The sequence below is a fragment of the Rhinolophus ferrumequinum genome, chromosome 8, assembly GCF_004115265.2.
Source record: "Rhinolophus ferrumequinum isolate MPI-CBG mRhiFer1 chromosome 8, mRhiFer1_v1.p, whole genome shotgun sequence".
NCBI classification, from domain to species: Eukaryota; Metazoa; Chordata; class Mammalia; order Chiroptera; family Rhinolophidae; genus Rhinolophus; species Rhinolophus ferrumequinum.
The window spans coordinates 54,818,679-54,940,574 of NC_046291.1; the positions used below are offsets into that span (position 1 = coordinate 54,818,679).

The window sequence follows — 121,896 nt, forward strand, 5'->3', positions numbered from 1 at the left end:
TAAAGTCACAGTTTCCAAGAACCTATCTATGACATTAAATGAAGGCTTACTGTATCTGTAATGTTGTTTCCAGATCTAAAACTCCAGGTTTTTCTCTTCCCCTAGGTCTCCATGCCATACAGAGGGAAGTCTGAGGACACTAGGACCAGTGAGCCGTTCTGCTCTGGTCTTGAGGTGAGTTTCCTCCCAAGCATTTTCTTTGCTTTTTTTAAAGATTTTTTTTAAATTAAAGTTTATTGGGGTGACAATGGTTACTAAAGTTACATAGGCTTCAAGTCTACAATTCTGTAATACATCATCTATATATTACATGTGTGCTCACCACCCAGAGTCAGTTCTCCTTCCATCACCAGATATTTGTCTTTTTAAGATTTTTATTAAAAATGTAGCTAACATACAATATTATATTAGTTTCAGGGGTACAAAATAGTTATTCAACATTTCTATTCCTAAAGAAGTGATCACCATGATAGGTCCAGCAACCATCTGACACCATCCTATTCTATCACAATAATATTGACTATATTCCCCATGCTATATATTACATCCCCATGATTAACTTGTTTTATACCTAGAAATATGAACCTCTTATTCCCTTTCACATTTCCCCCCTTTTAAATTTTTCAATTACAGTTGACATTCAATATTACTTTACATTAATTTCAGGGGTACAGCATAGTAATTAGACATTTATGTAGTTTAAGAAGTGATCCCCCTGACTAGATCACCTGGCACTACATATAGTTATTGTCACATCATTGACTATATCCCCTATGCTGTATCTACATTCCTTTGACAATTTTGTAACTGCCAATTTGTACTTCTTAATCCCTTCACTTTTTTTACCCTGCCTTCCAACCTCCTCCCATCTATCACCCCAACAAATCTCATACACATCTGACACCATACATAGTTATTACAATATTCCTTATGTTATACCCTATATCCCCATAACTACTTTTTAACGACCAATTTGTACTTCTTAATCCCTTCCCCTTTCTTCATGCACACTCCCAAACCCCCTCCCATCTGGCAACCATCAAACTGTTGTCTGTATCTGAGTCTGTTTCTGCGTTGTTTGTTCATTCATTTTGTTCTTTAGATTCCACATATGACCGAAATCACATTGCATCTGTTTTTCACTGTCTGACACTTCACTCTAGGTCCATCCACGCCACTGCAGATGGCAAGAACCCACTCCCTTCTATGGCCGAGCAATACTCCACTGTATATGTACCACCTCCTCTTTATCCGTTCATCCATCAACAGACACCCGGGCTGCCTCCACATCTTAGCTATTGTGAACAATGCTGCAATGAACATATGGATGCACACGTCCCCTTGAAATAGCATTTTGGCTTTCTTCAGATAATTACCCAGAAGCGGGATTACTGGGTCCTTCTTTGTCTCTTGTTATAGCCTTTGTTTTAAAGTTTATTTTTTCTGGTATAAGTATTGCTACCCCAGATTTTGCTTTTTTCATTTCCATTTTCATGAAATAACTTTTTCCATCCCTTTATTTTCCATTTGTGTGTGTTTTTCAATCTGAAGTGAGTCTCTTGTAGGCAGCATATGTAAGGGTTTTGTTTTCTTATCCATTCAGCCCTCCTTTGTCTTTTGATTGAGCATTTAATCCATTTACATTGAAAGTAATTGTTGATAGATATGTAGCTATTGCCATTTTATTATTCATAATTTTTATTTATTTTTTTCTGCCTTAAAGAAGTCCCTCTAACATTCCTTGTAATACTGATTTGGTGGAGATGTACTCCTTTAGCTTTTTCTTGTCTGGGAAGCTCTTTATCTGTCTTTCAATTTTAAATCTTGCTGGGTAGAGTAACGTTGGTTGTAGGTCCTTACTTTTTATCACATTGAATATTTTGTGCCAATCCCTTCTGACCTGCAAAGTTTCTGTTGAGAAATCAGCTGACAATCTTATGGAGACTCCCTTATAAGTCACTAGTTGCTTTTCTCTTGCTGCTTTTAGGATTCTCTCTTTGTCTTTAAACTTTGCCATTTTAATTATAATGGGTCTTGGTTCGGGCCTGTTTAGGTTCATCTTGTTTGGAACTCTGCACTTCCTAGGCTTGTATGTCTAATTCTTTTGCTAGGTAAGGAAAGTTTTCAGTCGTTATTTCTCCAAATAGATTCTCAAACCCTGCTTTCTCTCTTCTCCTTCTTGTACCCCTATGATGTGAATGTTATGCTTGATGTCCCAGAGACCTCTTAAAGTATTCTCGTTTTGGGGGGTTCTTTTTTCATTTTTTATTATGTTTTCTGCTACTTTGTCTTCCAAATCATTGATTTGATCTTCTGCTTCAGCTAGTCTGCTGGTGATTCTTTCTAGTGCATTCTTCATTTCAGTTATTGTATTCTTCACTTCTGACTGGTTCTTTTTTATGATTTCTATGTCCTTGTAAATGCTTGCTATCTCTTTGTTGAAGTTCTCACTAAGTTCCTTGCATATCCTTATAAGCATTGTTTTGAGCTCTGTCTCTGATAGGTTGCTTGCCTCCATTTCATTTAGTTCTTTTTTTGGAGTTTTCTCCTTTTCTTTTATTTGGGATATTTTCTTTATTTCCTCATTTTGGCTGCTTCTCTGCATTTGTGTCTATGTATTAGGTATATCTGCTGTGTCTCTCAGTCCTGGCTGGATGGCCTATGTACTAGGAGCTCTTTGGGGCTCTAGCACAGTCTTCCTGGTCATCTACTCTAGGTGCTCTTGGAGTGTCCTTTGTGTGGGTTGTGTGTGCTTTTCTGTTATAGGTGAGCCTTGATTGCTACTGGCATGTCAGTGGGTGGGAATGATCCTTAGGCTGACTGGCTATGTGGTTTGGCCCTAGCCACAGCTTAGAGGCTGCTGTGCATGGGTCTTACCCCACTGAGAGGAGTTCACCCCAGTGGGTTCTGGTGCTAGTTGAGACTGCCCCTTGTGTGTGCCACTTGTGGAGCTAATTGGGCAGTGTTCTGCTGTGGTCCGAAGCCAACCTCCAAGTATGTTGGTTCTCTGGCTTCTTGGGAGGGGCTCCAGTGCAGGCCTAGGTCACCCACTGCCTGTGACCAGCTGGGGACTACCTAGTAGGAGCTACAAAGTGATCATTGTTGTTTACTGCCTGTACTAACGTTAGATGCATGTGGACCACACTGTGAACCGAGGATGGGCCTGGGGTAACTCTGCCAAAAACCATGACACCTCGAGGCCTTCTACCACTTGCTGGCTCCCTTAAAGCCCAGCCACTGATAACTCGTGTGTTATACGAGTTGGGTGAGGCAGGGTCTCACAGAGTCACTAGAGTGGGAAGAGTTAATGTAGACTCTGGTTTGGTGCCAGTGCTGAGCCTGGAGCTACTCAGCTAATCTCAGAGCACACCAAGGCAGCCATTGCCTGCCTTTGGCCTATGGAGTTCACTGTGGGTGGGGCTGGCTGCTTGGGAGAAAATGCCTCCAGCATTGGGTGAGTTAGGTGGGGTAGGATTCCAGTAGAGCTCACCAGGTCAATCAGATTCAGATTTGGTAGTGGTGGGGGAGGGCTCAACACAGGTAAGATGGTGCCTACCTGCTGGCTGTACAGGAGAAGGACCCCATACAGGGAAAACGGCAACTGTCTTACAGTCCTTGCATCAAAGTCACACACCTCAGCTTGCCCCCATATGCCTCTAACACCCCACTCCCTAAGTCACAGTACCTCTGCCAGAACCCAGGGTGAGTGCCTGGGAGTGAGAGTATCTGAACGGGCCATTTAAGAGGACATCTGGGTTTCCCTCAGCCTTCCATCCCACTCGGATGGTCAGAATTTCCACTATTTTTCACAGACAGATGTTGTGGGCGCTCCTCTTCCCAGTACTCTGGGCTGGGAAGCCTGGTTTTGGACTGCAGTACCTTGTTTCTCCTGGGGAAACCTCCATGGCTGAGATACTCATACTGATTCTCAACCTCCACACAGAAGTTTGGGGCCAGCCCATTTCATGTCTCCACTGCTCCTACCAGTTTCAATATGGCTTTTTCTTTATATTTTTAGTTTTAAAACTTCTGTTCAGCTAGACTTCAGATGGTTCTCTGGTTGATTGTTCTATAATTTAGTTGTAACTTTAACGTGTTCATGGAAGAAAGCACGCACAGTGTTGATCTATTCCATCATTTTGGATCTCCCCCATCCTGAGCATTTTTACCCTTCAGCTGTTGTCAATAACTTTGCCACAACAAAGGTGGCAAAATTCTATTGAGAATCTTTTCCCAATCAAAGCTGCTTCTTTGGTTTTGTGTAAAGTTCTTTTTCCTGGTTCCTACTTGGTGCCAAACCAAATATTATTACATTTGCATTGCCTTGGAAGTCAACCTATCTCAGAGTTTCTCAAACCAGTTTAGATAGGGGAACATCTAGGAAATTTTCTTTTTTTGCTGACCTTGATATATTGAGATTTTAACATATAAATTTAATAAAAATATACAAAATTTGGGGTTAAATTATAAACCACCTTATAGCTAGATTCCAGTAGAGACAAATAGTAGTAGATGCTGAATTTTAAAGAAAAATTTACAGAAGAAAAATTTTAAATTGGGAAAATTTGATCTTATTTAACTTGATCTTATTTTCTGCAAACTGAGAAGTAATGGCACATTGACTGCTTTTCAAAGCATGGGGAGGAAGAAGGTTGGCATAGCGTGGTCAGGAGCATGCGCTCTGGACCTGTTCGTTGTAAGACCTCGGGTAGATTATTTAACCTTTCTGTGCTTCAGTTTCCTCAACTATAAAACAGGAATAATGATGATAGCACGTAAATTCCAGGGTTATTGAGAAGCCAAAATGAGGTTGGTACAAACAAAACTCTTCAACTGAGCCAGGCATCCAACAAGCATTTGGCCACGGTTAGTTGTTCATGGAAGGCCATAGTAAGGCACACTTAAGAAAGCGTTAGCTCAGGCAGGGAGAGAGACAAAAAATAAGAGCATTTTGAGAAAATGGAAAGATTAAAAAAAGGAAGAGCAACAGATATGGGCAACACAAAACCATTGGAGAAACGATACGTGTTTATTGGACTTGGAGTCCTGTTAATTTGAACCTTTTAAAAAATCATTAATCTGTACTTACACAGGGCTTCATCTGGTGGGGAGAGCCTGGGGTTATGACTGTTCAAGCCAGGGTGCAAAGGTCATCAGAGCACTCAGAGTTTTGAACCAAAGGCTGTTTCAGTTGTTCTTTTAAGTCCTCTGTCTCTAGAAACTCTGGGGCTAGGTCAGGAACCTCAGGGGCATGCAACCTAGGGATTTTTCCAAGAGTAATCTTTCAAATTGTTGGGAAAACTTTAAAACATAACCTTGTTATGTTTTAAGTAACTTTTCAAAAGTAGGGCCTATAAAAAGAAGAGCTGGACATAGCCAGAATCCCAGGGCTCTTACTGGCCCACCACCCATGTCTCACCTGTCCTTCCAAGGCGAGTCAGCACTTTCCAGAGCCTGCTGAGCCTTCAGAGGGCTTCCCCAGTACACTCTGTGTTTGGGGTTATTACTTTGAGCATGTTCAACCTTTCCTCAGATGTCACTGAACTGTGCTTAGGCTGGCCTACAGGGCATTGACCCATAAGTAAACAGATAATGTTCTCGAAAAAGCTTGAATTCTGTTCAATGCTTTATAATGATGAAAACCAAAGTTAGAAAAGGGTGTAAAACCCTTTGACTCTCTACAGTGGAGTTCATTGTTTCTCCTGGCTTCCTCAAGTTCACTTTCACAGGTAAGTGACTTACACTGTCTACAGCATGTGAGGACTAGGTTCGGCAAGGCCATCCCCTCTAAGGCTCACTTTGTGGGAGATGTGTTTCTAATTTACTGTACGGTGGCCTCTTGTCATGTGATAAATAAGGTGACAATGACTGGATAGGAACTTGCAGAATACATGAATGGTTTCATAATGTTATACAATACAGATGACTCTTAGCTGCTGTCTCGTTTATACTGTTTCCCCCAAAATAAGACCGACTCAGACAATCAGCTGTAATGCATCTTTTGGAGAAAAATTAATATAAGACCCAGCGTATATTATATTATACTATATTACATTATATTATATTATATTACATTATATTCTATTACATTACGTTATAAGGTCCGGTCTTATATTATAGTAAAATAAGACCCTTACATTAATTTTTGCTCCAAAAGATGCATTACAGCTGATTGTCTGGCTAGGTCTTATTTTCGGGGAAACATGGTAGCAAGTCTATTTTTATACATTAATTCTTTTGAGAATCCATGATGTATGTGGTATGTGGTACAAATGGGTGAGTAGATTGAATAATCTGCCAAAAGTAAAAATGCTGGAGAACTTTCTTAACTTGGCTTTATAAAAGCATAATTCTGTTTGCATTGATAACAAAAAATCCTTCCCCAGAAAGTTGGTGCTGGTTTAATATAGAACTATATCAACTTATCTTTTCCCCAATGCCATGCTCCTTTCCGCATTCTCCCAGTTTTCAATAATTTAGATACTAAAAAATATAAGCTCTGGATACAGGGGAAAAGTTGGTTTATAGACTCTAATCTCAATTTTTAGGTTTCCCTCACCAGTAGAAATCACATGTTGCTGATGATTTGAACACACAGATCAAATATTCACATTTAAGACTGGGAATAAAGTGCAGTGTTTCTAAAGGTTCTGAAGGAGAAGTTGCTTTCTAGATATGTTAGAGACAAATTATAAGGATTGTACCTAAGCCTCTTAATATTGGGATTTAATAGTAGCTATTATCAAACTTTTAAAATATTGACTTATTTATAGGCTCTTATTTAATAAAATTCTTCCCCCCTCACCCCCCACCCATCACCACCCTGTCACACCCCCACCCTGTCACCACACCTTCCTTACCATTCCAGTCTCGGCTACCATTATGCTCTGCTCTGTAACATTCTGTAATTATCTGTTTGAAGCCTCCGTTTTCCTGCCGGAGTAACTGTTTACACACCCCTCCCCCCATTTGATTGTAAGCCCCTTGAATAACTTGTGTGTCCTACTACTAAGAGTAATGGCAACAAATATTTGCTGATGAATCCTGGAATTGGATTAGGAAGTAATTCAGGAAAAACATTGCTGACTCTGTGGTTTTAAAAGACACCAAAATTGCTAAAAAAAAAATGCCCAAGTTCCATTCATTGCAGGAATCAAGTATTGGAGTTATGTATTACTTTCTGAAATTGAAAGAACTATGCGTCCATGGAGAGACAAAGGAGAGCTGGCTCGGAGGAACTTTGAGTTTAAATTCTATTTCCTTCAAGAGCAATTCCTTAGTCCTCCATCTCGATCGTGACTCTGTGCAGAAAGAATATTTGTGTGTTCCATCAGGATCCCTGTGTATTTCTTTCCCTGCAGGGCTGAAAGGGCTCCATGTTCATCCTATTCCGTGGCAATGTCTCCCCCATTGTTGACACACATCAGTCCAAAACCTGCAAGATAATGTTTTTCTAGCTTCCTAGTGTAAGCTAATATTTCTTTCCTCCTCTATCTTTGGGGAAAAGAAATCATTTGCTGGGTTTGATGATAACAAAGTGGCCCTACTTACATCCCTAAATGTCAGCCGTGAAAGACATTTTAAGGGCTTTTGAGAAAAATCGGAATTTGTGGCTTGGAAAATGGCTTTCAAACTCAAGAGGAGCAGGAGCAGTTCTGCTTAGCAGTGCAGGGAAGGGAAATTGTGGAGCTGGCAGCCTTGAAAGGTTTTCACAGAGAGGACGACTTCACAAGCGAAAAGCCAAGGAGAATATTCACAGTATGATGTGGGGTAGAGGGAAGGCCGCTCCACTCCTGAGCCTGGCACTGTGCTGTCCCTTTAGCTCCTCAATCTCTGTTAAGAGCATTTAGGTCTTCCTTACCCTCTTAGCCTGGATGGGGAAAAGCTCAGCCTCTTCCACCTAAATTCAGTCTAGACAAGACCAGCATGTTTTAAAAATAGTATTTGGGAGAAAATGAGATAGGAAAGCAGAACAAATCTCCCCAGAAAATATTCAAAACCCCAAACACTGACCGAGTCAAGAAGCCATCTCCTAAAGTGACAAGAGCCTGGGCACGGTTGGCTTGGCTGTGTCACATCACACAGTCTGTTTCCTTTGGTCACCTAAGGCCTATCTGCCTGGGAGTGAAATGAACTATATATGTTCCCGACTTTAGTAAACAAGGTTGAGCTGCTGCTTCGTCTTGGGGAGATTTCTGTCCTTCCCAATATGACTTCTTAGTCTCTCTCTCTGGGTGTTGGCTCCCAAGTCCCAAGCCTTATCAATGTTGGGGTTTTTTAAAAAGCATAAACGTGATCATATCCTTCTTTTGTCTGAAAGCCTTTATTAGTTCCCATTGCCCTTGGGGTAAGGCCCCAAGTCCTCACTGTTAAGGATTACCAGGCCCCAAGGAATCAACCGGCCACATCCTCCAGGGCTGCCACATCCACTTAGCCCCTGACTCACTGGACCGCCTTCAGTCCTTAAACCTCCTGGGCTGTCTCTTAGGTCTGGGCGTTTGCACGTGCTGTTTCCTGCCTGCAACACTCTTCTCGCTCTTCTTCCCTTGGCTAACTTCCCATCATCGTCAAATTCTCATCCTAAATGCGCTGGTTCCAGAGAGTTCCCTCACTCTCCAGAGAAAGGAAGGGCCTCTGCCTGAGGGTCTAGGAGATGCCCATGCTCCCTCTTTATTCAGTCACCATGTTTGTAACATTATGCGTCATCTGTCTTTCCTGCCATACAATGAGCTCCACAAAAGTGGGGCTGGTCGGAGGCCTGGAGCGTCACACAGTTTTTCAGATGGGTCAATCAGGTTTGGGAAGATTTATCCCTGGGCTTTAGGCTGTCCTGAACTGACCTCATGATACACGTGTTAGCAAACATGTCCTGTAAAGAGCTAGCAAGTACATGTTTTTAGGCATAGAGGTGGGGGGTATAGTCTGTCATCTTCATCTTCTTTTCAGTTCTCCTTCAATATCAGTAGCGAGTTCCTAATGTCACTCCCAGTCTTTGGTGAATGTTAGCTCACTCGTTTGTTGCGCCAGGCTGGTCTCTTGACGTCACACTAGCAGCCTTGGTGTGATGGCCCATGATGGGCACTGACGTTTTGTACTCCTAGGATTTTTGATTTGTTCCTGGCATGGCTTGTAGGACCCTGTATCTCCTCCAGTTTGGGCAGCCTCATGCCCCTGAGGCACTGCTCACTCAGCCCTCTCTATGAGGTCTTTCAATGTCCCAGGTTCTCTCAGGTGACAACCCCGTGCTGCTCTCATCCCCGCCCCTCTCCCTCCAGTACTGTTCTTACAGAATATAGTTGCTAATGTTCTAAGGTAGAAAAATCTTTGATATGTCTACCAGTAAAGGTCAGAAGAGAGTTCTTTAATATGGGTTTCTCTGTTGATAAGATTACATATTATCAAAGAAAAGAAAACTTCAACCCTGAATAGTTAAACTGAAGCATATATAGAACACAGGTTATAGAGTATATGCCACTTAGTAAAGAGGGACACGGGTGTTAGCATGGACAATTAATTCATGGGAGATCCCATGATTAGGTGGTCAAAGTCTGCCAACCAGTGCTGAGAAATCTTGATTTCCTACTATTAATGCTTAGATTCTCAAGTTTGTTGAAAGATACGTTATTCTGAAAGACCCTGAAAAATTAGTTCCCAAAGAGATTTTTTTGGAGATTAAAATAATTTACTATATAAAAATGCAGAGTGAAAAGGAAATAGTATGGTACCTTATTTTTAACTCTGAATTTATGTTGGTTAAAGTAAAATTTTGTTATTGTGAATTGTTGAGAAAGCCTAATTTAAGCTTCCTGCAACGTATGACACCCAAGCACCTTTCACATGCTTTAGGAAGCTGAAAAACAGATTGTCATCTTTGGTGCAGAGAGAATAGAACTAGATAGCATTACATCTGCTTGTATTATTGAGGAACAACAATGTGATCATAGCATTCTTAAATCATAGAGTGTACCGAGTGAGGAGCAGATACTCATAACCCTGTAAAACAAATCTGTTTATCACTGGAAACCAGATTCCCACTGTATTTCCAGGATGTTAGAAATTAGCAGAGATATTCTCCGGCATATACTATATGATGTTCCCAGGATCTTGTCTAATGAAAAGGGAATTAACCAGTGGGAGAAAACTAATTGTATATCAGTTTCATTCAACATTTATAATGCTATGAAGCAATTGATCTAACACCAACTCTTGGAAACATTGCAAGGCCTTCGTTTATTCTTTCTAGTAACTTTGGTATCTCATTACACTTTCCCAAACTTAGTGTTATAAAATTGCCACTGTCTTTGTCGGAGCATGCAAGTAATTAACATTTTTAGCACAATGGCTTTCAAAAGTCATCACTGCCATCTGTAAACTGGCCAGAGATAAGGCAACTAACTTCCATTTCTGACTCAGTAACAGTCAGATACTACACAACGCATGCCCTGTAGCACTGGAGAGTATACATCTTTCCAAGGAGAGCTCCTTTGTATATCAAACGGGATCTGTGGACGACCAAAGTCCAGAGTGATGCACTGAATGCTGAGGAAGAAAACAAACAAAAGTACAGCCCCAGATATTTGGTAGCTGGGGTACCATTCACACCTAAGCCATGTTATGCTCTATTTAGAAATAAACAATCTCACAGAATACTATTAGAGTTTTCCAGAGAAATAGGACCAATAGGATAGATAGATAGATAGATAGATAGATAGATAGATAGATAGATAGATAGATAGATAGATATAGATATTCCCATATAGTGATATTTATATTTATAAAGAGATTTTTTATGAAGGATTGATTTGCATGATTATGGAGGCAGATAATTCCACAATCTGCAAGCTGGAATCCCAGGGAAGCTGGTGAGCCCAAGGCCTGGGAACCTGGGGAATCAATGGTGTGAATCCCAATCTGAGTCTGAAGGCCTGAGAACCAGGAGCTCCAATGTCCGAGGGCAGGAATAGATGGATGTCCCAGCTAAAGCAAAAGAGCAAGTACACCCTCCCTCAGCTTTAAAAAGTAATAATTAATGTTTATTGAAATATAATTAACATACAACATTGTGTACAACATATTGATTTGACATGCTTATACATTGCAATATGATTGCCACCATAGCTTTTAGCTGATACCTCTATCAAGTCACATAATTATCATTTCTTTTTTTTTATTATTAGTTTCAGGTGTGCAAGACATTTACACCCCTCACAAAGTGAGAACCCCCCTCCCTCAATCTACTACCCCTCTGACATTGTATATAGCTGTTACAGTTTCATTGACTCTATTCTCTATGCTGTACTCCACATCCTGTGACTACACACACACACACACACACACACACACACACACACACACACACACACATATATTAAATTATAGTTCACATACAATATTATTCAGCTTCAGCTTCAGGTGTACACTGCAGTGATCAGGCATCTACACCATCCATGAAGTAGTCTCCTTAATAAGACAAGTGTCCATCGGATACCCTATAAAATCTTTACAACTTTATTGATTGTGTTCCCCAAACTGTCTTTGGTATCCCTGGGGCAATCTTGTGGTTACCAATTTGTGCTTTCTAATCCCCTCACCTTCTCTCTCATTTCAATGCTCCTCCCATCTAGCAACCCACAGTTTTTACTCTATATCTGAGACTTTCTGGTTAGTTTGTTCATTTATTCTATTCGTTAGATTCCACATGTAAATGAGATCATATGGTATTTGTCTTTTTCCATCTGATTTATTTCACTTAGCATAATATTCTCTAGGTCCATCCATATCATTGCAAATGGTAAGATTTCATTCTTCTTTATGGCTGAGCAATACTCCTTTGTATAAATGTACCACAGTTTCTTAATCCAGTCATCTACCCATGAGCATTTAGGTTGTTTCCATGTCTTGGCTATTGTGAACAGCACTGCAGTAAACATAGGGGTGCATACATTATTTCGAATTAGCATTTAGTATTTCTCTGGATAGATACCTAGGAGTGGAATTGCTAGGTCATAAGGTAGTTCCATTTCCAGTTTTTTGAGATACCTCAATACTATTTTCCATAGTGGCTGCTCCAATTTGCAATCACACCAAAAGTGCACAAGCGTTCCCTTTTCTCCACATCCGCGCCAGCACTTGATGTTTGTTGATTTATTGATGATAGCCATTCTGATTGGAGTGAGGTGGTACTTCATTGTGGTTTTTACTTGCATTTCTCTAATGATTAGTGAGGTTGAGCATTTTTCATACGTCTATTGGCCATCTGTATGTCCTTAGAGAAATGTCTCTTCACGTGTTCTGCCCATTTTTCAATTGGGTTGTTTGTTTTTTGGTATTAAGTTGAATGAATTTTTAAAATAAATTTTGGATATTAACCCCTTATCAGATGTATCATTGACAAATATCATCTCCCATTTGGAAGGATGCCTTTTTGTTTATCGATGGTTTCCTTTGCTGTGAAAAAAGCTTTTTAGTTTGATGTAATCCCATCTGTTTATTTTTTCTTTTACTCCTTTTGCCTGAGGGGATATATCAATAAAAATATTACTAAAGATAATGTCTACAAATTTACTTCCTATATTTTCTTCTAGAAGTTTTATGGTTTCAGATCTTACATTTAAGTCTTTAATCCATTCTGAATTTATTTTTATATATGGTGTAAGGAAGTGGTCTGGCTTCATTTTTTTGCATGTGTCTGTCCAGATTTCCTAGCACCATTTATTGAATAGACTGTCTTTACCCCAATGTAAATTCTTGCTCCCATTGTAGTAGATTAAATGACCATATAAGTATGGATTTATTTCTGGGCTCTCTATTCTGTTCCATTGATCTATGTGTCTGTTTCTATGCCAGTACCATGCTGTTTTGATTAGTATAGCCTTGTAGTATGATTTGATGTCAGGTATCGTGATACCTCCCACTTTGTTGTCTCTCAGGATTGCCGTGGCTATTCGGGGTCTTTTATGGTTCCCTATAAATTTTAGGATTATATATTCTGTTTCTGTGAAAAATGTCTTTGGTAGTTGGGTAGGAATTGCGTTGAATCTTTATATATATATACTGCCTTAGGCAGTATGGACATTTAAACTATACTAATTCTTCCTATCCATGAGCCTGGTATGTGTTTCCATTTATTTGTATCTCTTTAATTTCTCTCTTCAGTGTCTTATAATTTTCTGAGTACACATCCTTTACTTTGGTTAAATTTATTCCTAAATATTTTACAGTTTTTGAAGCAATTGTAAATGGGGCTCTCTTCTTAATTTCTCCTTCTGATAGTTTATTATTGGTATATACAAATGCAACTGATTTCTGAATATTAATTTTGTATCCTGCTACTTTCCTAAATTCATTTATCCATTCTAATAATTTTTTGGTGGAGTCTTTGGTGGAGTCATGTCGTCTGCATATAATGACAATTTTATTTCCTCCTTTCCAATTTGGATGCCTTTTATTTCTTTTTCTTGTCTGATTGTTGTGGCTAGAATTTCCAGAACTATGTTGAATAAAAATGGAGAAAGTGGGCAACCTTGTCTTGTTCCTAATGGTTTCCTTAAGGGAAATTGTTTTAGCTTTCCCTATTGAGTATATGGGTTTATCATATATGGCCTTTATTATGTTGAGATATGATCTCTCTATTCCCATTTTGTTAAGAGTTGTTATCATAAATGGCTACTGGATTTTGTCAAAAGCTTTTCCAGTATCTCTTAATACGACAATATGATTTTTATTTTCCATTTTGTTAATGTGGTATATCACATTAATTGATTTGCAGATATTGAATCAATCTTGCATACCAGGAATGAATCCCACTTGATCATAGTGTATGATCTTTTTAATGTATTGCTGAATTCTATTTGCTACTATTTTGTTGAGGATTTTTGCATCTATGTTCATTAGGGATATTGCCCTGTAGTTTTCTTTTTTTTTTTAATGTCTTTGTCTGATTTAAACTAGTCCCAGATTTAAACTTTTTTTTGTAATGTCTTTGTCTGATTTAAACTAGTCCGAGATTTAAACTTTGTCTGATTTTGGGACCAGGGTGATAGTGGTCTCATAAAAAGAGTTTGGAAGCCTTCCCTCCCTCTGGGTTTTTTGGCATAGTTTGAAGAGAATAGGTGATAATTCTTTTTGGAATATTTCATAAAATTCACCTGTAAAGCCATTCGGTCCAAAATTCCAGGGCTTTTGTTTGTTGGGAGCTTGTTGATTACTGATTCAATTTCACTATTAGTAATCAGTCTATCCAGATATTCCATTTCTTCTTGAGTTAGCTTTGGAAGGTTGTATGCTTCTAGAAAAATATCCATTTCTTCCAGATTGTCTGATTTATTGGTGTATAGTTGCTCATAGTATTTTCTTAATTTTTTTTGTATTTCTGCAGTGTCTGTTGTCACTTCTCTTTCATTTCTGATATTATTAATTTGGGTCCTCACTGTCTTTTTTTGATGAGTCTGGCTAAAAGTTTGTCAATTTTGTTCATCTTAAAAAAAAAAAACAGCTCTTGGTTTCATTGATCTTTTGTATTGTTTTTTTTGGTCTCAATTTCATTTATTTCTGCTCTGATCTTTATTAATTCTTTCCTTGTACTCCCTTTGGGCTTATTTTGTTGTTCTTTTTCCAGTTCCCTTAGGTGTAAGGATAGACTGTTGATTTGAGATTTTTCTTGTTTCTTTAGGTAGTCCTCCCTTACTATGAATTTCCCTCTTAGGGAAATGCATGGGATGCTTTCACTGCATCCCATAGATTTTGGGTCATTGTGTTTTCATTTTCATCTTTTTGAGGTATCGTTTGATTTCTTCCTTGATCTCATTGTTGACACATTCATTATTTAGTAACATGTTATTCAGCTTCCATATATTTGTGTGTTTTCCAGTTTTTTCTTGTAATTGATTTCTAATTTCAGAGCACTGTGATTCGAGAAGACACTTGATATGATTTCAATTTTCTTAAATTTATTGAGACTTGTTTTGTGGCCTAACATGTGGTCTATCTTGGAAAATGTTCCATGTGCGTTCGAGAAGAATGTATATTCTGCAGCTTTGGGGTGAAATGCTCTAAAAATATTGATTAAATCCAACTGGTCCAATGTGTCATTTAAGGCCGCAGTTTCCATATTGATTTTCTGTCTGGAGGAACTGTTCCTTGGTGTCAATGGTGTGTTGAAGTCCCTTATTATGATAGTGTTACTGTTGATCTCTGTCTTTATGTCAGTCAATATCTGTTTTATATATTTAGGGGCTCCTATGTTGGCTGCAAGGATGTTTACTAGGATTATGTCCTCTTGTTTATCAATCCCTGTATTATGTAGTACCCTTCTTTGTCTTTATTATGTTCTTCATTTTAAAGTCTATTTTGTCTGATATAAATATTGTTACTCTAGTTTTTTTCTCATTTCCATTTTCATGAAATATCTTACTCTATCCTTTTACTTTCACTGTGTGTGTCTTTACCGTGTGTGTCTTTTGATCTGAGGTGAGTCTCTTGTATACAGCATATGCATAGGTCTTGTTTTCTTATCCACTCAGCCATCCTATGTCTTTTGATTGGAACATTTAATCCATTTACACTTAAAGTGATTATTAATAGGTACATAGTTATTGCCATTTTGTTATTTGTATTTCTGGTCTTCATTAGTTAGATTGTTTTCATCTTTCTTCTGCTTGAAGAAGCCCTGTTAACATTTCCTGCAGTGCTGGCTTGGTGGTAATGAATTCCTTGAGTTTATTTTTTTCTGGGAAGCTCATTATATCTCCTTCAATTTTAAATGATAGCCTTGCTGGGTAAAGCAATCTAGGTTGTAGGCCTTTGTTTTTCATCACTTTGAATATCTCCTGCCACTTCCTCTGGCCTGCAAAGTTTCTGTAGAAAAGTCAGCTGATAGTCTTATGGGAGCTCTCTTGTAAGTAACTTGCTGTCTGTCTCTTGCTGCTTTTAGGATTCTCTCTTTGTCTTCAACCTTTACCATTTTAACTATAAATATAATGTGTTTTGGTGTGGGTCTGTTTGGGTTCATCTTGGTTGGAACTCTTTGCAATTCTTGGGCTTGTATGTCAATTTCCTTCACCAGGTTTGGGAAGTTTTTGGTTATTATTTCTTCAAATATATTCTCAATCCCTTGCTCCCGCTCTTCTCCTTCTGGTATTCCTATTATGCACATGTTGTTGTGCTTGATGTTATTCCATGGGTCTCTTAAACTATTTTCATAGTTTTTATTCTTTTTTTCTTTTTGTTTTTCCAATTGGGTGATTTCTGCTATCTCGTCTTCTAAATTGTTGATTCATTCCTCTGCTTCATCTGCTGGTAATTCCCTTGGGTGTGTTCTTTTTGTTATTGTATTACTGTTATTGTATTTTTTTAATTCTGACTCATTATTTTTTGTGATTTCTGTATCCTTCTTTATGTTCTCACTAAGTTCCTTAAACATTCTTATAATCAGTTTTCGAAACTCTGTCTCTGATAGGTTGGTTACCACTGCTTCATTTAGTTCCAATTCTGGAGGTTTCTTCTGTTCTTTTATTTGGAACATATTTCTTTGTTTCCTCATTCTGGCTGTTTCTCTGTGTTTGCTTTGATGTATTAGGTAAATTCCCTATGTCTCTCAGTCTTTGCTGAGTGGTCTTATGTAGTATGTGTCCTTCATATTTGAATGGCAGTCTCCCTATTCTCCTGTGCGTGTGTTCCAGAGGTGTCCCTTGTGTTGTGTGTATTCTCCTGTTGATGTTGAGCTTTACTTGCTTTTGGCTTGTCAGTGGGTGGGATTGACTCCCAGGCTGACTAGCTGTGAGAATTGGCTATGCCCACAGTATACGAACTGCTGTGTGAGGGTGACCACTCAGATGAGGCTTGGCCCCTATGGCCTCTTGTGTTTGTAGAGAATTCCCTTTGGGTGTTTCACTTGTAGGTCTAACCCGGTAATGCTCTGGTTTGGCCTGGAGTAGATCTCTGTGTGTGTTGATTCTTGAGCCTCTTCGTCTGGACCCTTGTATGGGGTGATTTCAGAAAACAAACCAATAAGCACAACAACAAAAACAAATACACTAACACATAAAAACAACCGACAAACAACACTCAACACAAACAAAAATATTAAAAATACAGAAAGCAAAACAAAAAAACAGCAATAACAAAAAATATCAATACAGAAAAACAGAAAGGAGGAAAAGTGGAGCAAGGAAAAGAAAAATGAAAAGAAGAGAGAGATGTGGAAAAAAAATAAAAAAGAAAAAAATGTATATATAACTTACTTAAAATAATAATATAAAACAAACATACAAAAAACAGCACCAGTCTTGGCTTAAGTCTGCCAAGCTATCTCCAGGTTGTCTTTTGCTGTACAAAGACTCCTCTGCATTGTGTGGAGGTGGAAATGGCCACCTGGCACCCAGAGTGACCTGGCAATGCAGTTCCAAGTGGGTGGTGCTATGGGGTGTGGTTGGTAGTTTTTACAAAGTCAGTGCAGTTTCTGCTCTCGCTTGCACATACGCACGCTAAGAGCACCACAGCTAGCCACTGGGAGCTGGCTTCTTCTCTGTGCACAGATCTCGTGGTTCTTAGGGCATTCCTTCTGTTGGGCGGTGTGGAAGGCACGAGATTTCTGAGCTGCTACAAGCCCAGGGCTGTCTCTGCAAGCTGCTGCTAATATCTGCATGTGTCTCAGCAGCTCTAATTGCCCTGCCAAGAGCCACTGCGAAAAGGTGGGAGCTGGGTAAACAGGTGCCTTTGTCTCCCCGGCCAGCCCAGCAGTGTCACAGTCTTCCCAGCCTCTTCTCTTGGTCACAGCTACAAACTGGCTTTCTTCCGGTTCCTGGGGTTTGCAGCTCCTCTGTAATCTGACACTACTCCTTTCCGTTCTGGGACCAGTTTAAAACTGGAAGAGCAGGGGGTAGGAGAGCTATGGGAGAGTGGGGGGAAGGGTCTAGGCACCCTGCTTTCTCTGCTCTCCACCTGACCATGAGAGCCCAGTTCTCAGCTGAGGTCTGTGCCTCAATCTCTGGGCTCCGCCGTCCTCTTTACTGATCCCGTGGCAGGTCAGAACTGTGGGGCGCAGGGAGAGAGCACACAGCCTGGCTGTTGGAAATCTCTGGTCTATGTCCTGGGGCCCGTGTCTTCGCGGCTGTGGGCCACATCTCTGTGCCTAAAGGCTGCATCTCTGCACTTCCCCCTTCCCTCTTCCCCAGCTCCTCTGGTTTGCCCACCTTCAGGTAATCCTCCTGTATATCTCTTAGCTGTTCTGCGTGATGAGCAGAGAATCCTTTGAAGAGTTATAGATGAGTTCAATTCATGGTAACTTCCAGGGGAGAACTCAAGAAGCCCACCTCACACCGCCATTTTTCCACTGATCTTTTTAATGCCAAAGCTATCATTTCTTTTTGTGGTGAAGACATTTAAGATCTAGACTCCGAAAATTTGAAGTATACAATACAGTGTTGTGGACTGTAATCACTGTGCGGGGCACTAGATCTCTAGAACTTATTCATCTTCTAGTTGCAAGTTTGTACCCTGTAACAACATCTCTCCAACTGCCCAACCCACAAGCTTCTGGTAATCCCCATTCTGCTCTCTGTTTCTATGAGTTCACCTTTTTCAGATTCCACGTATAAATGATATCAGACAATATTTGTCTTTCTTTGTCTGGTTCATCTCACTGAGCATAATGCCCTCAAGGTTCATCCATGCTATCATGAATGGCAGAATTCTTTGCTTTCTCATTGCTGAACAGTATTCCATTGTGTGTGTGTGTGTGTGTGTGTGTGTGTGTGTGTGTGTGTGTGTACCACATCTTCTTTATCCAGTCATCTGTTGACAGACACTTAGGTAGTTTCCATATCTTGAGTATTATGAGTAATGCTGTAATACATATGGGAGTGTAGATATCTTTTTGATATCCTATTTTCATTTCCTTTGGATATATACACAGACGAGGGATTGCTGGATCATGTGGTAGTTGTATTTTTAATTTTTTGAGGAACCTGCATACTGTTTTCCATAGTGGCAGAACTAATATACCCCACCAACAGTACAAAAGAGTCCTCTTTCTCCACATCCTCGCCAACCCTGTTATCTCTTGTCTTCTTGATGATAGCCATTCTAACAGGTGTGAGATGATGTCTGATAGTGGTTTTGATTAGCATTTCCCTGGTCATGAGTGTTGAGCATCTTTTCATATACCTGTTGGCCATTTGGATTTTTTTTGCAAAACGTCTATTCAGTTCTTCCACCCCCAGTTTCCCTGCCTTTTTGTTCTGTTCAGGCCCTCAAAGGGTTGAATGAATGATGTCCATCTACACTGGTGAAGGTGATCTTCTGCTGATTCAAACGATAATCTCTTCTGGAAACATACTCACAGACACACCCAGAAATAATGTTTCACCAGCTATATGGGCATCCCTTACCCCACTCAAATTCACACATAAAATTAAACATCTCACCAACCTCAGACAAGGTCACTCTAAGACCAGGATAAAATGAGACAAAGCAAGCACAACTCATAATTTTGTCCAATGTACAGGACAAAACAAAGTCACTGAGCAGCCTACAAAATACCAAACATCCCCTCTCTTGCTAAATGAGTTCCTGCTGTTTCTTTTCCTAACCATAAAATTGCTCTGGCTTTTGGACAGCATCCAATCTGGAGCAAACCTCCACTTCCTTGGACCCTTTCCCAAATCACCTAACTAAAACCCAAGTCTTATAATATGTTCTTCCTAACACCCTCTTTCTGAGAAACACACGGTCCTCCACAATATGTTTTCTTTTGCTGCAATGAGTAATAAGTCCAGATTGTTCAGGTACAGGTATATTCCTGGTGGTCTTTAGTTGAAGGGCATGACATTGCTATGCGTATAGAAATCCATGCTATGCATGAATTTTTGTCTTTGAGAATATTATTTTTTAATAGCAAAATAGAGATCACAAAAGTCATTACATTCAGCAAGAAGGAAAAGGTAAGCAAATCTAATGTGAGACCTAATGTACAGAATTGCTGAGGGGACAGAGAGTGAAATCAAAAAGAGTATGTTGGTTGATCAGCATTCTCCTCCTTAACACAGCATACATTCCTACAAATGACACTAGAAGGAGGGAATAGGAGGTGGGATGGGGTACTGGATCTCTAAGCTTGGAAGGCAAAGGGAACATTAGCTTACCTTCTCCATTTGTGCCAGTTAATGTACAGAAACAGTTTTATTTCATTTTCACATGAGTCTTGCATAGTGGGATTTACCACCATCATCACCAGTCCCTCACTCGAAAGATGGAGAAATTAGGGCCTGGAAATAAGTTAAAAAACATATCTGGTAACATAGAGTGAAGCCGTAGGATCTGTGAGACTCTGAAGTTCACAGGCAAGACACTATGCCAGTGGCTGCTAAATACTGCCAAATATTTACACCTTTTTAAATGAAGAACTAAGCCAGGGAATATGTAATTGGAGACTGAATTTTTTAAAAATGTCTTATTTTAAAATTAGAAGATGCAATATTTAACTATTGTTAAAGTTGTTTTATTATATTCTCATTATCAAAGATTTTCTTTCTTTGCTTTCTAAAAAATTTTTTTGGGGTTAAAATATCAAAATCAATAGAACAAACAAACATTGCAGTCTCTGAATGTAATACTGCTATACTGAACAAATTTTCTGGAATAAAATAATTTTGAATGTGGTTCATTTAATTTTTTTATATGTACTGACCTCATAAGCTACTTAATTAAATCATGTTTCTCACTCTGCTTCTTAATATTGAATTTATTTTTAAAAATTTAATTTTTATTAAAGCATGTTGGTAGATACTATCGTGTTCATAGTACCTTTGACATGATGTCATGAGAAGGGTACTTTACCTCTGTGGTCTTCCTCCCCAAAATACACACTCCCAGTTAAATCATGAGAAAAATCTCATATGAATCCCATTTCAAGGGACATTCCACAAAATAACTGTTCAATATTCCTCAAAATAGTCAAAGTCATTAAAAACAAGCGAATTATGAGAAATTGTCCTAGGCAAGAGGACATTAAAGAAATATGATGACTTAATATAATGTCTTTCTTCTACATTTTCACAACACTTTGTACTATTGGATATTCAATCTTTGCCAGTATTTTGATTAATGGTTTTAGTACTCATTGCTGCTCATTTCCTAAAATTTATTCATTGGGGTTGCAAAGTAATAATTCTTTTAATTTTATAGGACTTTAAGAATCAGGAATACATACAGATCTTTATTGAATATTTTTTCTGCATTTATCAAAATGATCTTTTTTTTTTTAAATTGAACAATCGTGATATTCCTGAGTTCAACATTGCTCCTTATGTGCTTTCATAAACTGCTGAATTATACTTAGCATATCTCATTTAGTGGTTTTAAATCTATTTGGAAAGGAGCTTTAATTTTTTTTTTATAACATTCTTGTTTGTTTTGATGTCAAAGTTATACTTGTTTTATAAAATAAGTTGAGTGGCAGTTCTTCTGGTCCACATTGGACTTACTGTATCCTGGATCTAGGGGCTTCATTGACAAAGGAGCATTAAAGGCTACCCACTAGTATTTGAGTATCTTTTGTTAGCTATACTGACTCAAGAATGTCTCCAGTTGGCTGTGACCTTCTAGTGTTTTTTTTTATTATTATTATTTTTACTGTAAAAAAGAAAGAAGAAAAGAGAGAGAGAGAGAGACTAAGGAAGGAAGGAAGAAAAAAATAAAGAAAGAAAAAGAATGAACAGATAAGCAGAAAGAACAAATAAATAAAAAGGAACTATCCATTCATCAGCAAGAAAAAATCATAATCGATGGTTTGGGTTTATCTTTCTTAATCATTAGACTCTTTCATGGAGTTATTAACCACTTAAAAAACCTGTTTTTGTCTAAGATTGTTAGTCAAGGCTATTTCTTGAACCACGTCTTCCTTTCAGTTGGCTAAGTTGTTAAAGAAGAGAAAAACAATAATTGCAATGATTCTTTAATTTTATTTTATAGAGTGACTGGCTGCAGATTGCAACTACCATGTCAGACTCAGTAATTCTTCGCAGTGTGAAGAAATTTGGAGAGGAGAATCGTGGTTTTGAGTCAGATGAATCATGTATGTGGCCTTTTTCTCTCACTATTTCTTGTACAAAGAGAGGTTAGAACAAAAGTGGAATAAGCTAGTGAAGTTTCAAGGGGCCGAGAAAAATTATCAATGCTATTTAGAACTGTTACTGGATGTGTTCCTTACACACGAATGGGTGGTTCTTCCTAGAATCCATGTAATGGAATGTCTGAAAATGCTAAGGTAAAAATGCACGAAGTATGGGTGAATGAAAGTATCTCACCTATAAATATTTTTTTTCTAGGCAGAGTAGAGTAGGATTGTTTCCAACATTGGCTATCATTACTACCTTTACTCATATATTGTTATAATTAATTATAGTAGTAATTATTTCATGAGTGTTGTTCCCTGAGAGGAACTGTACCAAGATTGTGTTGGTTAGAATGAAAAAATGTGAAAGGGACCTGTAGCACTAGTACCAGTAGTGAGTACAGATGATTCTAAGCAATTCTCATTTTTTCAAAACAAATCTTATGATTTTACATTTTACAGAAGAAGAAAGTGAGACTTGGATAAATTTTTTAAAACGTGGCAAATATCACATGACTAATAATGAATGGAGCCATAGTCCTAATCCAGTTCTATCTGATTACAATACCCAAGATATTGATCTCCACATATACTATACTGTGTCTTTATTGATTTATTAATTAAATTAAATTAAATTAAAATGCCAGGGGAATCAGTGTGTGTATATACAGAGAGAGAGAGAGAGAGACAGACAGAGAGAGAGAGACAGACAGACAGAGAGAGAGAGAGAGAGAGAGAGAGAGAATGGAAGAAAGGAGGAAAACAAATAATCATTTTGCAATATTCCATGAATAAAAGTAATTTATAAAAATGTTTTCCAGAGTAAAATTGTTAATGACTCTTGCATTTTGTCGTTATTAATTGCTTTATGCATTGTTTTTATTCTGACAGATAACAATGACAAGAGTTCACGGTAAGTGATTATTTCAACAGTGCATCTTTTCTAGTCTAACTCCTTAATATTCCTATAAATGGTACAAAAAAAGATAATATTTTTATGCACATTGTACTTCCTGTAAAATGGTATAGATAATCAATTCTTTTTCTCTTTAAAACATTGCTATAATTTGATTTGAAAACCTTCTGGAAAATCCTTCGGGACTAGGCCCAAATCTCCCTTGTGTATCTAGGAAAAACCACAGAATTTTCGACCTAAGTGGACAGAGGTAAAGTTGGACACGTATGATTCCATGGGCATCAGGGAGGTCCCCAAATCCAAAATTCTTCCTACAGGCAAATAGTAGAAACCTAAAATTTAATTGTTAGATATTTTTGTTTAGTTTAAGAGTTTAAATTCTCATATAAAACATTTAATCATACTTTGGCATGAAGGCAGGATTAGATGGAGTCTAGTTTAGAAGACAGAAGAGAGGCACCAGGCAAGTTTCTGAAACAGAGGTGGTGGAAAGGGAGCGGTTGAAGGTATTTAAGAAATTTTAATTCATGGCAGAAGGAAGCGTTGGGTGTGGTAACATTAGCAGGAGATGAATCTATCTCCTAATAGACAATAGATGTGGTAATGTAGAATGAGAAGATCAGAGCAAAGTTTGACAAAGATGCTGAGGGTAATGGAAACAATCTCTAGAGGGATGAAGTACAATGTTGTGGATTGCGCTAAGGCTGCAGATCATATTCATTCATTCATTCATTTCACAAATATTAATTGAGGGCCTACTTAAGGTGTCAGGCACTAAAATCAGGTGCTGAAGATACAGAAAAGAACAAAATAGGCAAAAATCTCTGCCTTTGAGGAGATTACATTTCAGTGATGGAGGCATAATAAACACTGTAGATAAATAAAATATATAGTATGGTAGCTAGCGATAATCTATCACTTTCTTTTTACAAATAAAAAAGTAAACATGGAATGGAGATATGAAGTGATGTGCAGGGAAAGTTGAAATTTTAGACTTTGGTCAGGGAAGGCACCATTGAGAAAATGACTTTTGAGGGAAGATCTGAAGGAAGTGAGGGAATTGGCCATGCAGTTATCTGAAGAGAGGACTGATGATAGAAAATAGCAAGTTCAAATGCCCAGAGGTGGGAACAAATTTGGTATGAAAGAAGGTAAGCAAAGAGACCAGGTGGCTGAGGTGGTGACAACTGGAGGTTAGTCGGAGGAGACCAGGTCAGAGAGCCAATTAGCCAGATCATGGTGGGCGTTGGGCGTCTTGGCAAGGACTTTGGATTCTACTCTGACCTGGAAAGAAATCTTAGGGAGGGCAACCGAGTGCTAGGCACGGCATATGTTGACATCAGTTCACATGGTGGAGAGGTTGCCTCCAGTAGGACCAGAGCCTAGCTTCAGGAGGAGAGGGCAAACAGCTGGACAGATGCAGAGATGGGTTTCCACGGAAGGATTTGAGGAAAATAATTGAGGATGAAGATGAGAGTGTGATTCACCTGGAATGCAAAGGAATTCAAAATTCCTTTGGGGAAGGAAGCAAAATCGTGATAGGTTTTAGCAATTATACTAAATGAAGGGTGTAAGGGACTGCAGGTCTCCACTGAAGTGACAAATAGGTGTGGAAGGAGGAAGGAAGTGAGAAAACAAGATGCCAGTGTAGTCCCAGCCTGAGATGGAGTAGAGTCGTTCCTGATGAAAACAAGGTCAGGGTGTATCCAGGAATGCATGACTCAGGTGAAGTAGAGATCCCTGGAGTTGAGAAGGCAAAGGCAGGTTAAGTATAAGAATGAGAAATGAAATGAATGAAATGAAATGAATAAAAATTTTAGGAGAAATGAAATGAACAAGAAATACTAAGGAAATATGATTCTATTGGACAGCATGGGAGGGTTTTGTTTTTGGAATTTTTCATCATATCAACTCTGTTTAATATAGTTATAAATCTTTTTAAATGATAGAAGGAGTTTTAAATCAGCTAATCCAACCACCTCAACTTACCCACAAGAAAATGTAGGTAGAAATAGGTCAAGGCTCAAGTTTGAGCTCCAATAATTATTTATTGGAGTGCAGAGTACTTTTTATTTTCTCTCAGAGAAACCTCAATGAATCTCTACTGAACATGAGATTAGCTACGCTGAAATCTCTAGAAGAGGTAAATCTGAAGAATAGAAGCTTGTTTTTAAGATAACAGGTTTCGCAAGAATTTCTCAGCCAGTGGGCTCCTTTTTTTGTTTTTGTTTTTGTTTTTGTTTTCTTTCTAAAGAATGACTCATAAAATCAGCACCAAGTGAGAATTTCTTATTGTTTGGAAAGGATGGTCAGTAAATCCCTATATTTTTCTCCACAGGTTACAAAATAAGAAGAAAGGTGACAGCAGTCAAGTTGGCTTCTTTCAATTGGTAATAAAACTGTGCTGATTTATGACATACGTTTTGCAACTGTGAATTGTTCAGATCATGGAGGAGGTGTTAAATTTTTAGTCATATTGGCAGGTTTTTAACTACAGTGATTACTTTTTCAATCAAATTTGTCTCTGTGATAACATGCTGACTGGTAGTTAGAAATATATTACTGATTAAACACACGATTTCTATTTGGTAGATAAAAAATTGTCCTGGGAAATAATCACTAGGCCTATAATTATCATTTTAGTAAAGAAAATCATCACAGTAATCATATCATGTATATGTATTCTTATGACAAGTCTTTAGAAATTCCATTGTATAGGTATTTTTTCCAGATTTGCTCAGGGTAGAGGCATTGTTAGGCACACATAGGCATCTTTACTGTCAGTATCAGTTCTGGGAACCGATTTATGCTATTGCTGAATGCCCCAGAGAGCATATATACATGGCAATGGCATCAGTGCCCATGACTATTTCCCCCTTAAGTTGTGGATATAGGGCTAAGACTAAAGTCAGCTTTTAAGATAAAGAGAATGAGTTCAGAGACGAGGATCAGAGACGAGGAAAGAAATCACACAGAATAATAATGTAAGAGTGTGACGTTTTAGATAATTGATATACTGTTTATTTTGCTATAACTAGTGAGAACTCTGTTGTTCAGTTAAGATGATTCCCACAGAACTTGGTGTTGAATACTATTTATCAGAATCTAGTCACTAAAATTACATAGTCCTCCTACCTCTCCTGCTTTTCACCCATAGATGATCTTTGAATCCTTTGTTTTTCAAGTTTCGATTTTCTTCAACGACTGACATTTGGCTGATGTCTGTGGGAAGTTTATGCGCATTTCTCCATGGATTAGCCCATCCAGGCGTGCTACTCATTTTTGGCACCATGACAGATGTTTTTATTGACTATGACACTGAATTACAAGAACTCCAGATCCCTGGAAAAGCATGTGTGAATAACACCATAGTGTGGACCAACGGCTCCCTCCCCCAGAACGGGACAAATGGACTGCGCTGTGGGTAGGCTGCTATTTTTCATTTTTTACTTTTTCAGTTCGTATCTTAAGTTGTAATTCAAAACTTGTAAAGGGGACTTCATTGACTGAGCTGGAATGACATCTAACAGAGCAAACAGAAACATGAATTTCCCCAGGGCCAGAACAAGCTGATTGGCATGTTTGAACCCACACACTCAAGTTTGGGAATCAAAGGCTGGGCACGTCCTGGCTAGATAGATACTTGGAACAGTTCCCTCAGATGAATTGATATTTTGTCACTTTCATTTTTAAAAATGTCTACAGGCTTGATTCCAGATCATGAACAAATCCTTTTAAATCACTGACACTTGCATAATATTATCTCCTCTTAGAATCTTTCATTCACTCACTCGTTCAACCAAGATTTTTGTACACCAGCCATGTACCAGGAACTTGTGTGTCAAGGATACAGTGGTTATCTTAAGAATCATGGTCCTTATCTTCATGGAGCTTAGGTCTAGTCAGCGAAACCATCATTAAACCAATGATCTTTCAGATAAATATGTAGTTGCAAACTGGTTAGTGCTTGAGAGAAAAGTACCGGATAACATAAATGTGCAGAATTACACTTTAAAAAATACTAAGACTACTCCTGAGAAATAATTTTGTGTGTGTTTTGTAAACTTTTATTTATTTTAAGTGTGTTTTTCCAGGACCCACCAGCTCCAAGTCAAGTAGTTGTTTCAATCTAGTTGTGGAGGGTCCAGCTCACAGTGGCCCATGTGGGGTAGAACTGGCAACCTTGTTGTTAAGAGCACTGTGCTTTAACCAACTGAGCTAACCGGCTGCCCCAGAGAGATACATTTCTTAATGTCTAAATATGTATGCTTCTTTTTTAAATTTGGGAATAGGACTCAGAACAATTTGCACAAAAGAGAGACTCTTTTCAATGACAGGCTTTCGAGTCTTTCATTTATGTTGGAGGGCAGAAATGAACTGCTTTTTACACAGTGATATGACTATAAAATGTAAAGTTAATCACTTCCCCATTTGAAAAGAAAATGCATTCAGACTTCTGTATGGTGTAAATTGATCCAAAAATATTAATGACACTCAGGAAGATAAAATTTTTCAAGGGAAAATTCCTGAAAGTATATCCTGTTATAACTTATTATTATTATTATTATTATTATTATTATTATTATTATTATTCTGTTATGTCTTAAAATTTGGAAATAACCGTTAGAGGGGCAAAAATCAGAGACACATCCATGATATGATGTGCTCATAAATATTTATTAGATGAATTAAAGAATGAATCTACCTTTAATGTCTGCATCACTAGCATTCATTAGAAAGGAATTAACTGTGGCTACACCTTACTCACACCTTTCTGAGCCATATACTTGAAGGTGAACAAATAGTGCAAAACAAGTAAGGACTTTCAGAAGTTCATAGGCTTTGACTGAATCCACATGGTACCAAGCACGTCAGTGGAGATTTGCCCTTTTTTAAAAACAAATTTCGTATGATAACTGAAATTATGTAGACCACACCTTTCTTAGGCTATTTCTCTTCCAGGAACTTCTTTGATGAGTTCAGCACTTTAGTTGTAAGTTATTATGGTCGTTGACGTGATACTGTTACACTCCTGAGTTACTGGTTGTTTAGTTTTTATGTAGTAACGTCGCTGTGAAAATGGACTTGGGTGGGACAGAGGAGAAAGGAGAGGACATTTTTCTACCTGTAAGTAGTTAATATGCTCCAAAATTACCCAACTCTTTCACAACTTTCGTTCTTGAAAAAAAAAATATCACTAAAAGTACAATTTCTCCACTCATTATAATATGTATATTAGTTTTGGACTATGCAGGGCAACTCAATGATTTTATCAACATAAGCACGCATGTGTAGTGGTAAGAGCTGGGTTTTCTCTTTCATAATACTGGTTTCCACACATCAGTTGTAATCCATTGGATGGAATTTGTAAGAAAAAGCCTTTCAAATGGCTCTTAGTGAATAATACTGAAAAGGATTACAGAACATTAGGCCTTTTGATTAGCTGATCAGAATTTGTTTGCTCAGAATAGTCAAACAATAAGGTAAAAGAATGAGAGAAGATGAAAGAAGAGGAAGTCCAAATATCACAAGGCAGTTTACTTTTATCCAGTTAAAGTGTAAACACTCAAATGGAAGCTGCAGTCTTGTGACATACCATCATGTCTGCCGTATTCTATTGGTTACACAGTAACCTGGTACAATTTGGGAAGGGACTACACAAGAGTATGAATACCAGGAGATAAGAATCATTAGGGGCTCTTGGAGGCTGATTACCACAGCCATTGGGAAGCTCATGTTTTTACTTGCACCACATATGGATGCATCAAGGTAGAAATCTGAGCCTGTACTTTCTCTCAGATTTCAGTCTATTTTCTTAGCAATGTACATGTAGCTTATGCATTCAAGGACTCTTTTTTGAAGTAAGACACTTAAGACATTTTAAGACCACACACTTTTAAAAAATAACTTTTTTGAGATACAATTCACATACCATATAATTCACCCCATTTAATGTGTACAGATCAGTGGTTTCTATTATATTCACAGAGTTGTACTTCCATCACCACAATTAATTTTTGAGCATTTTCATTACCACAAAAAAGAAACCCTATCCACTTTAGCTGTCATTCTCTAATTCCCCATTGCCCTCAGCCCTAGACAACTACTAATCCATTTTATGTCACTGTAGAGTTGCCTATTCTGAATATTTCATATAAATGGAATCATACAGTATGTGGTCCTTTTTGACTACCTTATTTAATTTAGCGTAACATTTTCAAGGCTCATCCATGTTGTATCATGAATTAGTAATTCACTTCTTTTTTATTGCTGAATAATATTTCTTTGAATGGATATACTGCATTTTATTTATTAATTTATCAGTTGATGGACATTTAGACTGTTTCCATATTTTGGTTATTACAAATGATGCTGCTATAACCATTTTTTCATAAGGTTTTGTGTGGACTTGTGTTTTTATTTCTCTTGAGTATACACCTAGGAATTGCTAGGAGTAGAATTGCTGGATCATATCGTAACTATATGTTTAATCATTTGAGGAACTGCCAGACTGTTTTTCAAAGGGACTGTACCATTTTACGTTCTCTCTAACAGTGTATGGAAGATACAGTATCTTCACATCCTAACCAACACTTGTTGTTATCTATATTTTGATTGTAGCTCTAGCAGGCTAAATAATGGCCCCCGAAAATATCTAGGTCCTAATACTTGGAATCTATAAATATTACGTTATGTAAGAAAAAGGGTCTATGCAGATGTGATTAAGTTAAAGATCTTGGGATGGGCCCTAAAAGCAATCACAAGTGTCCTAAAGTTACTAAAAGGGAGGCAGAGGGAGATTTAACTATAGAGAGGAGAGGCAAAATGAGTATAAAGGAGAAGATTGAAGTGATGTCACAAGCCAAGGAATATCAGCAGCTAACAGAAGCTGAAAGAGGCAAGAAATAGATTCTGCACTAGAGTTTTTAGAGGTAGCACAACCTTGTCAGCACCTTAATTTTGGCCCAATGAAGCTGATTTTAGACTTCTGGCCTCATGAAATATGAGAAAATAAATTTCTCTTGTCTTAAGACACCAATTTTGTGGTAATTTGTTCCAGCAGCCAAAGGAGACTAATACAATAGCTGTACTAGTGAGTGTAAAGTGGTATCTCATTTTGGTTTTGATATGCATGGCTAATAGTGATGGCTACTGGTGTTGAGTATCTTTTTAGGTAGTTATTGGCCATTTGTACATTTTCTTTGAAGAAATATCTATTCATATCATTTGTTCAGTTAAAAATTCGGTTATATATTTTTTTATTATTGAGTTATAAGTGTTCTTATGTATTCTAAACATAAGTCTCATCAAATATATGGCTTGCAAAATTTTTTCTCTCATTCTTTGGTTGACTTTTCACTCTCTTCATGATGATTTTTGAAGTACTAAAGTTTCTGATTTTATTGTTGTACAGTTTATCTATATTTTCTTTTGTTGCTTGTGATTTTGGTGTCATATCTAAGAAACCAATGCCAATCCAAGGACATGAAGATTCATACCTATGTTTTATGTAAGATTTTTAAGAGTTTTGCTCTTATATTTAAGCCTATGCTCCATTTATTAGTAAACTTTTGAATAGGGTGTGCGGTAGGGATCCAACTTTTTCCACAGGGATAGACAGTTTTTCCAGCATCATTTGTTGAAAAGACTATGCTTTTCCCATTGAATAGTCTCAGAACCCTTGTCAAAATCAATTTACCATAAATGTGAGGGTTTATTTCTGAACCCTCGATTCTACTATTGTATATGTCTGTCTTTATGCCAGTAAATACAGTTTCAATTACTGTAGTTTTATAGTAAGTTTTGAAATTAGAAAGTGAGTCTGCTATAATAACTTTGTTCTTTTTCAAGATTGTTTTGGGTATTCTGGATCTCTTGGATTTTCATATGAATTTAAAGATCCGTTTCTTTAATTTCTCCAAAGAAGTAAGCTGGGATTTTGATAGGGATTGTATTGAATCTGTAGACCAATTTGGGGAGTGTTGCCATCTTAATAAAATTAAGTCTTCTGATCCATGAACATGGAATGTCTTTCCATATATTCAGGTCTTCCTTAATTTTTTTCAACAATGCTTTGAACTTTTCAGAATATAAATTTTGCACTTTAGTTAAATTTATTGTTAAGTATTTTATTCTTTCTGATGATATTGTAAATAGAATTTTTATCTTAATTTCATTTTCACTTTGCTCATTACTACTGCACAGAAATACAATTATTTTCATATGTTGATCTTTTATCCTACACCTTGCCTTGCTGCACTATTTATTAGTTCTAATGGGTTTTTAGTGTAATCTGATTTTCCATACCAGATCACGTCATCTGCAAATAGAAATTTTGGTACTTCTTCCTTTCCAATCCAGATATCTTTTATTTCATTTTCTTGCCTAATTACTATGACCAAAACCTCCAGTTCAATGTTGAATAAAAGTGGTAAGTGTACACATTCTGTGTCTTGTTTGTCATCTTAGGAGGAAAAAATTCTGTCTTTCACCAATGAGTAATACATTAGTTGTGAGATTTTCATAGATGCCCTTTATAACGGGGAGGAAATTCCATTCTATTCCTAGTTTGTTGAGTGTTTTTAACATTAAGGGGTGTCAAATTTTGTCAAATGTTTCTTCTGAATCTATTAAGATGATGATGTGATTTTGTCTATTTTAATATTAATATGGTATATTACATTGATTGATTTTCCAATGTTCAAACACCCTTGTATTCCTGGGTAAATCTGTTTGACCATGATGTATAATATTTTTAACATGCTGCTGAATTTGATTTGCTAGTATTTAGTTGAGGATTTTTGTGTCTATATCTATAAGAGATATTGACCTGTATTTTTTTTTCCCTTGTAGTGTCTTTGTCTGCTTTTGGTATCCAGTAATAATGGCCACATAGAATGAGTTGAGAAGTGTTTTCTTCTCTTTTACTCTTTTGGAAAAGTTTGTGAAGAATTGCATTAATTCTATAAATACTGTGTTCCCCCGAAAATAAGATCTAGCTGGACCATCAGCTCTAATGCGTCTTTTGGAGCAAAAATTAATATAAGACCCGGATTATTTTACTATAATATAAGACCGGGTCTTTAATAATATAATATAATATAATATAATATAATATAATTCAATAAAGTACCAGGTCTTATATTAATTTTTGCTCCAAAAGACGCATTAGAGCTGATGGTCCAGTTGGGTCTTATTTTCGGGGAAACATGATATTTGTTAGAATTTATCAATGAAGGATTTGATTCAATCCTGAGCTTTTCTTTTTTGAAAGGTTTTAAATACTGATTCAATCTCTTTCCCTGTTATAAATCTAGTCAGATATCTGATTTCTTTTTGAATTAGTTTCATTAGTTTTGTGCTTTCTAGGTATTTATGCATTTCATCTAAGTTATCTAACTTGTTGGCATAGAGTTGTTTAAAGTATTTGTTTTATGATTATTTTTTATTGCTGTAAAATCAGTAGTAAGGTCCATCTTTCATTTCTGAGTTTAACAGTTTAAATCTCTATTTTTTTTTTCTTGGTCAGTCTAGCTAAAGGTTTATTGATTTTGTTTATCTTTGTGAAGCAATCACTTTGGCTTTATTCTTTGTATTTTCTGTATTTTTCTATTCTCTATTTCATTTGCTTTCGCTCTGCTCTGTACTATTTCTGTCCTTCTGCTTGTTTTAGGCTTAGTTTTCTCTTCTTTTCCAGTGTCTTAAGAAGAGACATGAAATTATTGATTTAAGTTTTTTTTAATATGAGCAATTAGAGCTATAAATTTCCCTCTAAGAACTGCATTAGCTGCATCCCATAAGTTTTGTATGTTATGTTTTCATTTTCATTTATCTCAAAGTATTTTCTAGTTTCTCTGGTGATTTTTTTTTTTTTACTGGTGAGTTACTTCTGAGTATATTATTTTATTTCTACATATTTGCAAAATTGCCCCAATTTTTGCTAATTTCTATTTTCATTTCATTGTGATCATACAACATACTTGGTATTATTTTAATCCTTTTAAATTTATTGAAGCTTATTTTATGGCCTAGCATGTGTCTATCCTGGAGAGTGTTCCATGTACATTTGAAAGAAATGCGTATTCTGATGTTATTAGATGGAGTGTTCTAAAGATCTCTGTAATGTCTAGTTGATTTATAATGCTGTTCAAGTCTTCTATTTCTGTTAATCTTCTACCTCGTTGTTCTATCCAATACTGCAATTGTGGAATTATAGTAGTCACTGACTATTATTGTTGACTATTTTTTCCCTTGAACCTGTCAGACTTTGTTTCATGTGTTTTGGGATTGTGTTGTTAAGTGAATATATGTTTACAATTGTTAGCATTTCCTGATAGATTGACTCTTTTATCGTTATAAAATGGTATTTATCTCTAACAACAATTTTTAGAATTTGTTTTGTCTAATATTAGTATAGCCCCTCCTGGTTTTTTATGGTTTCTCTTTTCCATGATGCATCTTTTCCCATCTTTTCTACTTTCAACTTGTTTGTATCTTTGAATCTAAAATGTGTCTCCTATAGCCTATAGTTGGAACTTGTTGGTTTTTTTAGTTAGTTAGTTTTTTAATCCAGTCTTACAATCTCTACTTTTTGATTGGATTGTTTAATCCATTACATATAAAATGATCATAATACTCTGAAAAGTGAAGAAAAGTAGGCAGAATGACTAGAGCTCTCACAACTGAAGTAATGACATGGTTGCAAGTTCCCTGGTTTTCTTTAAGCTTCATAAATACCAGGTTGGATGCTGGGGAAGCTGGCAACCTGGAAATACCAATGAGTATAGAACAAAAAAATATTCCTCCCAAATCCTGTTTTCTCTAGATAATGGACCAGAAAAAGGAAGCCTAACAGAAAATTTTTAGACAGTAACTACTCTTCTCCAGACAAACAGCACAGAGAGAGAGGAAAAAAAAGGTAACCTCACTCTCACCCATGGCAGCAAATGTTGAATTCGGAGCCTAGACTTCCACCCTTGCCAAGTGGTAATCAGCCACTCCCCACACCTGTGGTATCAGTGGAGAACATGTGGAGACAAGAACCATCGCCCACTGTGATGAGGCCTCTCTCCCCCTACCTTCTAGGGTGGGGTCAGAGAGTCAAGACATTCACTACCACCCCCATGGAAGGGGAAATCAAGACATTCTCAGATAAAGGAAATGAAGAAAATTTATTGCCAGCTGACTTACCCTTATAGGATGGCTAAAAGAAGTTCTTTAAACAGAAAGAAAACAATAAAAGAAGAAATCTTGGCCATCAGAAAGGAAGAACATAGTTAGCAAAATCATGCATAAATACAGTAGACTTTTCTCCTCTTGAGTTTTCTAAATTATGTTTGATGGGGGAAAACTATAACACTATCTGAAATGGTCCTATTATAACACTGTCTGACGTGTATAATTTGCAAATAGTAAAGACAATTATATTACTAACAGGAGACAATAAAGGTATATGAAGGGAGGTAATATTTCTATGCTTTGTTCAAACTGGTAAAATGACAACACAGACTATAGTAAGTGACATACTTATAATGTAATTTCTAGAGCAACCACTAACAAAGCTATACAATGATATACACTTAAAAACACTATAGATAAATCAAAACTGAATTTTAAGAAATGTTTGACTATCCCATAAGAAAGCATGAGAAAAGAAACAGAGAAATAAAAAAGAAAGAACAAATAGAAAACAAAAGATTAAAATAACATACTTGAGCCCTAACATATCAGTATTTAGTTTAAATTTAAATGGTCTAAATATGCCAGCTAAGACAGAGATTGGCAGAACGTATTTTAAAGCATCACCAGCTATATGCTGTCTACAGGAAACTCACTTTAATTATAATAATATAGGCAGGTTAAAAAAAAGAATGAAAGAAGTTTTATCATGCAAACATTAATCAAAAGAAAGAAGAAGCTATATTGATATTAGATAAAGTAGACTTCAGAACAAAGAAAATTAGCAGACACAAAGAGGGTCATTATACAATGATAAAAAGGTCAGTCCACCAGGAAGACATAACAATCTTAAATGTAGTATACACCAAGCAACAGAGATGCAAAATATGTGAAGCAAAATCTTACAGAACTGAAAGGAAAAATAGACAAATCTAAAATCATAGTAAAGACTTAAATACATATCTTTCAACTATTGATAAAACAATGGGACATAAAATCAGCAAAGATATAGAAAAACTCAATACCAGTGACCAACATAACCTAATCATTAATAGGACACTCCACTCAATAACTGTAGGATACACATTCTTTTCAAGTGCCTATAGAGCATATACCAAGACAGACCATGCCCTGGGCCATAAAACAAACCTTAACAAATGTAAAATTGAAGTAATATAGAGTGGGTTCTCTGGCTATGATGGAATCAAGCTATTAGGTTGGTGCAAAAGTAATTGCGGTTTTTGCAATTATTTTTAGCCTTTTAAACTGCAATTTCTTTTGCACCAACATAGTAGAAATATATAACAGAAAGGTAGCAGGAAAGACCCCAAATGATTGGAAATAATAAATACTTCTAAATAACCCTTGGGTCAAAGAGGAAGTCTCCAGGGAAAATTTCTAAAAATTGAACTGAAATGAATGAAAAGGAAAACACAAAATACCAAAATTTGTGAAACACACTTAAATTAGTGCTGAGAGGAAAATTTATAGCACTAAATGCATACATTACAAAAGAGGGAATGTCTCAAATTAATCATCTATGGTCCCAACTCAGAACCTAAAAAAGAAAGAGCAAAATAAATCCACAGCAAGCAGATGAGAGGGTATAATAAAAACAAACAAACAAACAAACAAACAGAAAAACAGAAAAAAAAATCCAGGAAGGCAATGAAACAAAGAGCTGATTCTTTGAAAAGATCAATGAAATTGACAAACCTTTAGCAAGGCTGACAAAGAAAAGAGGAAGAAGATAAAATTACCAATATTACGAGTGAAAGGTGAGATCAGTGCAGACCTTGCAGACATGTAAAGGATAACAAAGAACTACTATAAACAGGTCTACACACTTAAATTTGACAACTTAGAGAAATGAACCTGTTGCTTGAAAACACAAACTACTACAGCTCAACAAATAGGATATAAGTTTTCATGGTAAAATTCTCCCTAATGTCTAAAGAAGAATAACACCAATTTTATACATTATTTGCCAAATAATAGGAGGGAACACATCCCAGTTTGCTTTATGAAGCTAATATTATCCTGACACCAAAACCAGACAAAAATATTACAAAAAAGAAACCTACAGGTTACTATTCCTCCTGAATATAGATGCAAAATCTTAACAAAATATTAGCAAATAGAATTCAGCAAGGTACAAAAAGATTTACACACAATAACCACATTGAGTATATTCTAGAAAAGCAAAGCTGGTTCAATATTTGAAAAACAATCAATGTAATCTATCATGGTAATAGGCTAATAAAGAAAACCACATGGTCATCTCCACAGATGCAGAAAAAGCATTTGAAAAATTCAATATCCGTCCATGATAAAAACTCTTAGAGCACTAACAGTAGAAGGATCTTCCTCAATTTAAAAAAGAGCATCTACAAAAAATTCAACAGCTGGCATTATACTTAATAGTAAAAAATTGGGTACCTCTCTCTAAGACTGGCAAAAAGGAAAGGATATATGCTCTTGCTATTATTATTTAACACAGTGCTTGAAGTTCTAGCCTGTGCAATAAGGAAGGAAAGGAAATAAAAGGAACACTGATATAATACTTAACACTACTGAATGGTACACTTAAAAATGATTAAGACGGTAAAATTTATGTTATGTGTTTTTTTTACTATAATTAAAAAATTTAAAGATGTAAAAGGAAGAAATACCATCACTATTGGCAGATGACATGATTTGTGTGTGTGTGTGTGTGTGTGTGTGTGTGTGTGTGTGTGTATAAAAGTTTACTATACATACTGGGTTTGTCAGAATTATAGACTAGTTTGCCTTAGGCAGATGAAATGATTTTTCAACACAGAAAATCCCAAAGAATCTATAAAAATCTCCTGGAACCAATAAGATCAGCAAAGTCACAGATGCACATACAAAATTCTATGTTATTTTTATATGCTAGCAACAAACGTGTGGTTACCAAAATTCAAAATATAATGCCATTTTCAACTGCTTAAAATTTTTAGGTATAAATCTAGCAAAACATGTACAGGACTTGTAGACTGAAAACTGCAAAATGCTGATGAAAGAAATCAAAGACCTAAATAAATGGAGAGACATACCGTGTTAATCAATTGGAAATTTCAATATAGTAAAGATGTCAACTCCCCCAAATTGACATACAGATTTAATACAATTCCTATCAAAATCAAGATATTTTGTAGATGCAGACAGGGTTACTCTAAAATTTACATGAAAAGGCAAAAGAACTAGAAAATCTAAAATAATTTTGAAAAAGAAGAATAAAATGTGAGGAAACAATCTACCCGTTTCAAGACATGTTATATAGCTACAACAATCAAGGATGTGTGGTATTGACTGAGGAGTGACTAGAGAACTCAGAAATAGACTCAAGCAAATATGTCTAACTGATGGTTGACAAAGGTGGAAAAGCAATTAAATGGAGGAAAGAGGAAGTTTTATCAAATAGTGCTGAAGTAATTACACATTCATAGGCAAAAAATGAACCTACACAGAAATTAGCTCGAAATGGATTATAAACTTGTGTAAAAAATAAAGTATGAAATTTTTAAAAAATACATAGAAAACCATTTTCAGGTCTGTGGCTAGAGAAAGCTCTTGTTCCTCCTGCCACCAAAAACAATCCATAGGGAAAAATCAATAAATTGGACTTCATCAAAATTGAAATTTTTTAATTGTCATAATGATCACAAATTATTATATGACCCAGCAATTCTACTCTTGGAGATTTATCCCAGAAAAATGCAAACATATGTTCACATAAAGACTTGTACACAAAGGTTTACAGAAGCTTTATTTATGATAGACAAAAACTAGAAACAACCCAGACATTCTTCAATGGGTGAGTCATTAAACTGTGATCCATCTATACCATGAAATACTACTTAACAATAAAAAGGAATGAACTACTAGTCAAACTTGAAAGAATTATGCTGAGTGAAAAAAAGCCAATCCCAAAAGTTACATGCTGTGTGATTCCATTCATACAGCATTCTTCAAATGATAGAACTATATCAATAGAGGACAAATTAGTGGTTATCAGGGGTTAGAGGAAGAGGAGGGGCCAGATGGAAGTATGTATAGATATAAAAAAGCAACATGAGGAATCCTGTGGTGATGAGAACTTCTGATCTTGATCAGATGTCAACATCCTGGTTGCAATATTGTTCTATAGTTTTGCAAGACGTTACCACTGCGGGAAAACTGGATACAAGGCATACAAAATCTCTCAGTACTATTTCTTACAGTTGCAACGAAATCTACACTTAATCTCAAAATACAAAGTTAATTAAAAATAAAACAAACAAACATACAAACAAATATAGCTTCCTGGGTGGAAAAAAATTGTGGAGTCAATGAAATGAAGAGCTCGCCATTCTGGCAATATGCTACTGTAGCATGTGGACGTTCTAGCGACTTTAACTAGTGATAAGCCATTTGTCCATAGGTCAGTGTCCCATGCGTTAAGGAATACAGAGCCTCCCACACGCTAAAACTGGGGCACGAAAACATTTCTGCCAGCTTGTGATGCTCACTTTAGAGTTGGTGCGGATGTTCACTCTAGTGTCAGTACGACCATTACTGTGCATGACAACCACTGAAAGAAAAACTCCTTAGTAAGCAATGCACCTTGCCGTACAGATCTCCTCGGTATTTTAAATGAAAAACCTATGGCTTTCGTAAATTGGAAACCTTGGGGTGTAAATTGAGTGATTCAATTTTATGATGCATTTATTTTATTTTTTCAATAAAAAGCAAGGTAAGAATCCTTATATATTAATAATTTGTAAAATATCTCTTTCCTTTCCCTCTAATTGCCATCTCTTTCCCCTCTTTGTTCTTCAACAAATGAGTCAGGGGAATCTTAATTTATTCAAGCGGATGTATGGTATGTCAATTTTGCTGTGCCCATTCTGTGGTCCAAATCACCGGCGCACTATAGAATCCTTTCCAGGATTTTCTAATCTTACAAGAGCTTTCCTCCCCACAGATGATGAAGAGTTTGGTGTGCAGTCAAAGGAGCTAAGCCAGCCTGCAGCCAACCTGCTCTATTCCTTCCTCTCTGTTTTTCTGATAGGTTTGCCCTGTTGTTCCAGAAACAGTCTCAAGTAGTCTTCCCAAGAATAAAATAGAAATGAGCTAAACATTTATATTTGGGGTGCCTCAGGAATGAAAAGAATCATAAACTACACATGTCTTTCCACACCACCCAGCAATGACATAATTCTCCTGAACTTTGCTCTGGTAAATCCTGGGGCTGGCTCAGTGCTCAGGACTCTCAACCCACATGGGTTTGTTTATAATTGGCAGTTGTGTTTTTCATGACAGGTGATTTACCACCTCTGCTTTGAGTGTCTGTAGAACTAATGTTCCACAGGAAGTCTAGGAAAACCTTTTTGACAAATGCTCATAGATTTGTTTTGGGGCACCCAAATTTCATTTCACAAATAGAAAACTAAGAGTATGTACTCATTTATACATAATACTAGATTATACACTGTATACAGAGATACTTAGTTTTTGTAAAAGTCTCAAATTGTGAATACACACATATATATGTATATATATATAGATATATAGATAGATAGATATATACACATATATATATATATATATATATATATATATATATATATATATAAAAGTTGATGATTTTCTAGGTCATGTTCATTCTTGGGGTTTCCTTAAATCATCACGAAACACTGGGAATATGCTGAACACAGACATATTAGCTGGTTTGGAGATTGTCAGAGGGTGGACCAAGGCAGTTATTTCTCTTCTTCATTGGTATTTTGAAAGTCAAAGCAAATTCAAGAAACATTTATTGAATACCTACTATGTGGAAGTTATTATACCAGGCTTCAGGCAGTGTGAGCAAGCAGCTTAATTTACTAGCAAGACGAACAAATGAAAATAAGTATATGTAATATATATTTATATGTAATATATTCAGTATAAATATATTCAATAAAGATATTAAATAATAGTGCAAGATGGCAATAAAACAAAACGCATAACGAGCACAAGTGAAGGGAACTCAGTAAACAGAGCACTGGTTTGCCATCTAGGGTCCTCTGGCTTCCAGCAACTGCCAATTGATTGTTTCACAACCGTAGCATTTCTGCCTGTAAAAATGAAGGGGGTGGGCCTCTTTTCTGTGACTGGTACCATGCGATCTCTTTAGGGATTTGGTTGGATTGATTATAATTCTACACTGATAAAATGCCTTACCCATATTTAAAAGAAACATTTATATATATTTTAAATTCCTCTGTACCCACAAATGTGATTCTTTGCAGCTTGATCCCTTGTTGAGTCTTAACACTTTTTCCCTTATTTTGAAGGTTGCTGGACATTGAAAGTGAAATGATCAAATTTGCCAGTTACTATGCGGGAACCGCTGTCGCAGTACTTATCACAGGATATTTTCAAGTTAGTAGCACCTCTATTTCTTGATCAACATTTGTGTTCAAAGACATTCAAAGAAATGTAAAGTGTACTCTTTAACTTTTAAGTTATTCAGAAGTCCTTAAAGACCTCAGACTTATTTTTTGGGAAATGAGAGAATAGGAAGGATTCTTTCTCTCAAATGTGGAGGAGAATACAAGCAGTTACGGTTGATGGAGAGATGGAGAATAAATTTTTAGTTTCAATGTCCTGTTCTTCCCTGCACTCCCCACTTTACCCTCTCTTCTAAACTGAGAAATAGACAGGATGGGTGTATTTGTAGAGAGAACATGAGTGGTTTGGAGAAAGCTGGGCATGGGGAGTTGGAGAAAAGCAAATTTCATTTTATTTTTCTCTTTCATTCCTAAAGTCTCACCAAACTGAATTCCAACCCAAATTCTGTAGACTGAATCTAGAGCATATTCTAGATTTAAGCCATGGAAGGGCCTGGAGTTACTTAACATTTATTAAGGAAGAAAAGCATTTCATCTTTTGCCTTCTTGTATAGAAAAAAATTAATGTCTCCACCTCCCGTTCGTTCAAGAATTCCACAAAGAAGGAATTGCATCAATTTTTCCCATTCTGGCACTGGGAATTTTAATGACAGGCTTATTTTATTTGATTGGGGGGAAGTCTCAGTAGATTCCCTGCTTATGACATAATTTTTGTCTTACTTCCTCTGATAATCATTGGCCAACAGCTTGAAAACAAAGCATAAATGGTTGTTGGCAGGCTTTTGGGGGGAACAATTCATTCAAAATTGACATGCAGAAATAGAGATTTAAGAGCAATAATTTACTTTTTGGCACTGTGAGCCTTATTTCACACACAAGGAAAGTGAAGCTTAATAAGGTTAAGTCTGAAAGTAGCAGAGCTGGATTCAGATCCAAATCTTCTGCTTCCCTGTTCGCAGTTACTCTGCTCAGCTCCACGTGGAGGAGCAGATGCCAGCGCTCACACCTTAGCTCCTAGGAAGACGCTTTTCGTGAATTACTTTCCTCTTTTCCTCAACTGTTGTAGTGAATGTATTTTCTTCTGAAAAGAGAAGGAATTAATGGCTATTTTTAATATTGGAAAACTAAACATTTCTTGCTTCATTTACAGATATGCTTTTGGGTAATTGCCTCAGCTCGTCAGGTACAGAAAATGAGAAAATTTTACTTTAGGAAAATAATGAGAATGGACATAGGATGGTTCGACTGCAACTCAGTGGGAGAGCTAAATACAAGATTTTCTGAGTAAGTGGCTGGTAGGACATTTTAATGTATGTGTGATTTTTTGGGATAATAAATGTCTTATTTCTAAGTTAAATAAGAATTGGAAACATTTTCAGTTATTTTTTTTTGTCTTTTACATTGGGCTTTTATAGGTAGCATGGTTTTTTCATAGGTAATGCTTTATCAAATATGATCATTGTAAACTGAAAGCCAGACTACTACAATATTGTTAGTAGGCCCTTGATTCAAATATTAGAAATGAAGTATTATACAACAGAGTTTAAAAGAAAGTAGGGTTATTTGGCCCCAAAAAGAGAAATTGAAGGAATGTTACAATGTAGGTATCTATTAGAAAAACAATACAATTAGAACAAATTATTGTGCTTTGTCTGGTGAGATAATTTCTGCACATAAACACAAAAAGAAAAAAATCCATAATAGTTTGAGAAAGAGTCAAACTAAAAAAACTGGATTCAAATCCACTTTACACCTAAATTCTAGTTTGGGTCATTAACAGCCCCCTCAGTAATTCTGAATGAGCCCTGAGTAATTAGAACTAGTTGAACCCTATTGAATTGAACTTTGAAGTCTGATGAAAGACAGTGTGTAGTGCAGTGAAGATGAAAGCAGACTGAATGTTGGGACCCTTAGATTCCAGCACTCAGCCTGCCTATTATTACTGTGACCTTGGACAGATACATAACTTTCCTAGAATACAATTCTCCAATCTCTGGGTAACGTCCTTTTTTTCTATCAAGTCCTAAACCCAGTTTGTTCCTATAGGGATGTTCCCAGGAATGTGAATGTAATGTAACTATATTTAACCAATATTCTGGAGCACTTAGTCTCTGCAAGGCATAAAGAGAAACCACAAAACTCCTAATCTCAAGGAATTTACAGTTTAGCAGGAGAATAAAAGGTGCAAGCAAATAATCAGAGCAGACACATATTGAGTGCTTCCTATATCCTAGGCACTGTTTTATATATTATTAGCTAATCCTCATTACTACCCTTTGAGGTAGAGTCTGTCATTATACCCACTTTACAGATGAGGAAACTGAGGCACAAAATGTTAAAGAACTTGCCCAAGAAAAGCTGGTGTTTAAATTCAGAATCTGGCTCAGGAGTCTGTGCTCTTAACCACTATTCTATACTTTCTATAAGCAGAATGCAATAATTGCATATACACACACCTATATACAGACTGATTACATTGCTCTGGAAACACAGGGAGGACAATATTACTTCTTCCTGGGGAATTATACAAGTTTTTGTGAATTATGTGGTGTGTGAGTAGAATCTTGAAGCTGAAAGGACTTAGCAGGTATAAAGAAGGAAAGAAGGGCTCGTCAGGACAGACTAAGGCTATTACTTATAAAAAAGAAAGAGACAAATAGGATGATTTCCAAAAGCCTTTGCCAATGTTTAATGGACACCAGTTGGGAGAACTGGGTTAAGGACAGACTTACTTGGCTATGAGAGAACAGGCTTGATGGCCTCCCAAGCTGCAGCAAATTTCCCAAGATGTGAGAGTCAATTATGTTTCCCAAGGGTGATGGCATACAGTGATGGGAGTGTTTAAAAGGGAAAAACTGAGATTTCTCAGTAAGACATTTGAATTGACCGAATTCTGTTTTAGTGATCAAAGCCTCTCTCATTTCTAGTGATATTAATAAAATCAATGATGCCATTGCCGACCAAATGGCCATTTTCATTCAGCGCATGACCACGAGCATCGGTGGGTTCCTGCTGGGATTTTATCAGGGTTGGAAACTGACCTTGGTTATTATCTCTGTCAGCCCTCTCATTGGGATTGGAGCAGCCATCATTGGTCTGGTAAGAATGTCTTCTCACTTCTCTCCATGAGAAGACATTTGCTCTGAGAAACAGCCAAAAATGTAAGCTTGAGTCCCTTGTCTTGAGCGTGTTCAGTCAATATCTGTATCAATATTTTGATCGATTATTCCTCAGTATCAAATAACATTTGATAGATTAGGGATTAATGATGTATTAACATAAATATTATTGTACTAATAATAACAACTATGGTTGGACCTAAAGGGTATCATGCTAAGTGAAATAAGTCAGACTGAGAAAGACAAATACCATATGATCTTATTTATATGTAGAATCCAAAGAACAAAATAAGTTAACAAACAAAACAGAAATAGACTCATAGATACAGAGAAAAAACTGATGGTTGTCAGAAGGGAAGGGTGTTGGGGAGCTGGGTGAAAAAGTTGAAGGGATTAAGAAATAGAAATTGGTAGTTACAAAATAGTCACAGGGATGTTAAGTACAGCATAACGAATATAGTCAATAATGTTGCAACAACTATTTATAGTGCCAGGTGGGTACTAGACTAATAGGGGGAAAATCACTGCATAAATTATATAAATATCTAACCACTATGCTGTACACCTGAAACTAATATAAAATAATATTGACTGTCAACTGTAATTGAAAACAATAACAACTACATGTATTGAGTATTTACTATTTTGCCAGGCACTATGAGGCATATACATTATATGCTTAATATACATTATCTCTAACTTTTATGACAATCTTATAAAGTATTAATGTGATTTTAAATAAAAGAATCAGAGGTTCAGATAGGTAAAGGAACTTGTCTGAGTCTGCACAGATAGTGAGTGACAGAACAGGATCAAATTCAAGGGAGCCTGACTCCAAATTTCCACCCACTCTCCAGTACGCTTATTGCTTCCCATGGTCTCCCCAGCTCAGATGCTCCCCTCAGAAAGGCCCAACAAGTATATCCAGGTCAGTAACGAGCACGTAAAAGAGATTTCTGCAATCACAGCTGTGTTTTCCATTCCACTGATCAGTTTCAGAGAGAGGCTCCCTGACCCATTCTAAGCAGTTTCCTAGTCAAGTCTCCATTCCCCCGGTATGTAGGCCAAGAAAAAGTGTGGGAGTAGGGATTTTGGGTCGCCCAAGTTACAAAACTCAATCTGAAGGATTGACAAATTATTATATCTTTTGGAGCAGCCATATTACCGAGCCGGACAATCAGCTCTAATGTGTCTTTTGGAGCAAAAATTAATATAAGGCCCGATCTTATTTTACTATAATATAAAACTAGGTCTTACGTAATATAATGTAATATAAAACCGGGTCTCATATTAATTTTTGCTCCAAAAGACGCATTAGAGCGGATTGTCTGGCTAGGTCTTACTTTTGGGGAAACACAGTAGATAGCAGTTCATGGGATCAGGCACACTAATAATTTGCTGTAAACGAGAGTAGCGTTCAAGCGGAAAGCTTATATCCATGAGCAACAGGTACCAATCTCCACGATGATTTTTTTTCTAGCAAAATAGTCTCTACAAACCACTCGCTATACTACTCAAAGTTTTCCCAGGTAATACAGAGTGACAATAGCAAAAGAGCTCACTCCACTTAACTAGGTCACCACCTGGTTCTTCCACCTGGCTCAAGAAAAGTATGTTTAAACCTGTCAAAACTTCAGTTTCCTCATCTTAAAAATAAGGGTAACACCTCTTAAAGTCATCGTGATGATTCAAGGCATAATCCACTGAGCACGACATCTGGCACAGAATTCATTTCTAAAGAGATGTTAGCTTTTATTGTTTTCCAATCCACTGTATCATGCAAGCTTTACAACAGTCTTTCCTACTGACTGCTTTCCAGTTGCACTCCAGGGAAGCCTCAGTTTCCACAGAGGGTTTTCTGGGATTCTGCAAACATTTGATTCAGCTTTTTCTCCTCCAAATACATTTAATCTCTATTTTTAAAAACCCAGGATAGAGTGATACATTCAAATGGATCATGTGTCGCGTTTTAACATGTTGGAGACCAACAACATACGTTGCCTGGTTAACTTGGTTTTAAACAGGCATAGAGCATGGTTTTCTTATGTCAGTGCCCATATTTCAAATTCTTGTAAATGCGTCACTGATTTGGAATGTGGTAGCTCTGCACTGGTTCCTTCTTGAATTCGAGTCTGTGTATGTTTGTATAAAATGATAAAAGCATCTTCACTAGGTTCAATTCAAAAGCAGAAGAAACAAAAAGGAAGGGAGATATATGGCATATTGGAAGTTATTAGGAATTTTATTTGCTTTTGACTGTCTTTTATACTTACGTTGACAAACGAGCCATTGTTAGACATTTCCCAGTCTACATCTTTTAAGCTCCTGTATCAGTTTAATTGAAGTATCCTGAGATTATTTAATGTGCCATTATCATAAAAACTGATAACATTTGCAACTACTTAATTTTCTCATTACTGTACTGCCAGCACATATTTCTGAAATGAATCAGAAAAGAATTGCGGTAAAAACTGCAGTGTCATTCATAACACTCAAATATTAATGTTGATGAAAATAGCCTCACTTTTCTTGCTGTTCCCTTTTCAATTCACAAACATTTTATAAAATGTGGACCACCTATGAAATAAATATGCTGTAATAAAATACTACTTGTACTTATTTTATGTCTTAGAATTCCTTTTAACATTTTGATAAGTTTTGCAGCTAAATGTTTGGAAAAACTCTCTTAGTCTAAGTATTATATATTTTTTTAAGTTTCTAAGTGAGTTTATTTTCCACAATATTTGCTTTTTTTCCCCCTTCTTGTTTCTTCATCTGTCCCAGGGATTTTTTTGCTGGTTAATTCTAACTAGGACTTGCTCCTAGTCCATTTTTAGTAAAAGTAACTTGTTTATTATTAAGTACAATGTCTTTTTATATCCTTTTGTGAAAAGCAAAGGTAGTAGTCAGTTGAGCCCTTAGAGTTGATCCAACATAGTGTAATGTTTATCTGAAGCTTTCTCCTATGGAGTTCCCTCTGCAGCATCAGGCCTTTGCATGGAGATTTTGTTCGAGCAGAGTAATTAGATTGATCAAAGCACTACAAGGACTCCTAAGCCTTTAGCTGTGTGTTTTTGAAGATGTTGTAATTCATATCTCTCTCTCATTCTGCATTCTACCCAATATGATGCCTGCACTGTCCTCTGGTCTTTGCCTCTGATGTTTGTCTGTGAAATGTGCAATGGCCTTTGTCCAGTAGCAATGAAGTGAGATACGGTTTGACTTGAAAATTTCATTACTGTAATGAGTGAAACACTGTGGTCTCACAAAAAACCCTAGTTGGGACTTACTCTGTGAGAGGGTTTTTGAGGCTGATTTTTAATGTAGTCATTTTGATACGTCAACAACCAAATACCCGTGGATGAGGCTTAACATGGATCAAACTTGGACCAAATTCTTTTCTCAGTGAATGCTGTTACAGCGAGAATCTAGTCTTGCATGAAACCATGCCACTTGTTTCCTCTCCTAAATGTATCACTGAGTGACAGACTGACTTAACCGAATTACCTGGTCTTCACGTTTTATTTTCTTCTTTTGGATTTTAGAGTGTTTCCAAATTTACTGACCGTGAACTGAAGGCCTATGCCAAAGCAGGGTCAGTAGCTGATGAAGTCATTTCATCCATTCGAACAGTGGCTGCTTTTGGTGGTGAAAAAAGAGAGGTTGAAAGGTTGGTTAATTGAAATGTCTGCCACTTTCCTGAACGTTGTGGATCTGCATATTACCCTGACGCTTCCCCACTTTGTACAAAGTCACCTTGGTCTATGGTACCCTCAGGGAGATTTTGTCCAAGCAGAGTAATTAGATCGATCAAAGCACTACAAGGACTCCTAAGCCTTTAGCTGTGTGTTTTTGAAGATGTTGTAATTGATAATTTTTAGAAAGCCATCTTAGATTAGATATTTATTTCAAAGTCTCATGGGGTATATGTACACACACTATATGCTGCATGCCAGTCTATAACACTATTTGGTGCCAATAAGGAAAAGCCTACAGCATCTAAAATGCACTTCCACATGTTTTTATTGAATACTTTTTTTTTTTTTTTTTAGTTGGGGAAGGGGAACAGGACTTTATTGGGGAATGGTGTGTACTTCTAGGACTTTTTTCCAAGTCAAGTTGTTGTCCTTTCAGTCTTAGTTGTGGAGGGCGCAGCTCAGCTCCAGTTCCAATTGCCGTTGCTAGTTACAGGGGCACAGCCACCATCCCTTGAGGGAGTCGAGGAGTCAAACTGGCAACCTTGTGGTTGAGAGCCCACTGACCCATGTGGGAATCGAACCGACAGCCTTCGGAGTTAGGAGCACGGAGCTCCAACCTCCTGGGCCAACGGGCCGGCCCTGAATACTTTTTTATTCAATGTCTTTTAATCAGCTACCATACTACACACTCTTTGCTAAGTCTGATAACATTTTGATTTAGTCAAACAAAATTCAGCATTGATATGTTACAGACCATCATTCTAAGAGATTAATTCTTAATGAAAACAAAAACCTAAATGACCAAAACAACACAGTTGTCAAAAATTGATTTTGTTTATTCTTTCGTTATCTAGTATTTATTGAGTGATTACCACGTGCCAGGTACTGGCTTTATAAAATAGCCACCAACTTAATTAAACTCTTACTTCACATGTTACAGATCCAGTATGATGATGTCATTCTCAATTGTTAGCAAATTCACCAAATAAAAAAGAGAATAGAATTTATAATCTCCAATTACCCTATTTTCCTGGTTTTTTGCTTTTTTTTTCTTTTGCTTCTTTTGATTTGTGGAATAAAGTTACCTTATTTCTCATTAAAAAATTCAGTAGTGTATTTCCACCACTATGATGTTTTCTTTTATTGTTAACAAACAAGCAGTTGTAAATGTTTTAAAAATGGTTAACAAACATAAGTTATACCTTCAGTTTTGTCTTATAAAATGTGAGAAGTTGTCAATTTATTTTTTGAGGGGTAGGAAGACAGTTACAGAATGCCTGAGCTTTAAGACAATGTCCATTATTAATGGCTAGATCATAGAATTACTGAAGCTTAGTGCTTAGATTGAATTTCCACACAGTTACTCACGTTCCCTGGCTGTGAACCTGGCCAGTCCGGTTATAGCATAGCATTCTTGGTCACAGGGAAGATGGGTGAATATATGTAGATGAGTTGGTGCAAACACTAATTTCAAGCCTGAGGGAAAACAGTTGCATCATTTTCTGATAGAAAGCATGTCATGTGACTTAATAAAACAATTCAAGCACAAATAGTACTGGATCCTTCCTGTCTAGACATTTGTGCTGAAAATTCTTTTATCTTGGGGGCCAAGGTTACCCCACTCTACTACTCATCCAAGAAGTAATCAACTACGAGGCTATGTTAAGCATCATCCCTTCAACATATTTCACTGCCAGGTTGAAACAAACTTTAAATAACTACACAGAAGTTACTGTTTTTTCCCCCCTAAAGCTGCTCTGTGTTTGGGTGATTTTATAATCACAGGAAAGCCACTGCATTGTAGTCTGTTTTAAACATTCTAACTTGAGCTGTTACTGCTGCTGCTCAAATAGACTCAAATGTTTTCTCTTCACAGGTATGAGAAAAATCTTGTGTTTGCCCAGCACTGGGGAATTAGGAAAGGGATAGTGATGGGATTCTTTACAGGATTCATGTGGTGTCTCATCTTCTTGTGTTACGCACTGGCTTTCTGGTATGGCTCCAAACTCGTCCTGGATGATGGAGAATATACAGCAGGAACCCTTGTCCAGGTACTTTGAGTTTGATGACCTACACATAATATTTCCTGCTGGGATCTGAGAAAACCTCTTGTTTATTCCTTCAGTGTCTGAGGCAGGAAAGCATCAATAATTCGATGGAGTCCAGATGCAGAAACAAGCAATACACATTTTATTATAAAAGGATGCAGAGCGTTTGAATGGACAAGAACAGAGATTTAATGATTTTCAACTAAATGAAGATTTTATAGCTGTAAAACAATGGTTATCTGACTGAGTCCAAAAGATAATATGCCATGAATATTGAAAGCCAGGGATCTCTGAGCTAAAAATTAACAGCTCATGTAGTTGAGCTTAATAAGAGTACCAGATATGTGCTAATGGATATATTTGTGAAACATAATGAGTTACTAAAATACCAGTCCAATAATATCCCCGACCGAACGGGTAATACAACCACATTTTATTGCTCGCCTGTGCTATCGCCATGCCATAGCTAATGACATGGCTACTTTCATTTTCAGTATCCTTTCAGTTATTTTTTCAAGAATTAGTTACTGAGCATCTATTATATACCAGACCTATATAAAGTGCAGGGGATTCAATAGTGAGCAAAACAAATGTGATCTTTGCCCTGTTGGAATTTATAGTTTAGTGATGAAGATAAGCAATAGCTAAATAATCACATAAATGCATAATGACAAATGGAAATGTGCTATAGAGGACAGGGAACCTTGACAGTGAAGAGCAGGGTAACCAGGTGTGGTTGTTGGGGTCAGGCAAACCTCTTTCTCTGGCTCACTCTTCCTTTCCTCCTTAGCTTAGGGCCCCTCCTGTTAAAGGTGGACTCTTGTCCTTATTCGATTCTCGGCTGAATGGCTTTCCCACAGCCAGGCCTTCCATGCTCATCTAATCTTTTATTCTCCTGTATGGTTTGCTGAAAGTTTTCTTCAGAGCCCTTGAATGAAATTGAATGTTTGTGTTTATTAACATTTGTTCCCACCCTTACACAGTAAGCTCCATGGGGTCAGGGAGGTAAAACATGAAACATATGTTTAATTTTGCCGATTAATTATTTAATTACATATATTAATTTTAAAAGCATGGAGATGGGAAGTGGTTTTATATATGATTCTTAAATAAAATATTTTGGTTCCAGATTCTAGGTAGGACAAACACCAATTAAATAATAAAAAAAACCAAAATCTTGTGTACCTGAAATTTGCTAACTGAAAGCCTGCGATTTGAGATTTACTGCTTTAATATAAATACATTTCTAGAGAAAGTGGAATGGGAATTTTATTTGCAAATAGAAATGATTGTCAGAGGTCAACATATAATCATTCTAGCCACTGACTTTATTTCATGAACAGCATAATACACTAAGAGCGAGTTTTTAAAATTCAGTTTTTCTTTGTAAGATCAACAGTTGGCATCACTTGAATTTTGTTTAAAAGATTAAATATGACAATACATGTTAAAGTGTTTTATAAACCTAAAGGAATGGTGTAGATGAAAAGTGTTACTGTTATCATAATTTACCCACTTTCTTAATTTTAATATAGTTTTGTACACTTAAAAAGCCAGTGTAAGTATTGCAGGTCTCTTTATTGATCTAATGTCTCTTAAGAACTTTCAACATTTACCAAACTGGAGATGCCAGTAGTTGACTTGAGTTGTTTATATCTGCTCATTCTACAGAAGGACATGGATTAAGAAAAGACATCCTTCCTTTCATTCCATGCCTGCAAGGAGAGGACAGAGGTGCACACAAATAATAGTTCACAGGGGAAAATGAATTGGTAAATTGAAAATTAAATAATTCACAGTTTCAACCAGAAACACAATTAAAAAAAACCTCTTGGTAACTCTCTCTAGCAAGAATCCAATTTTATGGTTCTGTTAAAAGATAAACTGAGGCATATTAAATTTTTTAGTTTATTTGAGAAAAAATCATACCAATCAGGCAGTGCCAAAACAAGTTGTTAGAAGGGCTTCACTGATTGGAGCCAGGGGATAGATTTTATAGAGGTGGAACAAAGCAAGGTAATTCTTTGATAAGCTGTACCTTAAGCTGTTGCCTTATTTGGGAAAGCCTAATTAGCTGCTTATGATTGGTTGTCCTTAGGTTTTGATTTCTTAACCCAGAGTCTTTCAGGGTTTGGTTTGCTTATGTAGGCGACTAAGACATTACAGCCATCTCAGTCTAATGGCCTCCTTGTTTAACTAATTTAACAGTTCTCACCTTTAAGTTTCCTGCCACTTGGAATGTGGGCTACTCTAGACCTTCTGTAAATAATTCATTCTTTCAACTGATATTTCTTGAATACTTACTATATGCAGACACAACATACTACATGTCTCTAATATTTTAGTCATCAATAACTCCTAACTTCTTCCTTCAAGCCCCCTCTTGACATTTTTTCTTTGGGAAGGCGAGAGACAACCTTTAAGAGTATAATCATGGATTGTTTTCTCTCTTTCTCTCTCTCTCTCTCTCTCATACATGCCCTTTTTGGCCATACTTCTAAGCAGCAAAACTATGAAGGCTGAGTATGCGTGAGCTGAGTTGAGTGTTTTAATCCACTACACTACCAATTAGGTTAATCTAACACATTTTGTGACGGACAAAATCCCATGATAATTGCCATAAATGGTAGCTAGTTCACATAAATGACTGTAATTAGTATCACTTGAACATAGACAAAAAAAAAACCATACTCTGTGATCTATTAGAAAAAAAGATGAAAGAAAAATGAATGGTGCAGAAGGCTGCTTTTTCAGTCCCCTCTTAAATTTCAGGACTCAATAATAAAAAATAATAGCAGTACTAGAGAGTAACGTTATTCATTGTGTATAAAGTATGAAGCATTGAGTGAGGTATTTAAAATTACCATATATAATACTCACAACTTCATTTTGTAATTGATGTAATTATACTACCACTTAAAAATGAAATGGAGCCATAAGGTTGAGAAATATGTTCCAAGTGGCATAGAGTGGGATTTGAACTCAGGTCTCTGTGACTCTGGGGCCTGACCCATTAACCACTGTTTTCCTGCCCCTGCATTTGTCTTCCAAGGAGCCACAGATCCCCCTATCTCCAGCACAGCACACACACGGGTAGATTGTTTCCCAGTGGTTCTTCTCGTCCTTCTTTTCTCATATTAGTGTCCACCGGGCTAAAGAGTGATATTTGGGGTGAGAAGGGATGATCTGTTGGAATGTGTGCTAGCTATTGTGAGGTAGTAGGTTCATGCTTCTGTCCTGTCTCACTCACTCTTCCCCTAAGAACCCTGAGAGAGACATTTGTTTAAGGTAATGCTTGCAAAGCCTGGCTGAGCAAGGATTTGACCCCAAACCTCAGTTAGGTCTCTAGTGAGTCAATCTAGAATCTAGACCAGAGGTTAGCAAACTATGACCTGCAAGCTAAAGCCAGCCTGCTGCCTGTTTTATAAATAAAGTTTTATTGGAATGCAGCCACAACCATTTGATATTATCTATGGCTTCTTTTGTACTACATAGCAGAGTTCAGTAATTGCTTCAGAGCCCATATGGCCTGAAAAGCCTAAAATATTTACTATCTGGCCCTTTACGGAAAATGTTTGCCAACTTTTGTGTCTAGGACATGTGGAAGGATTCCTTTGCTCAGGTAGGAAGACCTTGGATGAAGGTGGTCTTAACCTAAATTACACAATTACTGTTTTGTCTGTTCACCATATCACTTCCTAAGTGTAGAATTTCATTTCTTTCATCATCATCATTGCTATTATTTATGTGTCTGAACTGGATTAATCACCTTTACATGCATTATCTCACTTAATCCTCATAACAATCCCATGAGCTATATACTATCATGATCCCTGTGTTACAGATAAAGAAATTGGGGCTTGAAAGATTAAGTAATCTGCTTATGGAGGAACTACCTGCCATAATTAAGGAAAAGGAACAAGAAGGACAGATGAAGAATATTCGTCCTCAGGCAGAGTAGGGAATTCAGGGAGAAGTCAAGAGGGGGCTGGCCTTAAGGTACAGCCTATCAAAGAATTACCTTGCTTTGTTCCACCTCTATAAAATCTATCCCCTGGCTCCAATCAGTGAAGCCCTTCTAACAACTTGTTTTGGCATTCCCTGATTGATATGATTGTTTCTCGAATGTGTGGAATGGAGAACTTACTGGAGAGGGAGGGAGACAGTGGGAGGCTCTGAGAAATCCCATGGTCCAGCCATAAGGAAGAAAGGAAGAGGGGAGGGACTCCGGAAAGAATCCAGATCATGGAAACCACGACAGACTAGGATCATTTGATTGCCTGAAAAAGACTACATTTGTGCAGGAGTCAAGCGTTAGCTCAGCGAATAACTGCAGTCTCCAGTAAATGGTGGCCACCTCCTCCATGTGAGCCACGTGACGAGCAATCAATCAGTCTTTGGTTGAAAGGGTGGAGCGAAGGAATCTTGTGCTCCAAGAGGCCAATGTAAGGAATTGCCTCATTGCTTCTTTTTTATGAACAGCACCGATAAAAACAGAGTGCTATTTTGTAGGAACGTCTAGTTATGATCAGGTAGCCTCCACCTAACTTAATGAGATGGCTGGGTTGGTGAGTCAAGGACAGGAAGAGCTCTGCACAGGAACCTGGCCAGTCCACATGATGCAGCCACCAGCAAATGAGCCTGGAAGCTAGACAGAATGTTAGTCAATAACCTGGGTCCTGCTCTACCTCAGGGATAGTGCTCTACCACTTAATATGTGTTGTGATATAAGGTAAGTTAGGTAACCTCCATATACCTCTGTTTCCCCTCCTGTTGTAAGGATTAAATGAAGTAATACAGGTAAAGCACTTACAAACATATCTTATTATTATTGTTATTATTGCTAGTAGTAGTAGACTACTAGTAGTAGTAGTAGCAGTAGTTATACTAATGACTCATATACTAGTAGCAGTAATAGAGTAGTAGCAACAGTACCAGTCTCAAGGACAATCAAGCTAATCATGGTGTCTTTATTGTTTCAGGGACCCTTTAACAAAACAAAAATTATCAGGTTGTTTATATAATGAATCAAATTATTATATCACTATTCTAACCCTTTTTGTGTTGGTTGAAATCTCTGAGTTCACATGGATAACCCAAAAGATAGCGCTATTTACAGATTAACAAACCCACATGAAAACTCTGTTTATCTGTTCTCATTTCAGATTTTCCTCAGTGTCATAGTAGGAGCTTTAAATCTTGGCAATGCGTCTTCTTGTTTGGAAGCCTTTGCAACTGGGCGGGCAGCAGCCTCCAGCATTTTTGAGACAATTGACCAGGTAAACGCTAGTTTATAGGTTGGGGGTGGGGAGAAGAATGAACTCGTGAGGAATTTACCCTCAGTGTTAAAAACTCTGAGGCACTATCACAATGCCCTCACTTAATTCAGCAGTACCTAATAAGTGCTGTCATGAGCCAGACCCCATTCTGAACTGGGAGTGCAAGAGTGAAATAGAACCAATAAGGCTCCTGCTTTCATATCATACTGGGAAACAGGCAAAAACTGAGTAAGCATGTTCAAATAGTAGCAGTGATAAACACACTAAAGAAAGTAAAATAGGTCAGTGTGATAGTGATTGGGGTGGGGAAAGGTGTCTTTAAGTTGAGTGACTGTGACATCATCTCTGAGGAAGTAGTATTTGAGCTGAGCACCTAAGGAGGAGAGTTAGCCATGCAATGGCGGGCTGAGGGGCAGGAGTGAATGGGAGATAAGAGCAGGGAGGGTATTCATGGACGGCGGACCGCCAAGTTGGAAAAGGATGGTGAATGCAAGGAGCTAAAACAAGGTCAGCGTGACCTACCATCGTCAGCAAGGGACAGAGGCTAGAGGGATGGAACGGGGCCAGACCATGCAGCAATTTAAGGCCAAGTTCATAAGATTGGATTCTCTCCTAAATGTCACAAAAAGTCTCTAAAAACCTTGAAAAACTGCCCTGGTTGTCTGGCCAGGATTTTCCTGGTTAGTCTATTGGAGCACATTGGAGGTCAGGCTAAAACAGTCAACATCTAATAACAGGAGGGGGAAGATGGCAATATGTTGTTTTTCCTCTGTAAAACAAAATGCCCTGGGCGAAGCAGTCAGAAGCCCTGGAAATCCAGAGGTGCTTCTAGGGTCCCCTAAATCATAACTATTTATGAGGCATATAAACTGCCTGAGAAAATTTCTCATCACTTTGTCTGTTTTACATTTGGAGTTTCATATATTGCAGTATAAAGAGATTGTTGAAAATCACACAGACATGTTGAGCTATCCAAATTCTGCCTCATTCTTAGGGTTGTTATATGCTCAAGTAAGGTGATGAATCTAAAAGCCCACTGAAGTGATTACAAAAAATTAAGATATTTAAAAATTAGTTTATTATCTTTACTAGAGATCGAAGAAGAAAGTAGATTACACTATACCCCCAAATAGAGATATGATGATGATGAATTTCTCTCATCAATGTGGAAGAGGGAAAAAGCTGAGCCTGGAGTGTGCTGGAGCAGGAGATGGTCCTCACACTTGTCTGATTAATTGAAATGATTTAATTCTAGATTAGGCTCACTACTAACAACAACAGAGGTGAAATTCAGCCTATCAATTGAAAGTTGGTAGTATCTGAAGACACCACTTGAGGACATTCATCATCTATAATAGATTTGCATATGTAGAGGACTGTTGGACCTTGGCTAGGTTGACTATTTCTGTGGCCTTAGGCAAGATACTTAACCTCTCTGCGACTCCCCTACTTCCTCAAGTGAGCAAATGAGCATATCACCTGTCTTGTTAGGTAGTAGTGACAATTACATAAAAGAAGAAAGCATGTTAAAACACCTGTATATAGTCTGCCATGGTATCTCAATAATATAATAATGTTATTATATTATATATAATATGTTAATTATAAATCAGCAGTATATATTATATTATTATCTAATGTCATAATAATATATCAATAAATAATCTGAATAGACATTTTCTCCAAGAGGACCATACAGATGGCCAATAGGCATATGAAAAGATGTTCAATGTCACTAATCATCAGAGAAATGCAAATTAAAACCACAATGAGCTATCACCTCACACCTGTCAGAATGGCTATCATTAATAAATCAACAAACAAGTGTTGGCCAGGAGACAAGGGGATCCTCTGTACTGTTGTTGGGATTACAAATTGGTGCAGCCACTATGGAAAGCAGTACGGAGGTTCCTCAAAAAATTAAAAATAGAGTTATCTTATGACCCAGCAGTCCTACTTCTGGGTATTTATACAAATAAATCCAAAACACTGATTCAAAAAGATATATGCCCCCTTGTGTGCACTGCAGAACTATTTATAGTAGCCAAGATATGGAAGTAACCTAAGTGCCCATCAATAGATAATTGGATAAAGAATAGATGGTACATATATACAATGGAATATTACTCCGCCATGACAAAAGAATGAAATCTTACCGTTTGTGACAACATGGATGGACCTAGAGGTTGTTATGCTAAGTGAAATAAGTCAGACGGAGAAAGACAAATACCATATGATCTCACTTACGTGTGGAATCTAAAGAACAACAACAAAACAAGAACAAATATAACAGAAACAGACTCATAGATACAGAGAACAAACTGATGGTGGCCAGAGGGGAAGGAGGTTGGGAAGTTGGGTGAAAAAGGTGAAGGGATTAAGAAATACAAATTAGTAGTTACAAAATAGTCATGGGGATGTAAAGTATAGCCTAGGGAATATAGTCAATAATGTTGCAACAATATAGAGTGCCAGGGGGATACTAGACTAATTGGGGGATCACTGCATAAATTGTATAAATGTCTAACCACTATACTGTACACCTGAAACTAATATAAAATAATACTGAATGTCCACTGTGACTGAAAAGAAAGAAAGAATTTTTAAAAATTAAATTAATCAATGTGGTATTACATATCAATTACATCTTAATTGACCATCATATTTTATATAAATTAAAATTAATTATATATTAGTTATTTATGTATGTTTGCTTATATATTAATATATTACATATATAACATAACAGTAATATTACTAATATATAGTAATATAGTATCTCATATTAATATCTGAATAAAAGGTAGTATTATTACTATTATTAATAATTATTTAATGTGGAAGCAACTTCTCTTTAGTATATCTCTGCAATGTTTTACCTGGTTGTTATTCTATTTTATGAGTTAATGCAAGCTGAGATGGATAGTAAATGCATCTAGTACGTATTGTTGCTGTATCCCTCATATATTCCTCTCCAGAAACCCGTCATTGACTGCATGTCAGAAGATGGTTACAAGCTGGATAGAATTAAGGGTGAAATTGAATTCCATAATGTAACCTTCCACTACCCTTCCAGACCAGAGGTGAAGGTATGTGCCAATCTTTTCCCCAGGAACAACAGCATTTTCTTCTTTGGTGATCCATTTCCAGAGCCATACATTACTTGTTTTACTGAAGCATGACTCAGTTCCCAGGAATACGGAACAGAAGCACGTTTTTCTGGAAGTGTCCTTGGGTGTCGTGTCATTTCTCAGGCAACAGACAACATTCTTTTGTGATAACAATAATGTGCAAATCCCTCTGGTAGGAACTCAGTCCAGCAGCACATCCGGTTAGGTCAACTGTATGATATTCTATAGAAACGAGGCGCAGGTCCTGTCATTGCAATCGTTAAGTTAGATAAACTGCAAGGCAACCAGAACAATTCAGAAGTACCACCTCCTTAGAGGCAGGACACTCAAAGAGGGTAGGGTACGAAGCGGTAAAGGAAAGACGCTGTCTTTGCAGTTTTTTACTTCCTATCTGTAAGTTCACCTGGGCCACTAGATCAGTCCTTGGAGGAAAGGTAATCTTGTGATATGCTCATAGGTATTGTACTAAGTGATTGTCCAGGGCATTTGGTGAAGAAAATTTAGTTTTCCTTTACCTCTTGAGTAAGTATCTTTAAAGGCAATTTACAGGAAAATTAGAATCTACTCACCTTGAATGAACTGGCTTTGAATGAGACTTAATCCTCATTTTTAACAGAGTATCTCTAGCCGCCCATTTTTAATAATATTTCTGTTTTCCCACAGAACTAAATCCTATGCAACTGAATTCTGATACCACATGTACATAAATATATATACACACACACGAGTACATATATACCTTCATTGTATGTTTATATAAAACATAAGCACATATATACTCTGATTGTATTTATGAAGTACATTTTTAATTAATGTTATGTATTACATATGTATGTACACACTAAATGTCATATCTAGTAAAAGTACTTTCTGAAATATAAATCGTAAGGTAGTGCTCACTCTGTAAAGATTTTTGAATGGGTGACTAAAAACTTCCTTTATGATATCTGTTCAGAACCAGCTCATAATAGCTGTTTAACAAGTAGTGGTTGAATTGAAGGATATTTATTTCATTTTTGTTTTATCTTCTATTACCAATACCAATAGTTTATTTTAATAAAATTGTCTTACTTAGACATGTAAATATTCTTCATTCATACCGCTCGTATGTATTTAGCCTTACTGGGTGCTACATTGTGCTGGGATAATAATTTAAAAGAAAGCACTTTGGATACCTGCCTGCCTTGGGGGAAGATTACAGTCTAATACAGTCCAGTAAGTGAAAATGTATTTGCAAGCCTGACTTTCTAGTGTGAAATGAAAGACATGTGAGATTTTTGTCACACAGAGGACCCAAAATCACTTTTACATAATAAGTACAAAAATCACCACTGAATTAGTGAAAATACCCAACAGATGGTTTTAAATTAGCTTTCTGTTCTTCCCTTTTTAGACTTCCTAGCATTCAGTCTCTACCTTGAACAGAGCTTTGTACCTAGCAAACACACCACCTATATTTGTTAGGTAAAGGTATTCAAATAACGTGTCCATACACAACACAACGACAGCTTAGACTTTGCAAATTGGCTTATTATTAATCCATGATCAGTAAATTAGAATTATATTTCTAACTTTATGGTTTTCTTCCCTTAACTAATTGGGACAGTCTTTTTGAGGTATGCCAGTATGTCAGAAATGTTTTAAATTAGATTCTGGAACATATTTTTAAAAGTTGACCTGGCTGATTTAGTTCAACTTCAAGTGTTACCACACATCATTTTATTTTTTGGCCACAGCTACAAGTTAAATAATAAGTAATATGTTAAATGCTAAAACCTCATCCTAGGTACTGTTTACGAATTGGGTTCTTATTGATGGATGTCATGGATGTTGATTTCTTATGTAGCATAAGTAAACACAGCACAGTATCTTCACAAAGCATCCTAACATGTGGCCTAATTGCTGACAATCTGAACATTGTTCTTCTTTTTTCTCTGCAGATTTTAAATAACCTCAACATGGTCATTAAATCAGGGGAAATGACAGCTATGGTAGGATCCAGTGGAGCTGGGAAAAGTACAGCCCTGCAGCTCATTCAGCGATTCTACGATCCCAGTGAAGGCATGGTGTGTGTCTTCCAGAGACTTCTCAATATAGGGGAAGGGAGGGTGCAAATGGTGACACATTGGTCAAACACAAAGGCCTAGCATACACTGAGGCCATTGTGACACACTCATAGCTGACTTAATGATTTTGACTGAATTGACTGTACCAATTGCCTACATGGTGACTGTATTTGTTGAATAACCGGTCCATTCGCTCAGTAATGGAACTGAATGTGCAGACACATTCAAAGTGATATTGCTGACTCTTCAGTGAACTAAGGTTTTTATTTCTTTCTTTGTATTGATAGTAACAACATCATTATTGTTTTCCTGAGTTTCTTCATACGCTAAGAATGGAAAAGTGTACACAACCAGAATGAACAGAGAACAGATTACTGTTTCAAGAAGTTAGGTTAAAAAAAAAATTATACAATTTGACAAGCTACTTAGTCTCTTATTTCTTTTGTTTATTTTTCATAAACGTAAACAGAACCTAAAAAATAAATATACTAATTGCTATTTATTTAGCACATATTATAATTCAAGTGCTTTATAAAAATGATTAGTTATTTCTACAATGATTGCCAAAGGTACACATGCCCATTTGACAAATGAGGCAAAAAGAATCAGGGAGATTGAGACTTGCCTCAGATTTGAACCCAGGTCTCCTGGGTGCCAAAGCTATGCCCTTGTCACTCAGAATCATTCTTGCCAGCATCTCCTTGATGCCTTGATATAGAATCATTTGACTACATATTCAATGGCTTTAGTGCAATGAGTTCTCTGTAATACATGCACTGTTACGCTAACATGGCAAACATTCCAGAGTTTTCCTTTGTCATAGACAGTTCATTTTCTGACTGGGTATTTTTTTCCTGTATACCAGTATAACTGTACTCTGAATACATACAAATCATGGTTTCTTGCTGTAAGATTTTTACAGTTTTGCTAATAGTAATTTTTATTTTCTCATCCCACTAACAGTTTCAATAGCTTTTGAACAGCAAAATGCTGTATGGTGGATCTGACCACAAAGTAAGATTTACTATCAAACATATACACACGATAGGGATCATTGCTTATTTTCATTATAGTTTTTGAAGTCCATTTTAGGTCACAAGTCAAAACACAATAAAAATATTTAAAGTACTGTGAATAACTGACTCTACTCTTTATTAAGGAATTAAAACTTTTCCATTCCTGGGCCAGTCATATTAAACCAAGTGACCTTTGCATCATTGGTGTTTCTACAATGAATTGTCCTACAGGTATACTTGATTTCAATTACATATTGTCATCCTTATATGAACAACCATATTATAAGAGGAACTATTTCTGTTACAATCTTATAGGTCTCCATTTTTTCTTCCCATGTTAAGGACAACATAGTATTATGATTCAGAACCCTAAAGGATTCCAAGAGATGTGATGTGCTCATGTTCTCTAGGTGACTTTGGATGGCCATGACATTCGCACTCTTAACATTCAGTGGCTTAGAGCTCAGATTGGGATAGTGGAGCAAGAGCCCGTTCTGTTCTCCACCACCATTGCAGACAATATTCGCTATGGCAGAGAAGATGCAACAATGGAAGATATAGTCCAAGCTGCTAAGGAAGCCAACGCCTACAACTTCATCATGGACCTGCCACAGGTACCCCTAGCCACTCATTCCCGGGGGAAACCCAGAAGTTGTAGAAGAAAAAAAGTTATATGATAATATGCATTTCCTTTGAATTCTAAATCATTAAATTCTTAATATCTTTTAGTTTAATACCTTGAAATGTACCATGAGTTTTTCCTTTTGTCTGAAAACATGTAGTTGTTAACATATTAAAAGTCTACCAAATGGAGAAACTTGTTTTTAAAAGCTCCCTTTGACATAAAAACAATTTAATTATTCCATCTATTAAGCATTTGTCTAACCAGATAGTGAATTTGTCATGTGGCAGTAACTTGCATAATGTTCTTTTGATATCTACCATTGTCATTTTTCTTTAATTTTCTTGTGCTTAGGCAGGTAATATTGTGTCCTCAGTACTGTACCCAACATATTCAAAAATTCCTCATGTATCTTCATTTTAAACAATAACAAAAACCAATTCTGTATTATACTTAAATGGATTTTTTAGCCAGTAACTCAGCTAAATTAACTAAGAGTTATTATTACTAGTTAACACATATATAGGGCTTACTACAAACCAGGCGATGTTCTAAACACTTTATACTTATTAACTCCTTTAACCCTCACAATCATCCTTTCGGGCAGCTGCTATTATTCTCCCCATCTACAGATGGAGAACTGAGGTTCTGTGAGGTCAAATAACGTGCTGAAGGCAGGAGAGACAAGGTTCACACCCAGGCTGTCTGGCTCCACAGTCTGTGCTCTAGAACACTTCCTGTTCAGCCTTCTAAATTACCTGTATGAGTAGGATTGCAGCCATGAGTATGATATAACCTGGTGGTTAAAGTGTATAAAGCTTTAGCACCAGACTGCCTCCATACAAAGCCCAGCTTCTCCACTTGCAAGCTTTATGAACTGAGCAAGCCACTTTACCCCCTTGTACCCCAGAAATTCCTTATCCATCAATTGAGAAGAGCAATACCTACCTCATGGGGCATCTGTGAGTACTCAGTAAGATGGTGTGTGTAAAGAGCTCAACTCCATGCTTTATACATGGCAGATGTTGGCTAATAATAAGGAAGATAAGAGTCTGATATCATGCTTTCTTGTGAGATTCCAATGTAATGCAAGATGCTCAGTAACTATTTGCTGTTGATGGTAATGATTTTAAAGCCGGTTTGGTGTTTCATTCACAATATAAAGACAGCTTTAGCATAGTGTTTTTCTGTGTTGTATAGATAGAGAAAAGAGACAAGGATTTGATATGTGCTTTAATCCTCTAAAATGGATTTTTGGGACCTGGTCAATTTTTACTTTGGTGGAAACATTTTATTTGAAGTTGAGCTAAAGAGAAAGAAACATTTGCACAGCCCAGTGAAACTGGGAATGAAAGAATAAATCAATTTATGTATCTCGCATACAAATATTGATGAGACAATAACCTATTTCAGGGAAGGGTATTTTTTTTTCAGCAAAAGTTGGACCAATGAAAATTCATGCTTGAGGAGGAAGGTAGAAAGGAACTCCTGAGGGATCTCCTTCAGGACTTATCAAATTCTTCCTCTTCCTTACTGATGTCACTTTATTCCTAGCAATGTTTTTTTTTCATTAAAGTTTATTGGGGTGACAAAGGTTAGTCAAGTTACATAGATTTCAGGTGTACAATTCTGTAATACATCATCTATATATCCCATTGTGTGTTCACCACCCAGAGTCAGTTCTCCTTCCATCACCACATATTTGACCCCCTTTACCCTCATCTCCCACCCCCCTCCTCTTCCTAGCAATTTGACACTCTTGTTGGAGAAGGAGGAGGCCAGATGAGTGGCGGCCAGAAACAAAGAGTGGCCATTGCTAGAGCCCTTGTCCGAAACCCCAAGATCTTGCTTTTGGACATGGCTACCTCAGCGCTGGACAATGAGAGTGAAGCTATGGTACAAGAGGCACTGAGCAAGGTTTGTGGACAGTCTAAGTTAATTTTATAGGTTCATGTGGAAATGCCTGTGCTGCTGTGGGAAGGCTGCTTGTTGAAAAAGAGAGAGAGAGAGAGAGAAAGGGAAAGAGCGATAGAGGGAGACTACATGGGTCAGTGTATCCAGTCTTAGAAAATATTGGCTGACTATGGTGTCCCTCACAGTTGAACAGAAAACAGTTACACATTTTATTGTTAGTTTTTTTTTAACTTTCAAAAGTTACACATGTGAAATTTTAAATCTTTTTAAGTCTAACATAATATGTGATTTAAAAAATTTTCCTTTTGGTTTTTAGCTGTTAAGTAATACCAGCAACTGGACAAACACGTGATGGTGTTTATGGCTGTGAGAAAGTGTACTGGCCTTTTCTAATGTCTGCACAGCCTATTTAACGGTTTTCCCAGGGACCGAGGCTCTGAGTTACTTGTAGATTCTGAAATGATCCAAAGGTCGAGTTCAGCTCTGTCTTCCAGTCTCATTTAATGGTGCATTATACATTCTTACAGATTCAGCACGGACATACAATCATTTCAGTCGCTCATCGCCTATCCACGGTCAGAGCTGCAGATGTCATTATTGGTTTTGAACATGGTACAGCAGTGGAAAGAGGCACTCATGAAGAATTGTTGGAAAGGAAAGGAGTGTACTTCACTTTAGTGACTTTGCAAAGTCAAGGAGATAAAGCCCTTAATGAAGAGGACATAAAGGGCAAGTGTCTTTTTCATTACGCTTATACGTTATATTGAATAGTTAATGTATATAACGCTTTATGTGTTTATATGCATTTTAGTATATACTGTCGTATTTGTTCTCCTAAAAGCCCTTTGAGGCATTATATAGATCGATGATAAAGGAAAGAACAGAAGCTAAGGATGTTCAATTACTTGATCAAGTCATTGAGCTAAAACCACATCTTCTGTGGAAGCACTTTCAACTCCATCCCCCTCTTTTCCCTCACACTTTAGAGAAAGGACCTCTGTGTGCAGGACACTATATTCTTATTGCTTGAATGAATTAATCAATGACTAAAATGTTTTATGCTCATTTTCACTAATATATTTTTTTTGGAGGGAAGTGTAGATATTTGAGACACCTTCTCTTTTTCTATCTGAATTTTCAGGTTTGATGGTTTATTCTAATCTGTATTAATTAACCACTCCAAATTTTCACTGCCATACCACTTCTTGATTTTTGCCCTCCATTGGGTATAACCATATAGTCTATAATTGACTAGGTGTAACTACATAATGGTATACATTTAACACATGTGATTTATTTTGAAAGGATTATTTTTTTAAATTGGTGAGTATCATTTTTTTCTCCACTTTTCATGGGCTTCCCCTAAATTTTTTGTAATTCATACTATAGGATATCTATTTGTGTGGTGATAACACATACTCTATCATACAGTTCAAAAAGTACAAACTTGCTGAGTGATTTGAAATTTTTTGTTAGAATGAACTGGACAAATGCTGTTTTATTTATCACAATAAAGTTAATAAAATGTTTTAACATCAGACATAGTAATGATATGCTAGGCAAACATAGTAAATACCTTTATTTTGACATGATTCTACTTATTGTATACACTAAGGAATCCCTCATGTTGTGTTGAATAGGAAAGGATGAAACAGAAGATGCCTCACTTGAGAGCAAACAGACCTTTAGTAGAGGGAGCTACCAGGCTAGTTTAAGGTAAGCTCAAGCTATGGGATATATTTTAAGGTTTTCAAATATTCTTAGAAGCCCTCTGGTCCTTAGACAATATCTCATGTGCTACCAGAACAGCCCTAAGCATAACCCCAGGTCTGTGTAATATGAACGTGCAAATGAATCCTTGGTTGTTATATTGACATTTCTGTTTCCAATTCATGGGGCTTTTTAATTTAACTTTGGCTTCTCATCTTATTGGGGCAGGGTCATTATAGAGATGCTCTGTAGTTAAAATGTTGTTTATTGAGTTTAGAAAGGGGATTTAAAAATCACTGTTTGGTCTTTTCCTCCAAAACTAACTGTAGTGTGAAGTACCATCTTTTATGGAGATCAAATTCATTCCTTTAGCTCCACTCTTTAACCTACTGAATTGCAATTGAATTAAAATATTCTGCTTCCAAGGTAATCCATCTGAAGTCAAATCATGCCTTAACTAGCTGAAATAAGAAATGTACTTTCTAATGTTTAAAGATGATTTTCCCAAACAGCAGCTATTTATTTTTCTGTGAATGACTATATGGGTGTTCACTTTCAAAACATATTTTTGGAGTATGTTATTAACAATACTGTAAATTTTAGTCTCTTACCCTGGTTTAAAAGTTTTAATATAATAGCTCCTTTAAAGTTAAAAGTCTGTGTATTAAGAAGAATTCTGCCCAGGAATATTTGTCTATATTTATGAAAATGTTATTCAACAATTTTTTTTCTTAAGTTAGGAGACTATTAGTAAGCTATAGGCTCACAGCATATTTCTCTACCATGACTCTACCATTTCTAGGGTATTTAATTCAGGGTACAGCTCTGCGCAAAGGCTCAGTTATAGGACTTGCTCATTCAAGATAGCTAATGGTTTATTTAAAAATGATTAAAGAGGCTTACAGCAAAACATTCAGGTAACAACTCCAAGTAGTTCAAACACATATTTATTTATTTTTAATATTCAAAGAATAGTTCACTAAGTTTACGCTTAGAGTTTTTTATTTTTCCTTTTGAGAACAAGTCTATTCAGAAAAATTTCATGAATTGTTAGTTTTATTGAATTTGGAAAATGAAACGATAGCTTCAAGTTACTTTATAAAATGAAACCTATAAAAATTGCCAAAATTATTAGGCAATTTTGGGGAGAACAAAGTAAATTATAAGGGTCATTAGAATCGCAACCTGAAGCTACTAACTTCTTAAACACAGAACATGAATAGGCATCCATTTTGATCACTAGGTTAAAGGTTGAAAAGAGGAGGTGCATCTCATCGTCATGTCAACAAGAAAATAAATATTTTCTTAACTTTTCAGATAAATCAGATTCTACCTATTCTAAGCAGTTTGCTTGCAGTTTACTATTAGGACCAGGTAACCATTTTTAATACAAACATTTCCTATTTGACTGTTTATTTGACTATTTATATATTAAAAATTAACCATTTTTAATACAAACATTTCCTATTTGATTAGTTCTCACAAACAAATTCTACATTTTGGTGACTAGAATGAGAAACCCAGAAATATCATCTATACACACAAAGAAGCTATTAACTTTCGACAGAGAACTATTTATGAGGTTGAATAAGAAGGCTGGTTAAAAATATCTCATTGTGTATGACAGATTTTTTTTTTTTTTTGCTGAAAGATGACTAAGTGACAGGTTAATTTGTGTCTTATTTCCTTGCTTCAGTCTTTCTGAAGACTAAGTTCCTCTTTAGAATTATATTTTAGGTTCAAGAACATTTTAATGGATAACAGTAATTAATTTAAATAATAATGTTGAGAGAGAGAGAGAGCGCAAGAGAGTATTTATCCCTCAAATTAACTGTTTTTTATTTGCAGTGAGGTGTGGTTACAAAACTTCTGAGAAAGGGAGTGGCAGATGTTGTAGATTTCTGAAAAGAGATGTGATAGAATTTTAACTCTGTTGTTTATGGTAGACCAGAGAAGGAGCTAGGTGGCAGATAGGGTGTCTAGCTGTCTCACTGGGACAGCCTGTGCTAGAAAGGTGGAATGATTTGGAGAAGGGAGAGAGAGAGAGAGAGACTTAAGAAATATTAGATTAAAATAGTAGAAATCTGAGGGGACAAGGGTATAGGTCTTCCCATGCTCAGAACTGAGAGGTAGTCAGTATTCTGACACCTTCTCCTCTCCACAAACTCCTACTATGGCTTCCAATGCTCTGAGTTTCATTTTAGCCCCATGACCTTAAGTCTTAGCCCTGTCTGCACTCTGCTCTCTGCAGGTGACACATGGCTAGTCCTCACACCTTCTGGAGAAGACAGCTTGATCATAGTACCCAAAGAAATGACTCTATTGCTGTACAGCTTCAGGCCAGGTGGGAGGGAATTAGGGTGTCCCAGAGGCCAGTTTGGTTAGCAAGGAGTAAGGGTGAGAAGTGGTTTCATGCTTGGTCATAATGAGGTTTGGCAAGACTTTGTGCAAGAACAAGAAAGAGGAAGTACTTGTGATAAATGTGCATTGTTGAACCTGGCTGACTAAGAAGATGGTGGTACCATTAACAGAATGGGGAACAAATTACAGTAATTAAGTTGATGTATTACTGCCTTCTCAAGAAGTCTAGATGAGCATACAAGTATATAGTAGGCAGTCACCGCCCTGATATTTGTTTTAGTTTAATTTCAACAGGATCCAAATGATAAGAGACTTTTGAATGGTTCCATCTAGATTGAACTGAAATGGTTGATGCAGGTCTCCTCTCTTTAACCCCTCTCTTTTTACACCATATTATTTCAGATTAAGTACTTGATAAGGTAAATTTTCTCAAGTCTTCAGCATTCTCTTTATCACTTCAGACTCTATTTGCAAATGAATGAAAACCTAACTCAACCTGGTTTAACCTTTAATGGGAGAGAAATCAATTTATATAACTAAATAGTCAGAGGAGGAGGATTTGGCTTCAGGCAAGGCTGGGACTTCAATGATTTGTCCAAGTTTCTCGTTCTTCCCTTGTCAGTTCTATTTTTTTCCTTTAGTATTGGCTTCATTTTTCAAGAAGCTTCTTTCCTGAAGAGTTTCAACATAATTGTCAGCAGCTCCCAGGGCTACATACTTTGAAGTTTAACCTAGAGTAGGAGTCTTCTTCCCAGAAATCTCAGAAAAACAAAATAAAACAACCTGAACCAATCACTTCCTATATTTCACCTATATTAAGTATATACAGTGATCTCTCCTGGTTCTCTCCTCATTCCATACTTCCGTTTGCACTGTTCTCTCAATTAGAAATGCTTTTCTCTCTGGCCTACAAAAAACCCAAATCTTACCTTAGCCACCTCTTTCACGAAGCCTTTCATGATAACACACGTCATACATTTCTTTTCCCCTTAAACTTCCATACTCTTTTTATTCAAATCTGCCTTATGACACTTAGCACGTTCTTCCTTAAATCAGAATTGGGTACAGACAGAAGGTGCCAACAAAATGTATACACATTTTAAGAAAGGAAAAAACTGTATTAAAAGTGTAATACTCAATATATACCGATAACAAAGATGAATACAAGTCATATGTGTACGCTTTTTGACACCTCTGGTATGTTGTTCTTCTATAATATTTAAGCTCCTTGAGGGAGAAGTCTATGGTTGGCCAGTCTTTATATTCCCCGTAGCACCTGGCATTGGTTTGTGTATTGTAGGTGCCCAGGAAACCTCTGTTGAAGAATGAATGAATGAGTATATCAAGCTAAATTATATTTCAATAAGATATTTGTTGACTAAATCCATCCTTAGGGGCAATACATGGCATGAAGAAAATCTCACTAGGGGCCTTATTTCCTCCTACTAGCCCATCTGTATCCAGATAGCATGACGTTAAAGTAAACATCACATAGGGAGAGAGGGAGAGACAGAGAGAGAGAGAGAGAGATCAAAACTACAACCTACAACCAGAAGGGAGGTAAAGACAATGAACGTTTGCCATTATAGCAATTACCAGAACCATGTGGGTTTGGAATGGATTTGAGTCTTATATCTTTTAACTAATGGGACAACTTTGCCCCTCTTCTCTTTCTCCCTCCTGAGCTACACTCTGAACCAGAGTCTAGCTTGGGACCCGGAGCAGCCACACCGATTAGTTCTGCCTTAAGATTAGCTCTGTAAAGTCTAACTAGGAAGCCCCCTTATCTGGTTACCATGTGACCTGGCGAACATTTCTGTTTATTTTACACATGTGTTATAGATTTGGATACCAGTTGAGTCCTGTTCCAACCTGCCCACAATCTACAGACTCTTTCATCTTTTTGTTTATTTACAGAGCTTCCCTCCGGCAACGCTCCAAGTCTCAGCTTTCTTACCTGGTACATGAACCTCCATTAGCTGTTGTAGATCATAAATCTACTTACGAAGAAGACAGAAAGGTCAGGCACCAATCACTCATAGGGGAATGGAAGAAGTCTTTCCTGGGGAATATTGTATGCCCGTTACACCTAGAATATGAGTTTTCAGGGCCTATATTTAGTAATATTTCACTAAATTAAACTGAATGGAAGAACATATTAGGACTTGATGGAAACTCTAAATTTTATACAATACTTTTAAAGATTAATTACTAAGAATAGATAGTAACTAAAACTGGACTATTAGGGGTTAATTAATAGTTCTTAGACATATACCATTCTAATAAACACAGGCAAATTACATGTCCTTAGCAGATTATTTGATTATGTAGGTATCCTTTGAAAGTTTTTAAGAATATCTGAAAACATTTTTCCCCCGATTTTAAATCTCTTTCTTAAATTGCAATAACCTTGGCAAAAGTGTATGATCAACAAAAGATATTTGATAAGGCTAGCCTTATATAAGTTATCACAAATTTTAAAAAATTGACATATAATTGACATTCAACAGCCTATTAGTTTCCGAGGTACGTCACAGTGATTTGATATTTATATACCTTACAAAATGATCTCTACAATAAGTCTAGTTACCATCGGTGGTAACTAATCAACACTATTAATTTTAACATAATTTAAAGCGACACAACAATGAAAGAGGTAGGAGAGGAATCAACACATAGAGCAATACAAAACTTCTTCATCAGGATGCGAGTATCCAAAGCTGTTGTGGGCACAGTTTAACTTTCACATGTGACCATCCTCTTCTTCAAAGCTAAATTTCTTAATCATTGCACTTTATTCTTCAGCCCTGACATATTTACTTTTGATCCCCCATTACTCTTTTTTAAAAAAGTTTTATTAAATTTATTGGGGTGACACTGGTTAGTAAAATTATATAGGTTTCAAGTATATTTTCTATAATACATCATCTACATATTGCATTGTGTGTTCACCACTAAGAGTCAGCTCTCCTTTCATCACCATATATCTGACCCCGTTTTCCCTCCCTCATTACTCTTCACCTGAATCTTTTCATGGCAATTTTCTTATTGATCTTTATTTGAAGTCATATTGTCTCACACCCTTATAAATTATAAGCTTCTTAAAGTTAGTGACTATATATTATTTGTGTTTGAATCAACTTGGGCACCTAGCCCAGTGTTCTGCACCTAGTAGAATATCAGATTTTAAAATTAGTATGAAAAATTGAATTTACACAATAAAGTCTAAACTACAATATTTATCAAAGCAAATAAGTCAGAGAATATTTTAATTACAAGCACATTTATTATGCACGATGTAATTTCAAATTGTCTTAAAAAATTTCAACACGAGACTCCATTTTGGAAGTAATAATAAATATTGGTTCACAATGACAAATCTGGAATAAAGTACTACTTACGATCTTATGACTAAGGTAGAAGAATTATTAAGGCTCTCTTTTGATTTCAAAGTATTAATAATGAATAAATAGAGGTCCTACCATCTAATACAGTCATTTAAGGTAAAAAGAACACTTTTTCTTAGGATCTGCAGGATGAATCACAGTAAGAGAAAACATTTAGCAAGCATGATTGCTTACTGCTTTTGCCAGTAAGGACTCAAGTCCTCTTCTAATTCTAGAAATAGGTATTTCATTTATGTTCATGATCCTGCCACTAATAAATAGAAGAAACATTATGTAAGGAGTATAATAGAGCTGCAAGGGAAAAAGAACCAAACACTGCATTGACATTTCAAATATAGCAGCACCAATTATATTCAATTTTTGCATTTTTATAGGGTTTTTTTCTAGTTTCTGGGTAAACATTTGACAATAAAATCAAGAGTGGTAGGAAGGAAGGAAAGAAAATCTGATTTTGTTGTTATTATTATTGTAACCGGTAGATGGTCAGTTACAGACTTTCCAGAGATCTGGAAATCAGGTTCCCAGGGAGTTCTTGCGATGCAGGGAAATCTTAAAAGGGAGTCATTTAAATAGAAGGAAACCTAAATGAAATATAGAGATTAATTTTAGAGAAATACAAATGCTCCATATGATATTCTAATCATTAGCTTTGTAAATTAGAATGGAACAGTTAAACTCAATTAAATGTTAAACAGTGTAATTTATAAAGATGCCAATTTATATTCTCTTTCTAGTTAAGGAAGAGAAAGGAAAACGGAGGAAGAAAATGATAGGGAAGCCAGCATGGCTTTGCTAAAGCTCCAAAAGGAAAAGATCTTATGTTTGTATTAACAGTGCTTGCTTGTATGATAATTATATTAGAGTCTTCTAGATTTAAAGAATGAAGTATTTTTTAAAAAGAAACAGTAGAATTATGCTTAATAAATTTTAACTTATGGAATTTCTAATATTAATTTTGAAGTATTTTAATAGTTAGTATTTAAATTTTGCAAGCCCAAGCACTGGTGAAATTGTTCTTTTTTCTCATTTTGATGTAGAAGCTCTAGCCTTACTTTCTGTTCATTGGGAAATGTTCCATCTTATGTTGCAATGCGAAAGGTTTACTTACATAAAGGAGTTATCTCCATCTCGTGGTCTCTCAGAGTTTTGACTCTGAAAACTAGAAGAGATGGGTCCATAAGAAGTCTGTGCTTCCAAACTCTTAAATGGCACATCTGACTCAAGGTCTCATAGTTGGCTGGTGATAGCCCATTTCTTCTCATTCTCTGGGCTTCACTTTTGGATCCTACAAATGGGGTCTAATAATGCTGATAAAATTCAGTTTAGGATCAGGGGAAACTTGCAGGCTAGAGGTTTCAGTCTCTGATATCTAGGCATCTCTTTCAGGGAAACTAGAAAACAAAGTAGACTATATATATAAAATCAAGTCAAGGTTGGTACTTTTGGCTGGTCAAAGAAAAAGGACTCATTCCTTTCACTTCCTCCAAACATCACAACAAAGACCTGGAGGCTGATGTGGTAAGAATGCTTACATTCTGCTGGCTCTTGTCAAAGAATCTTTCAGCTCTAGCAGTCCCAGGAGCAAGCAGTTTTCAGCCAGTGAAGGTCCTGCTAACTACACCAACTGTCGGGGAGGGAACATTTCTTCCCCCCTCTCTTGGTTGTTTAGGCTGGCCTACGAATTCAGTTGACATGAGACAGATTAGCAGGGGAAAATCAAATTTAATTTCATACACATGGAGCCTCCATAAGAATATGAGGCCCAAAGACATTCCTGCAATTGAGGCTTGTATGTTGTACAGAACTAAGGGGAAAGGAACAGGGGTCTGGCAATTCACAGGGAGATGGGAAAAGCAAATGTTTGCCATGCCATGCAGACAAAGGGACACAGGGAGAAGTTGGGATAAGCAGGCCTTGCTAAATTCCCCGAGTCTACCACACCTAGCTCATATTCTTTGTAGTTATGTCTAGTGATAACTCCCTGCACATAAATTCTTTTAGGCAGTTAAGGGCGAGATAAAAAGCTACTCCTGAGTCTTGTTTTTTTGTTTTTTGGTTTTTTTTTTAAATAATCAGCCTAAAACAATCCTCATACAAAAGAGACATATTTGGAGCTGGTAAAATCCTGCTTCACTAAAATGTCAAATATTAGAAACCTATCACTTCACTATAGCTAACTTATAAGATAAGGATTAGGCACTTGGGAAAAAAAAAGGACAGAGATAGCAGCCATAAAAATGACTATCAATGTTTATTCTTTTGAAGAATCTCTGCTCTTTTGTCATGGTTACCATTTCTTATCATCAAATCTTAAAGTCGTCATCAAGGCAGGGGACCCCTGTGGACTGACATGCAGGGACTGGTGTAACAGAATTAGAAAGCAAGACACAAAATTTTAGTAGGAAGTTTATGTTCACCTAATCTACACAAGGAGATGGAAGGAAGGAAACTGGGAAAACCCAGTGTCTAGCACTGAACCAGCTACATAGTAGGTAAGCAATTAGTACTTTTTAAAGTAAATGTTTTATTGCATGTATGCACCATGGGCTTAAAAACTTAATTCATTCTTTTATCTAATAAACATTGATTGAATACCTGTTAAGTGCCAGATATTGTGTTAGAAATCCAAAGATGAATGAGAGCCACTGTCCTTCTCTATTGACTGGAGCTGCTGGCAGGATACTTCTTTACGTATGATAAACAAATAAGCACTGTGCAACTTGACATTGCTACAATAGAGGCAGGAACTCTACAGTGAGGAAATACATGTAAATTTTTATAATTTTATCTCTCTGAGTTACTGGTTTTCTGTGAATTTATTCATCTTTATTCATCTTAATTCATCTTTAGCTTTTCTTTGATGAATACATTTGTATTTAACTTTGCAAAATCAGAGGGAAAAATGTTTTGTACATAATGACTTTAATTATATATTTTTTCTTTTATTCTTCCACTGTTCTTTTAGATATATCAAATGAAAGTCAATCAAAAGTCTACTCGGGGATGCATTTCCTAGTTTTTGCATCATTCAGTCTTTATAGACACATCTTTTTTATAGTTAGGGAACAGCTTCCTTTAAAGTCAAACTTTTAGTAAAAGCACGCAAAAGAAAATTGTTCAAATTAATTAAATTTTGCTTCTTGTTAGTTTACCTTAGAATGAGAGCTACTAGGCAAAAGTTAACTTTACATTGCTTTTAAATGTCTTAGGTATTGTTATTTAGGGTTAGGGATACCTTCAGGTATCAGAAGGCCAAGGAACTTTCTGTCGTATAAGTCCATGGGTGGATCTCCCTGTGGGGCAGTAGTTCCAGAAAATGTTGAAGTTTAATGGTCCTCCTAGATGGTACAACTGACACTTTCAAAATGTATAATCATGGAATCCTAGATATTTAGTGCTGGAGGGGATATTGGAGAGCGAAACAGCATGGATGAGGATCTCACAAAATGCACTTTGTCACCAGAATTATCTGAGAGCATTTTTTTAAACACAGATTCACAATTAAGCTCACTAAATTAGAATTTCTAGATGATGGAACCCAGCTGAATTGTTAATCATAGACCCACATAAATCTAGGATGCATCCAGATCTGGACACTAACCACTGTCTAGAAGTATAAAGATCTGATATTTTGCTCTGTTGCAAGTTATCAAGTTTGCCTGACAGAATTTCAGAGATGCTGGCAGAATACATGACAACCCTGATTCAGAGACAAAAGACTGTTGCTCACAGCCATAGTGGTAGCATAGTATTGCATTTACACCGTTTCCCCAACCCAACCCCCATTTCCTACACGTTGCTGCAAAGAGGGCCAGAGGAATACCAGTAAATGAAGGGGTATGTATTGCAGGAGAGGAATCCCAGGCAGGAGGAGCCTGACTCTTTTGTGATGGGCGGTAAGAACATCTGGCCTTTTTTTGGAATGGAGACCATCTGTGTTCTCCAAGGCTCTTTTCTATATAAACATCCTTGACAAAATAGTCTGAACAAAGGTAGTTAATGCCTCTGTTCACAAGATGTGAAGAAACACGAGAGTCCCATAGAGAATTGTCTCCCCAAAACAACTTAGCCCAATTCTCTCATTTTGAGGACCAGGTAACTAAGACCCAAAGAGCTAAAATGTTTGGTGATATATTCTATTGGTGGCTGGGTGGGGCTCATCCATGAGCCCCACTCTTTCTACACCTGTTCTATTTATGCTTTCCTAGGTTTCTTTCTTCTCTGGCATTGATTCCTCGAGTTAGTAAGCAGTCAGAGATAAAAGCATTGAATAGAAGGGTTTGCTGCATGAGTGAACAGTACTGGCAAGTGCGGGTGTTGAGTGCAGGCCAAAAGAAAACTTGAAACGGAGGCACTAACACAGTCATCTCCAGCTGAACTGCCTTCCTCCATCCTATTTGGCTTCCAAATATAATGACACAGACATGACACCAGGCTTATATTTATATTGAATTGGTAACGTGGTCTTTGACTTCGTAAGCAAACAAAAGTATTTGAAGTTCCTTGCTGTTGTATATACCTGACATTCAACTCCCTAAAGGGTGAATTACTACATATTAATGAAAGAGAATGCTAAATAATAGTTTTGCAGTCAATTTGCTACAGATATTTTTAGTACATTTTAATAGAAAAAGTAAAAACAATAATAATTCAGATTTGTATAAGCCACCTAAAATCCTTTCTCAAACAAAGTGGATAATAAATTTAACAAATTATTGAAAAAATGGGCCTAAGACTAAGCCCTGAGTAATATCTATAGCAAGGAAAAATGATGAGGTTCTAAATATATTTGCCTTCATGAGGATAAAAATTTGCTACCTCTGATACTTTAATGGCAAATAAAGAGTTCAAAATAGGGAAATATTGAATTAATTTTCACTCCTTGTGAAGAAAGTGTGGAATTTAGAAATCCAGATGGAGTACAATTTACTTTGGGACACTAATTAAGAAAAACCTTACAGAAAACATGTAAATGATAACTGTTGACACCACTTAAAAATTTTAAGAATGCTTTTGTCTCATTTCAGGTACACTGGCTTGTCTTAGAGTTTTAACCAGTTACTAGATTATAGAGATTTAGCATTTATGAAGAACATACCTTGAAAATTTCGTAAGTCCTCAAATATGTAAATACCACTATAACACAAAAAGACTAATTAAATCAGAGGTTTATTTTTCTCAAAAATCTACCATATTTATTACTTCTCAAGAGTTAATACATATGTCATCATGCAATGAGAACTATAAGCTCGCTTTCAGATGGGTAGTCCCTCTAGGCTCCACCCTTCCAGTGATAGCACGGTCTCAAGAAATTCAAAACCATTCCGTGCAAAATAACTAATCACCACATTTCATAGATCTTTGAGGCCACTCATAACCAATCAAACCTGGATTCTTACATGTGTGAAAGCCAAAGGGTCTACTGTATACAAAAAGAGTATATGCAAAAGTGTCTGTGTGTGTGTATTTGGATGATTAATATAACTGTCTATTGTCTCAAGGACAAGAACATACCTGTGGAAGAAGAAATTGAACCTGCTCCAGTTAGAAGGATTCTGAAATTCAATGCTCCAGAATGGCCTTACATGATGGTGGGGGCTGTGGGGGCTGCTGTGAATGGGGCAGTCACACCCCTCTATGCCTTTCTATTCAGCCAGATTCTTGGGGTAAGCAAACAGGAGGATAGCTTTATTTTCCTCACCTTTTATTCTTCTGTCAGTAGATATTGTGATTTTTGATCAGTTGGCTCTTTATTTGAATGTATTTAGCTTTTCTCCCCGCATCTCTAAAGGATTAAACATGCCTCGAGTCTCCATCACACAGAAGGTAAGAAGGCAAAGCTGAGCAGGGCTATTTGGGCCGGCAGGACACTCACACAGTCATCATGTCTGTGAGAAAACTGCACTAGGTCTGCACACTTAGTGTTAGAAGAGGGCAATTTGCTTATATGCAAAACAAATCGGAATGGAAAGCAGGTGTGTTGAATTATACAAAAGGGTTTAGGGCTATTTTGGTTTTGGTAAACAGCTGAGGTACAAAGTCTGATTTAAAATAGCAGGTGTTAGTGCATGTTGCATAGTTTTCTGCTCTCTTGCTGGTTGCACCATTGAAATGGGGAGGTGAAGAGGAAATGGAAAAGGAGGAGAAAAGTAAAATAAGGAGTGGGAAAAATAATGTTATTTTCAATTTTTTACTTCCTAGGAGTTTTGATATTCTCCATCTGATTTCATTGCAATAATAAATAATAATAACTACAAACTTGAACTAGACTTTATCTAAGCACTTTATATATAATAGCTCACTAAACTTTCCTAATAACCACCTGGGGTAGGTGTTCTTATTTTTCCCATTTTACAAAGGAGCAAACCAAGGTATAGAGAACTTCGGAAGGCATGGATCTGGGATTCAAATCCAGACAGTGTGACTAGAGTCAGGTGCTCACTAAACCTTATCATTGCAAAATTATTTATCAAAATACTATTAAGTTTTCTTAGTTGAAATTCACACACACACACATTCTGTGAGGTCAACAGGGAGGCAAACCTAGCATCTAGAGAACTTTATTACTTTGTTAAGGGTGACACAGGCATTAGGCGATGGGGCCAGGACTAGAATCCAGCCATTCTGAAGTCTAAGCCTAAAGGATTTACAGGCACACCACACTGTCAGAGCTTAGTAAGAGTCCTAAGTTTTAGTTTCTCTGCCCTCTCTCCTCTCCCAGAGCTCCTGACCAGAAAAATGTCCCCACAAGCATGAGTTGTACAGAAAAACCTGGAGAGTCCACAAACAAAATCCAAGTGACTTGTATAGGGGGAGCCCCAGTGAGGCTTCAATTATCACACTGCCCCTTGTGGTAAGTGAGGAAAACATGTTTCTTTCAGAAAGAAAATTGGAAACACAGGGAATCTGGTAAATTAAATTTCTAGTTATGTAAATCTTTATGCTGGAAATCTTTTAAATAATTAATAACCACTAGCTACGTGAGCTTGGACAAGACTTGATGTTTTGGGCTTTGGTTTTCCATCTATAAAAGTTACATGGGCTAACCAGCAGTTCTATTGTCTGTGATCGTATTATAATAGGTGACGTCAGGGAGGAATGGGAACTGTGGCATCACAGTTTGGGGTTACAGAGGATTTGTAGAGTGCTTTTGAAAACCAAACTGAAAAATATCTATAAATCTCTGAATTTTTAAACTCTGTAAAGTAAAAATGTGAGTTAGCCTACGCTGAGAATAATACCTGTGGTGACTTCTGAACACACTTTTACCTGTATAAGAACCATAATGGCTACAGAAACTCTGTCTTAGAAACAGTAACTCTCATTAATCTAGAACCCCTCCCACTTTGGCATTTGTGAAAATTCCAGTGGGTTACTTCTGCTTTGCAAAAAAAGGATCTGTTAATGGAGTAGTATATGTTATTCTCAGAAGATTTATTTGGCATATAACAGATACTCAATAAATATTTATTGAATAAATAGTTTCCTTGGAGCAACTGCTTGTTGGCATTGCTCTAGTTACTCAAATTAACTCAGAACAATAAATAAGGATGTACTGTGCAGCTCTATAACATATACTTTTTTTCTGAACTCTCACAGTTCCCTCATTTAGTCTCAGTTAGAAAGGTTTTGTTTTACCTAAAATCCATTTCACTGTAGGGCAATGTCATTAGAATATGCAGCTGTTCTGTTTTCTTACTGCCACAACTTGGTCCCCAATCAGTTACTTGAGCATATGTTTGTAGGTTCATAATATACTCATGAATATAGTTTACTACTTATTATAGACTAAAAAAAACCCACTCAGAATTTCCATAGTTTTTTGAGGGGAATGTTTTCAGCTTCTGATAATTTAAAGGGAACAACCTCAGCCTCAGATGGATGGAAATTTTTTTCTCTCCTAAGCCTCGTCAGTGCCTTAATAGCTACCGTATTTCCCTGAAAATAAGACCAAGTCTTATATTAATTTTTGCTCCAAAAGATGCATTAGGGCACATTTTCAGGGGATGTTCTTATTTTTTCATGTACAACAATCTACATTTATTCAAATACGGTCATGTTATTTCTTCTGGAACATCGTCATTATGAATGCATCTGTCTGGCTGACGATCTTAACTGGGGCTTATTTTCGGGGTAGGTCTTATTTTCGGGATAGGTCTTATTTTCAGGGAAACATGGTAGTTGCTTTTTTAATGATATTATTTGTATATATATGTATATTTATGTATACGTAAATATACGTATATATACATAAGTATATGTATATATATATAAATATATGTTTGTATATGTATATTTATATACATATATATGTATATTTATATTCTATAAAACTAATAACAGGGAAGGTACCTAAGTGGGAAAATCATCTTTATTGCACCTGTTATTGGAGAAAGACAGAGGTCATAGTACTTTGAGTTTTGTCCCAGATAACATTCTCATATTTTCAGCTTCCTTCCTTCTTTCCTACCTTCCTTCCTTTTTCTTCTCTGCCTTATTACATAAAGAATTTGAGGCATTTCATCACATTTTTCTCTGTTTCAAAGGAACGCCAACACAATTACCTATAATAGGCAAAGAAACAAGACAAAAATTCTGTATAAATGTCTGGTCACTATATTGCACACCTGAAACTAATATAATATTGCATGTCAACTATAACTGAAAAAAATTTTTTAATTAAAAACAACAACAACAAAAGACAGTTCTGTAAATCATAACCATTGGATTCCATTCTCTGGGCTTTCTTCCCCACAGGCAATTATAGTATACATATTCAGAGTTAACTTTGGTTTAATTACCAGTATGTTTAAAGTGAAACCGTTTTTAATCTAATGCTTAAAAGAAATTTCTTTTAGATGTATTTGATTTTTTTTTTTGCTATTGTTTGTAATAAAGTTATTTCTTTGCTTACTGTCTTGCAAAGACTTTTTCACTTCTTGATAAAGAAGAACAAAGGTCACAGATCAATGGTGTGTGCCTGCTGTTTGTAGCAGTGGGCTGTGTATCCCTTTTCACTCAATTTCTGCAGGTAAGGAATTTCATTTTTAAATAAGTGATTTAGCTGTTTCCCTGCTTTACATGTTAAAACATAACTAAAGCCTCCTTTACATTTTAGGGATATGCTTTTGCTAAATCTGGAGAACTCCTCACAAAAAGGCTGCGTAAATTTGGTTTCAGAGCAATATTAGGACAAAACATTGGCTGGTTTGATGACCTCAGAAATAGCCCTGGAGCACTGACAACAAGGCTTGCTACAGATGCTTCCCAAGTTCAAGGCGTAAGCTGTGGGCAGGGAGGGGGTGTAGTGGGGGTGTGGGGTTTGTGTACTAGGGCTGAAGTAACTGGAATAGTTTCTTTTTTTCTTTTTTTTTTTCTTTTTTCTTTTTCTTTTTTTTTTTTTTGAGCCTTCAGATAATCACCTGTGTATTTCCTATGGAATAGGACCTCTTGGGATTGGGATAGCCCAGAGCCTCATTTCTTCCCATTTCCAATGCTGACAAACAGCAGCTAAAAAGCAATGTCTCCTGGGCAGTGCCCAGAATCAGATTTATGGCATGAGTCGAAGTACATCGGGGTTTTGGATTTCCTCTGAGTCTAGCAATTGAGAACTTCCCTGAGACTCCTTCCTCTTTATTTTTAGGCCCAGGGGTTCAGATCCACAAGACTTAATAACACCCTCCAGAGGGCGGAAGCAAAGAGTGTGATTAAAAAAACCTCCTTACCTAGTTACCTAGTTGCCCACCTTACCTAGTTGCTCAGGGTGCGGTTAGTCTTAGGAAAAGTGAAGCTGTTTTGAGCAGCCCAGTAAGGAAAATAAGGAAAAGAAATAAATGATCACTACCTAGAATCCCGAAGCTTTCAAAGAGCTGTCTAATTTTTTCACATGTGTCTCACTATTTGACTTAGGGAGGCTAAGCTGTGGTTTCTAAACCCCAGAACCTGCAGCCTTGTTCAGGGGAGTGACACATGTGTACAAGTACACTGTTATAAAACCAGGCATTTGGATTAAAGTGAAGAGAGTCAAGTTTGCTGCAAAACACCTCTACTTACTATGAGAATGGAAAAAGAAAAGAAAAAGCTTTTAGCATGATTTGTTTGTAAGGCTTTTGGAAGAAAAAACTCCCTGGATTGATAGTGCGGTACTGTATTTCTTGACTCCCCAACAATTCAATCAAAAATATGGACAATGATATGGGAGAATTTCAAAGGAATATGGAATTCTCTTACTCAGACGAAAATTCCTTTTGATTCTTTTAGGCTTTTCCTATGTATACGAGCAAGTACATGTGTTTCCCACAGACTTTGGGTCACTCTAGATATTAATTTGTAGTCTTTTGTTTTCCCCATAAACCAATCCGAGAGGAGCATATTTGTGGTCATTATATATTCTGCTACAATATATTTTTAGTGACTGCATAATTCATCATTTTAACATATCATCATTTCTTAAAGAACTCCCTATTTAGATTATCCCCCTATACCCCCCCCTTATAAGCAATTTATATCGTTTTACATCAAGCTTGGCACATCCTTCATTATTTTTTTTATTTCTCAAAGTGTAATCATTGGATTATACTCAGAGTATAATCATTTGAAAGGTTTTAATATGCATTGTCTTGCTGCTTACAGAAAGTCTGTACCAATTTCACTCTCATCATCTGAGCATTCTAGTGTCTAGTTCACCTTGCTCGTGAACTTAAGTTAAATAAACGAACGATAATCTTTTCTATTTTTGTGTCCTTCGATCTACAAAGGGCTTTTAAAGGTTATTCATTCTCACTAGAAATCAGAGTAGCAGCTAATCATTTCACAAAAATTTTACTTATCCCTTTTAAAAAAATGGTTTTGTAGAGTTTTTCTAATATTTTATTTAAAAATCAGATTGTTAGCCCAGGTCAAATTTATTTTAATATTGGTGGAAGGACGAAATTTGGCTTTTTCTCCCCTTCAAGGTGGATAGAAAATATTCCAAAAATATTTAATACAGATTCAATTTTCCATTGTTTTGGAATCCTTCTGCCCAATGTGAACATCAGCTTCCCATGTACACTTAGAACTACTATTTGGGGATTCTTAATTCTCCTCTATTGATCAATTTTATTTATTCTGTACCAGAATCTTACTGTTTTAATTATTATAACTTTATGATAAGTTTTCTTATCTGGTAAGGCAGATCCCTGCACAATAATTATTTTCTTTCTCAAAATTTCCCCTTATCTATCCCTGGACATTAATGATTCAAATGTACTTTAAAGTTATCTTGACTTCTTCAAAAATTTCATTTTTATTCTGATTAAACACACACACACACACACACACACACACACACACAGATTGCTTTGTAGAGATACTAAAAGTTCCCAAGAAAGACATACAAACAAGACTCTTTAGTTTTTAGCAAGATTTACACCTATATTTCTGTATCTATCTTGTTAATTTTCTCACTATTTTGAATAGGATATTTTGCTCAATTTTATTTTTAAATGATGTAGGTTGAGATGAACACTATTACTTTTTGTGTATTTATCTTATAGCCATCCACTTTTTCAAATTCTCTTATTAATTGTAATTTTAAAAATTAATGTAATCTCAGATTTTCTAGGTATATGATCAAATTATATGCAAAAAGATAATTTTATCTCTTATTTTCTTTTTCAATATTTATACCAATTATTTTGTTTTCTTGTTTCATTTCATTACTAGAATTTTCAAACACTGTTGAGCAAGAGTAGTAATAAGAGGAAGTAGAGGAGATTCTCTTAAGCAAAATTCTGTGAAGCATAAAGTGCACTTGTCAGGCTATAAAAAAAATTTTAACTCTTGAGTAAACAAATGCAAACTAGAAAAAAATATTTATAACAAAGATTAATATACCTAATTACTCATGTGTAGTACTCTTAAACTTGATAAGAGAACAAAAATCAACTAACAGAACTGGTTAAAAAATGGGTATATACACAGACAACCCCTCCCTCCAAAAAGGAAATGTAAGAGGAAAATTAACAGATGAAGAATTATTCAACTTTATTAATAGAGCAGTGCTAATAAAACAATGAGATACCATTTTCCACCTATCAGCTCAATAAAAACTATCATGAATGATAACTTCCTATATTTGACAAGATAAGGAGAAACTGACACTCTTATACAATATCATTCACAGCATGAATTCTTTCAACATTTTTTAGAGAGTAATCAGGTAAACCTTCTGACCAAAATTCATATGTGAGTAAATTCTTTCCTATTGTGTGACAATGTGCATTCAAGGATATTTTTTATGTTAACCAAAAACTTAATAAAATATCCTGGAAACTACCTGAATATCTACCAGTAGGAAAATGGTTGAGCAAATTATGCTATATCTGTACCAAAGAATATTAGGCAGCTATTTTGCAAAGTGTTATGTGTAATGATCTGGAGGGGTGGGTAAGTTATACTAAGTGAAAAAAATCAAAGTGCAAAGTAATATGTAGAGTATGATCCTTTTTCGTAAAAATAAATATATATGTATATTGTTATGTGTGTATATATATATATATATATATATATATATATATAAGGTGTCTTAGGCTGTATGACTATTTTTTAATTTTTTAAAGTGTCAATTGAATAAAATGTAAAAGGGAAAAAAAATCATAATATCCCAAAGAAAAACTGCACAGCTGTTTTTCAAATACTCTATCATGCCTGATAGTCTTTACTAACCAGAAGTTCTTTTAAAAAATTGTAGCAAAATATCCATAACACAAAATTGTTTTAATAATTTTTATGTACAATTCTGTGGCATTAAGTATATTCAAATTGTTATGTGACCATCACCACTATCGCTACCCAGAACTGTATGATTCTACTTAAATGAAGTATCTAGAATAGATAAATTAGAAGTATCTAGAACAGAAAGTAGAATAGAAGCTATCAGGGGCTGGGGAGAAGGAGAAAGGGGGATTATTTTGTGGGTACAGAGTTTTTGTTGGGGGTGATGAAAAAGTTTTGGGTATAGATGTAGTGATGGTTACACAACAGTGTGAATGCATTTAATGCCACTGAGTTATACACTTGTGAACGGCTAAAATAATAAACTTTTGTGATACATATTTTACCATAATAATTTTTAAAAACCTATCTTTTTGGCATAAAATAGCCTTTTACATAATGATACTTGGTAAAAGAGATTGTGTGTCTGAGGTTGGCTGCGTTTGGTTTGCAGGCTGCTGGCTCTCAAATCGGGATGATGGTCAATTCCTTCACCAATATCACGGTGGCCATGATCATTGCCTTCCTCTTCAGCTGGAAGCTCAGCCTGGTCATTGTGTGCTTCCTCCCTTTCTTGGCTTTGTCGGGAGCTGCACAGGCCCGAATGTTGACAGGATTTGCCTCTCAAGACAAGCAGGCTCTGGAGGTCGCGGGACAGGTGATCTTTGTTTTTTGTTGTGTTTTTTTTTTTTTTAAATTGGGGAATATTGGGAAACAGTGTGTTTCTCCAGGACCCATCAGCTCCAAGTCAAGTCGTTGTCCTTCAATCTAGTTGTGGAGGGGGCAGCTCAGCCACAAGGGACAGGTAATCTTACAGACCCATTTTCAGACTGCTCATGGCTGAGTGTGGCGGTCACACACACTGTGAAGAATGAGTCTGTAGTACAAAGATACTTAAGGAAGCTGTTAGCCTACAAACATTCATGGTTAACAAGCTCCCCCTTTCAACTGTGCTTCTGCCCAAAGGCTGTGACAGTACAGCTCCGAGGGAATTTGAGGAGGTGTGGGCAAATAGTGGGGGCATGCTGCCCACACACAGAGGAGACCTCATCTTTTTAATGGCACACAATTTTAATTTTCACACTTCAGTGTCTGCTAGACTTGTGGTAAATGTCTTTGCTAAATAGAACCATGAGGTACAGGTAGGTTTCAAATACACTGAGGTTTTAGCTATGCACCTTCAAAAGTATGTTCTAATTAATACTGGTTGTCAGGGGTAAATGAGGAAATTGTGGCATAGACATTTATCTGGTGTAAGAAATCACTCACACACACACATACACACTCTTACTCTTTTAACCAATTCACTATAATCTAAGTTTCATATCTTTTAAGAGAAGGAATGGGCACACTGTCCAAGTAGGCAGAGGCCAAAAGGATTTCGTGTGCCAAGGGTCGAAAGTAGCCCAACTTTATGTCTTTTTTAGAACAGGATCCTAATTCAGAAATAGTAACTATTCACCCTAGAGTATGGATTGAAACAAATACAAATTCATAGTATAGACTAAAAGATAAACTTTATATTTAATTTTTATTTATCTAAAATAACATTTGGTCATTAATTTTTTAAGAAAATAGAAGCTAATATTTTAAATTTATATTATTAAATAATCTTCTGTCTCAGAAAACATCTAAAGGTACAATTTTTAACATTTTAAGTAAATTAAGAAAGAAGCTAAAAGCTTCCTCCTTCCACACCAAGTGGAGGCACCAAAGCCATGCTAATATTAAGTAGAACTTGAGTTTACCTGACAGCATGTCTCACGGTCCAGTTGAGTTGGTCTCCAGAAACTTCTTTGTGTTCCAAGATGATGCCTTCATCTCTGACTTATACCACATTCTGCCATTTCCACCAGATCTAATCCATGAAGCAGCTGAAATGTCAGAAAAGTAGTTGTTTCTGTTCTTTTATTCCTAAGATTCTTTTTCATTCTTCAGATTACAAATGAAGCCCTCAGTAATATCCGCACTGTCGCTGGAATTGGAAAGGAGAGGCAGTTTATTGACGCATTTGAGAGGGAGCTGGAGAAGCCATTCAAGACAGCCATTCGAAAAGCAAATGTTTATGGATTCTGCTTTGGTTTTTCTCAATGCATAGTGTTTGTTGCAAATTCTGCTTCCTACAGATATGGAGGTTACTTAATTCCCAATGAGGGGCTCCATTTCAGCTACGTTTTCAGGTGAGGACTATTGGCCAAGGTCATAAAAGATAAACACTGGGAAGAATAGCCTAGTTCTGTCAGTTAGCTTTTGCTACTTAACAAACCATCCCAAACTTGGTGTCTTAAGTAGATGAGATTTATCATTTCTCAAGATTCAGTGGATTGTTGGGGTGGTTCTTCTGGACTGGGCCAACTTAGTCAGGCTTCTGAGTGGGTTTCTGTCTCCATGGGGCCTCTCTAGCTGGTGAGCTTGTTTTCTTCACATTATGATCTCAAAATTCCAAACACAACAAATGAGAACAAGCCCAATGTGCATTCAAGTCTCTGCTTGCATCATATTTTCTAACATCTCTTTGGCCAAAGAAAGTCATACAATCACGTCCAGATTCATAGAATAGAGTAATGGAATCCACTTTTTGATGAGCGGATCCGATCTGTATTTCTCCTTTACTCTCACACTACTGTCACACTCATAACACTTCTGATACTTGATGGATGCCCTACAACTCAACTGCATTCTGATACCATCTGCCTGGAGATAGGGTCAGATTCCACAGTTTAGTTGCTCAGTCCTACAAGACTGCCCAGATCCCTCAGGCACCCTGCCTTTCACTGGAGGTGAAGTGACGGAATAAGACTGAAAGTTCCACCCCTCTAATAACACGGCTGCTTTCCCTGGGAACCAGCGCCCCTCTCCTCCCCCCACCCGCCCGCTACCCCCCCATCCTTAGTTAAGTAGGGGCTTTCCAAAAGTCACTTTATTAACATAATAAAGACCTTGATCACTCTCCAGATTTAGGAAATTTCAAGAGTTTAGGAGCTCTGTGCCAGGAACTGGGCAAAGACCAAATAAATGTTTGTTATTATAAACCACAATATCACAGATACCAAAGAGGTGCATACAGAGTAATGGATTAACCAATCTACCATAGTGGTTACTGCTCAGAAAATCTGGAGGCCTATTCAAGGTGGCTCACTATCTTGTTTGAACTCGACTTACAAAGAACGCATGTTTCCAGCTGACTTCTCCTAGGTAGAGACAGCAAAGACCAGTTCAGGGGGATTATGTTCCTTTCTTATAGCCAGATCTGCTGTACTAATAAGATTAGCTTTGAGTTCAGTTTCTCACATTTCCAGAGGTGAGAGCCTAAGTGTGTCAGGGCACCAAGGGACTGGGTGTTCATGTACATGGATGGGGATGGTGGGGTGGGGTGTTGGGGTGGAGGACATTGGAGGGGTGAGAGGAGATGGTCTGAGAAAGTTCTTGGAGGGCTTTAGGAAAAATAATACCAATAGAAATCTGTTTTGGGGAGTTCATTCTCACTTAAGTCATGAGTTTGGTCTTCTCTCACCTTTGATCTTTCTCCCAAAAATATATAAGAAAATTTTTCTCCTGCCTAGTACACCTGTCCCAACTAGGAAAATGTCTTTTCTAAATTTTTGCACATTTAGAGCTACTAACTTAAATCAGAAATCACAAACTGTTGATTTGTTTAGTTTACATAAGATTTTTAAAGAATTATTTACCAACATGTGAAAATTCAGAGAACACAGAAAGTTCTCAATTTCTGGCTTCTCTTTAAGAACTGAAAGATCACCTTCCACCATTTCCCATTTTATTCCAGTTGCTCTGCATGGCTTTAAGCTTTGGACTGGAGATGTTTGGGTCTGTAAGCCTGGCCTAAAACAATTCCTGCTTATAAACTGAACAGTAAAACACACAAAGACACTGCCCCCACCACCACCAAGGCCGGCCCTCTGTGCCTGGCAGTGCAGGTGGACAACTTGGAGGGGGCCCCTGGCATCATAGTCTACACACAACAGAGCTATCTCTCACCATGTTTATCTTTCATTTATTCGTTCTGTCATTTGCTCATTAATTACACACATGTTGAATATAGTTAGAAGTTGGGCCAGGTAGAAGGATACAGGTAATTGTATCTTTCTCATACTGTTAAGAAGCATGAATTAATTACATGCATGCTTGGTACACATTGGTGCTTATATCAACAATCATTTTCTTTTACACACTTATGATAGATTCAAAGAATGTCAGCATTATAAAAATATTAACGCAATCTGGTGATTTTTCAAGGCCCCATTTTCACCCCACCCAACAAGAAGTCTTCAACTATTACCATTGAAGCAGGGTTTGGAGGTCTGAGCCCCACTTTATTCAGTCCTCCTCTCACCCTTTTTTCATAGAACACAATTTGAAAAACTGTTAAAATCTCCAACCCCACATTCCCGAACAGGTCTAAAGTGACCTGCCTAAGGCTCCTCAGTTCTTTCCTAGGAGAACCAGGACTAGCCCCCCCAAACTCCTGCCTCTTAGGTCACCACACTAACCACAGTGTCTGTTCAATTGCAGGGTGATCTCCTCAGTTGTACTGAGTGCAACTGCTCTTGGAAGAGCCTACTCTTACACCCCAAGTTATGCCAAAGCTAAAATATCAGCTGCACGCTTTTTTCAACTGTTGGATCGACGACCCCCAATCAATGTATACAGTAGTGCAGGTGAAAAATGGGTAAGTACTGAGATGGGGGTACAGAGGCGGTGGGGGAGGATTGTGTGTGTGTGTGTGTGTGTGTGTGTACAGAACAGCTACTGGGGCTGGTCATACACCACCACTTAGCTTCTAAATTCCTGTAGTACTTAGGTTCATTCATATGTACTAAGAATGAGCAGTAGATTTATAAGTATAAAGAAATAAAGTAAATTAGCATTAAAAACTATTCATAAAGCGGGCATTTGAAGAAGGGAATGATATCCAGTGAATGTTACATTATGTATAATATAAAACACACTTAGTTACAGAGTAATAGAGCTATCCAACCACCATGTGTTCCATTGTTGTTCTGGTATGGAATGTAGCAAAATCAGTTCTTCCTGTTCAATAATATTGATTTGATTCATGTTTATCTGGGTTCAATTTTTAGCTCATATGGACTCCCAGAAAATTAATTTGATTATAACAAAATATCTTTTCTTCTAACTGATAAAGGATAAATGAGCAAGTCCCCACAGGTGTTTTTTAATCTTCCCTGCCTAATTTTTAATATCTGAGTATGTTCAAGATAGCAAAACAAATCTAAACATTAGTAAAGATAAACCAAATTCAGAAATCTTTTTAAATTGGTCAAATGACCTGTTTCTTTGTCAGCTCAATAAAAGTAAAGTCTCTATGTGGTCTATTAAATATCCATTTCTAGAATTCATAATTTGAATAGTACAACTGAAGGTATTCACCTTTGCAATACGGGGTTCAAGTAACTGTCTCTCTAAGTCATTTCGAGTGTAATGCAATTATTTTAATCTTTGGGTAAATAGATCTGTAGGGGTTTGGAGTTGGATCTGTAGGGGTTACTGGCTTCTGTGTTATAATGATATCTTCTAGCTATTCTCTTCCATTTGACATTCTTCCAGAATGTTTATTAATGGATGACAAGGAAATCCCCTTAGGTTAGAATGAGAATAAGAAACAAAATATTTTTAATTCAACTGCTTAAATCTCCCTTTTCTCTACACCTGCTAAAGTAGAGAATAGAATGCCATTTCATTAAGTTGCTGTCTTTATACTTCACACTTCGGCCACATTGGAGTTGAAGGTGTCTTAAGCAGGGATTTAAAACTCAGATGTAGGTGCATTTTCATATCCTAGGTTCTAGTAGGAGTATATATAATTCTAACCTTTCCATCCATAGGACAACTTCCAGGGGCAGATTGACTTTGTTGACTGTAAATTTACATATCCTTCTCGACCTGATATACAAGTTCTAAACGGTCTCTCAGTGTCGGTTAGGCCAGGACAAACACTGGCATTTGTTGGAAGCAGTGGATGTGGCAAAAGCACCAGTATTCAGCTGTTGGAACGTTTCTATGACCCTGACCAAGGAAAAGTGGTAAGCAATGCAAATGCTTTTGAGAATTTTGCTTCCTGCAGAATGTCTCCAACCCCTAAAAAGTGGTCTTCAAGATTGTCTAAAGCTCTTTCCTTAGACTCACTCCTATGGAAAGTACCGGTCATTTCCTGGTCGACCTGATTCTACCTTGCAATTTCTAATATAATATTCTTCCCAGTTCCAGATGGCCTGCTGACAAGTTAGGCAAAGAAAACTGGGCACACTGCAAAGCTAGAGATGAGTGTATTTAACAGAAACATTCACTTACCCGTAAATGGAGCAGAAAGTACAAACTAATCAGGAGACTAATGACTGGGAACGGAAAAGGCAGGGGTGATAACGAACACAATGATAAATGAGCAAGAAATGGGATTTAGTCTGAAAAAATCTGAGACAATCCTGGTTCAGGACGCTTACATCTAAACAATATAAAGAACTCAAATTGGTAGTCATGTGCTATAAAGCTTTTGCAAGGATATTTGAAAAATTGGTGGATTGCCTTGTTGCTTATTTTCAATAGCATTTCTTTCTCTTTTCTCTCCTTCTTGTTTTTCTTTCCAAACAACATATGTAGAGGAGTACAAAATAAAATAAGAAATACTTGTAATAAAAAGCAACTTTTTATTTTACCCTTTTCACTACGCCATTTCTCTGCTCTAAGGCAACTATTTTTAACCACTGATGTGTTTAGATTTCCCAGTGATTACATCAGTGTCTCTAAATATTATGCTTATGCTGCTGTTTCATGATTTAACAAATTTAGACTCTGTTGACTTGTTCTCAAGAGATGGAAATTTAGCTTACCCTACCCACTCCCCCTCCTTTTACCCACCTTTACCCAATATATTAAGTTGGTGCAAAAGTAATTGCGGTATTTGCAATTATTTTTAACCTTTAAACCACAATTACTTTTGCACCAACCTAATAGATAAATTACTTTAAAAATTTCCTCTGTTTGTAAATTTAACTAATACACCTTCTTTTCTTTTCCATCACCTGTAGATAACATCTCTAGAATTATCCCTTTGTAAGATGGGACTATTAGCAATTCTTTTATTTTCATCTCTTCCTCCCTCCTTTTACCTATCAAGTCCTAATACCCACACTTTTATATGATCAAGCAATCAAAATGCTTACATTCTGTTTATAACATTTGTTATCTTTCATGCTTGCACTCTATGCTGATTTAAAAGTTGAAAATCAATTAACAACTTTTATTATAACTAGACAAATATTGTTTATCCAATAGTCAAGTAATGAGGTACATTAGCATTACATTTTCTTTCTTGATTGTTTTTCTGAAAGGCTGTCTTTTTTTTGCATTCTTTGCCTTTATAAAACTTTTATGTTACTCCAATATCTCTATCCTGCTACCTATACTGGAGCACCTGCTTCTTTCTCTCATTTCTGCCACTGCCTGAACTCATTAGAAGTGCACTTGCTGAACAATTGTCACCCTATGAGTTTCCAGCAATTTTTTTTTAGATTAGATCCATTATTTCCTAATTCCCATATCTTCCTCTTTCTTGGTTTTTACTTTCATTATATTGGAGTACATCTGCAAGTAGTTTTCTAGGAAATGATTGAGGCATGGTTCTGAAAATGTTTTATTCTGCTTTATACTTCACTGATTGTTTAATATTAATATTTTGAAAAATTCTTTTTTGATTTCCTTGAATAATAGAATCTTCATTGCAATGAGAATTGATAACATTATGAAGAGAAATACTGAGAGAAACTCAGAAGAGGCCGCTAAAGATTCCCTTGCATAAAGTGAAGCAAGGAAATAAGTAGATATTGGTAGAATCCAGAAAATTATGAAAATAAGGAGTAAGAGTTGATTTTCTGTAATTTATAATCACTTCTGTTATTAATTTTAGGTATAAAGATTTTAATTTTTTGATAATATTAGGTGACTGATGAACCCAGAAAGCATATTGCACTTGGGGTCTGTTCTATGCAAAGGAGAAGCTCTAGTTTCCCAAAATATCACATCTACCATGTCTATCACCGAGGTCAATTGTGAATTGCATGACATACAGAGACCTGAATCCTTCATGTTTGATTTTCTAACATTGACACATATATTAAGTATATTTCTCTGAATGTGTTCAATGAAATTTCTGGTCAGAGGCAGAAAGCAATGTCCATGAAGAAATCAGTATGATTCTTTTCATTTCACACACACACTATATTTTGTTATATCCTTGTAAAACACTTCTACAAACATTTTTAAATAGAAAAAAAACAGCAACCTTTTATGCAATTTTTAAAAATCCTCTGTGGTTTTAAGGAAGCTACCAAATGCAGGCATTTAGCCTTTTCAACATCTAATTGGATACCTATGATATGCAGTACTGACCTGGGCCCCATGAGAGGTTCTAATGAGAGTGAAGCATATCTTCTGTCTTCTAGGAGCTCACAATACTCACACCTTTGTGTTTAAGTATTAAATTGTGCTTTGCAGACTGTAAATACTATGGAAAATGAGTCGGGGAAGATGATAGAGACTAATTTTGAGGAATGCATTATAGTTTTTCTTATTTGCTTTTTCGTTGCCAAGAAATTACTAAAATATAATATCTCACATTATTTAATATATATTTTTGTGAGCTTATAGGGCCAAATACTTTACAGTAATATGTTAGACACACTGTACCTTTATTATTCTCGAGCTTTTAAGTGAACCAGCTCAAATGGTGGATACTTGAGGTCCTGTATTTAACTGCCTAATTAGGCTGTGAGTTCCTAGAAAACAGAGATTATGTTTTCTTTATGTAGTAGACAAAACACTACTTACCATGGTGCTTTGTGGCAAGTAATTCCATATGTTTGTTGATTAATTAAATGAATAAATGTACTTTCTTACTTGAGTCTGTGATCTCAGTTATTCAGAGGGCAGTGTCTGTAAAATCAAGGAAACAGTTTTAATTCTGATGTTGTCCAATATGTTTACCTAGAAAAACCCATTTCATAACCCGCGGAGCCTCAAAATTGAGCAATTCTGCAAACTTGTACAGGACGTGCTGTACCAAAGTATAAAGGAAAAAAAAATTGTTTAAACTACTTACTGTCCTGAGTGCTTTTCTCATTTGTACCACCCGTGGAGCTAGAGTTTGGAAAACAAACACACAAAACCATAGTTTGATCATAACTTTGACACCATTTCTGACAGACACTACCTCCAGAGGTCAAAGGCAACATGATTTATTTCCAAGAGTCCTGGGATTCTTGTCTCTTAAGCAAAGCAAATGCCCTGCATAACACTAATGATAGAATATGAATTTTCCTTGCTGCTGGAATTCTGAAACAACATCTTGGTTGTCCCCTCTGTTTGCAGATGATAGATGGGCATGACAGCAAAAAGGTAAATGTCGAGTTTCTCCGCTCGAACATTGGAATTGTTTCCCAGGAACCGGTATTGTTTGCCTGTAGCATAATAGACAATATCAAGTATGGGGACAACACCAAAGAAATTCCCATGGAAAAAGTCATAAAAGCCGCAAAGCAGGCTCAGCTGCATGATTTTGTCATGTCACTCCCAGAGGTGAGTACCAAGTCAGAGTGGTTCCCTATGTGAGACAGGGATGGGGAAAGGTAGAATGACCAAAAAGTATTACGATTTGGGCTCAAGGAGAACGTCAAAAGCAATACAATTTATTTCCCAGTGCCTGGGGATTATCTCAGTCTTTTAAGCACAGACATACACTTTAGTTTTGGAAAGTATTATATTATCCAGTGCAAAGGAAGCTATAGAATTTGTAATACATAAAGCAGTAGTACATTGAGCACCAGCTTAGCAAAGTGAAAAAAATGCTGAGATTTGGAGCAGGCCTCAGTTTGAATCCTAGCTCTGTCACTTACTAGCTGTGTAACTTTGAGACAATTACTTTTCTTTTCTGAGACTTAGTCATTTGCAAAGACTAATATTAAAATGAAAGAATATACATAATAGCCACACAAAGAAAGCTGCTGCTGCTATTGTTGTCACCATCACATTTTCATTACTTGGTAGCATATACCATAGGTAGTAGGGAAAATTGCATCTGTCTCAGTGTATCTCACTTTTCCAGAGCCAAGTTTGAACTTAGTACAATATCAACTCTGAATTTTTTCCATCTACTAAGAGTCTCTCTTGGTAGTTGATTCTCCCCAAAAATTAACACATGGAAACTGAATTTTAAGAGCCAAATCCTACATTTAAACTTTCCCACTTCTTTCTTTAAAATACCACTGGGAAATAGCTTTTCTTTGAAAGTGATTACGTTTATAAATTTTGTGGTGTTTGTGTGTTGTTGTTGTTGTTGTTTTTTCTTTGTTCTTTTCACAAAGGCTCCTAAGTCTTAGGCTCTTGGTCTCATTCTAACTTAGTAGCCTAATCCACAAGCATGTGGACATTACTATGTGCTGTATCCTAAATGAAAAGCAAAGCTTGTGTGTCCCCTAGAAGATTCCTTTCTTCCACAAATCTTTGTTGAGCGCCTGCTCGTTTTGTGGGAGACACTGGCTTAGAGTAGGTTTATTGCCTCTTTCTCATACAGACTTACCTATAATACTTTTCACTGAGCACATTTTCTTCACAAGGACAAAGTAGGCTATTACGAGTCTCACTTGCTTGGCTGAGCATTTGTCAGGAGGTAAGGCAGACGGAGGCAGACCTCATTGTGGAAGGCAGGCAGAGTAGTGGTCAATGCCAAGGGCTCAGAAACCAGATACACCTGGATTTAGATTTTGTCGTCACTGCTCTTTATTTGTCTTTACACAATTTTCTTACCTGTCTGTGCCTAAGTTTTATATCTGTAAAATAGGGAGAGAATGATGTCTGTGAATATTAAATGATAATCTGACTAGAATAGTTAGCACAATACCTGACACGTAGGAAATATTCCAGGAAAGTTAACTATTTTTTATGTATTCATGACAGGCATCTAGCTAGGAATTGTCCTTCCTAATTTCATCTAAAACTCATATTAATATCTGCATTTTTCAGACAAGTTTGTACCTAAAAGAAATTTAAATAATTAACCCATGATGACAGAGCTAGTACTAAGCAGCAGAGTGGAGATCTAAATCCGGGCTTGTGTTCTGGAATGGTGCCTCCCCAACAGGGGACTGGACTAGACCTCTCAAATTTTTCTGTCTTGGAAAGTTCTTCCACATAGGTGCTTGGAAATCGGGGAGGATCTCATGTACAGGGAGAAAGAGACCAGAAATACAAACTTAAAAGAGATGCAGGAAAGAAGATATAAAGTTTCCTTGTTTCCCAACACAAAAGGTCACAAACTCCATATTTTTCTTATATTTCTAAATGGATTTGACATCCTATATAAAAGGACTCATTCACTATTCCCAATAAATTTAAACAAATTATTTAAATTCACAGAGGGGTCGTTGATGTGGGCTCCATATATCATAGAGCTTCTGGTTTTCAAACTTACTATATTTATTCCAGAAATACGAAACTAATGTTGGGTCCCAGGGGTCTCAGCTCTCTCGAGGAGAGAAACAACGTATTGCTATTGCCCGGGCCATCGTACGAGATCCTAAAATCTTGCTACTGGATGAAGCTACTTCTGCCTTAGACACAGAAAGTGAAAAGGTATGTATTGACTTTCCGAAGTCTTAGATCATTATAAATGACTCCTTTGCTGTAGTATTTATTCTTATAAAATGGCACTATTTTCAATTTTCTGATTCATTAACAGTAGAAATTGCCAACACATTGTGGAGCCAAACGACAATAATCTGGAGAAAGTGATTTAAAGTAGGATTGCTTGAAAAAAAATAACTTTAAAATAAAAATTGTTTTTAAGATTCTCTAGACTTGGTGACATTTTTTTCAAGGGCAAATAATTAGCTTTCTTAAGTAGAGCAAAATAACCCAGGTCATTTGTTGGGCATTTCATATTTTAAAATTCTAAAGATATGTGGCAAAGCAGATGGGTAGCATACAATAGAGAGTAAGAGGTGGTATCTGATGTGCAGTTTGCATGAAAGGAAATGCAATTGAGCAAAACACAATTATGATATTTACTGTTTATTAACTATTTAAAAATCAGGATTCCATTTTGGAGAGAGTTAAAATGTCCTCAATGAAGAAGATCAGGAATGACCAATGATTGTTACCTTGCCTTATTTCCTTGGTTTCACTTTAGCAAACCAGACCATCACGTATTATAAAATTGCTCATAGTTTGGTTCGTTCTTGCTTCCCTGAAATTTCTCAGCCTGTGGACTGCAATTCAAACCACTGATACATTGCATTCAGCAAATATTTGTTTCTTTCATGTGAAGCCTTCGGGTTTAACCCCTGAGTATAGCAGTATTACTCCGGTGGTATTAAACAGAGCTCTTGGCAGTGGTGGGCCAGGGAACAAGCGTATGTCTTTGCATCAACTTCCAATCTTTTCTTTGCAGACGGTGCAGGTTGCCCTGGACAAAGCCAGAGAAGGTCGGACCTGCATTGTCATTGCCCATCGTCTGTCCACCATCCAAAACTCAAATATCATTGCAGTCGTATCACAGGGGAGAGTGATTGAAAAGGGAACCCATAAAGAATTGATGGCCCAGAAAGGAGCCTACTACAAACTAGTCACCACAGGAGCCCCCATCAGTTGACCTGATTCAAGAACTTCATGAACAGATGATGCTCCAATTACAGGAAGGCCATGGGTTATTTTGTTTTTTCCTTTTAGGAGAAATGATGATATTTTACTTTTACACACGTTGTCATACATTGGGATCCAAACTAACTTCTATTGATCTTCAAAATAATTTAGTTTTAAATGTCTGTAGATAGAAAATGAAACAAACCTGATCTAGTGTGTGTGAAAAGCCAATGTCTAGCAGCTGCTCAGGCACCACTCAGTGCTTTCTCCAGGCAAGGGCCAGTCCCCATTACTACATGGCAATTAGCAAGAAGTGCTGGAGTAAATGAGACTTTGAACTCGTCAAGGGCAGAGGAGTTTTGTTCTTTTTTTCTTTCTTGAACCCATAATTTGTCAGCCCCAAGACAATCAAAGCGGGAAACATCCATTCTTCCCATTAGGCTAGAGCAGTGCCTTCTGATTGAAATATAATATGAGCCACTAATGTGAGCCACATATGTAATTTAAAATTTCCTAGTTTCACTAAAGAGAGGAAAAGAAAAAGGTGAAATTAATGTTAATAATATATTTTATTTAACCCAATGTATTTTATTTAACCCAAAATATTGTCACCACATGTGATCAACATACAATTATTAATATTTTAAATTACTTGTTCATATTAAACATTCAAACACTGATGTGTATTTATACTTACTGCATATCTTAATTCAGACGAGCCACATGTCAAGTTCGCAGTAGCCACATGTGACTAGAGGCTACTCTACCAGACAGACAGGGTTAGAGTATCCAGGTTCACGCATTTCCTGGTCTGAGCCTCAGTTCCTTTGTGCTTCGAATCTTCAAATGTGTCCCTATACCATACTCAGAAACTGGAAAACGTGTTTAGGCAAAGATCATGGTGCCCATTTGGACTAATAAGAGACCTGGGTAGAATCAGACATCATGGTGTCAGAAGTTACAAATAGAATCATATTGGCCCTTATTAGAGTGGTTAAAATTCTTTACATCTTTCATTTTATTTGATTCACCTGGTTGAGTTGAGTGGCCAGAAGGGAAAAAACTAAGATTGTTTAGTGTAACACAATGTAACTTTAAAATCTGTCATATTATCTAATTCCCCTGAGGTCCTCTTTCCAAAGTAAGTTTAGTTCCAATTAATTTATAAGAATCATTTATGATTTTTTTTCTATAAACAATTCTTATGAATTATTGGAACAGCACATTTTCTAACTTATTTTGAGAAGAGAACTTCAGTCATTTGGTGCATCTCAAAATTGCATCGAAGGAGATGCCCATAAACGAGAAATGCTACTACTATTTGAGAAAAAAAATAGAAGAGCTGGGCTTCTAGATTCGTTCATCTAGAAACTCTTTTTCATATAGTTACTCGATGTCTACTCTACATGTGCTTTTAGGAAATAATTTCAATGAAAAGACACTTTGAATTTAGTAATATTTTCATGCATATAATTTTTGGCAATTATACGCTCATTTAAAAATGTAGATCCTGGAATATTTTGATACTGTGTCCTGAAAGAGAAAAATACATGGGATCAAAATTAGGTATAGTTTGCCAGATATTTATTCATGAATTCAATGTAAGTTTCCTACCCTTAGAAGGTATCAGAACATTCTCATCATGTTCGTTTAGGATTCCACCTCATATTTCCAGCTAAGTGTTGGATTTATTAATATTTCTTATGCATTTAGAATCTCTCTGTAATTGGGTCACATAAGGAGGTTAGTAGAGATTAAACACTTGCAAATTAGGTTGCTGTTTCCAAACACATTTTGAGATAAATTTACATATGCGTGTGTGCCATTATAAAATAAGCATTATGTCTATTTGCATTTGCTTTATATTTTCAGATCAAGTGAATACTCTAACCTACCTATAAGAGATGGCAGATGAAAGTAACTTAAACAAACTTTGAAACCCAATTCCAATTTCTTTCACACTGTGTTCAATTAAATGCCCAATTAATTTAAATGGATGGACTGTAAATAAAGCAGTGCACATGATTATCATCTAATTGGCTCTGGCCAACATTATCATGTGCTCATTAGTGAGTTGTATGGTATCCTGAGGCTCATAATGAGTAATCGGGGTACACATGATTGGCATGTAGCTGTCTGGATGCAATTACTCAATGCAATAAATCAGCACTAGGACAAAATTTGCAGTAGATAAAGGAAGAAGAATACATAGCCAGCTGGTGAATTGGCAGTTCCCTCCTGTTTATAATTCAGGTACAGCTCCTACTCCCAGATACAAAGAGAAAAATGTGAGGACAACAGAATAGCTACAGATAGAAAGGGAAATGTTCACCCAAGGTGACCCAGAACAAGTGCCTACAATTAATAAGAATGACTACAGAAAAGAGAAAAGAATGCTATTGTATTGGTTAGGAGTATATATTTTTGATATACCAAGTATGGAATCAAAGTAAGAGATAAACAATGTTTTCATAAAATTCCTTTGAAGTTGAAAATTCAATTAATCATTTGAATATACCTCAAGATAACATTCACAAAGCATTTTATAATTTAGAAAACATTTTGCTTTTATAATCTTTGTAAATTATTGTGAAGCCATCTAGCAGGGTGCAGGAAAATAATGCAGCTGTAAGTTGCATTCATTGTTTTATATATATATATATATATATATATATATATATATATATATATATATATATATATATATATATGAGAAGTCTCCACAGCAGGCATCGTAGGTTTTCTCATTGTACACCTAATCCTACCCCCTTTTCCTTTGCTTGCCTCTATTACAGAAGTTGGAAAGTAATTACCTTCTCAGACTCCCTTGCAGCAAGGCGAGGCCATGTGACACTGTTCTGGTCAATAAAATATAGGCACAAGTCTCTATGAAGGCTGTCCCTTCTGGAATAGAGACTGTGTTAAAGAAAGCCTGTTTTCCTTCCCCACTTCTTTCCTGGGTGCACAGTAGCCATGCTGTGGTCATTTGGATGTGACTATGAATGGCAGAACATGAATACAGACTGAGTCTGATTTCCTGACAACCTTGAGAAGTTGCTCCAGCCTGGATTGCCTACCTCCAGCCGTCCTATTACATAAGAAAAGTATACCTCTCAGCTTGTTTAAGTCCTGAAGTCATTTTTCATAGTTGTAGTTGTTGTTAATTATGGATTAACACAATCTTAATAGATACAGTTAGATTTTTATTAATAAAAGTACTGAAACATAAGTATAAAGAAAATAATGCCGTGTTGAAATATTGGTGTGTGTTTAAATGACCTTAAAATATGACCTTTACATCTGGAGGTATTCAAAAATTATTGATTAAAAGAAGGAATTTAATCATAGTCTTTTTTCAAATGTCACTGCTATGAAAAGGAGCTATCAATGGATGCAAATCCTTGCAGCTCATCTAGTGGTTTTCCAGGAACATTCCATGTACCCTGCTTTATTATTCTTAAGTGCACGAGACTTTTACTAAGGGATTTGGTGTTTTGTGATTATGCTTTCTCATCCTCTCACGTGATAAAATTGGTGTTAGACTGGAAATAATCTGGATTCCATTGGCAGGATATAGCCTCAGTTGAAAAGAAAGTGATTCAAGAAGAGGATGAATTTGAAACGAGTAGGTTAGAAGAGATGGGGAATAATATTACCAGCTAACTTGTAGCTGCTTATAGTCTCAATATATATAATATAGCTAGATATAGTATCTATGAAAGGCAGTGATGGGTGAAAGCAATGTCTGCCTTCCAAGCCCACAGGCCAGAGATAACCCTGGCATCATAGCTACAGCAGGTAAGTCTGGAACCCCTGGGGATCTCCCCCAGGGAAAGGCCTATATTGAACTCATGCCTGCATATCTAGCACCTAAAGGAACATAATAAGTGTTTGTCAGCTAGGTGGGTAGAGGGATTAGAGAGAAAAGAAAATCATGGACAGAAGGGACCCTGTTTGAGCTTCTAAGAAGATTTTAGAAGCTATTTGAAACTGGATCTCTAATTTTCATTTTGCATGCTCATCCTCAAACATCTTGGCATAATAAACATATAATTTGGTATTAGGATTGTGTTGCATTCAAGAAGCACATTACAACAGCCATGAAGAATTAAAAAGGAAATTTTGTCTATATGTCTTGGAGAGATCCACAATAAGTCCACAATGAACTACTGTACTAAAATGCTATTTCAAACTTAGTCACTTTCCCCACACAGTGTTGTTGGTTTAGCACCACCAACTCTCCTCCCACAAAGCAAACTTCTCCTTCCCTTCTTCTCACTCAGCCTGTTATTATATATAGCTTTTTAGTATCTCTTTCAGCAAGAAGAAGAAATGGAGCTGGTAATTTTTTAGATCTCTTTTGTAAGAGAGGTGAGCAGAAACTCTGAATATTCTCATGTTAACAACTTTGCTCTATAACATTTGTTGTATTATTTCACATCTCCATGCATCTCTTTTCATAGCTATAAAATTCACATTCTAATTGGAATAGAATGTTTTAAAGACTGAAATGTAATATATAAATCTAAGGTTGTTTATTAAAGAAGCAAATTACAAAATGAAGTACTCTTTAGGATTTACAGACTGTTCATGGCATGTAAGTAAAATTTACTGTGCTCTGGCTCTTCATCCAATTTCATTGAATGAGATCCTTGGAGTTGTAGAATGTCAGAGCTGAAGTGAACCTTCCATTCTAAGCCCATTTTAAGCCCCTGATTTGAGAAATTAGTCAAGTGAGCCCACAAATGTTAAGTGGCCTCCCAGCACCACAGTGGTTAGATGCAGAATCAGAGTACAGCATGGGTCTTGCTACCAAACTCTACACTCTTTTGTACATCTACCTGTCTTTGAATTTTCTAGCACCTGTCCCTTGTGTTCTGACACCCTTTAGGACTCACAGAGGGACGTGTGGCACCACCTCTTGATGGGCCAGCATGAGCAGGGCATCAATGTTCCAATGCTAAAAGAATAAGATGCACAATGACATCTCATAAACTCAGACAGAGACATTTACTTTTCCTTTGGAGAAGTCAATACAGTCTTCATATAGAAAGACAGCAAAGCCTCTGCCATTTCTTTCATTCGAAAAAAAATTGTTAAAAGGCAGAGTTTGGAATGGTCCTGTAGCGAAAGAAATTTCGAGGGTCGTATGCTTTTAAGGTAGAATTATTCAGCTCGAGGGCAACGGTGGTGTCTATGACAGACAGTGATGGGGGAAAGCAATGTCTGCCTTTAGATGACTCCTTCTATTAATGGCAGGATGTGTGAGCAAGAATGACAATCTGGCCAATACTGTTCATAAGACACAGGCTGAATCCAGGAAAAAGTCATTTCTTTAGATAGAAGTTAGCGTGTGACTGGCCCAATTGATGTGCAATTGGTAGGTGAGAGCCAGGGGAGGAAAGAAGCTCATCCTCTTCTAACAGTTCTAGGTTTTCGTTCCAGACACACATATGGCCTGCTCCTCCTGCAGAGTGTGCAGATCATTGCAGGGCAGTGGCTTCTGCTCTCCCTTGGGCCCGCACTGGAAATGGGCCGAGGTGCTGCTGGAGCGAATGCCGCTCGTGGCGGTCCCTGGTCTGTGCCACTGAGCCCACGGCAGGACCAAAGCTGCTGCCCTGCACTCCTCACCTTCCCTGTCCCGGCAGCTCCTTCAAACAGTGTTCCTCGGGGAAATAGCGAGGGTTTTAAACTGAAGACAGCTTCTTTTCAGAAATGGCATGGCAAAATGTTAGAAGGAAAGAAAAGATGCTAAGAAATTTAAAAATTCAAAACAGAAAATAACTAATCAGCTTTCTGTTATCCTTTGTAACCTCAGCCTTTGAATTTTCTCCCACCTTGAGAACAATTACTTCTGTGCTACCAAAGGAAAGGAGATGTGATTTCTTCTAAGTGGTAACTGTGATCTCCGTCAAAGAACAGCAAGGACAGTAATTAGTGCTCCACATCCCACCAGCCTCAAACTGGACAGAAACTACATTTGTCCTTCGCAGAGCTAAAATGAAGCACTTCTAATTCTTACAATTTTCCCACAAGTGGCTGCCATTTGGCAGAGGTTTCTGGAGTTGTTGCTTTCCTGCTATTAACAGTTTTTGGTTTTGTTTTAAGTAAAACAAAGTAAAGTCTTTTTTTAAAAAAATTAATAAGTAGCACCACATCATCTTCAGTGTGGAATCACCATTGGAAAGCATTAAAGGTAAGAGGACAGGGAAAAATTAGAAACACCGCCTTAGTTTCTTGGCAACACTGAGTTCCAGGTATTCATCTAAAAAGCTGTTTGCAATTTCCAAAATGACTAGGACAGTCAGCCAAGGAGGGCAAAATCCTCAGATGCAACTGGACACCAGTAATACTTTTTCAAACAGTTTCTGAATAGCCACAGAAGTACTGGTGTCCAGCATACAGGTATGGCTGACCCAGACAAAGAAGCAGGGTGGCTTGGTCAGAAAGTCATCCAGCCATCCAAAATGTCATTATGATGATTGGGTAAAACTCTATTCAGTTCTGTTGCCGTTAGAGGGATTCCAGGACACAGTGCAGAGAGGGGAAACCCAGACTCCCTGATCTGAGGCAACAGAGCTAAGAGTCTGGGGAGACCAAGGCAGCTAGAGCTCACAGGACAGTGGATAAGAGAAGGGAGCTGCACAGAGAAAGAATCTCAGATCTGTAGAGGGTTTCCCTCAAAAACGCAACAGAGTCTACTGATAACTTTTTATAGTCACTTTAATCCTTCAAGCCCCAGAAAGGTTTAATGTCAGTTACCACACAAGTTAAAAATTTCTTTTAAATGTGTAAAGATCACAATGGGATTTACTTATCACCATGAATATTTTATACCTTGTTAACAGTAACTATTATTATTATGAACGTGACATCTGTGGGATAATCATAAGATCCCTGGGCTGGGACGAGAATACTTTGTCCATGTTCTGCCAATAAATCAATTTTTTCATATAAAATAAAGCAGTTAATTCCAATTCATGTTGTCTCACAGGAATGTGGTACAGGTGACAATATTTAAAAAGTCCTTATTTTGCGGGTTGTGGAGAAGCACTGTGGGACTTGCTCTGTGCTATCCAGTTCAGTAGCCACTAGACACACATGACTATTTAAATTTCAATGAATTGAAAGTAAAGAAAATCATAAAATGGAATTCCTCAGTTGCATTTGCTGCATTTCAGGAGCTCAAGAGCCACACGTGGGTACCAACTACCATTTTGGACAGCACAGATATAGAATATTTCCATCATTGTAAAAAGTCCAATTAAAAAGTGCTGGAATATGTAGTTTTGATATACTTAAGAAACGAATCACATTTTAAAACCAACTTTTTTGACTTTTTCTTATACCAAGGTTTTTTCCATGTGAATCTACCAATTTGATCTTGAATTTATTTACAGATTTTGAATAAATATAAAGCATTTGAGCTATAACTTTCAAGGGCATCTCTTATAATAATTTTTTAATTGCCCTTCTGCTATACTGAAATAGATCCAGAGAAGGCACCAATTTAACCTTCTAAGACAGATGTCCAATCAATAGGTTGTCAAAGGAAAAGGATTCAACCCTTTTTGATAGCTAGTTTCAGCAATAATAAAGTCCTTTGCATTTCTTTTCAAATATGTGCTTGCTTGGACAGTTTCTCAAGTCATTTGTCTAGATTTTCACCCTGAAAACTCATGATATTGACATTTTTCTCCTGAATATGTAGATGTGTAGACATTTTGAATATATGGATATAATAACAGCATATCAAATGAGCTCAATTCCACTTACTCTGGCAAATAAATTAGAAGCAGAAGAGTCTATTCCGTTATTATTAAAGGCAGACATTTTCTCCAAGGCTGTGAGAAGCTGTTCCCCTTGCTGCCTAAGCAGTTTCAACTGCAAAAGCCATTTGCCACCATATGGACCCCTCCAGGAGACTTCAACGAGAGTGAAAAGGGAAATCTCATCACATGGGGACTCTGGGGTTTTATGGCAGATAGGGGTAGAGTTGCTGGGGATTAATTATAGAAAACAAGCCCACAGCTCGTCCTATTCCCCTTCTGAGGATGATGTATCACCCAGCAGACAGCACTCACTGTGTGGTGGCTGAAAGAGCTTCTCTCTGGCAACCGAGAAGGGACTTATGGTGGAGGCAAGCACTGTAGCAGGATCCCTTGGCTACTTACCAATGCCCCAGTTTCCTCAGGCCTTGGGAAGCGCAGGCTGAGACTGTATTGGGATGGAGATTCTTCATGATTAACATTACAAATCCCAAATGAAACTTGGACAAAGAGTTCTTAGACAGGAATGAGATCTCTGACAAGTGCAGAAGAACATGTGATGAGGCCAATGCCATCACAAAGTGTGAAAGGATTGAAGTGACCTTCTAAGGACAACTGAGAGTCTTGGACCAAGGAACAGAAGTCACACATTAGGAATGAGTCTTCTCTCTTTCACCCCAAATGTCACATCAACAGGAGACAAATTTCATTCTTAAGATAATCTTTCTTCACACCTCAGCTTTTTGCTTAGGAATTACCCAATCACTGAAATCAAGTGCAAGTACCGTTTAAAAAGAAAGCTATTAAGTGTGTTTTGTAAAAGCAACAGAACATACTCTATAAATACACTTCGAAATGGACCAATAATTATGGTTTTGTTACCCTTAGCTAATAAGTTATCAAATAGCATTCAGTTGTGCTGTTATGTTTCATAAATATTTATGGGTTATTTAATATGTCATCCAAAAGAAATCATGTACTGATATTCTTGAAAAAAGTTACAGGAAACATTGTGGTAGATAAGAGGTCACTAAGATATGTAGCAAAATCTGACTCAAAATATACTTGGTTGATATGACAGAATAATCAACTTAAAAGTCTAGAATTACTAGGTCAATTAGACAAAAAAAAACCTTACTGAGAAATTCTTAGTATAATATGAGCAGTCTATCATAATAATTTTCTAAAGTAAAGCTGTAGATTTCATTCACAGTTCAGTATCATAGAGATTAACCCAGCTAACAGTATAAGCATTTAATAGTTTTCCTGGGTTGGAGCATGACCTTGAGAAAGTCACTTGATTTCCCTAGTTTTAAAAAATTGGCTCGTAAAGATAAAGTATAAAGATGTCATGAGGAGATGAGCCTTTTGTGGTAAACAGTGTTCTAAGCAGAGTATCTTCAGCAGCATTTATTACAATGTTGGAAAGTACTACTGTAAAACAGGGAAGAGGAGTTAAGCAAAGGTTCAAGCCCAGACAGTAGCCTGGCCTGTTTCCTTTCCTCTGAATATGTATCCATACCTAGAACCAACACTGGCCCCCTCAAGACTCTCATGCATGGTGTAAGTCAAACAAGATGTGGCATATTAATGTCATTTTTGGAAAAATAGCTGATTTACATAGCAATTGTCATAGAACCTACATAAAATTTTATGGATTTTTACTTCTTGAAAGTGAAGAAATACAACATTGTGTAATGGAAACGTGTGTTCGAATATTAGGGTTTTAAATCCTGTGTGCCGGTGGTGTAACAAAAACGAGTGCTTTTACCTGAAGAAGCCTCCATTTCCTTATCTGAAAACTGAGGGGTTTGGATTTGACTGCCACTAAAATACCCAGAACCACCCAAAGCAGCTGAAGATGATAAAGACTTCCGATGCTGGGACTCCTTGTTGGGATGCTGCAGACTGTGATAAAGAGATAGTGCCAGCAGCAGTCTCCAGGTGGGAGTGCAGGCCCTCTATTGCCCTATCATGTGATTTTTCGATAAAAAATACAGAAATTCTGATTTTTATGTCGAATGTGATGGTTTTTACATGTTGGCAACTAACTAAAAATAGAAAAAAAATAAAAAAGACTACTGTGAAGACCAAACTAAATATACGTGCCGGTGGGAATGAAGCCTATGGCGGCTGCCCTGGGCCCTCTGATTGGAAGCCCCCAGGCTCTCCCTGCTCTGTGTTTCTATTGGAAGTTGCAGGAGGAGGGTCATCCTGGGACCGCAGAGCACTAACTCAGCACAACTCTAATCAATCTTCTTTTCACTTGGTTTCATTAGCATGTGGATACAGTAGGGAATTAGAGCAACCACAGTCAGTGGAATGGATGCACTTTTACAGAAAGACAGCACATAAAATAAGTGCTCTGCATGAGTGGGGATTTTGATGACATGGTAGAGCTGCAGTGTGCTCCACGAGGCCATGACGCAGAGGAGCCGGAAGCTCAGCTTGTAGCCGTTTTCGCCTCGGCAACTCCTGAGAAACATCTCTGAGTTGATTGCAAAGCCCAAGCCGAAGAGGACCCCAAGGTTTCTCACTAGTCCAGCAAAAGGCGTGGTGTCAATGTGAATCCAGTCGGGGTTGGCACACCACTTCTTGGCTATGGGCACAGACCACAGCAGGTCAATATCAAGCAGTCTGAGAAGCAGGTAAAAGCCAAGTGCAAACAGGAAAAGGAAAAGGTTGGTTTTCAGGTACGTGCTCAGGCTGGCTGTCTGGATGCCTGGAGTGTGTTCAAAGGCCTCTGCCACAAGCATGCCTGGGGATGAGAAAGAGACACTGAAGGTAACTACGTGCCCCTCAGCCCCCCAGGAATCAGTCCTCTCTGCATTAAAAAATGTAGCTATAGTTTTCACGGATGAAGGGTGTTAGACACCTAGACTCTATTGATTTTCCCAAGTTTTTTTTTAGTTTTTAATTTGTTTGTTTTAAGGCAGTAACTAAAACACACACTTGCCTCATGGTCTTTTCGCCACCTATATTATGACAGGGGGATCTTTCAGGAATCCCTGGCCCTGAGTGACAACCCATTCTATAGGCAGAGCACTGATCTAGGTGCTTGTAATTAGTATTTCAGTTGCGTAGCCAATTAACTTAGAGAGCCTTTGAAAAGCATGTGAGGCTGAATGGCAGAAACTCAATCATGGTGAATGGCACTTCAGGAATACAAAGCAGCTGCTAAATGAATTCCATAGTCATGTAAAATCACGGCAGGTGTTTCAGAGACTGGCATGCTGTGCAGGTTGGAATGCCATTATTAAGTCTCCCAAAGCAAGACACAAGCAGGCTGTCTGAAGTGGTGGTTTGGGAGTTGGACTTAGTTCTAGTCACACTTCAGAGAAGCCCATCTCACTAAGAGGTTAACGTTTATCCCGTTAAGTGAGAATGTGCCATTGTGTACATGGAGGATTTGAGAGGTGTGTTGAACCACTTAAGCTCCCAGGTAGCATTAAGTATCAGTGGCGTGGCAGAATTACCTGAGAATGGAGATCTGATTACCAGGGAGAATCTGACAACATAAAACAAAGCTTTCAAATGACACTAAAGCTTTTAAATGATACAACCAAAGGTAAGTGATCATATTTACCACCAATTACTCCAAGAATAACTTGATGAGGAAAATGTGTTGCTATGAATACTCTTGAGATGCAGACACTGATTTGAATCAACCAAAAAAGACTCCAAAGAAATGACCAGGTCAGTCTACGATGGAAGAATAGATACAAGCGTAAAAAGCAAAGAAATTGTATCACTCATAAAATTAGGGGGGTGACACCAGATGACCTTTCTTAGAGGAATTGTCTAGCTGTGACATAACATCATAATTCTTGAGTCTTTTTTTCAAAATGTTTCCATGTGCTCCATAGGACTTGAAAATCTTTAACAGAGGTTTCTACATTTATCAATGCATTAAACTTAACCAGTGCTGTGTGCTGAGATTTTAATAAATGCTATAAAAGGAACCCAATTTGATATCCTAATAATTATTTTAACGGAGTAGGAAAAATTCAAGTTTGGGGGAATTACTAATATCCAGAATGATCAAAAATGAATTGTATCTATTTTTAATCCCTGTTATGTGTGCTTCCTCTTTACTTTCCTCTCTCAACCTTTCTTTGCTTGAAGAAACTCACTGGAGAGGCAGCTGCCACTCTGAAGAAAAGCACATGAGCATTCTCTCAAGGACAAGTTTTCACTGCTTTTAATTTCAGACTCAAGAGTCCCGATTCCTTGGCTGTTAAGATATAGGAAACAAGGAACAAGGGAATTGCTTGTAATCTAAATACTTTAGATTAGAAACAGCAATGTACAAAAACTTAAAAAATATTAAAATCCAAGCAATTCCTGTTACTTTAATTAAAAAATTAGCAATATTGAATTTTAAGATTCCTTGGGGGTTCTGAGTGGTTTGTTCCTGATAATCAGACCAAACTTTGGTTATTGAACAACTAAGGATTAGAGAGAAATGAGACTTCCAAAGAGGAAGTGAGCAGGGGTTTCCACATGGAAAAAGAATAAACAAGGATTTGGCAATATTAAGGTAAGGAGTAGATACTAAATACATTTTGATGGATGAAGAAATGTTGCAGTTATAAAACTCAAAAAAGAATTATGAGAATTTTTTTAAAAAAAGAAAACAACTATTTTTCCAGGTTTGAAAATTGGAAGAAGAAATGAACTACAGAGAAAATGTAAAGCTTATATCTAGATTCGTATTTTGAAAAATTGTCTGTAGATAGAAAATGCTAATTTTTTTAAATTACAACAACTTTTTACTGTTGTTTCTGGACAAGTCATACAGTGCATAGTCTGTCGCATTAGAATAATTTAAACATGCCCAAATTCATTTGGTCATTGGGTTCTTATATTATCCAATACTGCTCTCAAAAGTGGAATATATGATGGATGTTTGAAATTTTTCATTTTAAAAGAACTTTGGTATATGTGTTAGTATTTTTTCAAGCAATTAACTGAAAAATCTTATCTCAGGCAGTTTATGAGCAAAGTGATGCTCAGGATTGTTTTAATGATAGTTAAAGTGTTTATATTTCAGGAAAGAAGAGAAGGAAATAGCCCAATTCTTAGGAAAATTTTGAGTAATCTTAAAGTTCTAGGTATTTCTGAACATTACAAATCTACTAACATTAAATCTACTAAGATTCAAACTTAAGTTTGTCTCTAGAAAGTTTTTAATTAAAAAGGTTGCAAAGTCTTTAAAGCTAGACTATGTTATTTATGTCAAAAACATTGGCTAATCAAAGAAAGAAGCATAATTATCCTAATTTAAATGATGCATTCAAGGGTAATGATGATTCTTAAAGTTTCTAATTAATCTTAAAGCAAGGGAATGTACATGCCAAATTATTTCCTTATATATAGATAACTTATTTACAAGCTGCCAAAGTGATTATTGTACTATGGAGACCCAAAGGCAATTTTAGCAAATCATTAATCAACTAAACATTTCCCACCCTATAATGTGGCAATAGCTGTGAGGTGATTAGGACATTATCTTAAAGCAAAATATTTATTTTCTATTCATTTTGTTATTTTGGTTATGATGGAATAGACTAAGCACATTTCAAGAACTAAAAATACACTAAAATGAATTTTGAAAAGGACTTTTCTGTATTCAAAGCTGTCATGTTCCAGTGCTACAGAAACTGGAGCAATGCTGACCTGTGCAGAGTGGTAGATGGCTTATCCATCCCGCTGACAGTATGGCGCAGGGCAGCGGTTACCATCACGTACCAGACACACGATGAGCCCATTGCATGGCCAGATGGACTTCCTGTAAGAACAAGTGTCAATCCATTTGAAAGGTGGGTAACAGAGTATCAACATCAGAAGTGGACAGTAGAATAGCATATTAATCATAAAAATTACAAATAACTCAGAAACAAACCACAGGGCACAGGCTATATATAATGTCTAGACATAGGTAGAAATAAAGAAAATTGAGTTAAACTGAGCTTCAAAACACTATTTCATTTTTCCCCCGACAGTTTTCAAGTTCATCAAATTCCAGAAATTAAAATGTTCAAGGCTAATTAAGAACTCAGGGTGTTGCACCAAAATCTGCCATATCTCTCTACTCATTCCTTATATCTAATTGTTTTCAATCGATGAGAAAATTTAAGTACTTGTATTGGATCTTGAATCAGTTTATTTTCCTTGGGCTGAAAAGTCAAAGATCTAAAGGATATTACTGCGATGTCTGATTTACCAATTGACTACTACACGCTTGTACCAGTAGCTACCTCTATGCCTGTCTCGTGGGTGGCCGCTTCAGTGGGAGTCTTTGTTATGAAATGCATGAGGAGAAGCTGTAAAGGGGACATCAGTCCTGCCAGAAGAAGCCTGCAGACAGGTAGCCTTTCTACTCCCAGAATGTCCTTCCCAGGCAGCTGGATTTTTTTAAAAAGTCACTTTACTTTGATATTCTCCCTGAGTCTTTACCAAGTGGAGATTTATTCAGGTTAATCACCAGTTTCTTTTTGAAAAACATTAAGTTAAACCAAACAAAGACAAATCTATTTCTTGTAGATCTATTTCTTTCAAATATATTTCTTATGCTGGAATTTTCAGAGACTTTTATATGCTTAAGTGAGTTATACATCTCCAAGAAGTGAATATAGGATGCAATGTATCTTTCTTCTTCTTCTTCTTCTTCTTCTTTTTTTTTCCCCCAGCAAATGTCTCAAAAGATAGAACACATGTGGGAAGTGCTGGGATTTTTTTAAAAAGTAACATTTCAATTGTCTCAAAAGTTATCTATCCATTCACCCACCCATTCATCCATCCATCCCACACTGATTTCACAAAGATAAAAATACACACCATCCCTGACCTGATGGAACACACAGTCTACTGGAGGAGCCAGATATATAAAGAATTAATTATAGTGCAGTGTGATAGTAATGTAACAGATGGGTGATACTTTTATGAGAGCAAAAAAGAAAGATATTCAGACAACTCACTAGGAACTTACACTTTCACTATATTCAGGGCTAATTTCAAAGGATGGAAAATGGCAAGGATTTATGTAATAAACTATGGTGAGGTATAACACATATTTATAAATTAAAACAACATCAGTAATTTCCTTTATGTACATATTTCAAAAAACTTTTTTATAGTCTTAAATTCAACTTCTATAGTAAAGGTTGTACACTGATACAGAATCTTACTTATAATAATAATAATAAAAAGTGGCCCAAGAAGCCTAGTTACATACTTACATACAAGAGAAAAAAAATTTTTAAGAAATCACTGTAAGTTCAGAGATATCTTTACTGGCGATAGTAATACCAGGAAGTCCTTACCTTTCTTACAGAAAACTTGTCTATTCTTTCCTCATTCGTGAGATTTTCAGAAGACCTATAATTACTTGAAAGTTGCTCAACAGGAAATAAATCAACATTTCTAGGATTTTAATATAGTTCTTTGGCAACTTGTTTCAGCTAACTGTTTTTTGTTTGTTTTAGTTCCAAACCATTACATTGTTCCAAAAAATAAATGCCAAATATAAAACCATTTGAGTAGTCTCCTAACTATAGATAACAATGAAATTTACCCTTCTATAGATAACAATGAAATTTGATTATTCATAAAACTTCTTTTCTTTCCCATTAGCAATTTTTATGCTTATAAACGTTTAGCACCCTCAGTGATTACATTTTCTTTGATACTCTCTCTGATATCATACAGGTATTAGATGATAATCATACATAATGATTCCCTGTTGGAATATCTTTAGTAACTTGATTGCTTACCTGGACCTGTTTCGCATGTAGTGGGAAACTGTTCAAGGCATGGACTTGAGTGATTTAGGTAAATCTGAGTTTCTTGGACCCACCAGTAAGGCCGATGACCAAATAATATCCTGTATTTAAAGAAATATAAATATGCATATATTTAAACACACAACCATTACTTAATTGGAGACTAGTTATTTTCTCCTATAAAAATGATTCAAGCAGAGGGTTGATAGGGAGAGCCCATGATTAAGAAACTTTGAAAGAACTTGAGTTCTGGTCTGTCTCTCAGTATAGAGGATGACACAGTCATTTGGGGTTTGGGCATTCTTTCAATAAAAGCTTTCAATAAAAACAGGGACTTTTTTCCTTGTAGGGGAAGTCCTGTGGGTGCTTTGGGTACTTAGACTAGGAATATCAAAGTGGTCCCTGGAATCATCTGTCTTTTCATTATAGTGCTGTTCATTTAACTAACTTCTTGTCTAATCACAGCATATGTGTTACAGGATTTTGGAACTTACTTGTACATTAGTATACAGTTGTATATAAATGTACATTTGTATGTAAGTATACATTTCTATGGTTTTTGTAAGTTCTATTTATGAATTGGTGTTTCAAGTTAACTGATATGTTTGAAAGATTTTTCCAAGTAAAACTATACGCATTTAAAATGTGATTATTAAGCCAAAGCTATAAATTTAAGAATAAGCTGTCGGAAAAATGAAACAAAACAGAAATCTTACCATTTAAAAATAAGATTGAACCAATCCCCAATGACTGCTACCCATATCATCTTGGTTCCAACTGTCTGATTAAGTTGAAACCAAAGTGGAAAATAAATAGAAAAGATATTCCGGGGGTCTCCAACATTAGACATAAAATTTAGAAAATTGTAGTAAGCTCGGTAATCCTTCTGCAAATGCTGAATAATGAGCACTCCATTCCTATGCAGGAAATCCATCTTGAAAGAGAGACAATTCTAAACATAGAGCAATTGGAGCTGAAGTGCTCTGAGCCCCACCATTTTTATACGGTATTCTCATGGCGTGTCCAGTCATTACCACAACATGTGATGCTGACCATCTGTGGAGAGGGCACGTCAGCCCTTGTCTGCTGAAAATCTTGTCTATTTCTGATTTTAATTGGAGCCAAAGAGGTGAAGTGCATGCTGATCTGTGGCAAGTCAAGAGGAAATTTGGGTAGAGATACAATGAATTTCTTATGCAACCTCCCTTTTGCACGAACAGTTGGATCGTGTTTGCTTGAAATTTTTTGCACAGTTCATTTCCTTCAAGGGCAGAGACATTAGCAATTTCTCTGCTTGACCAGAAGACTATGCAGATAATTACTGCATGTCAAATAGCCCTTAAAGCCATGCATTTTAATTTAAAATAGACTGCGGCTCTTGGACTATTTTATTGCGTCTTTGAGGAAAGCAGAGGAGTAAATATCTGGGCATGAAAAATTTATGTGAATGACAGAATATTTTCTGATCACAGACTTTTAAATAGAAGTATTTTGATATTTCTTTATTAACAAAGAGAATGATATGATGTGTATGGAATAGAGAAGGAAATACATAGAATACATGAAATCTAGAAGGAAATGTATTGCTTTTTAAACATGAGGCAAGAAAGCAGAGATGGAAGTCACTTGGCCAATACAACTGTGTTAGGACTGAGTCACGTTTTTATTGATTAGAGAATACAATGGAGAGTATTGGGGTGCGCTTACATGAGAGAAGGAGGACTAGACTTCAAATGGCTTTTGACCAATCAGGAAAACGTTTTGCTGGAAACAGAGTGTTCAGTAGACTCACGTGGGATGCACCAAAACAAACATGTAGATTGGGAATGAACAGAAAGGCAACTCAAAGAGAACTATGGATCCAAATCACAAGTGAGATGCTGGATTTAGAGAGCTGAATTATGTCCATGAAGACTAATGTGAAAACAGTTAGCTCCATCAGGTGGTGGTGGGTACAGGTAGGAAACCTTACTTGTTACCTTACCATTCAGGTTGTTGTCCTTGCTAATCAGAACCTCCTTCATGAGGAATCTTCTTCACATGCTATAAATATCACTTTGAACCTCTCTGTTGTCAAGGTTTCAGAGAACCTATCTATCTCTAGAATTAAAGAAAAACCTAATCTAATGAGAAATTATACAGCTGGTGACAGTTTGAATACACACTTGGTATTGTGGGCCAGAAGAGGTGAAGCCATGGTGACAATCGAAATGCGCTCCTCTTAAAACCGGGCATGGTGATGGCAGCTTTCCTTACTGAGTTTTCTGTGATGCTCACCTGGAAGGAGCTTAAAATACAGCCTGGATTCTGTGGATGAGAACTCCGGCTTGACAGTCACAAAGTGAGATTGCAAGCAGCACCATGTTATTTTTTAGAAAGTGACTTAAGTGGCTGCCAGGAGATCGATATGCATCTCTATCTATGGTGAGAGCCTTACCAGTGTCCTTTATCGCTCTTATCATTTCAGTAGGAGAATAACCAGGAAGTAATCAGCCAGCACTGGACTTCCCCATGTTTTACCCTTCCTCCAGGCAGCCCACGAATTACACCCACTCTCCGTTCTCCCACTAGTGTGCTAATCTGACCCAAATGGTGTATGTGTTGGGGTAAAATTAATTGTGCTGAAAACTCAGGTGTGCATTAGAATGTCTTGCATTTATGCTCTTCCAATTATTTAAAATATTTTACCTTATTATCCTTTAAAAATACTCTGTCTTATTATCTGGTTTTAACTTCACGATAGTCCAATAAGCCTCATTTTAGTGATAAGGAAATGGACAAGTACCCTTCCTCAGGTCATTTCTTTAGTGCCGTACCCCTGTTTGAAAACGAAATTTTATTTCCAGAGCAATGCTTCCTCCTAGTCGAGGCTGTATCCAGGTTACCCAAGGACAACATTGGTGAGATTTAAAACAGCTGCAAAATGAATAATAGCTGATGCTATAGTCAGCTTGTTTCAAATGCTTTCAACTACCGAGACCTCCAATTCAACCACAAGCGCATCTGGCCAGCTGCCAGATCACTAGGAGAACTTCCTAGATATAATCACCACTTTGAATTTCTGTTGGCTTATTCCATCATTTGACAGCAGGGATGCAGTTGTTATGGGTTCAATGGCTACTGTTACCTCCTCAGTCTCTGACATCTTCCCTGGAGAAAATATCAAGTGGCACTAAGATGGGCACTCAGAGCTTGAAGTTGGCTCTGATGCCCTTCTGCTTCAGATGGCGCTGGGACCCAGCAGGCATTTTCTTCTCTGGAAATAGTTAAGTATGGGAATAAGGGAAGGCTGCCCAAATGAGAACAGAGGCTATTTATTCTGAGCTTGCTATAGCAGAGAGTCAGCCACCATCACTTGCATTTGACAGACTCAGAAGCAGGCAGTGGAATAGGAAAGCTCTATAGTGAACACAAGGGAAGCCTCAGGCCAGCTCTTGTTAGAGGTTGTTGGCACGGGCAAGCTGGACATGGGTCACCTAGAAGCAGAGCATCTCATGTGATTGATTAGGATGCATATTTGGCTTTCTCTGATTGGTCCTGAGTTGGAAGCAGAGGCAGAAAATAAGGAACCTGATAGTCATTGACCAATTCTGCCCAGGCTGGGCAGTTTGCTTAGAGGCTGTGGATCACAGTTCTATTGTCATATTTGGTCTGTCCATTGTCCATTTGTATATTCAGTCTCTCACAAGACAAACTGAATAATCATATGTCAGAAGTAGTTTATGTGGCGTCCCACCAAGAAATAAGGAAATCCCTCGTCTATCCTATGATTAAATAATTCTTATTATTCATTGAGCTAAAATGAGAGCATACAGTTGCTTTTCCAAAGAGAATCACTTTATTCAGGTATATCCTACTCTATCTGAAGTATTAGCCTTGACTAATCAGTCTGTGCTCTGGCTTTTTGTTTTACATATTCAGGTTGTATAATTTCCATAATCTCTTTACTGAGCCATGAGGAAGGACATTACTTTCTTTTATTCTTTTTCTAAGAAGTATATGAGCTACACATTTCATAATACTCATTTTCTTCAGAAATGTCATTAAATCAGGGTGTGAATAATATCAAATACATTTTGTCTTACAATTAAAAATCCAACTTCATGCTCATTTAATACTAAAGAGTCTGTGGACTGTGATGAAGTTGGCTGCACATGAGCTTTTCATCTTAAGCAGTTAATTACAAAGACGGTCTCTGAAGGACTACAGTGGTACCTCGGTTTTCTCAAACGTAATCCACGAGCTCTGAAACATTCGAAAACAGCCGACAGCTAGGCCTCAGGATCTTGCACTCAGGGGAAGCTGTGTCACATATTCGACTTCTGAGTCGTGTTCGAAAACCGAAGCATTTACTTCCAGTTTACGGCGTTCATAAACCAAAATGTTCGTCAAGAGAGATGTTCGAAATCTGAGGTACTACTCGGTACTACTCGGTATCTAGTTCTGTAGACTTAGAATAATTAACCAAAGCAAAAGCACCTTGATGTCTTTTGCCTTTTACCAGGATCTGCTGTTTGTTTCCCACAGTTGATCATTTTCAGTCTTTTCATATCTTAGTTTATATGCACTTTCTCAGAGATTCCTTCTCTGATGAGCATCTCTCACCATTCCTTTAACAGTGCTTTCTCTGAAACACTCTTTTCTTTTAGTGGATTATATTAGTCTGCTAGGGTTGAAATCCAAAGTCAGACTCGGTGGTTTAAACAACAGAAATATATTTTCTCACAATTCTGGATGCTGCAAGTCTAAGATCAAAGTGTCTGCAGTGTTGGTTTCTTCTGAGGCCTCTCTTCCTGGCTTGTTGATGGCCGTCTTCTCCCTGTGTCCTCACAGGGTCTACCTTCTGTATGGGTGTGTCGTAATCTCTTCTTATAAATACACACATCATATTGGATAAGGGTCCCCTCTAATGACCTCACTTTAACTTAGTTACCTCTTTAAGGGCCCTATCTCCAAATAGTCACATTCTGAGATACTGAAGTTTAGTTAGGACTTCAACATATGAATTTTGGGGGATGCAATTCAGCCTATAGCAGGGATTAAATTATAATTTGAGATTGTATTTTTTTCGAGTTTATGTGTTTAGTCTCTCTCTCTTGAACCACACTACAAGCTCCATAAAATAAGACATCATATTTGCTTTGTGTGCCAGTTCTTGCACAGTCCCTAGCCCAGGCCCGTGCAGGGGCTAATTTCCCATGATGCTAGCGAAGCTTACATGAGCCCCTGGCATGGCAGGTTATTGCTGGGACCTGCTGGGAGTTGTAGAGCATATTAATAATTTTATATTCTTTTTATTAAAGAGAGACCCCAATGTTAAAGGAGCTTTAGACTCCATAAAACATGGAACTACCCCTGGGTCCATTGTAGTGATTCAGGAAATGTTTGTAGAATGAATGAATTATTGATAAAAAGTTGATGTGAATGCTGTATTATAAAGAGGCTGTGTGTTTTTAAGAAAACATGTTTGTTATTCAGTTAGTCTAAGCTTAAATGTATTTTTCCACAGAGATAATAGTATAAAGTGGCTAGCATAGGTCAAGAAGGCTTCTGTAAGGTGGAGAAAATTATATACAATGTTTATCTAAGAAAAAAGTAACATATATACACATCTGCTTATGTTTAAGGAGAATAGAAAAATAAACAATGAGTTAATGTTTTAAGTTAATGTTCCTTTACCAATAAAGGAAGCAAGGGAATGAAGTAGAGGGAGATGGGAAAAGTGAGGCTTCTGTAAATATACTTATTTTCCAGAGTTGATTTTGAAATGATGTAAATATTTTGTATATGTTAAGTTAAATTTAAAGAGCAATGTATACAAAATTTTAAAAATGAGACAAATGATAAAAATGAACAAATGCTCACTTGACCCATCATACTTATGAACTGTTCACTTCCAGCTCTGCAGCACGTACACGTGTGTTATGATTTTGCTCCTGTGGGAAATCTCTTTTTAAGTATTTCCTTAGTCCTTTTCAGTTTGCAGTCTGTCATCAGAGTTGCTTGGTGGGGGGATGATGCTCCCCAGTACTTATCCTATGAGGGTCACGGCAGGAGGGAGATGCAGGAGGTTGATCCTTTTTATTACTAGTAATGTTTGAGTAGAGCTTTTTCCTCCAATCACAGAGCCTGCCTGATAAGATGAATCATTTCAAAGTCAAAGTTGTTAGAGTTCAAGGTCTTTACCAAATCAGTTCACAAATGATGGAGCAATGGTATGTCTAAGCTACAAAGATGGAGATCCAAAAATGGGTGGAGCTACATCTACCCTCCTGCTCCTTCTGAAGTTGTTTTTCTCAAAGTGTGGTCTATGGACCACCTACATGCAGATTCCCAGGCCCACTCCAGATCACAGAATCGGAGTCTTTGGGAAAATGGTCCAGAATTGTGCATTTTAATAAACTTCCTATGTGGTTCTCATGCACATCAAATTTTAGAAGCTCCATCTTAATTCATCTCTCTCTTGATACAAGGTTCGTACTTATTCCTGTGCATTCTGGGTCTAGTTGACCCTTCCATATACTACTTTCTCAACTTCTACCCTAAGGTATTTTTTCATCAATTACTTTGTTTGGGATCTGTACTATCCACTCTTTCCCATGGATGTAGGCATGGTATATTCTTGTATCCCTTCTTTTAAAAACCTCCTTTTCATTATCTTTTTAAATTTAAGGTCCATGGTAAACACTCAAAAAATATTACCTATAATAAACATTAATTACTCTTTTTTTGCCAAGTAGTTTGTAAAAGTGGAGTTGACCTTCAATTGTGAGATTCTTGATCAGAGTAGAAGTTGGGCAGAGTGATAAAATTTTAGTCCTGTACACGATTCTTCTCTTGCTTCTCCTTTACACACTGACATCTCTGCCTCGTCCTCCCACTCTCCCTTTTCTCTTTTCTTCTTCGTTTCTCTATTTTCCCCTTCTTCCCTCTGTCCCACTCTCCCTCATTCTCACACGAAATACTGATCTAAGTCTTTGAATTTATCACACACTTCAACCTTCCCCTGTAGCCCTAGAGCAAAGACAACTGCAAGAGAACAGAACCAAATCGGAATTGTTCACCACTGACTCTTGGAATCAAGCCAGATGTCCTCCACATAATGAGTCTTCAGCAAATTGTACAGCCAGCCACTACTCCCTTCAGGATCAATGTCTTTTCTTTTCTTCCTGCTGTGGATTTGATACCTCCATTTGATTCCTCCATGTTCTGTTCAATGACTGGAACTCTGCTGTGCCAGTAAAAACAGTTTTGAGTGGAAGAGATCTTTAAAAGTGTGTGCTTTGGGGTCTGGTATTAACCACATAGCTTTAGTCACTAGGTCAGAAGGACATAATCTGAATATGACTTATTTAGAAGTCACCGAACTTCCTGAAATTGTATGCAAACATTCTTAGAAGAGGCCACAGCTTTTACAACATTCTCAATGAAATCCCCAACTCGAACAATTTAAGTCTAGCGTAAGGTTCCCTGGAATCCTTTCCACTGTCCAGGTAGCCTCTGTCCAGGATGCCTCTTATTTTCTCAGTTCTTCAGAATTAGCTTCAGTACGCCTCAGCATAATTTGCTTGTCTTGACGACTTCCTTCTTCTTAATGACTGTACTTAAAAAAAATCTTTAAGTACTATCGCGAGGCCCCAAACCCTGTTAGAGCTGCCTTGTTTTTAATTAGTTTCAATAGTTGAATAATAATTCCAGTTCTTCCCAGAACTTTCTTATTTTGATTCATTTAGATTTTCCTGCGGTTTTGATTTGTAGTAAATTCTGCCTGTTTTACTTAAATTGCAACCTGTAAGACAGAGGCTAGAATTTCTTCAATATGTTTTGTCACACCAAAAATTATATAACCACAAAATATATTTTCATCATAAAATGAACCATTCATCTCTGAGCTATAGTGCTCACTGCAATTCAACACCATTCAGAGATATTTGACTTTAGCTTGTGTCACTGGTACAATGGCCGTAAACAAAAATATTTGGAGGCATCGACCTTTAATGTCTCTGTTCATGGTCATTATCCTTTTATCAAAAGCTTATCTGCCTTGTCTAAAATAAATTGTGTTTTAAATCTCTCAAGTGTCACCTTGCAATGTAAAACGCATTTATTTCAGACCAAGTTTAGACCCTAGGGACTTTCAGAGAATAATTACCTCCATTCTGGCTAGCATCCCAGGAATATTGGCATTCCAAAATGACACTATTATAATTGACCCAGCTATAGCTGTTCCAGGTACCCCTTCTCAGTTTCATAATGTATTATTCTCTGGAAATGTCATGACCTATATATCCATAAACTTCTTGGATTACCAAAGACCCAAGAGAGTTGCCCATTAAGCAATACCATTAATTTTCTTCACAGTAGAGTTAAGATGTTTCATAGCTCAGTTCATATTTTATAGATGGCTTAAAGAGTACCTACTATGTGTAAGGCAGTGTTTCTCAATCTTTATAGCATGCATCAGAATCACCTGAGGGCTTGTTAAACTACTGACTACTGGGGCCCACCTCCAGAGTTTTTAATTCAGTAGAAATGGAGAACAGTCTGAAAATTTGCATTACTAACAGGTTCCCAGATGCAGGAGACGCTGTTGGGTAGGGAACCTCAATTTTGAGAAGAACTCGTGTAAGACAGTGATTCTCACATGCGTTGGGCAGGACAGGGTTAACTCACATCTCGGAGCTTGCCGGTCTCTTAGGGAAGGTAAGATAATTACAGAAATAACATACTATTGTGCCCTTAGGGGCTAACAGTTAAAGTAAGTGGATGAGAGGAAAAGCAGGTAAAACTTTCAGTTTACAAGGCTAGGGAAGCCTTTGTGGAGGAGGTAGCAGGAGCTGGGCCTTGATAAATGGGCAGAATTTAGAAACCAAAAGCGGCAGAATGAAAGGGAGAACCATATCCCAGTTGAAATACATTACATTAAAAAACTGTAAAAGAAATACCTATTTGTGACATTTATGAGACAATTGAAAAATTTTAAATCATTGAAATTTTCAGTTGTCTCATAAATGGCAAAAATTGTTTTTTTAAACAGTTTCCAGTGCAATGTGTTAATCAATTAATGTTAATATTTTTTAGTGTGATAATGGTATTGAGGTTATATTGAAATGAGTCTTTGTCTTTTAGAAATGCGTACTGAGATATTTGTGGGTAAAGTGACATGTTGTCTGGGGAAGTGGATGGTATGTGGATAGAGCAGATTGGCCAGTGGTTGATGGTAGCTGGGACCAGGTGACAAGTTCACGACAAGTTCATTATGCTATTTTATTTACTTTTGTGTATGTTAGAAATTCTTTGTAATAAAATTAAAAAAAAAATAGGAACTGTGTGAACAAAATTGAGGAACTAAAGTAGTGCAGGGCTGATTGTTTATTTTTATTAGACTATACACAATATAAAGTAAACAATTGAACGATAAGGGTAAAATAACAAATTGAGACTAAGTCAAAGATTTGATGTGAATGCCACTAAGGAATATGGGCTTTATTTTGACGACAATGGTGGAACAGTGAAAGTGTTTTGAACAGGGAAATAATATGACAGAAGTGCACTTTGAGAATATTATTTTGGCAATGGTAGGAAAAACTGATTGGGAGGGCAAGAGTCTGGAGGTAAGAGTCAGGTGGTAAAGGCCTGAATAGAGATCCAGAAGATTAAAAAAAAAAAAAAAAAGATGGGAGGCCACAGGGAGGGGGGCATATAGATGAATCTATTGTTGTTGGAAACCAGTTAACTATGAAAGAGTCGTGGAAGATTCTAAGATTCTAAACTTCAAGACTGGTAATGCCACTGAAAGAAAGAGGATATTTTTGAAATATTGCTAGTGGGGAATCCCCGTGATGTGACCAGCAGATAGCTAGAAATATGATTGAAATGTAGAAAACAGGCTAAACAGGATTGAATCTGAGAAATATCTATGTGAGAGGGGATGAGATTGC

General features: G+C 36.8%; 2 protein-coding genes across 7 annotated transcripts; one reads left to right on the forward strand and one right to left on the reverse strand.

Annotated features, from left to right (window-relative positions):
* The first annotated feature begins 21,967 nt into the window (after positions 1-21,967).
* On the forward strand, positions 21,968-96,745 carry ABCB11 (ATP binding cassette subfamily B member 11). Of its 5 annotated transcripts, XM_033112698.1 has the most exons (27): positions 21,968-22,072; positions 23,003-23,024; positions 25,366-25,417; positions 26,213-26,451; positions 40,547-40,634; positions 41,754-41,887; positions 43,531-43,702; positions 47,268-47,392; positions 49,297-49,471; positions 54,634-54,747; positions 57,726-57,836; positions 59,819-59,944; positions 61,371-61,574; positions 63,329-63,499; positions 64,024-64,225; positions 65,137-65,212; positions 69,485-69,587; positions 76,476-76,640; positions 79,901-80,005; positions 80,093-80,254; positions 84,185-84,388; positions 85,669-85,910; positions 88,264-88,420; positions 89,598-89,795; positions 93,136-93,342; positions 95,248-95,394; positions 96,212-96,745. In XM_033112698.1, exons 1-27 carry the CDS (start codon positions 21,997-21,999, stop codon positions 96,410-96,412), a joined length of 3,978 nt encoding a protein of 1,325 aa, XP_032968589.1. In that variant the 5' UTR covers positions 21,968-21,996; the 3' UTR covers positions 96,413-96,745. The 5 variants fall into 5 exon arrangements, with proteins under 5 accessions (XP_032968589.1, XP_032968590.1, XP_032968591.1 ...); XM_033112699.1 differs by lacking the exons at positions 47,268-47,392; positions 49,297-49,471; XM_033112700.1 differs by lacking the exons at positions 93,136-93,342; positions 95,248-95,394; positions 96,212-96,745 and adding an exon at positions 91,480-92,608.
* A 9,626-nt stretch (positions 96,746-106,371) lies between these two features.
* On the reverse strand, positions 106,372-112,979 carry G6PC2 (glucose-6-phosphatase catalytic subunit 2). Of its 2 annotated transcripts, XM_033112841.1 has the most exons (5): positions 112,672-112,979; positions 111,947-112,056; positions 109,851-109,962; positions 107,758-107,873; positions 106,372-106,929 (listed from the first exon to the last, which is right to left on the reverse strand). In XM_033112841.1, exons 1-5 carry the CDS (start codon positions 112,887-112,889, stop codon positions 106,418-106,420), a joined length of 1,068 nt encoding a protein of 355 aa, XP_032968732.1. In that variant the 5' UTR covers positions 112,890-112,979; the 3' UTR covers positions 106,372-106,417. The 2 variants fall into 2 exon arrangements, with proteins under 2 accessions (XP_032968732.1, XP_032968733.1); XM_033112842.1 differs by lacking the exon at positions 107,758-107,873 and having other exon boundaries at positions 106,905-106,929; positions 112,672-112,889.
* Between the last annotated feature and the right edge of the window lie 8,917 nt (positions 112,980-121,896).

Bases quoted from the DNA above. Each gene is read 5' to 3' on its own strand.
- G6PC2 (XM_033112841.1), bottom strand. From the start codon at position 112,889: ATGGATTTCCTGCATAGGAATGGAGTGCTCATTATTCAGCATTTGCAG. The intron at 112,057-112,671 runs GTAAGATTTCTG...CTTTAAATACAG, and splicing joins TTCAATCTTATTTTTAAATG to GATATTATTTGGTCATCGGC. The intron at 107,874-109,850 runs GTCAGCATTGCT...CTTCCATCGTAG, and splicing joins CCATCTACCACTCTGCACAG to ACTGACCTGGTCATTTCTTT.
- ABCB11 (XM_033112698.1), top strand. From the start codon at position 21,997: ATGTCAGACTCAGTAATTCTTCGCAGTGTGAAGAAATTTGGAGAGGAG. The intron at 40,635-41,753 runs GTTAGTAGCACC...CTTCATTTACAG, and splicing joins TTATCACAGGATATTTTCAA to ATATGCTTTTGGGTAATTGC. The intron at 80,006-80,092 runs GTAAGGAATTTC...TTTACATTTTAG, and splicing joins TTTTCACTCAATTTCTGCAG to GGATATGCTTTTGCTAAATC.